The sequence below is a fragment of the Chiloscyllium plagiosum genome, unplaced genomic scaffold, assembly GCF_037043375.1.
Source record: "Chiloscyllium plagiosum isolate Xiang-an unplaced genomic scaffold, Cpla_swu_hap1 HiC_scaffold_33, whole genome shotgun sequence".
In the NCBI taxonomy this organism is placed as follows: Eukaryota; Metazoa; Chordata; class Chondrichthyes; order Orectolobiformes; family Hemiscylliidae; genus Chiloscyllium; species Chiloscyllium plagiosum.
Genome location: NW_028270171.1, coordinates 17,702,742 through 17,846,920, shown reverse-complemented (window position 1 = coordinate 17,846,920; position 144,179 = coordinate 17,702,742). Strand labels below are relative to the sequence as shown.

The window sequence follows — 144,179 nt, the reverse complement described above, 5'->3', positions numbered from 1 at the left end:
GCCAATTAGAGTCAGCCTGCATCTCTTACCATGGAGGGGAATTCTGGAAGGATCAGGAGCTGGAAAAGGGGCTGGAGGAGTTATTCCCAACAGAGAGAAGACTGATTTATGCCACACCAGGGCAGCGATTGTGCTCCAAGGTACTCAGATGTAGCAACGGAGACGTTAGTGGGGGAGCTGGTTTGGAAGAGAGCTGCCCTCTATTCACAAGGGGTGCAGGACACCCTCCAAACAACCTCCACAGGGCGCAATGTCAGCCCTTACGATCAATACAGTGAAGTACCCAAGGACCTAATGCAGTGCTGCAATGTCCTTGTGTGAATGATCATTACTAGCAAATTAATCTTCTAACACCCTTTCTTTACACCAGAACTATTAGCCTCAATTCTATTCACTAAAGCTCATCACACAACAATAAGAAGTCACTATCAGCCACAAATCATACATTTACTTCATAGCTTTTACTCTCGCTCACGTGCTTGCTCTAAGCCTCATAACCATCTTTGCAGCTTGCACACGCTATCTACTATTCAAACAGGACAGCCACACCACTCAAACATACTACATGACTTTTACTAACCTATATGCCATGTTTCCTAATGGGTACACGATGATCTCTGATGGGTACACAATGATCTTTGATGGGTACACAGTGATTTCTGATGGGTACACAGTGACCTCTGATGAGTACATGATGATCACTGATGGGTACATGTTGATTGCTGATGGGTACGCGATGATCACTGATGGGTACACGATGATTACTGATGGGTACACACTGATCTCTGATGAGTACACACTGATCTCTGATGAGTACACTAATCACTGATGGGTACATTTTGATCTCTGATGGGTACACGATGACCTCTGATGAGTATACAATGATCACTGATAGGTCCATGTTGATCTCTGATGCATACGTGATGATCACTGATGGGTACACGATAATCACTGATGGGTACATGATCATCTCTGATGGGTACACAATGATCTATGATGGGTACACAGTGATTTCTGATGGGTACATGTTGATCTCTGATGCGTACGCGATGATCACTGATGGGTACATGTTGATCTCTGATGGGTACACAATGATCTCTGATGGCTACACAGTGATTTCTGATGAGTACACACTGATCTCTGATGAGTACACTAATCACTGATGGGTACATGTTGATCTCTGATGGGTACACGATGATCTCTGATGAGTATACAATGATCACTGATGGGTACATGTTGATCTCTGATGCGTACGCGATGATCACTGATGGGTACACGATGAGCTCTGATGAGTACACAATGATCACTGATGGGTACATATTGATCTCTGATGAGTACACAATGATCACTGATGGGTACACACTGATCTCTGATGGGTACACACTGATCTCTAATAGGTACAAGATTATCACTGATGGGTACACAATGATCACCGATGGGTGCATGACCTAACAAGCTCTCAAAGTTAGGAAGATAGTAATGGCCAGATTGTTGGTTTTAACTGCGTTGACTCAGGAATGGGAGGCACGAGGTCACAGTGCTAGGGACTCAGATTCGATTCCAGCCTCAGGCGACTGTGATGAGTTTGCACACTCTCCCTAACAGAGATAGTAGCTGTCCTATTAGAGGAGCCAGTCACTGGGCTGAAACCTGAATCTGACCAACTCCCCTTCTTGGTAAAAACAATGACTGCAGATGCTGGAAACCAGATTCTGGATCAGTGGTGCTGGAAGAGCACAGCAATTCAGGCAGCATCCGAGGACAGGCAAAATCGACGTTTCGGGCAAAAGCCCTTCATCAGGAATAAAGGCAGAGAGCCTGAAGCGTGGAGAGATAAGTTAGAGGAGGGTGGGGGTGGGGATAGAGTAGCATAGAGTACAATAGGTCAGTGGGGAAGGAGATGAAGGTGATAGGTCAGGGAGGAGAGGGTGGAGTGGATAGGTGGAAAAGGAGCTGGGCAGGTCGGACAAGTCCGGACAAGTCAGGGGATCGTGTTGCTGGAGGTTAGAAACTAGGATGAGGTGGGGGAAGGGGAAATGAGGAAACTGTTGAAATCCACATTGATGCCCTGGGGTTGAAGTGTTCTGAGGCGGAAGATGAGGCATTCTTCCTCCAGGCGTCTGGTGGTGAGGGAGCGGCGGTGGAGGAGGCCCAGCACCTCCATGTCCTCGGCAGAGTGGGAGGGGGAGTTGAAATGTTGAGCCACGGGGCGATTTGGTTGATTGGTGCGGGTGTCTCGGAGATGTTCCCTAAAGCGCTCTGCTAGGAGGCGCCCAGTCTCCTCAATGTAGAGGAGACCGCGTCGGGAGCAACGGATACAATAAATTATATTAGTGGATGTGCAGGTAAAACTTTGATGGATGTGGAAGGCTCCTTTAGGGCCTTGGATGGAGGTGAGGGAGGAGGTGTGGGCACAGGTTTTACAGTTCCTGCGGTGGCAGGGGAAAGTGCCAGGATGTGAGGGTGGGTCGTAGGGGGGCGTGGACCTGACCAGGTAGTCACGGAGGGAACGGTCTTTGTGGAAGGCGGAGAGGGGTGGGGAGGGAAATATATCCCTGGTGGTGGGGTCTGTTTGGAGGTGGCGGAAATGTCGGGGGATGATTTGGTTTATGCGAAGGTTGGTAGGGTGGAAGGTGAGCACCAGGGGCGTTCTGTCCTTGTTGCGGTTGGAGGGGTTGGGTCTGAGGGCGGAGTTGCGGGATGTGGACGAGATGCGTTGGAGGGCATCTTTAACCACGTGGGAAAGGAAATTGCGGTCTCTAAAGAAGGAGGCCATCTGGTGTGTTCTATGGTGGAACTGCTCCTCCTGGAAGCAGATACGGCGGAGGCGGAGGAATTGGGAATACGGGATGGCATTTTTGCAAGAGGTAGGGTGGGAAGAGGTGTAATCCAGGTAGCTGTGGGAGTCGGTGGGTTTGTAGAAAATGTCAGTGTCAAGTCGGTCGTCACTGATGGAGATGGAGAGGTCCAGGAAGGGGAGGGAGGTGTCAGAGATGGTCCAGGTAAATTTAAGGTCAGGGTGGAATGTGTTGATGAAGTTGATGAATTGCTCAACCTCCTCGCGGGAGCACGGGGTGGCGCCAATGCAGTCATCAATGTAGCGGAGGAAGAGGTGGGGAGTGGTGCCGGTGTAATTATGGAAGATCAACTGCTCTACGTAGCCAACAAAGAGACAGGCATAGCTGGGTCCCATACGTGTGCCCATGGCTACCCCTTTGGTCTGGAGGAAGTGGGAGGATTCAAAGGAGAAATTGTTAAGGGTGAGGACCAGTTCGGCCAAACGAATGAGAGTGTCGGTGGAGGGGTACTGTTGGGAACGTCTGGAGAGGAAAAAACGGAGGGCTTGGAGGCCCTGGTCATGGCGGATGGAGGTGTAGAGGGATTGGATATCCTTGGTGAAGATGAGGCGTTGGGGGCCGGAGAAACGGAAGTCTTGGAGGAGGTGGAGGGCGTGGGTGGTGTCTCGAACGTATGTGGGGAGTTCCTGGACTAGGGGGGATAGGACAGTGTCGAGGTAGGTAGAGATGAGTTCAGTGGGGCAGGAGCATGCTGAGACAATGGGTCGGCCAGGGTGGTCAGGCTTGTGGATCTTGGGAAGGAGGTAGAACCGGGCAGTGCGGGGTTCCCGGACTATGAGGTTTGTCCATCCGCTTCTCCTCTGGTTTACAACCTGCATGTGACTTAAGGTGGCACGGTGGCACAGTGGTTAGCACTGCTGCCTCACATCGCCAGAGATCTGGGTTCAATTCCTGCCTCAGGCAACTGTCTGTGTGGAGTTGGCACGTTCTCCCCGTGTCTGCGGGGGTTTCCTCCGGGTGCTCCGGTTTCCTCCCACAGTCCAAAGATGTGCAGGTTAGGTGAATTGGCCATGTTAGGTGAAGTGGTAAATTTAGGAGAATGGGTCTGGATTAGTTGCTCTTCGGAGGGTCAGTGTGGACTTTTTGGGCCGAAGGGCCTGTTTCCACACTGTAAGTAATCTTAACTGTGACCCTCAATCTGCTCCACTCTCCCCTTTCCACTTTCCTTCTTCCAGGCACTCAGGGATGGCAATGTGGCCAGACAGTGGTGGAAGAGCAGAAGGCAGGTTGCAGGGTGAAGAGACTGACAATGGGGGCACCATCACTGGCTCTCACATCCACGGCTGGTCCCTACCAGATTGGCGCATGATGAGACGCTGAGCAGGAGAAAGGGCCGGTTTGCCAGTGCCACCTCTGCTGCAGAGCCACTGGGTAGGGGACATCGAGGTGGGTTAGCTACAGAGAGCAACATTAATGGGTCAACTTTGGCGTCGCTGGCGAAGGGGGAAATCCTGAATGCCCCTTGGCATGGGAATTTGTGCTTGGAGCCTCTCATCCTGCCCCACATGGGCATTGGAGCCAACTCAATAAAGAAAACCCTCAAAGACCCATTCACGATGCAGCGTCTGGTGGTCAAAGTCTCAGGCGTCTATTCCTGCCCAAGCAGAAAGCACCTAACCATTGGGAATTGTCACCCAGGCTTTCATTATACACCAGCAATTCACTGGGGCACTGCTGAAGGAACTCAGAAGGATCTGAGCTTTCTGTATCTTTGTTCTGTAAACTGTACACTTGTTTATGCCTCACTATTAGAGGCATCATCCCTTGCACGTAATGTTTAACCAAAGCCCCATCTGCTCTTTCAGCTCAACATGCAGGATTCTGTGGCAATATTTTGACAAAAAAAAAACTGGGAGAATCCTCCCCAGGGTCCTGCGCAATGTTTATCCCTCGGCCAATCTCACTAAAACGGATTATCCGGAGGTGATGACTTGCGGGCGCTTTCGTTTCCTACATTCAAAACAGTCGCTACACTTCCAAAATGCTCAGGTTAAAACAAAACAACTTGCGAATGCTGGTGATCTGAAACAAAAATAACCCACAGAGGCTGCCGGTGAAACTCAACGGGTCTGGCAGCATCTGTGGGAAAAAAGCAGAGTTAACATTCTGAGTCTGGCGACTGGACATCAGAACCGGAGCCAAAATGTTAACTCCGCTTTCTCCACACCCCACAACCCTGATGATGCCCGACCCGCTGAGTTTTTTCAGCAATTTCTTTTTTTGGTTCAAAAGCTGCTCACTGGCTGGGATGAGTTTTAGAGCATTCTAAGAGGTGCTTTCTTAAAATAAACTCCTCTCATGGTGTCACTGGCAAGGGCAAGATTTGCTCTCACAGCTCTTGAGGTATAGGTGGCACGGTGACTCAGTGGTTAGCTCTGCTGCCTCACAGTGCCAGGGACCTGGGCTCGATTCCAGCCTTGGGTGACTGTCTGTGTGGAGTTTGCATGTTCTCCCCGTGTCTGCGTGAGTTTGCTCTGGTTTCCTCCTGCAATCCAAAGATGTGCAGGTTAGGCCATGTGCAGGCCATACTAAATAGCCCAGAGTCCCACAAGGATGTATAGGTGAGTTGTATTAGTCAGGGGTAAATGTAGAGTAATAGGGCAATGGGTCTGGGTAGGTTATTCTTTGGAGGGTCGGTGTGGACTTGTTGTGATGAAGGGCCTGTTTCCACACTGTAGGGATTCTATAGTTATTGATTTACTTGACAACATCGAAGAACACTTATGGCTCAACCACATTCCGGTGGCTTTGGAATCGCATTTAGACCAGACCATATGAAGATGGCAGACTTCCTTACGTAGGGTTTTTAAAAAGTTAATTCATGGGATGTGAGCATCACTGGCCAGGCCAGTATTTATTGCCCAGTTAAAGGTCAGCCATTTTGCTGTGGGTCTGGAGTCACATGTAGGCCTGAGCAGGTAAGGATGGCGAATTCCTTCATTAATGAACCAGCTGGGTTTTTCTCAATAATTGACAATGGTAGTCATTAGATTTTTAATTACAGAGTTTTATTAAATTCAAATCCCATCATCTGCCGCCTCAGGACTTGGTCCCCAAGCTGTTAGCTGAGTTTCTGGATTAACAATAATAACCCAAGGCCTTCAACTCCCCACAAAGGTTACTCTGGTAATCCATGAGTTGGTGAGCCCTGTAATGTTGAGTAGCACCAACACTGTGGGTTCAGCTCCTGCACTGGCTGTGATCAGTGTGAGGTTCTCAACGTTTGCCGCAGGTTAATCTGTTATTAATTGTGTGTCTCTCCAATATGAGACTAGAACAATGACTACTTCATAACAATTCACAGAGTCATAGAATCTCTACAGTGTTGTAACAGGCCGTTTGGCAAATCAACCCTCCGAAGACCATCCCACCCAGCCACAACCCCCTACCCTATCCCTGTAACCCTGCATTCCCCATGGATAACCCACAAACCTTTGGACTGTAGGAGGAAAATGGTGTACCCAGAGGAAACCCACAGGGAGGACATACAAACTGCACATAGAGAGTCACCCGAGGCTGGAATTGAACCTGGGTCCCTAGCGCTGTGAGACAGCAGTGCTAACCACTGAGCCACCTGCCACCCCACCCAACTGGTAATAACTGGTCATGGATATGGTTGCTAATAGCTCGTTTCATATTCACGATTTATTAATTAGCTTTAAATGCTGCTATATGAGAGAAGTAGGCCATTCAGCCCATCATTAGGCCCTACATTCAATAAGATTATGGTTGACCTAATAATCCTCAACCCCACTTTCCTGCTTTTTCCCCATCACCCCTGATTCCCTTCCTGATTAAAAATCTCTCCATTTCAGTCTTGAATATACTTAAAGACCCAACCGCAAAACTGAAATAACTCCACAAGAGGCCAGTATCCCGTCACCAAGTCACCTTTTATTGACACGTGGAGAGTCATTGACACTGACCTAGCTCTCTCAGAGCCAGCTCACAGAATGAACAGAACCCCTGACCCTCCTGATTCTATCTGTCAGCCAGGGCTCTCCGTTGGACCAGGATTACAGCCTGATCAGGGAACCCAGATTCTATGAGGTCCACCTGACTGACCTCGTTACAATCACTATAGCAACGTAAAGAGTACCACAAAAGGAGGTAACAGGAATACAGAGTACTGGGCTAATGGTAAGATTCTTAATAGTATGGATGAACAGAGAGATCTCGGTGTCCATGTACATAGATCCCTGAAAGTTGCCACTCATAGGTTTGTTCAGAAGGCGTCCAGTGTGTTAGCTTTTACTGGTGGAGGGTTTGAGTTTCGGAGCTATGAGGTCATGCTGCAGCTGTGCAGTTTTGGTCGCCATACTATAGGAAGGATGTGGAGGCACTGGAACGGGTGCAGAGGAGGTTTACCAGGATGTTGCCTGGGATGGTAGAAAGATCGTATGAGGAAAGGCTGAGGCACTTGGGGTTGTTTTCATTGGAGAAAAGAAGGTTTAGGGGTGACTTGATAGAGGTGTACAAGATGATTAGGGGTTTAGATAGGGTCGACAGTGAGAATCTTTTTCCACGTATGGAGTCAGCTATTACAAGGGGGCATAGCTTTAAATTAAGGGGGGGTAGGTATAGGACAGATGTTAGGGGTAGGTTCTTTACTCAGCGAGTCGTGAGTTCATGGAATGCCCTGCCAGTAGCAGTGGTGGACTCTCCCTCATTATGGGCATTTAAGCGGGCATTGGATAGGCATATGGAGGATAGTGGGCTACTGTAGGTTAGGTGGGCTTGGATCGGCGCAACATCGAGGGCCGAAGGGCCTGTACTGCGCTGTATTCTTCTATGTTCTATGTTCTAATACTCTGGTGCGGCTGCACTTGGAGTATTACGTGTAGCTCTGGTCACCACATTAAAGGAAGGATGTGGAAGCATTGGAAGGGGTGCAGAGGAGACTTACCAGGATGTTGCCTGGTATGGAGGGAAGGTCTTATGAAGAAAGGCTGAGGGATTTGAAGCTGTCTTCGTTAGAGAGAGGAAGGTTGAGAGATGACTTAATTGAGTCATACAAGATGATCAGAGGATTAGATAGGGTGGACAGCGAGAGCTTTTTTCCTCAGAATGGTGATGGCTAGCACGAGGGGACATAGCTTTAAATTGAGGGGTGATAGATATAGGACAGATGTCAGAGGTAGTTTCTTTACTCAGAGAGTAGTAGGGGTGTGGAATGCACTGCCTGCAACAATAATAGACTCGTCAACTTTAAGGGCATTTAAATGGTCATTGGATAAACAGATGCATGATAATGGAATAGTGTAGGCTAGATGGGCTGCAAATTGGTTTCACAGGTTTGTGCAACATTGAGGGTCGAAGGGCCTGTACTGCGCTGTAATGTTCTATGTCTAATATTCTATGTTCTATGTTCTACTGATTCATTGACTTCCAGAAGAAAAATTCCTCCTTATTTCTGTTTCAAATGTGCAGCCTCTTACTCTGAGATTATACCCTTCGGTCCTAGACTCTCTCATAAGGGGAAACAACCGTTCTGCATCAAATCCATTAAGAATCTTGTACGTTTCAATAAGGTCACCTCTCATTCTTTGATATTCCAATGAGTCCAGGCCTAATCTAAGTAACATCTGCTAATAAAACGGTGGGATTTGAACCCAACCCCAGGAACCATGCCCCCTTCCACCTCCTCCTGCAGCAGCTCCCCCACCCCACACCCCACACCACCACCACCACCAACCAAGCAAAAGCATTAGGCTGGTCTTTTTGAATTAGGTGAAAGTGAGGACTATAGATGCTGGAGATGATAGTGTTGCTGGAAAAGCACAGCAGGTCAGGCAGCGTCCGAGGAGCAGGAAAATCGATATTTCAGGCAAAAGCCCTTCATCAGGAAGGCTCTTTTTGAATTACGTAGCCCAGTCAGTTTACTAGTACACCACTGTCTCTTTCTCTGTGTAATCTATGCACGCATCTTATTCCCTTCGGGCATTGTAGATCTGTGACAGCTGCCACCCTTTTTTGTGCTACATTCCTGCCACTAGGTGGAGCTTTGGGAGCACACTTTTCACTTTGATCTGACTATCTACAGACCATTAAGAAGTTAAACAGGTTTATCTTACAGCGAACTTTAATGTAAAACTCTGCTTGCCACAACAACCAGTGTCAAACTGGGCAAAGTATATTCTCGATTCGGAAAGCTGACCTGCGTATCTGATTTCTAAATCAGAAAGATTTTGTTTTTCTCTCCCCTTCCGCTTTCTCTCTTGGTTGTATTTTCCAGCCGTTCCTCACCTCTCCATTTCCTTAAATCTAATGGTCATGCTTAAATGTAAATCTGTCTATCATTCCACATAGCTGGAAATGTGTTGCTGGAAAAGCGCAGCAGGTCAGGCAGCATCCAGGGAACAGGAGAATCGACGTTTCGGGCATAAGCCCTTCTTCATTCCACATAGGATAACAAGGCTATGGGCTAAGTGCTGGGAATTGGGATCAGAATAGTTTAATGCCTGTTGTTCCCTGGTGTCATTAATTGGAGGTGCCGGTGTTGGACTGGGGTGTACAAAGTTAAAAATCACACAACACCAGGTTACAGTCCAACAGGTTTATTTGGAAGCACTAGCTTTCAGAGCGCTGCTCCTTCATCAGGTGGTTGTGGAGGACACAATTGTAAGACACAGAATCTATAAATTCTGTGACAACCACCTGATGAAGGAGCAGCGCTCCGAAAGCTAGTGCTTCCAATTAAACCTGTTGGGCTATAACCTGGTGTTGTGTGATTTTTAACTTTCTTTGGTGCAGATTCAATGGGCTGAAGGGCTGTTTTTTTCTGTGCTGTAGATGTCTATGGCTCTTTGACTTTTGGGACTGACACATTTCAAGAAGGCAGCTTATCACCTCCTTCTTAAAACTATGATTCGGAGATGCCGGTGTTGGACTGGGGTGTACAAAGTTAAAAATCACACAACACCAGGTTATAGTCCAACAGGTTTAATTGGAAGCACACTAGCTTTCAGAGTGATGCTCCTTCATCACCTGATGAAGGAATGTCGCTCCGAAAGCTAGTGTGCTTCCAATTAAACCTGTTGGACTATAACCTGGTGTTGTGTGATTTTTAACTTCTTAAAACTAATTTGGGATAAGCAATAAATGCTGGCTTAGCCAATGATGCCCGCATCCCATGAAAGTAAAAAAGATAAAACTAATTGCTGTTCATAACGTGGCTTCTCATACAATCGGGAGAGAAAGTGCAGACTGAACAATTGCTTTGTGGTCACCCCTGAGTATGCACGGCCCTGAGTTTCTGGTTGCCTGCCATTTTAATTCTCTACCTTGAACCATACTAACATTGCTGTCCTTGACCTACTATAACGTTCCAGCAAAGCTTAACGCAAGCTTGAGGAGTGGTACCTCATATTTTGATTGGGCACTTTACAGCTTTCGGCACTCAAAGAAACTAGGAGCAGGAGTAGGCCATTCAGCCCTTCAATATGATCATGGCTGATCCTCTAATTCAATACCATATTCCCGCTTTCTGCCCCTTCCCTTGATGCCTTTAAAACATAAAATGTTAGCAACCTCTTTCTTGAATATATTCAGTGACTTGTCTTCCACGGCTTGCTGTGGTAGAGAATTTCACAGGCTCACATCCTTTTGAAAGAACAGAAGTTTCCTCATCCTTTATGGCCTACCCCACATCCTGAGACTGTGTCCCCTGATTCTAGACTCCCCAGTCATGGAGAGCCTCCTCTCTACATCCAATCTGTCCAGCCCTGTAAGAATTTTATACCTTTCCTTGAGATCCCATCTCATTGATCGAAACTGCAGCAGCTTTCAGACTGGGGCCTGGTTGGGATTTGGCCCAGGCCGAGGGAGACCATGTGTGGAAAGGACTGTAATGTTTATCTTCTAACTTTATTTCTTTGTTTTCCTAATTTATACTCTGAAGAACTGTAATGTAGAACTTTTAGCTTTATTCTTTAAATCTGTTTTAGTAACGAAGATCTGTAACGAGGTACTTTGTTCCCAAGATGGCACCACATGTGGTGACATTGTACAATTTTCACTGCACTCCTTTACTTGAGTACAAGTGACAATAAACCCTAATTCTAATTCTAAATTCTAAACTGAGACCCAGTGAGGCATTTTTACTTCTGACTCAACAATTTCAGACAGTAAACTCTTTTCCCATTCTGGCTTTGCTTCCAACGTTGTTTGTATCAGGTCTTTGCCTTGTTTCTTTTGTTTTTGCTTTTGTTTCTGTCGGAGAAATTACCCAATTGAACAGAGACCACACAAGCGCAGACTGGGTGAAATTGAGAAGCTGGTTATTATAAGTGATGTTGCTGGAAGAGAAATTGACCAGGCTGACACAGAACTGACAGTCTGTACAGGTAGATGAAAGGTTCTCTTCCCCGTGCAGTGGGCACAGTTTTATAGGGGTGCAGTAATGTGGTGTGAATTACAGAACAATCAGGGGTAAAACACAACCAGTGGGAGGACAATCAGCCGTCCGGTAGCAGCAATCAGCCCGTGATTGAGTCGGGAGATTCCGATCCTCTGTGAGAGTAGGTGCTAATCATAGAGTCATTGAGATATCAGCACGGAAACAGACCCTTCGGTCCAACTTGTCCATTCCGACCAGATATCCCAACCCAGTCTAGTCCCACCTGCAGCACCCGGTTCATATCCCTCCAACTCCTTCCTATTCATATACCCATCCACCTTTTAAATGTTGCAATTGTACCAGCCTCCATCATTTCCTCTGGCAGCTCATTCCATATACGTACCACCCTCTGCATGAAAAAGTTGCCCCTTAGGTCTCTTTTATATCTTTCTCCTCTCATCTTAAACCTATGCCCTCTAGTTCTGGACTCCCCCACCCCAGGGAAAAGACTTTGTCTATTTGTCCTATCCATGCCTCTCACGATTTTATAAACCTCTATAAGGTCACCCCTCAGCCTCTGACGTTCCAGGGAAAACAGCCCCAGCCTGTTCAGCCTCTCCCTGTAGCTCCAATCCTCCAACCCTGGCAACATCCTTGTAAATCTTTTCTGAACCCTTTCAAGTTTCACAACATCTTTCTGATAGGAAGGAGGCCAGAATTATATGCAATATTCCAACTGTGGCCTAACCAATGTCCTGTACAACCTCAACATGACTCCCAACTCCTGTACTCAATACTCTGACCATTATAGGAAAGCATACCAAACGCCTTCTTCACTATCCTATCTTCCTGCGAATCCACTTTCAAGGGGCTATGAACCTGCACTCCAAGGTCTCTGTTCAGCAACACTCCCTAGGACCTTACCATTAAGTGTATAAGTCCTGCTAAGATTTGCTTTCCCAAAATGCAACACCTCACATTTATCTAAATTAAACTCCATCTGCCACTTGTCTCTCACCCTGACATCAATGGGTTTCCATTGTGGTTAGTTGGCAAGCGCCTTGGTGCCTTTCAGACTGAGCACCCTTTGTGGAGTTCCAGCATGTGTGAGGAGCGAGGCTGTCCTTAGGGCTTCGGGAGTGGTTGTGCTTATTGAGGGTGAGGAAGTCTATTGCCAGGCTGTCTCGGGAAGTGTATTCCCCAGTCGGGAAGCTGCTTGAGTCATCTCCTGTTTACTGCCTAGTGTCTTAGTTAGCCTGTTTGGTCAAGGCTGAGGCATTCTGGGTAGCTTCTGTTGTGGCTTTGGCAGACATGGTTCCTTATGCTCTTTGTGGCCTAGCTGTGGGTGGATGGGGTAGCGGATATTCTCTCACAGTTTCATTATCAGCCATTTATACTACGCTGAGTAATCCTGTGCTTCCTCAGCACGATGTCTTTTACATCATGAAATCTTCTGTCATTTGGATTCGCCTGATCCCCAACCTTATTCAGGGACAACCCCTTTATTCTTCCCCTCCTCTCCCCCCTGCCCCTTCACTGATACAAAATCTCTTACATTTCTGACTTCCTTTGGTTTGGAACAAGTGCTGCTGAATGCAAGGTTAACTCTGTTCCTGGAGAAGGTCACTGGATCCGAAATATTAACTTTGATTTCTCTCCACAGATGATGCCAGACCTGCTGAGCTTTTCCTGCGATTTCTGTTTTTGTTAACTCTTGTTTCCCTCTCTACATACTCTGCCAATCCAGCTGAATATTTCTAGAATATTCTGTTTTTACTATCGCTGGCATCTGGTTGGCACAATGGCTCAGTGGTTAGCACTGCTACCTCACAGTAGGAAGGACCTGGTTTTGGTTCCACCCTCAGGCGACTGTCTGTGAGGAGCTTGTACGTGCCCACTGTGTCTGCGTGGGTTTCTTTCTACAGTCCAAAGATGCACAGGTTAGATGGATTGGCCATGTTAAATTACCCATAGTGTCCAGGGATATGTGGGTTAGCTGTGGCTCTGGGTGGGATGCTGTGGATTGATGGGCTGAATCCCATAGAATCGCATAGAATCCCTACAGTGTGGAAACAGGCCCTTCAGCCCAACAAGTCCACATCAACCCTCTGAAGAGCAACCCACCCAGACCCATTGCCCCTACCCTGTATTTATCCCCAACTAATGCACCTAACCTACACATCCCTGAACACCATGGGGCAATTTAGCATGGTCAATTCACCCTAACCTACACATCTTTAGACTGTGGGAGGAAACCCACGCAGACACGGGGAGAATGTGCAAACTCCACACAGACAGTCACCCGAGGCTGGAATCGAATCTGGGTCCCTGGCGCTGTGAGGCAGCAATGCTAACCACTGAGCCGCCATGCCGCCCTAATTCTATACAAAATCTTCTGGTTGTTGTAGAGACTCCACAAGGATATATTTAGGATAGATTCATAGCTACGGTGACCCACTGTTTTCCTTTTATTTTCGTTCGAATGAAAATATCTCATTGGGCCATCATTCTTTTGAAAACAAAGACAGAAACATGGTGCCTTGTGCTATCTTTCCTTCTTTCCATAGTCATCCATTGAAGTTTCACTCAGCAGGTCCCTGGGATGAAAATCAGTGTCTTTGAGGAAAGGTCGAGCAGTTCACTTTATACTCATTGAAGTTCAAGAGAAAGAGAGGTGAACCCATTGAAAGTTGTAAGATTCCTGAGGGGCTTGGACTCTGTAGGTGCTGAAAGCGGTTTTCCTCTTAGAGTTATAGAGATGTACAGCACAGAAACAAACCCTTCAGTGCAACTTGTCCACGCCGACCAGGTATCCTAAATTAATATGGGCCAACATTTGGCCCATATCCCTTTAAATCCTTCTTATTCATATACCCATCAAGATGCCTTTTAAAAGCTGTAATTGTACCAGCCTCCACCACTTCCTCTGACAGCTCGTTCCATACACGTACCACCCTCTCTGTGAAAAAGTTGCCCCTTAGATCTCTTTTATATCTTTCCCCACTCACCCTAAACCTATGCCTTTCTAGTTTTGGATTCCCCCACCCCAGGGAATAAACCTTGTCTACTTATCCTATCCATGCCCCATTGATTTTATAAACCTCTGTAAGGTCACCCCTCAGCCTCCAACGCCTCAAGGAAAACAACCCCAGCCTATTCAGTCTCTCCCTATAGCTCAAACACTCCATCGCTGGCAACATCCTTGCAAATCTTTTCTGAACCCTTTCAGGTTTCACAACATCTTTGCTGCAGCAGGGAGACCAGAATTGAATGCAGTATTCCAAAAGTAGCTGAACCAATGTCCTGTACAGCCACAACATGACCTCCCAATTCCAATACTCAATACTCTGACCAATAAAGGCAAGTGTACCAAACACCTCTTCACTATCCTATTTGCCTGCTACTCCACTTTCAACTAGGAACCAACACCTCATGGTCTCTTTGTTCGGCAACACTCCCCAGGGTCCTACCATTAAGTGTGTAAATCTTGCCTTGATCTGCCTTTCTAAAATCCATCATTGCACACTTATCTAGATTTGGGGCTGCACGGTGGCACAGTGGTCAGCACTACTGCCTCACAGCGCCAGACACCCGGGTTTAATTCCCGCCTCAGACAACTGTCCGTGTGGAGTTTGCACATTCTCCCCGTGTCTGTGTGGGTTTCCTCTGGGTGCTCTGGTTTCCTCCCACAGTCCAAAAATGTGCAGGTTAGGTGAATTGGCCATGCTAAATTGCCCGTAGTGTTAGGTGAAGGGGTAAATGTAGGGGAATGGGTCTGGGTAGGTTGCTCTTCGGAGGATTGGTGTGGACTTGTTGGGCCGAAGGACCTGTTTCTACACTGTAAGTAATCTAATCTAATCTAAACTCCATCGAACACTCCTTGGCCTATCGGCCCATCTGATCAAGATCCTGTTGTACTCTGAGATCTACTGTCTACTACACTTCCAATTTTGGTGTCACCTGCAAACTTACTTAACCATTCCTCCTATGTTCACATCTAAATCATTTATATAAATGGGAAAGACTTGAATGAGGGGACATAGGTTCAAAATAAGGCAGAGTCATCGAGTCCTACAGCAAGGAGACAGGCCCTTTGGCCCAACCTGGACTGTGCTGATCAAAATGTCCACCCACGCAAACCCCATTCTCCTGCACTTGGCCCACATCTTTCTAAATCTTTCCTATCCATGTATTTGTCCAAATGCCTTTTAAATGGTGTTAATGTACCCACCTCAACCACTTCCGCTGGCAGCTCATTCCATATGCATACCACCCTCTGTGTAAAAATGTTGCCCCTCAGGTTCCCTTTTATTCTGTTCCCTCTGACCTTAAACTGATGTCCTCTAGTCCTCGATTCCCCAACCCTGGAAAAAAGACTGAGTGCTTTCACCCTATCCATGCCTCTGATGATCTTTTACACTTCTAGGCTAAATGGCTTACCCTTGCTCCCATTTCTTGTGATCATATGGACCTTCTGTCCACAGTAAAGCTGCAGTTCACAAACACTGTGCTCACTCTCCGCTATGTTACAACTGAGGCCTACAGGGTCACTATTACCTTTCTTGAATCCCATTTCTCCACGGGTCACGGTGAATTTTCCATTTAACCAGATTGGTGAAATGGCCAATTATATAGGTCTCTGACTGCATCAGGTTCAATGTTAAGAACAAGTCTGGCGTATTATCAAAACAAATTGACTTGAATATAGATGCAAAGATAATTGACAGATTGGATCATGCAAAACTGCTTTCATATTCTTTAAATGCACACACTGACACACACACAGACACACTCTCTCACACACTCTCTCGCTTACACATACACACACAGACACTCTCTTACTCTCACAACACACACACACAGACAGACACAAACACACACACACAGAAACCATGTCTTTCTCACACACACTTTCTCTGTCTCACACACACGTGTGCATGCATGCGTGCGTGCACACACACGCTGTTTCACATGCGCGTACACATGCACACACACTCTCTCTGTCTCACACTTGCACACACACAGAAACTCTCCCTCTCACGCATGCACATAGACTCTCTATCTTTCTTACACACACAAACACACACTCTCTCTCACACAGACATTCTTTGCCACACTCGTGCACACTCTTTCACACACGCACGCACACACAACACACATACATATGCACACAAGTCTCTCTCACACACACTCTCTCACACAGACACACATGCAGACACAAATTCTGAGGAGAGACAAAACGGAGGGAAACTCTGCAGAGTATTAACTTTAAAGTACTTTGGCCAAGTATGAATCAGACTCGTGAGAATAGGATAAAATTTCATTGTCCCAAATGGTGTTCTGTTTCCAAAGTTATTGTGCACAGTTAAGTACTGATGGGTTTCTTGGAACTGTTGTAGTTAATGTCCCTTTGCTTCAGCCAGTGCAGTAGGCTCTAGGAATATCCTCATTAGGAGCTCTCCGACAGTGGTAAAAATGATTTGGATGAGAATATAGGAGGCATGATTAGTAAATTTGTGAATGACACCAACATTGATAAAATGAACAACGAATGAGGTTATCTAAGATTACAAAGAGATCTTGGTCAAGTTGGTCAATGGGCTGAGTAGCGGCAGATGGAATTTAATTTGGATAAATACAAGATTTTGCTTTTTGTAAAACAAACTAGTGCAGGATTTACATAATTAATGGCAATGTTATAGAACAGAGAGACCTCGGAGTTCAGGTACATAATTCTTTGAAGTTTGTGTCACATGCAGATAGGGGGTTAACAAGGACTTTGATACACTCGTCTTCATTGCTCAGACCTTTAAGTATAGGAGCTGGATGTTATGTTGAGGTTGTACAGGACATTGGTGAGACCTCTTCTGGAGTAGTGTGTCCAGTTCTGGTCTCCCTGTTATAGGAAGGAGATTATTAAACTGGAGAGGGTTCAGGAGAGATTTACCAGGATGTTGCCAGGAATGGAGGATTTGAGTTATAAGGAGAGGCTGGATAGGGCGGGACGTTTTTCACTGGAGCATTGTAGGTTGAGGGGTGACCTTATAGGGTTATAAAATCATGATAAAAAGATAAGTTGAATGGCAGGTGTCTTTCCTCTAGGGGGCATACCTGGAAGGTGAGATAACAGAGATTTAAAAAGGACGCGAGGGGCAACTTTTTTACACAGAGTGTGGTTCATGTGTGGAATGAACTTCCAGAGTAAGTGGTGGATGTGGGTACAGTTACAACATTTAAAAGACATTTGGATAAGGTCATGAATAACAGATGTTTAGAGGGATATGGGCCAAGAGCAGGCAGGTGGGATTAGTCTAGTTTGGGATTACGGTTGGCATGGACTGGGTGGACCGAAGGATCTGTTTCCGTGATGTATGACTCTATGACTTTCAGGGGGATTTCTGTTCCCAAACATCACTGAGAAGAATTGCAGGGAGAGAGGGAGAGAACAGTAGGCTGTCGCTGCTTGGGCAGGTCAGACAATCTCTCCCTCTTTGAGTTCCAACATGCAATAACTTTATCCCTCTCACAAACCGGACTTTGTGACCTCTCCAGACTGTATAGAAACACAGAAATGTAGAAAGTTAGGAGCAGGTGTAGGCCATTCAGCCCTTCAGTCCTACTCTGACATTCAATTTGATTATGGCTGGTCATCCAATTCAGTCACCTGTTTCATTCTTCTTATCCAAATCCTTTGATCCCTTTATCAGAACGATATCCAATTCCTTCTTAAAAAAATTCAATGTTTTGGCTTCAAATGCTGTAGGTGGCAGAAACTTCCACAGCTCATCAGTCTCTGGGTGAAGAGATTTCTCCTCATCTCAGTCCTAAATTGCCGACCCTATTACTTTGGACTGTGGCCCCTGGTTCTGGACCCCCCCCCCCGTCAGTAAGAACATATTTCCTCTATTTCCCCTATCCTGACCAGTTAGACTTTTATAGGTTTCTATGAGATGCCCTCCCCTCATACTTTCAAACTCCAATGAAAAAGACTCCATCCAATCTTTATAAACATTGAAGATATATTTATGTGGATCTACACTTTTAAAAAAAAAGTTATATTTGGGTGATGTTTCTTTATAACAAACGTGTTGAACCTTTCTGTACCAAGTCTATGTGTGTGAGAGGTTAAGCTTGAAGGTTGATATCACTTGGAGATGGGGAATCTCTTTAAGACGTAGAGGGTCTCAAATTGAAATACCCGGTGCTATGACAATGTTTGGCCTTGCTTTATGAAGAAGGAAAATGATTGCTTAGCCATGGACCAGTTGCTTTATTTTCTCTCAGAGAGTTGTGAGTCTTTGGAACTCCCTTCCTCAAAAGGCAGTGGGTGCAGAATCTTTAAATATCTTTTTAAGGTGGAGGTAAAGAGAGTCTTGATTCCCAAAGGAATGAACCTTTATTGGGGATATTCAGGAAAGTAGAGCAGAGTTAAAACCAGATCAGCCATGATCCTATTCCATGAGGGACCAGACTTAAAGGCCTGTGCTTGATCCTTGGCTATATTTGGAGTCTTTAGGGTAGGAGGTGTTTTGATTAGAGTCCCTACAGTGTGGAAATAGGCCCTTCGGCCCCAACACGTCCACACCGACCCTCTGAAGAGTAATCCATCCAGACTCATTTCCCTCTGACTAATCCACCTAACACTACGGGCAATTTAGCATGGCCAATTCACCTGACCTGCGCAACTTTGGACGGTGGGAGGAAACCGGACCACCCAGAGGAAACCCACGCAGACACAGGGAGAATGTGCAAACTCCACACAGTCAGTCGCCCGAGGCTGGAATTGAACCTGGGTCCCTAGTGCTGTGAGGCAGCAGTGCTAACCACTGGGCCACTGTGCCGCCAGGAAGTTGCTAAGACACATGATCCAGGCTGCCAACTTGCTTATCTCAGTCTGTACTGCCCTTTAGTAGCATCTAAATACATTTCAAGAAGTTTGATAGAATTGAAGATTTTGACGTGCAAAGTTGCTTTTAAATGAGTTATGGATTCTAACAACTACAAGAGATTTTAAGAACATGCAGGCATATTGCAGCTGCGCAACCAGGGAATGCCACCTTCAGATGAGGTGACTCTGTGGAACTCATGTTGGACCGGATTAACAGCCCCAATCATGGAACTCATGTTGTGTTTGGATGGATTGAAGGATCTGTTTTTGTGTTGTACATCTCTCAGACTCTCTGAGTTACACTTGGCCAAGCGTTTCACAGTGCATTGTTTTGAAGGTGTAGGTGTGTACTGCACATTTAAGAGAGACGAGAAGCTGGCACGGACTTAGAGAGGCACAGAGTGTGCTGAAAGAATTTAAAACATAACGTTCGACGGTGCAACCAATAGTGCAGATGAGTTGCCATGATACAAAAACACAAATCCAAATTTGGCCAATCAGTTTAAATTATGCTCCAAATACAGAGGAAAATCTACAGAGGAAGATACAGGAGAAGATTCGACAGCTGGCTGGTTTTGAAATTTGAATTTTCTTTGTAAATCTTAATTGGGGTTTTTATTGGACCACTATTGTAGAGTGGGGGGTAAAAATAGGTTTAAGAGAAAGGAGTTGTAAATAATTGTCTGATGTTCTCTATTGGATTTAAAGAATAAAATTGTTAATTTTTCCTTTAAATAGTGACCTCTGGGATAGTTCTTTGCCTCCCACAATTTAACAGATTACAGCACGAGGTGAACTTCTCTGTGTATCGGGTTTAAATTAGCAGAGGGGTTTACCCTCTGTCATAATAGTAGTTAAGATAGAGATAGATAAGTTCTTGATGAGTAAGGGTCACAGGGAATCCTTAAAAAAGCACCCTTAAACTCCCTTCACAAGTGGATACGAATCAGCTCTTGGCATCATTTCACAGAGCAGAGGAGTTCTCTTGGTGTGGAAGTCAGTATTCAAACTCCAGCCAGCTGGTAACGTGCAGATTATGTGGTATTATCACAGCCACTGTTGTCAGTGGGAGTGTTCTGTGTTACAAACACAAGCAAAGACATTACTTCTTAAGCTCTGGGGAAATCTGAGATCCTGAAAGTGATCATATGAAGCTCATTGGTATTTGATCCCAGCATGTGAATAAATGTGAAACCTCTTCACCCCCTCACCCCCAGCCCCTTGTTTCCTCTCACATACCTGACCACATGAACAGCAATATGAAATGGAGCTGGTCAGTCACATCTCTGCTACATAGCAGCCATAAGTTCGCAAGTTCACTGAAGGTACTCTTCCTTACAACACATTTCTTGAGCTCCAGAGAGCACTGGAGTTCGGATATTATGACTATGACTGTATGCCAGCTGATATCAAATGTCAATACACATTTCATAAAAATACATTTAAGTTCTATACATTGAACATAGAAAAACAAACAATAAATTTATGTTCTTTTAAGAATTGGACATTCACCAGAAACTTTTCCCTTTTACAAAGAAATCATTACCCATAAAGTCCTTCTGTAATACTTAATTCTGAATAGTCTCCATTTATCCTGTTTATTAGTTGCTATCCTTACTGTACAATGAAAAGATTGTTCCAATGACGATGTCAATTGTCCAATCTCAGTCATAAACCTTTCTCTCCAATTTACATTTAAGATCGAGAATTACCTAAATTACAAGACTTTTCAGAGCATCAGTTGAATCCCATGACCGAAGCAATAGCTATAATCCAAAAGTACATCATTCTCCCTGAAATATTGTAGATACAGAAGTGATGAAAGACTCAATACAAATGAAAAACTTTCAGCTACACTTATAAATGTTGACACAATGAAATGAACTTCAATAGCAAACAGTTTACTGGAAAAGTTGCTGAAGAACACAATAGCTTTTGGTATGCATCTTTATCCATTTAGAAATTTACAAAAAAAAAACAAAAAATAGGATGTAAAGGAGTCCCTTCAGTCTGTCGCATAGTTTATAATTCCTTCTGAATAATTACTTGAAAAATACAACACAAAATGGATACTTCATTTTAAGTACATAAGAACCTGTAGTAGGATTGTATGGTGGCTCAGTGGTTAGCACTGCTGCCTCACAGCACAAGGGACCTGGGCTCGATCCCTCTCTTGAGTGACTGTCTGAGTGGAGTTTGCACATTCTCCCTGTGTCTTCATGAGTGTCCTCTGGTTTCCTCCCAGCGTCAAAGGGTATGCAGGTTAGTTGGATTGCCTGTGCTAAATTGCCCATAGCGTCCAGAAGTGTGCAGGCTAGGTGGGTTAGCCTTGGGAAATGCAGGGTTGCAAGGATAGATTTGGGTGGAGGAGTGCTCTTCAGTGGGTTGGTGTGGACTTGATGGTCTGTTCCCACACTGTAGGGATTCTATGGCTTCACCAAATAGTCCCTTGAGCCTGTTCTTCAATTGAATAAAAATGGCTTGATAGGCCGTAAGAGTCAACCACATTGCTGTGGGTCTGGAGTCACATGTAAGGATGATAGGTCCCTCCTCTTTGGTATATCAGTAAACCATTTCCAATAGACTGGCAGCTTCATCATTTTAACTAGAATCTGATTTTCTTCCAATTTTGAATTTAATTCTCCCCTAGATGTCACGGCAAGACTTGAACACATGCCAATCAACTGACCACAATGCTATAGTCCTCTTTCTACCTCAGCTCCATCGTTGGCTCTGACTCCCTGAGAAGCTAACATCTGCTATTTGCAACTTTCAATGCTCAACGGTGAAGGGTTCGCAATCCTCAGAGGCAGTGACTGTGGTCCCATTGGCATCCAGGTGGCTAATAGAACCTGGTATATTTGCTTAACTCATTCATGTAGTGAACACATTGATAAAGGTTTCAGCAAGCGTTTTTTCACTTGTAGGTTGGTCTGCGGGTGATGGAATGCAGCCATCTTTTGTACTTATTTAAGACGTCATGTGTAAGTCCAGGGGAGTAGAACATTTGGTTATCTGGCTCCCTCTGGACCATCTCAAATGACCATTCCCGATGAAGAGCTTTTGCTCGAAATGTTGATTGTCCTGCTCCTCAGATGTTGCCTGACCTGCTGTGCTTTTCCAGCACCACGCTCTCATCTCAAATGACCAGTGAAGCCCTTTTCTACTTTGGTCTCAACACCCCTTATTTTTTAACTCTTGCTGTGGATGAATAAGTTCTTGTTGTAAACTGTGTGGAATTAAAAGCGCTTTGTGAATTTGTTGCCATCTGTTAGATGCTGGGTTGGGATTGGGTGAAGAATTGCTTTGCTCTTTATGTTACTAAAAATTACACAACAGAATACTTATTAAAGTTCACTTGAGAGTATCACTTTTAAAAAAATGTTCTGGGGTTTACATATGAAAGAACTGAAACCAACATGTTCATTCTAGAAGATGAAACTTAACAAACAATCCAGGTATTTTTCAATATATAATTTCAGTTACATCACACTATAAACTTTTGTTATAAATTCTGTGTCTTACGATCTTATTCTCCACAGCCACCTGATGAGGGAGCAGTGCTCCGAAAGCTGGTGCTTCCAAATAAACCTGTTGGACTATAACCTGGTGTTGTGTGATTTTTATCTTTGCACACCCCAACACCAGCAACTCCAAATCATTTGCTTTTTATGTTGAGTTAGATTGGAATTCCATGACTGAAGAGTGCTCGTGAGGTTTTGCTACACATAACAGAGAAATATTCCATCTTACTTCCAGTCTTTGTCTGATTTTATATGAGGTGAATGATTAGTATCATCACCATTCCTGATTCTGATAACTGACAGGTAATATTTGAAACAAATTATAGAGTCATAGAATCATAGAGATGGTAATATTTGAAACAAGTTGTGATGTACAATTTTGGCAAATATAATTGACACACAATTAAAGAGAAATTAATTTTAAATACTGCATCTAATGCTACCTTATTAGCAAATCCTATATTAATTATAAACATATTCAAAATGCTCTATGAGAATTGGTTGGGAGTTTCATTTTAAAAAGTAGATTCCGAGGGCATTTTTATTCCTTCCTCCTTTCTGTGATGATTCATTTCAGTTCTCAAGGTTCCTCTGCCATTGTCAAAATGGCCATTGTTCATGAGAGGAAGGTATTGGCACGCCCATCGGCCTAATCTTTAAGCTAAGCATTAGAGTATGTAGGTACAATGCTTTCCAGCAGCAGGGAATGGCCAGTCAATGGGCTACAAAATGGACTTTCTTCTTCCCTTGAATCCAAGGGACAGTTGTACCAAAATGTGATGAACCCACAAAAAGTCAAAAAAAGAAATCTGGGACCTCCTTGACCTTTCCTTTTCAGTCTCAGCTAACATGCCTTAGAAAACATACCCTAAACATGGAGTTTATTAATGATAAAAGGCGTGCACATTTATCCTCTTCTAGGTTCGCTTGCCATCCCAGGCTTTATTCTGATGCTGTCAAGTGGGATCTCAGTTGACCTACCTTAGCCTCTGTTGATCCTCCTCCCACCTTCATGATGAGCTAACATCCTCTGCCATTTTGTTCATGGGATGTGGGTGTATGCAAATCTAAATGCTGCGTAAAATGCAAGTTCTTTCTTCCATTAGGTCTTTTCTTTGTCATTCATTCATGGGATGTGGGCACTGCCGGCTGGGCCCAGGCCAAATTGCCCCTCGAGAGGGTGATAGTGTGCTGCTTTCTTGCAGTCCATTTGGTGTACAGGGCGCTGTTAAGCAGGGAGTTCTAGTGAAGGAGCAACAAAATTCTTCCAAATGGTGTGTAGGGAAGGTACTTGTAGCTGGCATTGTTCTCCTACATCTGACCATCTGACCTCCTGCGTAGTACAGGTCATGTGTTTGGATGGTGGGATTCAGAAAGAACTGACTCAAGAAGAGTGGCGCTGGAAAAGCACAGCCAGCCAGGCAGCATCCCAAGAGCAGGAGAGTTGATGTTTCGAGCATAAGCTCTTCATCAGGCATGTGTGTGTGTGTGTGTGTGTGGGGGGGGGCTGCTGAGAGATAAATGGGATGGGGGGGGTTGGGGCTAGGGTTAACGTAGCTAGGAATGTGATAGGTAGATGCAGGTGGAGGGATGTGATGGTGGTAGGTCGGTGAGGATGTGGAGTGGATAGATGGGAAGGAAAATGGACAGGTAGGACAGTTCAAGATGGTGGTGCCAAGTTGGAGGGTTGGATCTGGGATAATGTGGGGGCGGGAAAATGAGGAAACTAGCGAAATTGACATTGATGCCATGTGGTTGGAGGGTCCCAAGGAGGAAGATATGGTGTTCTTCCTGCAGTTGTCAGGTGGCTAGGATTTGGCAGTGGAGGAGGCCCAGGACTTGCATGTCTTGGCGGAGCAGGGGGGGGTATCGAAGTGGTTGGCCACAGGGCAGTCGGGTTGTTTGATGCATGTGTCTCAAAGATGTTCCCTGAAATGTTCTGCAAGTTGGCATGCTGTTTCCCCAGTGTAGAGGAGGCCACATTGAGAGCAACAAACACAGTATTGTGTTCATTGCTCTTGTCCAAACACCTCATCTGCTATGTCCATTGCTCTTGATTTCGGTCTCCTCTACATTGAGGAGACGTTTCAGGGAACATCTCTGGGACACAGGCACCTCACCATTCCCAGCATTCCTGATGAAGAGCTTATGCTCAAAACGTCAACTCTCCTGCTCCTCGGATGCTGCCTGACCGGCTGTGCTTTTCCAGCACCACACCTTTTGGACACTGATCTCCAGCATCAGCAGCCCTCACTTTCACCTAGTCTGAAAGAGCTGTGGTGGGCTGCTGTTGAGTGAGTCATCAGCTAAATATGAACAAAGTCTGGCCTTTCAAAAAATCCAAATCGCCCAGCGACACCGGCTTCGCGGCAGCTCTGGCTCAGCATTTTGATCAGAAGGTGCTGAGTTCAAATCCCACACTGACGCAGTCTCGTCAATCCTGGGGATTGTTGCAGTCCTGCATGAGATATTATGGCCAATCTTTGTGATGGACATAAATGATTCCCAAGGACACAACAATGAAGAAAAATAGATGTTTAGTTATCTATTGGAATGAGGATCATGCTAAAAGCACATCCAGGCACAATAGTCCAAATATTTAAGCTTTCAAATCCTTATTGAAATCTATCCTAAATTGACTGGTTACTGTATTTACTTTGAACTTCCTTAAGCGAAAGATATACATCACTAGACTGTCCCAGATTTAGAGATGTGCTCTTAAAAATACTGGTGCTTTCTTGTCTCAACCCATCTTGAGGACACTGTGCACTCGGTGTATTTTCAGTGTTGATTGGTGGAGATTCCATTTGATTCTCGTTAAACGTAAAGCCATCACAACCACATTTGCTGATACTTTCCTCTTTCGCTGTAAGTGCTACATCCTCCACAGAAACAAAGGGGTAATGCAAATTTTCAAAGAGGTGCATTTGGCTGAATGGATTGAGACCCTCTTGGCTCCCTCTGGGTGGACAGTCATCTCTTAGCAATTGTCCAAGGTAGCCCAACTCGCCTGAGGATGTTACAATGCCAGGGCCCTCAGGTCCTCTTGGTGAACCATCCATTTCTTCATCAGTCAAGGTCCTTTGGCCGGCTTTAACTTGAGGTGAGACATATTCCTGATCTGGATCTGTTATAAAGACACTGCAGGGTGAATACTGCTGGCTGCTATCATACAGAGAATCATTGGACAAGGTCAGAGAAGACCCTTTCTTCTGGAGATATGACCCACTCCCCTCACTCCCCGATCGAAGGCTGCTGCGGTCATAGCTGAAGTAGACTTTACAAGAATCCACTTCATAAGTACTGGGATATCTAAACCAGAAGTAGCCTTGGTTTGCAAAGCTGGACAGAGATGAATTTCCGATACTCTTGAATCCACTGCTGTCCGAGACGTAATCCTGCTTGATGAAGGATTCCGAATCTTTTATGTCTGAAACCTCAATAGAGGAGATTTCCGTTCCCAGGTCCTCGGTGCTGTTGAATGAAGCCGGCATCGTCGACCCAAGCCACTTCTGCCGGGATTAAAGGAAACACATTTTAAGCCCAAGACAGGTGAAGATGTGGGTAAGGAGTAAACTAAAGAGATGTTTCATCATTATATCACATCTTTCATGACCTCGAGACATTCCAAAATGCTTTACAGCCAATTAAGTACTTTTAAAATTGTAGTCACTATGGTACTATGGCAACCGATGTTGCGAAACCCTTTGAGCGGAAGCATCATTTTGGGATGTGGGCATTGCTAGCCTAGCCAACATTTATTGCCCGTCATTAATTGCCCTTGAGCTGAGTGGCTTGCTAGTGCCATTCACAGGGCAGTTAAGAGTCAACTGCACTGTTGTAGGCCTGGAGTCATATGTAGCTGAAAATGTGTTGCTGGAAAAGCGCAGCAGGTCAGGCAGCATCCAAGGAACAGGAGAATCGACGTTTCAGGCATAAGCCCTTCTTCAGCCTTCCTGAAGAAGGGCTTATGCCTGAAACGTCGATTCTCCTGTTCCTTGGATGCTGCCTGACCTGCTGCGCTTTTCCAGCAACACATTATCAGCTCTGATCTCCAGCATTTGCAGTCCTCACTTTCTCCTGGAGTCATATGTAGGCCAGGCCAGTTAAAGCTGGGAGATTTTCTTCCTGAAAGGACATTAGTGAACTAGAAGGGTTTGTAACCACAGTTGAAAGTGTCACCAATGGAGTCATAGGGTCGTACAGCACAGATACAGACCCTTCAGCCCAACTTGCCATGTTGACCAGAGTTCCCAAACTGAACTAGTCTCCTTTGCCTGTATTTGGTACATCCCTCTAAACAGGGTTGTATGCAGTTCTCCAAATGTGGTCTTACCCTTAAGGGGTATCCTTAATAGGTGGCATGGTGGATAGGTGGTTAGCACTGCTGCCTCACAGGGTGAGGGACCTGGGTTGGATTCCATCCTCTATGTGGAATTTGCACATTCCCCCCTTGGCTGAGGTGCTCTGGTTTCCTCCCACAGTCCAAGGATGTGCAGGTCAGGTGAATTGGCCATGCGAAATTGCCCATAGTGTTAGGTGCATTAGTCAGAGGGAAATGGGTCTGGGTGGGTACTCTTTGGAGGGTCGGTGTGGACTGGTTGGGCCGAAGGGCCTTTTTTCACACTGTAGGGAATCTAATCTAAAAAAATGCAGAATTATAGGGTAAGGGGGTAGTCTGGGTGGGGATGTCTTTTGGAGGGTTGGTGTGGACTTGATAGGCTGAATGGCCTGCTTCCACACTGTAAGGATTCCAGATTTCCATTAATTCAAATTTCTGCCATCTGAAATGGTGGGATTTGAACCTGTGTTCCCTTAGAATTACCTCATTACCTTGGGTCTCTGGAATATTAAATCAGTAACGATGCTACTTAACCACCACACTTCCTGAGGGACAGAACTTCTGCTCTTGAATCCAATGTTTCCATTTCAGATTAGGCCTGATTTTAACTCACTCAAAACCCATCCACGTATGCAGAATTAATAGCAGGCCCAATTACTTTGATTTTCTTTCCAAAAAAAAACCCCTCACATCCTGAGTGCATTAGAGCATTTTCACCGATTATTCCTGAGAGTGATGGTGGTGTGAACTAAAAGAGTAATTGCTGAAACACTGGCTCAATCTGATGATGCCATGCATTAGATGCCTCCAGTATGATAGAGACATAGAGTTAAGGTCAACAATGTCAGCACTGGCTTCCGACCGTTTCTGTAATTAGGCCAAAGTAAAACAAAATATAAAGGCCAGGAAACAAATCCCAGATCCTAGGAACATAGGAAATAGGAAATTCAATCCATTGAGCTTGCTCTACTGCTCAAGTTGAACCGAAATGCTTCAAAATTTTCATACAGTACCCTTACATCCCTTGATAACCTTTAGCATCAAACATTGACGCAAGGAGCAACAATTTCAGGTCAACCTTTCTCCCAGCAATCTAGGGCAAATATGCTTCTGTTTTATTCGTCACCTGTAACCTGCAGAAGTGCTTTTGGACATAAGAATTGTGCTCTGCTGCTTAGCCAGCTTGTTAACTCTGTGTCTGCTGCGTGCACACCAGGCTGGACTGAAAGGAAATGATCTAGAAGTTCTGAACTAGCCTGAGGCAGGGAGAGGGGAGAATGGGAAGTATTTAAGGAGTTCGCTAAAAAGATCATGACAATGTGAAAAAACCCCAATTCTTCCACAAATGGCAGTAGATGCCAGATCAGTTGTTAATGTTAAATCTTGAAAAGATTTTCTTGGTTAAGCAAAGGCATTAAGGGATATGGGCCAAAGGTATGAATGTGGAGTTAGGCCACATAATCAGAACGCATTGAATGGCAGAACTAACTCGAGGGGCTGAATGGACAACTCCTGACAGTGCATGCCACCCAACCCCTCCCTTTCTCTCCCTATGCTTGGGTCTGCTAATGGGGCAGTAAGTGAACATTGAGCTGTGGAAGTACAAGGAAGTACATAGGAACATGTCCCAACAGCTCAGTGAGCAAACCTGCATCCAGAACCTCAACCTGAGCCACAAACCTTCTTAAAACAGGTCCCTACAGTCCTGACTCATGCCGTTCCATCCTTGATCTGAAACCATGACTCACATTTAAAACCTATACCCTTTGATCTAAATCCTGTGCTCCTTCCTCTGAAACCCATGTCCCTCCATTTGAAAGCCATGTCCCACCATCTGAATCCCATGTCTCTCCATCTGAACCCCATGCCCCTCTATCTAAATCCCATGTCTCTCCATCTGAGTCCCATGTCCCTCCATCTGAATCCCACGTTCCACCATTTGAATCCCATGTCCCTTCATCTAAATCCCATGTCCCTCCATCTGAATCCCACGTTCCTCCATTTGAATCCCATGTTCCTTCATCTAAATCTCATGAACCTCCATCTGAATCCCATGTCCCTCCATCTGAATCCTACGTTCCTCCATCTGAATCCCATGTCTCTCCATCTAAATCCCATGTCCCACCATCTGAATCCCATGTCCCTCCATCTGAATCCCATGTCCCTCCATTTGAATCCCATGTCTCTCCATCTAAATCCAATGTCCCTCCATCTGAATCCCATGTCCCTCCATCTGAATCCCATGTCTCTCCATCTAAATCCCATGTCCCACCATTTGAATCCCATGTCTCTCCATCTAAATCCAATGTCCCTCCATCTGAATCCCATGTCTCTCCATCTAAATCCCATGTCCCACCATCTGAATCCCATGTCCCTCCATCTGAATCCCATGTCCCTCCATTTGAAACCCATATCCCTCCATCTAAATCCCATGCCCCTCCATCTGAATCCCATGTCCCTCCATCTAAATCCCATGTCCCACCATTTGAATCCCATGTCCCTCCATCTGAATCCCATGTCCCTCCATTTGAAACCCATGTCCCTCCATCTAAATCCATTGTCCCTCCATCTGAATCCCATGTCTCTCCATCTAAATCCCATGTCCCACCATTTGAATCCCATGTCCCTCCATCTAAATCCCATGTGTCCCTCCATCTGAATCCCATGTCTCTCCATCTAAATCCCATATCCCACCATTTGAATCCCATGTCCCTCCATCTGAATCCCATGTTCGTCCATTTAAATCCCATGTCTCTCCATCTAAATCCCATGTCCCACCATTTGAATCCCATGTCCCTCCCTCTGAATCCCATGTCCCTCCATCTAAATCCCATGTCCCTCCATCTAAATCCCATGTCCCTCCATCTGAATCCCATGTCTCTCCATCTAAATCCCATGTCCCTCCCTCTGCACCCCATGTCCGTCCATCTAAATCCCATGTCCCTCCATCTAAATCCCATGTCTCTCCATCTGAATCCCATGTCCCTCCCTCTAAATCCCATGTCCCTCCATCTAAATCCCATGTGTCCCTCCATCTGAATCCCATGTCCCTCAATCTGAATCCCATGTGTCTCCATCTAAATCCCATGTCCCTCCATCTGAACCCCATGTCTCTCCATCTAAATCCCATGTCCCTCCCTCTGCACCCCATATCCGTCCATCTAAATCCCATGTCCCTCCATCTAAATCCCATGTCTCTCCATCTGAATCCCATGTCCCTCCCTCTAAATCCCATGTCCCTCCATCTAAATCCCATGTGTCCCTCCATCTAAATCCCATGTGTCCCTCCATCTGAATCCCATGTCCTTCAATCTGAATCCCATGTCCGTCCATCTAAGTCCCATGTCCCTCCAACTAAATCCCATGTCTCTCCATCTGAATCCCATGTCCCTCCCTCTAAATCCCATGTCCCTCCATCTAAATCCCATCTCCCTCCATCTGAATCCCATGTCCCTCCATCTAAATCCCATGTCCCTCCCTCTGCACCCCATGTCCGTCCATCTAAATCCCATGTCCCTCCATCTAAATCCCATGTCTCTCCATCTAAATCCCATGTCCCTCCCTCTGCACCCCATGTCCGTCCATCTAAATCCCATGTCCCTCCCTCTAAATCCCATGTCCCTCCATCTAAATCCCATGTCCACCCATCTGAATCCCATGTCTCTCCATCTGAATCCCATGTCCCTCCCTCTGAATCCCATGTCCCTCCATCTAAATCCCATGTCCCTCCATCTGAATCCCATGTCTCTCCATCTAAATCCCATGTCCCTCCCTCTGCACCCCATGTCCGTCCATCTAAATCCCATGTCCCTCCATCTAAATCCCATGTCCCCCCATCTGAATCCCATGTCTCTCCCTGAATCCAATGTCCCTCAATCTGAATCCCATGTCCCTCCATCTGAATCCCATGTTCCCCCATCTGAATCCCATGTCTCTCCATTTGAATCCCATGTCCCCTCATCTGAATCCCATGTCTCTCCATCTGAAACCCACGTCCCTCCATTTGAATCCCATGTCCCTCCATCTGAATCCCATGCCTCTCCATCTGAATCCCTTGTCCCTCCATCTGAAACCCACGTCCCTCCCTCTAAATCCCATGTCTCTCCATTTGAATACCACGTCCCTCCATCTGAATCCCATGTTTCTCCATTTGAATACCACGTCCCTCCATCTGAATCCCATGTCTCTCCATTTGACTCCCATGTCCCCCCATCTGAATACCATGTCTCTCCATCTGAAAACCACGTCCCTCCATCTGAATCCCATGTCCCTCCATCTGAATCCCATGCCTCTCCATCTGAATCCCATGTCTCTCAATTTGAATCCCATGCCCCTCCATCTGAATCCCATGTCCCTCCATCTGAATCCCATGTCCCTCCATTTGAATCCCATGCCCCATGATCTCAAACCTATGCCCCTCCATCTGATGCGCAGCAGCAGCAAATTTGACATTCAGTAAAAACAAAATCGTTGTGTTTCGTTGTATAGCTGACTTTTCCCCAGAGAAGGTACTTCTGTGACAGAGGCTGGCTGGAATCTTTAAACCATGAGAGGTGGGCACTTCAGAAGCAGACGACTTTGAGACTTATGGAAGGTAATCCCTTTGATGAGGACAGGGCTGTCAGGCAGAATGACTTCTGCTTGCTCATAACTGCCGCACCATTTCACAAAGAAATTTCACTTTGGTTGAAAGCTAAGTGTTCCAGAAGTGTTTGTGGTTTTCCGCCTTTCAGCTAAGAGAGAGAGAGAGAGAGAAAAAAGCTAACCCAGAGTCTCGGGGGGATGCCACCAGGGTGTGGACTGCCAGTGATGGCAAGGAGGAGGATTAGATTAGAGTCCTATAGTGTGGAAACAGGCCCTTCGGCCCAACAAGTCCACACCGACCCTCCAAAGAGTAACCCACCCAGACCCATTTCCCTCTAACTAACGCACCTAACCTACGGGCAATTTCCCAAGGCCAATTCACCTGTCCTGCACATCTTTGGACTGTGGGAGGAATCCAGAGCACCCGGAGGAAACCCACGCAGACACAGGGAGAATGCGCAAACTCCACACAGACAGTCGCCCGAGGATAAGAAATGGGCAGGAGAGTGAATGTTTTAGATTTCATTTCCCAATCTGTAAAAGGCCTGAATGATGGATGCCTTCATTGTTGGACTAATTAACCAGACTGTGAAAGGCGATCAAATTTTAGGGTCAGGTCTGTCTTTTTTAATTGTCTTATGAAAGAGATCTGAGTCTACGGGCATGCACGTGACTTGGCATAGATTTAAAATCGAACCACAAAGAAGGAAAAAAAACCCTACTTATTAACATTGTGAAGCTATGCTTCACCTATAAGCCATCAAACTGATATTTCCTATCTGTAACTCATGTGGTTTTTAACTTACTAACGTCTCACGGTTTTACAATGACTCAAGACGCTGTTCAGTCAGCAGACTCATATTCAAAGGTCACAGCGATATTTCGGTTGTGTCTTTATTCGACATTCTCCTACAGGCATCTTCTAAGGGACAAAACCCAATGTTACCCACCTCAACCGAAGCAAGAGATCACTTCCTACCCCCTCACTCTAGCCCGATGGCCCTGTGACATTTCTTAGCCTTGGTTCAGAAGTAGGACATGACACTGATCTGGCGTTTATGAGTTCGAGGCCTTAAACCCGAGTCTTGAGCCCATTTTCCGGGCTGACATCCCAGTGCAGGCTTTTTAGGAACTTGCGCTAGGTGAAATGTCTGCTCATTCAGCGCATGTGAACGACATGACTTGAAGCAGAATGGACACCCTGACTGACTTACCTCTTAACTGATGCTGCTACAAAACCATTCATGAAAGAAACAAGAACGAGAGAGCAGAACTTTAAAGAGATGTGCAAATGAGTTAAGGATGATGTGAGAGAAAAGCTTTTTCACTCACTATGGGAAGTATTGCCTGGAAGTGTGGTGGAGACAGGTTTCATTGAAGCATTGAAGAGGGGCAATGGATGGTTGTTTGGATAGAAATGGTGAGCAAGGTATGAGGATAAAGGCAGGTGACTGGCACTGGGCCATAGAAGTAGTACAGGCAAAATGGGCCAAATGGCCTCTTTCTGCACTATGCCAATTCTGATTATTTTCACATTGCTTTCTGTGGGAGCTTGCTGTGTGCAAATTGCTGTTTTTCTCTACATTAGGACAGTGATTTATGTTGTGGACAGTGATTTGTGTTGTAGACAGAGGGGGAGTCAGAGCAAGGGCAACAGACAGTGAGGGTGGTGTAAACTATCAAGATTTGGAGATGCCGGTGTTGGACTGGGGTGTACAAAGTTAAAAATCACACAACACCAGGTTATAGTCCAACAGGTTTAATTGGAAGCACAAACTTTCGGAGCGACGCTCCTTCATCAGGTTGTTGGACTATAACCTGGTGCTGTGTGATTTTTAACTTTGCAAACTATTAAGTAATAGTTTTAAGGTGAGAGGGGAAAGATTTAAAAGGGAGCTGAGGGGTAACCTTTTCACACAGAGGGTAGGGTGTACATGGAACAAGCAGCCAGAGGAACTGGTGGAGGCTGGTACATTTACAGCATTTAAAAGGCTTCTGGATGGGTATATGAATCGAGGGATATGGGCCAAATGCTGCTAAATGGCATAGGTCAGATTGGGATGTCTTTCGGTGTAGACGAGTTGGATGGAAGGGTCTATTTCTGTGCTGTATGATGCTGTGACTATACTTCAGAAATACGTCAAAGGTTGTAAAGCATTTTGAAGTGCCCTGAGTTTAGGAGAGTTGCCCCACTTTTATTGCATTTAACAGCGGAGCAGCTATGCAATGTTGTCATGGTGGAATTTATCTTGCACGGCTTGTGATATGGGTTATGATGCATACTTGGTTTGGGAACGTACAATAAACCAGTACCTTGTGATACTATGAATAATGAGTCGACCAACATATTTCAACAGAAGGGATGGAGCTGTCTCAGGCCTTGGAGAGGTAGCTTTGCAGGTGGGGGTGCGACTGGAAACTTGCAAAAAATGTTATTGAGGTGGCTTCAATAAGATCATAATATAGGAGCAACCTTAGGCCATTCGGTCCATCTAGTCTGCTCCTCCATTTGATTTGATCATGCTTGACCTGATCATGTGTAAACTCCACTTTCTGCCTGTTGCTCATCCCTCTTGATTCCTTCGATGTATTAAAATGGGTTAACCTCAGCCTTGACTGTACTTAATGACCCAACCTCGACAGCGCTCTATGGTGCACAGATCTACAGACCACTGAGAGAAGAAATATCCTTTGACCTCTCTCTTAAACGCAGTCCGTTTGGGGACACCATCCAGGATGACACTCCACGTGCTGCATTTAACTGGCTGCCACAGTCTTCACAAGGACTGCTCAGTCATATCTGCAGCGGTGAGTCAAAGGAACAGCATCTTACGAATATGGAAAGGAGACGGACAATATTTGGACAGTCACAGAGTCATAGAGTTGTACAACACGGAAACAGACCAACTCGTCCATGCTGACCAGATATCCCAACCCAATCTAGTCCCATTTGCCAGCACCCGGCCCATATCCCTCTAAACCCTTCCTATTCATGTACCCATCCAGATGCCTTTTAAATGCTGTAATTGTACCAGCCTCCACCACTTCCTCTGGCAGCTCATTCCATACCACCCTCTGTGTGAAAAATTTGCGCCATAGGTCCCTTCTGAATCTTTCCCTTCTTCCCTTAAACCTATGCCTTCTAGTTCTGGACTCCCCTACCCCAGGGAAAAGACTTTGTCTATTTATCCTATCCATGCCCCTCATGATTTTATAAACCTCTATAAGTTCACCCCTCAGCCTTCGACGCTCCAGGGAAAACAGCCCCAGCCTATTCAGCCTCTCCCTATTGCTTAAACCCTCCAACCCTGGCAACATCCTTGTAAATCTTTTCTGGATCCCTTCAAGTTTCACAACGTCTTTGACTCTGTGACTCCACTTTCAAGGAGCTATGAACCTGCAGTGCAAGGTCTCTTTGTTCAGCAGTTGCCCTAGTGGAGTTGTGAAGGTTTCTTGCAGGAACGTATTAAATTGGACAGTGTCTTGTGGCAGGGCACATGTGTCAGAAGCAACGAAAGTCAATCTGTGCTCAGCAAGCACCCACAAAGACTACAGTGATAATGGCTGGACAGCCTGTCCTTGGTGATGCTAATTCAGTGCTGAATATTGTGGATCAGTGCTTGGAAGGGGTGGAAGAGGGAGATAACTGCATCACATTTAGAAAGGTGTGCCCTTGGAGCGCTGTAACCCAGAAGACTGCAGGTCAAGAGCAGGATAAGGCTGGGCTGCTCTCCCCTCATTGGCAGAGACCAGATGTGGTTAAATGGTTGCTCACATCCTGTACATTTTCTACATTTCTGCAGTGGAAAAGAAAATGAGGCGATGGTATTATGCCAGAAACACCGACGAACCTGAAAATTGCCTCCGTATGTTGCATTCAGCTCGTAAAAGAACTTGCCAGGATCTGGTATCGACAGCCAATGGAGTTTCTTCACATTGTACCTTCGGGACAAACAAAGCTCTCAGTTAGAAAACCATGGATGGAGGAATGGCAAAACCCGTGCCTCTCGAACTGGGGTCGAAGGGGTCCCTGGGGGCTTTTCAATGATGTGAATGACGTTTTGGTGTGGGCAGTTCAGGAACCTGCAACTTACTGTCCCATAAGACATAGGAGCAGCAGTAGGCCATTCAGCCCATCCTCTGCCATTCAGTGAGATCATGCTGGTCTGATAATCCCCCACTCCACTTTTCTGCCCTTTCCCCACAACCCTTGATTCCTTTCTGGATTAGCATGGTAGGTAGCAGACAGCAATAGGCATCCTTGCAAGAAGATTCGCAGCAAAGTTAAAATCAACTGGGCGAAAGTGAGGACTGCAGATGCTGGAGATTAGAGTCAAGATTAGAGTCAAGATTAGAGTGGCGCTGCAAAAGCACAGCAGGTCAGGCAGCATCCAAGGAGCAGGAAAGTAAACATTTCGGGCAGGAGCCCTTCATCAGGAATCCTGCTCCTCGGATGCTGCCTGACCTGCTGTGCTTTTCCAGCACCACTCTAAACATGACTCTAATCTCCAGCATCTGCAGTCCTCACTTTCATCTAGCAATATCCCTGGGTCAATAAGCAGCAGTGGAAGGATAGAAAATCTTGGTCCACTTAGGAGCACTGCCCATCAGTAGACAGACACATCCTGATGAAGAACTCATGTTTGAAACGCCGACTCTCCTGCTCCTCGGATGCTGCCTGACCGGCTGTGCTTTTCCAGCGCCACAATTTTCGACGTTGATCTCCAGCATCCGCAGTCCTCACTTTCTCCTATTTACCCCTGAAAGAGTGCCAACAGGAACCATTGTGTCCAATGGCACTCTCAGGACAACAAGAGAAAGGTCTCGCGGTGAGGGGTTCAAAGCTGCTGAACTGGCTTTGGGTTACTTTTCAGCTTAAGGGAAAGATTAAACGTTTTCACATCATCGATGACCTATTCCCTCCATTAGACAGTCCATGTGATCAAATGTTATGCCAGGACCTTTAATAGAATCACACAGGAACTTTACACAGGAAACCTGAACGTGCAGGATGTCTATGGCATCCTCGTTTTGATGAGGGTCTGTGTCGACTCGCCATTTGAAAAGGAGTTCCTTCACCCCAAAACGTCTACTCCAGGAGAAGGGGAATGGTCAGGGAGGAGCAGTAAGGGGTGAAAGAGAGGTAGAAAAATTAAACGTATCGAGAGAGAGAGATAGAAGAAAGAAGAGAAAGCGAAAGAAGGTTTCGCATTTAGGTAGCACCTTTCATGATGGCCAGGTGTCTCTCTGCCAATGAAAATGGTTTCTCGAGATGTTGCAATGGCAGTCAGTTTGTGCACACCAAGCTCTCACTAACAGCAATGTGGCAGTTGGTCAGATAATCGGATTTTGGCAATGTTAATTGAATGTGGAAATTGTCTGGGGTAATGGGGATAACTCCCCCAATCTTTGGAACAGTGCCATTGCATCTCCTCTTGGAAGAGGCGTCAGTTTAGCATCTTGCATCCAGAATGTACTATCTGTGCAGCAGTCCCTCAGTGCTACCCTGTTGTGCCAGCTTTGTCCCTGCTGTGGGACTTGAAGGCCCGACTGAGGTGGTACCAGTGCTACGCACTGAGCCATGGCAGACACTTGAAGGCAAGAGGGAGAGAGAGGGAGAGATTAAAGGGCAAGAGGAAGAGAATGAAGAAGACAGAGAGAAGGAGAACAAAGGAACACATGTAGAGACGAGAGTGAGATTCCGGATTTATAATCCCACAAGATAATGGGAATGATGGGTCCAGACTGACAGTCTGACTGAAAACAACAAATGCTGGAAATCACAGTGAGTCAGGCAGCATCTGTGGAGAGAGAGCAAGCTAATGTTTTGAGTCGAGATGACTCTTCATCAGAGCTTGAACATTGTTGGCTAGGGTTCCACTCATGGCAGCATAACCTATCTCACCTGCACATCCCCGAAAATTATGTGCAACTTCCCACGGCCAACCCACCCTAACCTGCACACCTTTGGACTGTGGGAGGAAACCACAGCACCTGAAGGAAACCCACCCATTCTCCTACAGGGAGAATGTGCAAGCTCCATGCAGACAGTTGCCCGAATCTAACCTGGTTCCCTGGCGCTGTGAGGCAGAGTGCTAACTAGAAGATGACTATAAGATGTTAAGAAACGGGGAGCTTTTGGGATAAGGGTCAGTTCTCCTCACTTGTTGCTCAGTTGCTCGTCAAGTGAGCTGGGTTACCAATCCATGAGGATAGCTTGCTCTGCTCATTACTTTTAATGATACACAAAGTGAATGATGAATGGCTGAGTTTACGATGGAGCTGTAACTGGTGAGGAGGTAAACTGCTCCTCAGTAGTGAAGGAGCCTCTAGCAACATCGTCGAGTTAAGCATCAACATCAACAGACCGTGTTTACCTTCTTATGGTCAGTTGAGTAAAGGTCAAGATGACCAAAATGGCGAACACAATCAGGATTCCAACGATTAGCAGAGAATTGACCTGGGTCACTCCGAAGATACCTGGAAAGGAAATGTGAAAGGAGATAGATAAAGGGCCGAATGTTTCTGCCACGCTGTGTACCGGTGACCTCTCGGCAAGAGAGTGCTCGGAATTGCTCACGCCATTAATACGTTCTTAAAGCATGCTCAGAATCACCCACAGCCTGAGCACGCTCAGAGTCACCCACAGCCTGAGCATGCTCCTCCTGATGTTCCTGAGGGCTGGGCCATTGGAGGGTAATTGCCATTGCCCTCTGCAGGATTGATTGCTAACAGATTCTCCCACTCTTACCACCCACCATCAGGGGCTTGGGCAAGACACCAATCAACCATTGTTTGCTCAACAAGTACAGGACATTGGTTAGGCCACGATTGGAATGCTGCATGCAATTCTGGGCTCCCTGCTATAGGAAAGATGCTGTGAAACTTGAAAGGGTTCAGAAAAGATATACAAGGATGTTGCTGGGGTTGGAGGGTTTGAGCTACAGGGGGAGGCTGAATAGGCTCGAGCTGTTTTCCCTGGAGCGCCAGAGGAGTGACCTTATAGAGGATTATAGAATCATGAAGAGCTTGGAGAGAGTAAATAGGCAAGGTCTTTTCCCCAGGATGGAGGATCCCAGAACTAGAGGGCATAGAGTTAAGGTGAGAAGCAAAAGATTTGAAAGGAACTGGAGGGGCAACATTTTTTTCACTCAGAGTGCAGTGCGTGTATGGAATGAGCTGCCAGAGGAAGTGGTGGAGGCTGGTACAATTGCAACATTTAAAAGAAATGTAGATGGATATATGAATAGGAAGGGTTGAGAGGGATATGGGTCAAATGCTGGTAAAGGGGACAAGATTAATTGAGGATATGTGGTCAGCATGGTTGAGCTGGATCGAAGGGTCTGTTTCTGTGCTGTACAGCTCTATGACTCTATGTCTCTAAGCGATGGCAAGAATCTTGAACCTCAGAACTTCTAGCCCAGTGGTGGGGACACTATCTGACAAATGAAGCTCCTGACAAATGAAGACCCAACTCCAGAAATGGAATGAGGTGAGTGATTGGTCGATGTATATTCTTGAAGGGCTAAGTCATTGGAAGAGCTCCTGACTTCCATAAGGAATGCTATTTTAGTCTCTGTTTTCAGATGCACCTAACACAAGGCCACAATATGCCATTCCCTTTGATAGGCATGGAAAAAAAATCAGCCTGGATTGGTTCCTCCGATCTGGGAATTGGATATCCTGGCTAAAAGGTGGATGTGTTACCAACTCATAGAACCAAGAGGCTGGGAGGAAATTTTCTTTTATTCATTCACAGGATGAGGGCATCGCTGGCTCGGCCAGCATTTATTGTCCATCCCCAATTGTGCAGAGGGTAGTAATGAGTTAGCTATAGGTCTGGAGTCACATGTAGGCCAGACCAGGCAAGGATGGCAGTTTCTGTCCCAAAAGGACATCAGCGAACCGGATGGGTTTTTATGACAATCGGCAATGAGTTCATGGACATCATTAGACTCTTATTTCCAGATTTGTTTTGTTTTAATTGAATTTAAATTCCACCATCTTTGGCCATGGTGAGATTCAAACCCAGCTCCCCAGAACATTACCTGGGTCTTTGGATTAGAAACAAGTTGGGGAATCAAGGGTTACAGGGAAAGGGCAGGAGGGTGGGCGTAAGGAGTGTCAGATCTTGTGTGATCCTATTGAATGGTGCGGCAGGCTCGAGGGGCCGAATGGCCTACTCCTGTTCCTATTTCCTGGATTTGACACTACGTGCCTGTGGCTATGATTGAGGTGGGATTTCATGATGCAAAAGGAAGAAACATGTGTAGGCCAGATCAAGGTGAGGAATGGCAGATTTCTTTCCCTAATGGACCGGATATGTTTTTACAGTCGAAAAGTGTGACGCTGGGAAAGCACAGCCGGTTAGGCAGCATCCAAGGAGCAGGAGAGTTGACATTCATGCCTGAAACGTTGACTCTCCTGCTCCTCGGATGTTACCTGACCTGCTGTGCTTTTCCAGCGCCACACGTTTCAACGTTGACTCTCCAGCATCTGCAGCCCTCACTTTCTCCAGGTAGGTTATTACAATAACTTGGTAGTTTTGTGAACACTATTTACCATTTTATCTTGGATTTACTAAACCATCGGATTTAAATTTACCACAGGATTTGAACTCCTGCATCCTGACCGTTAGCTGTAGCCTCCGGCTGAATGTGGCGTGGATTGTCATGAATTCCTGGAGACAGACACAAGATTCCAAAGATTGATGATCTGGGAGCAAATGAAGGAACTGTGGAGCTTGAAATCCTTCAGTGGGGTTCAATGGCCTGTTGGCATTATCATTGGATTGTTAATCCAGAGACCCAGGTAGTGTTCTGGACATCCCAGTTCAAATCCTGCCATGGCCGATGGTGTAATTTGAACTCAATAAATATCTGGAATTAACAGCCTAATGGTGACCATGAATTGATTGTCAGGAAAAACCCATCTGGTTCACTAATGCCCTTTAGAGAAGGAAAATGCTATCCTTACTAGGTCTGGCCTACATGAGACTCCAGACCCGCAGACAATATGGTTGACTCTTGACTCCCTCTGGGCAATTAGGGATGGGCAATGAATGTTGGTCTAGCCAGCAACGCCCTCATTCTGGGACTAAATAACAAAAAAGTGAAACTCAACCCACGTATTGTCAACAATACAAGTAAACCCTGTCATGTCGAAAACATGAGAGGTTCCATCATCGGAAATATAAACACTGGAACTTCTGTGTGTTTAATTAAAACTTTGATGGTGAAAAGAAAAATGACTTGCTGTGAAATCTCTGTTCGTTCATAGTATTCATGGAACCCCTACAGTATGGAAACAGGCCATTTGGCCCAACAAGTCTATACTGACCCTCAGAAGAGTTGACCACCCAGACCTATTCCCCTACTCTACATTTACCCCTGACTAATGCACCCAACCTACACATTGCTGAACACTGTGGACTAATTTAGCATGGACAATTCACCCAATCTACACATCTTTTGGACTATGGGAGGAAACTGGAGCACCCAGAGGAAACCCATGCAGACACAGGGAGAATGTGCAAACCCCACACAGATAGTCACCCGAGGCTGGAAGTGAACCTGGGTTGCTGGTGCTGTGTGGTAGCAGGGCTAACCACTGAGCCATCAGCAAGATTTCAAGCATATACCCTGCAGAACCTCGGTGATAGAGTACTATGTGCGCTAAAGAATCCCATCTTTACCGTCCAGGTCTTCGGCTACTGCCGATTTCCACTTGACCTCTTGACTCCATTCGCTCCAGGTGCTCCTGTAGCCATCTGGATTGTCATCCACTATTTTATTGCGGATTTGCGCCATGTAGAGACGGTTGGGTTTCAGGTTAGACCCGTCAATCATTGCCTGTTGTTTGAGTTTTATACTGCGAAGCCTCCTGGCATTCTAGAAATCAAGAGAGCACAATGGGTTACAGACTCCACACGGGTACCTGGTGTGATGCTGAACGCTAAACCGATCTCTACCAGTCAGGAAGGATATGAAAAGGGTCAATCCATTTCACAGGTATCTGAAATCTTCGAAGCCCAAAAATAAGCAGCTCACAAAATTTAATTTTAAAGAGGGAGCTGGATTGCTCCTGGAGAATGTTCATCGCTCCTGAAGTAAGCCTTTTCATAAAGTCCGAGCACAGAAACAGACTCTTCGGTCCAACCAGTCCAGAAACCCAAACTAAACTAGTCCCAACTGCCTGCTCAGGGCAGGACCTATATACTTAATGGTAAGATCATAGGGAGTGTTGCTGAATGAAGAGATCTTGGAGTGCAGGTTCATAGTTCCTTGAAAGTGGAGTCACAGGTAGACAGGATAGTGAAATGGTGTTAGGTATGCTTGCCTTTATTGGTTAGAGCATTGAGTATAGGAGTTGGGAGGTCATGTTGTGGCTGTACAGGACATTGCTTAGGCCACTATTAGAATATTGTGCCCAATTCTGGTCTCAGTGATATAGGAATGATGTTGTAAAACTTGAAAGGGTTCAGAAAAGATTGACAAGGATGTTGCTAGGGTTGGAGGGTTTGAGCTATAGGGAGAGTCTGAACAGGCTGGGGCTGAATTCTTTGGAGCGTCCTTGAGGGGTGACCTTATAGAGGTTTATAAATCTTGAGGGGCATGGATTGGGTAAGTAGGCAAGGTCTTTTCCTGGAGTGGGCGGGGACATAGGTTTAGGATGAGAGGGGAAGGATTTGAAAGGGACCTAAGGGACAACTCTTTCACACAGAGTGGTACATGTCTAGAATGAGCTTAGATTCTTAGATTTCCTACAGTGTGGAAACAGACCCTTCAGCCCAACAAGTCCACACTGACCCTCTGAAGAGCAACCCACCCCCTTACATTTACCCCTGCACCTAACACTATGGGCAATTGAGCATGGTCAATTCATCTAACCTGCACATCTTTGGATTGTGGGAGGAAACCGGAGCACCCAGAGGAAACCCGCGCAGACATGGTGAAAATGTGCAAACTCCACACAGACAGTTGCCCGAGGCTGGAATTGAACCCGGGTCCCTGGCGCAGTGAGGGAGCAGTGCTAACCACTGGGCCACCGGGCCACCCCCTGCTGCCAGAGGAAGTGGTGGAGGCTGGTACAATTACAGCATTTAAAAGGCATCTGGATGGGTACATGACTAGGAGGGATTTAGAGGGATATGGGCCAAATGCTGGCAAATGGGACTAGATTAATTTAGGATATCAGGTCGGCATGGATCAGTTGGACCAGAGGTTCTATTTCTGTGCTATACATCTCTCGGACTATGACTCCACGAAATGTCAGTCTAATTTCGTTTTGAAATCCTCAATCACCTCTGCTTCCACCACTCTCACAGGCACGTTAGTTCCAGTTCATTACCACTTGACATGCGCAGACATTACTTCCTTGCATACTCCTGCATCTCTTTGCCAAGATCTGAAATCTGAGTTCCTGTGTCTTTGTACTGTCGGCTAATCAGAACAGAATTTTTTCATTACCTTATCCAAACCCATTATAATCTCATACACCTCTATCTAATCTCCCCACAATCTACTTGTCTTTCAGGAGGACTAACTTAACCGAACCTTGTTGCAAAGATGGTCTACGACTGTCAAAGATATGAATCTACGTACTGTCCACTGTTCATCTTCAGTTTTGTATCTCATTTCAATTTGCAGTTTATCACCGAATTCCATCTCGTAGTATATCATCCAGCTGAAATCGGTCTGGTCTTGGGAATTATTGGTGACCGTTAAGTTGTATGGTGGTTTCAGTTTAACTGCAATGATGATGGAAAAAAAAAACATTAGACAGCTGTAGTTCTTAAGATGTTGGAAAATGCTTTCATGTCAAGAATAAAGCACAGACTGACAGAGCAAAGGTTCAATTTTGTTGCTTCTGAGATTGTTGTAGGAATTAGTCTCTACAATTTCAGCCTTGCTCCTGCCAAATCACTGATCGAGAGAGATGACATCGACAGGCTAACCTCCCTCATAATTTGGCCGTGATACCGAGGTGTCGGTGTTGGATTGGCGGGGACAAGGTCAGAAGTCACATGACACCAGATTATCGTCCAACTGGTTGATTTGAAATCTCAAGCTTTCGGAGGGGCAACACCCTAAAAACCTGTGAATTCAAATAAACCTGTTGGACTATAACCTGGTGTCGTAATTTCTAACCTGACAATTTGGGATTAAGCCAACAAGGGATGGCACAATGGTTAGCACTGCTGCCTCACAGCGCCAGGGAACTGGGTTCGATTCCAGCCTCAGGCGACAGTCTGTGTGGAGTTTGCACGTTCTCCCTGTGTCTGTGTAGGTTGCCTCTGGGTGCTCCAGTTTCCTCCCACCATCCAAAGATGCATAGGTTAGATTGGCCATGCTAAATTGGCCTGTAGTGTCCAGCGATGTGCTGGCTAGGGTTGACTAGCCATGGGGAGTGCAGGGTTGCAGGAATGAGGGAGGCCTGGATAGGATGCTCTCTGGGGGAGCAGTGTGGACTGAATGGCCTGCTCTCACGTTATGAGGATTCTATAAAGCTATAACAAATTCAATCAGGAAGTTTGCAAGAATGGGTGGCACTTTCCAATCTTACTTCGAGATTTAAGGTCTTAAATAACAGCAACAACCTATATCTCATACATATCCAACACCTTTCATTGTAATGAAAAGTCTCAAGGCATTTTGCAGGAGCATTATAAAACTACTATGACACTGAGCACAGAAGGAGTGATTAGATCAGATGACCAAATGTATAGCCAAAGAGGAAGTTTTTTGAGGAATGTCTGATAAGAGGGAAGTGAGGAGGGGCTTGGAGAGGAGTAGTATATTATCTAAATGTTGAATGGCCGCAGTGTTTTGAGATGCAGAAAGATCTAGGTGTCCTCATGTATGAATTGCAGAAGTTTAGTATCCGGCAATAACAAGGAAGTAGGCAAGCTAATTTTTATTATTCAGTCGTGGGATTTAGGGGTCACTGACTGGGTCAGCATTTATTGCTGGTCCCTGGTTGCCCCTTGAGAAGATGATGGTGATCTGCCATCTTGAACCACCTCAGCCCACCCACAATGCCATTAGGGAGGGAATTCCAAGATTTTGACCCAGCAACAGTGAAGGAACAGCCAATATATTTCTAAGTCAACATGGCTTGGAGGCGAACTTGCAGGTGGTGGTGTTCCCATGTATCTGCTGCCTTTTTAGATGGAAGTGCTTGTGGGTTTGTAAGGTGTTGTCTAAGGAGCTTTGGTGAATTTCTGCAGTGCATCTCATACATAGTACACACTGCTGCTACTGAGCATTGATGGTGGATGGCATTTGTGTGGCATTTGGGTGTTTGTGGCTGTGGTGCCAATCAAGTGGGCTGTTTTGACCTGAGTCAAGCTTCTTGAGTGTTGCTGTACCCATCCAGCAAAGTGAGGAGTATTCCATCACACTCCCAACTTGTGCCTTGTAGATGGTGGACAGGCTTTGGGGAGTCAGGAGAGGAGTTACTGGTCACCGTATTCCTAACCTCTGACTTGTTCCTGTAGCCACTATGTTTATATGGTAAGTCCAGCTGAGTTTCTAGTTGATGGTAATCCCCAGGATGTTGGTAGTGGGGGATTCAGTGAAAGTAACACCAATGAATATCAAAGGGTGGTGGTTAGATTGTCTCTTGTTGGAGATAGTTATTATCTGGCATTTGTAGGCGTGAATGTTACTTGCTACTCGTCAGCCCAAGCCTGGATATTGTTCAGATCTTTGAACATGGACTGCTTCTGTAGCTGACAGGAGTTGCAAATGGTACTGAATATTATGTAATCATCAGCGAACATCCCCCCTTCTGACCTTATGATGGAGGGAAGATCATCGATGAAGCAGCTGAAGGTGGTCGGGCCTGGGACACTCCCCTGAGGAACTCCTGCAGAGATGTCCCGGAGCTGAGATGACTGACCTTTTCAACGAGAACCATCTTCCCTTGTGTCAGGTATGACTCCAAATGCCAGAGAGTTTGCCCCCGATACCCATTAATTCCAGTTGTGCCAGGGCTTCTCAATGCCACACTCGGTCGATTGCAGCCCTGATGTCAAGGGCTGTCACTCTCACCTCAGCCTCTGGAATTCAGCTCTTTTGTCTACATTTGAACCAAGGCTGTGATGAGGTCAGGAGCTGAGTGGCCCTGGCGGAACCCAAACTGGGTGTCACTGAGCAAATTATTGCTCAGCTACTTGATAGCGCTGTTGACGACACCTTCCATCACTTTATTGATGATTGAGAGTGGATTGATAGGGCAGGGTTGGATTTACCCTGACTTTGTTTACATGATATACCTGAGCAATTTTCTGTATTGTTGGGTAGATGTCAGTGTTGCAACTGTACTGGAACATCTTAGCTAGGGGAATGGCAGGTTCTGGAGCACAAGTCTTCAGTATGATTGCTAGCATGTTGTCAGGGCCTACAGCCTTTGCAGTATCCGGCATCTCCATCCATTTCTTGATATCATGTGGAGAAAATTGAACTATCTGAAGAACCGTATCTGTGACGCTGAGGAGGCCGAGATGGATCATCCAGTCAGCACTTCAGGCTGAGGCTTGCAGTGAAAGCTTTAGCCTTACCTTTCGCACTGGGCTCTTCTATCATCAGTGAGTTGTTTAAGTATTCACCACCATTCACGACTGGATGTGGCAAGACTGCAAAGCTTGGATCTGATCCGTTGGTTGTGGAATCATTTAGCTCTGTCTATCACTAGATGCGTATGCGGTTTGGTATGCAAGTTGTCCTGTTTGGTGACTTCACCAGGTTGACACCTCATTTTTAGATATGCCTGGTGTTGCTCCTAGCATGCCCTCCTGCACTCTCCGTTGATCCAGGGTTGATCCCCTGGCTTGATGGCAATGATTGAGTGAGATTAGGAGGGCATTTTACTGAGTAGTTTTGATCCAGTCAGTGGATACGGGATGTTTCCTGTCATAGAAGAATCTAGAACCAGGGGTTCTAGAGCTTAGCATTTCTAGCCCAAAAGTAGGGAAGCTCTCACAAGACATCTTCCAGCTACTCTGCCTATTCCTTAATGTCTGGAGGCTCTGGTCAAAATGCCCTGCAATTGTGAAAGGCAAGAGAGAGCAACTTGATGTTGATAGTGGGGGAATTCAGTGAAGGTAACACCATTGAATGTCAAGGGGTGGTGGCTAGATGTCCTGGACCTGAGATGACTGACCTTTTCAATGATGCAACTTGATGTTGTGTAATCCCTATCCATAATTTCATCTTTGGAGTCCAGTATTGTTCAAGTAAATCTATGTGCTGTTCCTTCAATCTAACCTTCCAAAGTGCTGGAGAATTTCACCCTCAGGCCAACACTTGGAGGTGCCGGTGTTGCACTGGGGTGGGCAAAGTTAAAAATCACACAACAGCAGGTTATAGTCCAACAGGTTTCTTTGGAAGTACTAGCTTTCAGAGCACCAGGAGCGGTCAAGATAATTCCAGATAGCTGATCCAACGCGGTAAGATTAACGGAACAGAGGAACAGAGCGAAACTTTGGTGTACATCGACAGAGATCTTTAAAGGTGGGAAGAACAGAGCCTTACAGTCTGGAAGCAGGCCATTGAAGCCCATACTGACCGTCCAAACAGCATCCTACCCCATAACCCTGTATTTCCCATGGCTAACCCACCTAACCGCCCCTGGACATTATGGGGCAATTCAGCCTGGCCAATCCACTCTAACCTGCATATCGTTGGGCTGTAGGAAGAAACTGGAGCACCCAGAGGAAGCCCACACGGACACGGGGAAACTCCACACAGACAGTTGCCCGAGGCTGGAATTGAACCTGGGTCCCTGAGGCAGCAGTGCTAACCACTGAGCCATTGTGCTGCTCAAGACAAAAAAGGGCTAATTAAAAAGTCAAATAGATTTTGTTTTTTTCTCTTTACACTGTTGCTTTGAATCTAAAATCAAGGAAATGATGTTTGATTTGTACCTCATGGTGGTTGAGCCACAGTTAGAACATTGCATGCCATTCTGAAAATGTGGGGCTTTTTCTTGCCAGAATAGAAAGGTTAAATGTTCTTATGAGTCTCTCATAATTCTGAACAGTTCTGAGTTGGTAAACAGTGACAAATCTTTTCCACCAGTTGGTGCATTGGGCATGGAGAGCTTGGTCACAGCAAAAGACAAACAAAGGGTTAAGTTAAAAGATTGAAATTTCATAGAGTCATAGAGATATACAGCACGGAAACATACCCTTCAGTCCAACTCATTCGACCAGATATCCCTATCCAGTTTAGACCCATTTGCCAGCACTTGGCCTATATCCCTCTAAACCCTTCCTATTAATATATCCTCTTAAATGTTGTAATTGTACCAGCCTCCTCCACTTCCTCTGGCAGCTCATTCTATAATTGCACCACCCTCTGTGTGAAAAAGTTAGCGGGTCCTTTTTAAGTCTTTCTCCTTTCACCTTAACCCCATACCCTTTGGTTTTCTCCCACCCCGGGGAAAATACCTTGCCTATTTACCCAATCCATGCCCCTCATGATTTTATTAACTTCTGTAAGGTCACCCCTCACCCTCCGACACTGCAGGGAACAAAGCCCCAGCTTATTCAGCCTCTTTCTGTAATGTGTATCACAATAAGTAAGTAGGAAGGCAAATTTGAATGTTGGCCTTTATTGCAAAGGAGATGGGGTTTAAAAATAGGGACGTCTTGCTAAAGGTATGCTGGACCTTGGTTGGACTGCACTGAGAGTACTGTGGAGAAAGTGAGGACTGCAGATGCTGGAGGTCATAGTCGAGAGTGTGGTGCTGGAAAAGCACAGCAGGTCAGGCAGCATTTGAGGAGCAGGAGAATTGATGTTTCGGGTATAAGCCTTTAATCAGAAAGAGTACTGTGTACAATTTAAGCCTCTTCATTTGGTGTTGGGGGGGTGGGGTACTTGAGTTGGTAGTTGTTAAGGCATTTATTCGGCAATTGACTGGTATGAAGGGGTTGGTTTATGAGGAAATGTTGAGCAGGTTAGCCCAATAGTCATTGGACTTTCAAAGAATGAGAGGTGATCTTATTGAAACATATGAGTTTCCAAAGATCCTTACCAGGATGAATGCCAAGGGGATGGAAACAGGGGAGGGGACCTCAGTTTCAGAATAAGGAAATTCCTATTCTCCTATAGCGTCATTACCCTTGGAAGTTCCCAAAGTTGGGCTTTTAAAGGGTTGGGTATTCAAGGCCGAGTTGGACATTTTATGATTGACAAGGAAGGCTATGGGGTGGCAAGGTGGAGTTAAAGCACCAATCAGATCAGCCATGGACCTACTCAATGGTAGAACATACTCAATGGGCCAAATGGCCTCTTTTGTGGTCTTGGTGAGTCCACTTCTGGAGTACTGTGTGCAATCCTATCATTGGAAGGATATTATTAAACTGGAGAGGGTTCAGAAAAGCTATGCAAGGACGTTGTTGCCAGGAATAGAGGGTTTGAGATATGGTTATAGACTGGGACTTTTTTCACTGGAGATTGTGAGGTGACCATATAGAGAATTATAAAATTATAAGGGGCATAGATAAGGTGAATTGCAAAGGTCTTTTCTCCATGGTGAGGGAGTTGAAAATGAGGGAGCATATTTTTATGATGAGAGGAGAAAGATTTAAAAACGATACGAGGGGCAACTTTTTTCAACAGGGAGTGGTTCGTGTGTGGAGTGAACTGCCAGAAAAAGTGGTGGGTGCAGGTAAAGTTACAACATTTTAAAGATGTTTGGATAAGTTCATGAATAAGAAATGTTTGGAGGCCAAGTACAGGGACTAGTTTAGTTTGGGGACCTGGTCAGCATGAACTGGTTAGACCGAGGGGACAGTTTCTATGCTGTATGACGCTATGACTCTTAAATTCCCATAAAGATGCCCTTTAAATACGTACTATTCAATTATACAGAACAATACATAGGGAGACAACATCCGATATACAAGCTTTATGGAAGAGAGCTTTTGTAGTACATTGGCAGTGTCCCTACCTCTGAACCTGGACACCTGGGTTCAAGATCCACCTGCTCCAAAAGTGTGTAATAATGTCTCTGAGCATATTGATTGGAAAATATTTGCAGTCTAGTATGTGTTTGTAACAAGAAGAGAGACAGTTATCAATAATTAAATGTTAATTCAACCTACTGTTGTGCAATGGTTTGAAATTTGGAATCCAAGCTACTGCAGCCTGAGACTCAGGGCCTGGGCAGAGCAGAGTCATGTTAAAGGTCTGTCCAGCAGCGAAAAACAGGAAAGTGAGATTGCAGCTTCTGCCTTGCATCTCCGATGAGCCCGGTTCACTCTTTGGGGTGCAGGTCTTTGGAAATTCAGGCCTATAAGACACAAAAGAAGTTTCAGAGCAAGTTGGTGGATGTTTCCATCTGAGTAGGCCCATATCCTTCGATGGAACTGACGCTAGCTCGCTTCCCTGCAGGAAGTGTGTCCCAAAACCAAACAGTAGAGGTTTTCATTATACTGAGGGATTCTGTTGGGAGTACAAATAAGGAACAATAGGAGGCCACTCGGCCCTTTGAGGCTGTTCTGTCATTCAATAAGATCGTGGCTGATTAGATTTCAACCCCCACTCTACATTCTTGTATATCCCCAATCGCCTTTCATCCCCATTGGAATCAAGAATCTATTTACATTTGCAATAAAAATACTTAATGATATATCATCCACTGCCTTTTGTAGAAGGGAATTCCAAAGACTCTCAGGCCTGAGAGAAAAATTGTTTCCATGTCTCTTGTTTAATGTGTCTCTTATTTTGAAACAGTGACCCCAAAAGTTCCAGATTTTCTCACAAGAAACATTCTTTCAACATCCAACTGGTCAAATCCCCTCAGGATCTCATATGTTTCAATTAAATCATTCTTCTAATTTCCAGAGGCCTACTCTTTTATCAAAAGATAATCCACTCATTCTGGGTTTTATAAAAAGTTGAAAGAGTTGCAGATGCACACACACACGCACACACACATATACGCACATATGCACACACGTATCCACACACATTCATGCGCATATACACACACACATGCACACACATATACACATATACATATTCATTTGTGAATGAATCATGAGGTGTTCAAAAGCTATTGTACCAAAACAGATGGCTCACTGATGTGTGAAACAGTTTTGAGAAGATTGCTATACATACATTCAAGTGTAAATATGAGAAAATGACACCTGAACACCACCCTTCTGGATACAAAACACAGATGGATGCCATGACTACCTCGTGCACACAAAGACATGCACACAAAGACACATGCACACACCCATAGGCAGACATACGTACACACGCACACACATATATACACACACGCACACACATATCACATACATGCACACGCCCATAGACACATACACACACACACGCACACCCACAGACACACATACATACACCAACAGATACACAGACACACACATACACACACATACATACAGACACAGACACCTTTCTTTCTCCTAGACACACACACACAGACACAGACACACACACATGTACACACGTACACACGTACACACACAATTGCTTTTGTGAAGAGCTTTAATGTATTTGACTACATTAAAGGTATTGTTTGAATACCCGTTGTTGGCATTTTAATACCGATCTTGGCTAATCTAACAAACCTGCTGACCAGGCTCTGCACAATGTGTAAACAAAGACATTTGGATTTTAGCCAAAGGTTGTGTTGCGGAGGTTTAATGATCTGTAGGTTTTGAACATTGTGTTGTTTGTCAAGTGAGGAAGTGGCTTCACTGTTTTTGAGTACACAAGCGAGGGTTTAAATTTATGTGTGATCTCGAGAATTGTGAAAGTCCACCACCACAAGGTAGTCATGGTATCCATCTGTGTTTTGTGTCCAGGAGGGTGGTGTTCAGGTGTCATTTTCTCATATTTACACTAAAATGTATGTATAGCAATCTTCTCAAAACTGTTTCACACATCAGTGAGCCATCTGTTTTGGTACAATAGCTTTTGAACACCTCATGATTCATTCACAAATGAATTACGGAGTCACAAAGCTATGGGAGTAATGCTAGCATAGAGGGAGACCATTTGCTCATCATGTCCAAGTTATTTTTCTGTAACAGCAGTACCACCTGGCCTCTCTTCCATAAAGGCAAAATACTGTGGATGCTGGAAATTTCATGCAAACAGAGAATGCTGGAGAAACCCAGCAGGTCTGGGAGCATCTGCGTAGACAGAAAACAGAGTTAATGTTTTGAGTCTGGTATGACTTCTTCAGAACTCTGTTTCTTTCCAAAGTTGCTGCCAGTCCTGCTGAGTTTCTCCAGTATTGCTTTCTCTCTCACCTCTTCCTGCATCTCAGTAGATATAATCATTTCAGATAATGACCTGACTCTCCCTTAAATGCCTTGATTGAATTTGCTGCCCTCGCAGTTAGTCTCAGGTGGTACACGTCTGTTCCTCACCACTCACTGCTTGAAAATAATTGACTTTGATGTTTTTGCTAATCACCTTAAATTTTTGTTCTCTGCTTCTGCCGAAGGGAACAGTTTCTCCTTCTCTATTCTGTCCAGACCCTTTCCAATTTCAAACGACCCCCTCAAATCTTCTCTCAACCTTCACTGCTCTAAGGTGCCCAGCTTATCACGGAGGGCTGTTGAGGTTGGGTTGTTAAGTAGATTCAAGACTGTGACAGACAGATTTTGAATCAGTGATGGAGTAACAGGTTATAGGCATTGAAGATGATTAGATCAGCCATTGAATGTCTGACCAGACTCGATGAGCTGAATGGTCTACTTCTCCTACGTCTTACGGTCTAATAGTAACCCTTATTACTTGGATCCATTCTTGTGAATCTTTCCTTCACCCTCTCCAATGGCTTCCCCTCCTTCCTAAAATGCAGGCCCAGAATTAGACACAATTTAAGGTTGCACTGTGCTATAGTCATAGAGTCATACAGCACAGAAACCTTCGATCCAGCTCGCCCATGCCAGCCAGATTTCCAAAACTAAACTAGTCCCTTTTGCCTGCACTTGACGTATATCCCTCTAAACCTTTCCTACTCAGGTCCAACAGTCTTTTAAACATTGTGACTGTACGTGTATCTGGCAGCTCATTCCAAATATGCACCACCCTCTGCGTAAAAAGGTTGCTCCTCAGGTCCCTTTTAAATCTTACCCTCTCACCTTAAACCTCTGCCCTCTAGTTTTAAACTCTCCCACCCTGAGGAAAAGACTTTTGTGATTTACCTTATCTATGCCTTTCATGATGTATAAACATCTATAAGGTTAACACCTCCCCTGCCCCCAACCCCCCCCAATTATCCAACTGCTGTTCAGCTTCCTCCCAGTTTCATGCAAAGTTTGTACCAATCTTAATTGGGTGGAGGTTCATCCAAATTGCAAACTACTATTTTACAGATCCCTAATGCATCCTATTGGAATGCAGACTTAGCCATAGAGTCATACAGCACAGAAACCTTCGATCCAGCTCGCCCATGCCAGCCAGATTTCCAAAACTAAGCTAGTCCCTTTTGCCTGCACTTGACGTATATCTCTCTAAACCTTTCCTGGAAACATGGGCAGAAATACCACTCTTCCTGAAAGTAGAGAGAGCTTCAGTATTGGCGATGCCTGCTGCTTTTGGGGCAGTCCACTCGCCATCCAAACTGTAGCTCCCCAGGTTCAACAATCGCTGCAGTGATAGGGAGAAGACATTGCATGCACTGTTTTTTTATTGTTTAGATCTTACCCAGTGCTGCCGTAACTCCTCTGATTTCCAGAGTGATCATGGGGAGAACAGAAATGGAACTATGGCTGTCATCCATCTCAAAGAACAATAGGCTGACTTGAAGGAAATGGAGCTGGGCTGGTCAGGGAGTATCCTGCGCATTATCAGGTGGGTTTTACAGCTGTGTTAATGTCTCCCCCTTCACCTCTGGGCTTGACTCAAGTTGCTGTACATTAGCAACACACACACACACACACACACATATGTATATATATACACACACACACACACACTCACTCACACATACACACACTCACACGCAGAGATACACACACACAGCCATGTATGTATTTGCACATCACACATATAGCCACACACATACATAACACAAACAGCCACACACACACTTACACACTTACATACACCCACACATACACACATGTATCCATATGTACACACACATACACAAATATGTGCCCTCACAAATGTAAGGTGTTGAAATGCAGATGTCAGAATTCTAATTTCATTACAAGTGTGTATGGGTGTGTGTGGCTGTGTGTTTTTTTTTGTGTGTCAGTGTGTATGCATCTTTAAGTCTATTTATGTGTGTCTGTGTGCGAGTGTGTGCGTATGTATGAGTCGTGTGTGTCTGTGTGCATGTGTCTGTGTTATTGTGTGTGTGTGTATGAGTCTATGTCTGTGTGAGTATGTGCATGTGTGTGTGCCTCATGTATGAGTACATTCTGTGTGTCTAATTTTGACTGAATACAAACCTCAGTTTTGGTGATGAAAGGTTCACATGTCAATGAGGTTTGGGAACTGTGATCACTCTATAACACAGTTGGAGAGCTATAATAATGTGTGAGACAGTGATGCTATTGGGGTATTTCTGTACTTGTTAATGCACCTCTCTGCAGTGGTTTGTTTTAATAAATGTGTTCACCAGAAAAACCACCTTATGTCCTGAAAAACATATTTTTCTTCTTGCTTTTGGAACACAGGTGGGGTGGGTACAGAATGAGGCGTGGTAATCCTTTCGAAATTTCAAGTGATCTGTTTATTCACTAACAGATGAATATATCTCTCTTTGTCTTGGTCTCGTTGCAGTTTGCCCCATGTTTGGAGTAACAAACTGAGAATGCTTTAACTCAGTTTTCTCACATAACTCATAGAATCCCTACAGTGTGGAAACAGGCCATTAGGCCCAACAAGTCCACACCGACCCTCTGAAGAGTAACCAACCCAGATCCATTCCCCTAACTTATAACTCTGCATTTACCCCTAACTAATACACCTAACCTACACATCCCTGAACACTACCGGCAATTTAGCATGGCCAATTCACCAAACCTGCACAAATTTGGATTGTGGGAGGAAACCAGAGCACCCGGAGGAAACAGACAGGTGGGGAATGTGTAAAGTCCACACAGACATGTAAGGTATAGGGTTAAAATTGTGCAGAATAAGGGAACAGGTGTTGCTTCTGCAAAAGCTTACATTATAAAATTAGGCTGCGCATGCCAGTACTAAACAGTGAGAAGTGAAAACAGGTAGAATTATCTATGACTGATAGGGCAGAGTGACCGTGTAGCAGGATGTACTAGGCACAGGAAAATAGAAGAAGCAAAAACAGATAGAATTATCTATGACTAACAGGGCAGAGCGACTGTGTAGCAGGATGTACCAGTAACAGGAGAATAGTGTGCCAGTCTCAGGAGGGATGTGGCCAACGGATGGAATTTAGTTTGGCAGGATGATCGCACGAAGACAGCAAACTATGCCAGGATAGTCACATATAAGGAATGAGATAAATAAGAGTAAGGGGCAACAGGCTTAGGGTAATGGGAGAAGTAAACAGAGGCAGAAAGAAGCTAGACAAAAATGGAGTAAAGCTAGAGCTTGTGATAGGCTACACGCTACAGCAAAAGTAACCAATGGGGTGAAAGGGGAGGACTGAGAGACACAACTGAACAGCATAAATCAGAATGTAACCCTCAGATCGGGGTGCTTACTCGTGAGGCACCCGTTCTTGCATATACGTATCAATAAAATTCGCTGCTTCAGAATTTGACTTGGACTGAAATTTATTAATATGTGAGTTTTGTTTCTCACAATTTGGGGGCTCGTCCGGGATGTCCATCATCACCAGCAGGGTGGGCACTGTCGACAGCTGGGAAGACGCATCCCGTTCCTTTTAGAACGGTCCCGTGTTCGTCGGCAGGTGGGTTCCCCCTTCTGGTTGACTGTTTGAGATCCGATGAGAGTCTATCTGAACCAGGCGAAAGTAAGTAGGCACAGGGAGCCAGGCAACTCCATGCATGGACCAAGGTAGGAAAAGAGATTTTTAAGTACTGCCTTGGTGGCTGGGATTGATTTCTAGTAGTTAATAAGTATCTAACGAAGGAATTCAGTATGGGCTGTGCCGAGGGTAAAGTATAAGCCTCCGGGAAAAAAAATGGAAATGGAGGTGAGGTCCCTGACAACATACCTCCAGAAAGTCCGTTGGGCAGGATGTTGTGGAATTGGTAAAATAATACTTGTACAAGAGAAAAAGATAGCAAAAAGATGATTAAATATTGTTGCTTTGTATGGACTAAGGAGTCCGTTCTTTGTCCCGCCGTCTTCTGGCCAAAGTACGGGTCGGACGAAGACTGGGTTTGTAAATATTTGAATTTCTATGTCAACAGAAAACAGCCGTTCAGTCAGGAGGGATCAGATTATGCTTAGTGTTGGAAAGGCTAGTAGCTGAAGGGCTACTTTGTAACTAAATCATGGCCAGACATCCGAAAACAAATTCAGAAAATAGATTGGTGGAGTGAGAAATCACTTGAGGAATTATTGAGAGAGGCACAGAAAGTGTTTGTAAAGAGAGAGGATGAGAAGCAAAAACACAAGGCAAAAATGATGGTAGCCACGGTTGACGAAGTAGTCAAGAAAAGAATCGAATCAGTGACTAGTAACCGGAGTGGAGGTGGCAGCACGTAGAATATAGAGGAAGGGGTAGAGGACGAGGAGGACCTTTTGTAGGGTCCAGTCGACAGGGACAAGGACAGAGGTGGAGACCCCAACAAGCAGGGTGTTACATCCAGAAAAGAAAATTCAAAAGATAGAGGGGTGGAGCGAGAAGCCTCCAGAGTTGTTGTTGCGGGAAGCTCAAAAAGTGTCTGTGAGATACGGTGTGTGTGTGTGTGTGATAGAGAGAGAGAGAGAGAGAGAGAGAGAGTAAAGAGCTGTACAGCTAATAGAAAGTTTAACCCTTTGTGATTCGGTTTGAATGCACATTTGTTTGTTGGTGATTGAGTGTTTGTGCTTTGTTCCCTGGAGCTTGAGATCCGGGACTGTTTTGAATCTGATTTCTATTATGGAAATTTAACATGATTTCTTTTAAGATTAAGGATTTTACAGTGATTATGAAATAAAATGTTGACTCTTGTTCTTTTTACAGGCCATGACTGCCTTACTATCAGTTTCTAACTAATCTCTTTTATCCTTACATAAAAGCGATTTCAAATCAACTTAATACGGAGGAAAACAACATGATAACCTTTTTTTGTGTTTCAGACTCATTTGTTTTCACTTAATTTTAAGCTGTAGCTTTATTCAGAAAGTTCCCTCCCTCAAAGACAGTTGAAGTTTCAGTTCAACATTAGATTGTAATAAATCAATCCTATGGTTAATATCTGTGACCTTGGATTTGGCCATTATTCATGCATTAGAAGTTTTTTTTAAACTTGAATAGACAAATCCTTTTAAGACAGCTCTGGTTATTTCACGACCTATTGCATTGTAATTGAGCAATGACTGGTCAGGACTACTTAAGAAAACTAATTTTGGATTTAAATTAAGAGACTAAAACCGGGTAATAATAGTTGATTTCAAAGTTGGGAACTGTATGCATTTTACATTTTAAATATTAAATAATGAATAAATGAATTTATAATATATAAATATATATTTACAAGTAAGATTCCAAAATGCATAGTTAGGAACAGGCTTTAAAGTTAGACAAACATAAATTGATAAATTGGTATTTGAAGCTATAGGGAGCAAGAAATATTGCAATATTTCTTTAAAAAAAATCAAGGTCTAAACAAAACATTGGGTGATGAAGAATGGCCATGAGGTGGCCCTAAAGCTGTTCAATTGGTCAAGTCGGCTCAGCAATTGATCTGGCGACGTAACATGGGAGTGGGAACGAAAGAGTTAATTGGACTGTGGCGACAGTTTTGCGATGAGAGGCACGAAGAATCAGTTTTGCGCTCATGGCAAGATACTGCCACCAAATTGGGGATTGAATTAACTGCAAATGGTGCTATGGAATCTGTTGAGGTTTTTAAAAAATGAACGTGCTCGAGCAAAACAATTACAGAAACAGAATGAGAAGTCACAAGTGACTGGTAAACAAACAGAACTATACAATTACAGTTTCTAAAATGTTTTAGTCACTTGTTGCATTTCCAACCTGAATTGCAGATAATGATTATTTTATTTACATAATATATAATTAATAATTAATATTTATAATAAATCAATTGTATTAGCCTGACTCAATATTAATTGGCAGGATTGCTTCACACTCTCTCAGTGACCTGTCATATTGATTCATAGTTAATTTAAAACATGACAGCGTTAATTCATTGTTAATTAAAGAATGGAAAGCTACATTACTGGCCAGAGTGTGTACAGGCAGTGGCAGCAACAGCCTTATTGGTAGAAGGAAGTTGGAAACTTACTTTTGGGGGAGCCTTAATAGTCAGCACCCACATCAGGTACGGACCATATTAAATCAGAAATCAGGGCGGTGGCTTACGGATTCTAGAATTCTAAAATATGAAGCAATTCTAATAGAGAGGGATGACCTTACATTGATCATAGACATTTGTCAGAATCCAGCTACCTTTCTCTAGAAAGGAGAGGATGAAGCTCCCTCAGACCCAGAACATGACTGCCCTGACATTATAAAATATCAGACTAAAGTAAGGATGGACCTTAGAGATGTCCCTCTACATGCAGGGGCCAGGCTGTTCATTGATGGGTCCTCCAGAGTGATTGAAGGTAAAAGACACAATGGATATGCAGTAGTGGATGGAATAGAGGGGAGTGTTACTGAGGCTAGTTGACTACCCAATGATTGGTCGGCATAGACTTGCGAACTTTATGCACTAGGAAGGGCCCTTGAGACCTTGGAAGGCAAAGAAGGAACTGTATACACAGATTCTAACTCTGCCTTCGGGGTGGCACACACATTTGGGAAGATATGGCAGGAGAGGGGACTGATAAACAGTCGGGGTAAAGAACTGGCTCATGAGGAATTGGTAAAGTAAGTATTGGAATCCCTTTTGTTGCCAAAGGAGATACCAATAGTCCACATAAATGAAGGGTTAGGTATCTCCTGGGAGTTCCACACCCCTTGGCACCCACCTTCATCAGGAAAGGTTGAGAGAATGAACCAGACACTCAAGAAGCAGTTATCTAAATTAATAATAGAAACCAGACTCCCTTGGACTAAATGTTTACCAAAGCCCTTTTGCGAGTGCGAACGGCCCCAAGGATATGGGGCTCTCCCCTTATCGGATATTGTTTGGCCTGCCCTATCTGGGAACAAAAGGGGAACTGCCAACCCTGGAGACTAAAGATCTGTTTTTAAAGAAGTATATACTGGGCTTGTCCTCCTCTTTGTCTTTACTTAGGAGACAAGGATTACTGGCACAGACTCTGCCCCTTGAATTCACCGTTCATCCCATCCAACCGAGAGATTGGGTCCTAATTAAGTCATGGACAGAAACTAAATTGCACCCGGATTGGGAGGGACCGTACCAGGCTCTTTTGACTACAGAAACGGCGATACACACGGCAGAGAAAGGCTGGATTCACTACACCAGGATTAAAGGATCGGCGGAATCCCCACTTAAGAAAGAAGTCTGGACAGCCGAATCGACGGAAGAACCAATGAAACTCAGACTCAAAAGACGTTAAGTAACTGATTTTTATGTGGACGCGGGATAGTTTCTTTTTGATATCTATATATTGTATTGCATGTTAAATCTCTCGGTCCTTCAATACTATTGTAGGATGCTGGGGACGCTTAGGATTACCATATTAGCTTTCTTAGTATTGGGATCTTGTCAAACGATGCTGTCATCTCCATATTTGTTATTAATGGTCCCTGAGTCTGAATATCCCCAAGTAATTGAGGTCGATGCTTGCAGCCGAGTAAAATGCGCAGATGTAAAGTATCAGAGGAAGTATATTTCCTCCAAAACCCTTCTTAAGACCCTACCGGACACAAGGTATGGTTCGCAAAAACCGCCACCTGGCATCACTATCCATAGAGCTCCCTTTCGCCCAGCCCTAGACTGTCCTGACAGAAAGTGCCACCCGATATATCTCACCATCAAAAATACCTCCTCTGAAGACTCCTTTCCACGTAAAAACGGTTCTCGACTCCTTAGTAACGATTTAAAGATAGTAATAGAATCCACTGGAAAGTGATTGTTGGGCTGCTGTTTCCGAATAGTCATAGGAAACGGAAAACGAGCCAACCAACTTGATAGTAAGATACAACATTTTTCCCCTCCCAACAACCCAAAGGTAGTAAAAATTATCGAGGAGAAGGACTTGAAGCAGACCATTGAAATAGAAACTGGATACGGGGACGCAAATGCCTGGGTTGTATGGGTAAAGTTCACTGTTAAAACTCTGAATAAAAGCAATTGCTATGCATGTGCCTTCGGTAGACCAGTTACCCACATAGTCCCCTTTCCACTCGGGTGGAACCGAAACAGGAAGGGCATGGAATGTATGATAGCCCTGTATCAGGACAAGACTGCATGGAATGATAGGAATTGTATATCCCTACCTCTAATGTTCCCTCCCTTGGAGAATACAGATTTGAAAGCTCCCCCTCCCGTTTTTGACGACGGTTGGGAATCACACATCGTGTATAAGCCGACAGGGTACAAATCGGTCTAGAGACTTGGGGGAGCTGAGGTTATGTATAGAAACTCAGAATGACACTGAAACGGACAAAGGAGGGAACTACTCAGCACTCAGGGTTCCCCGGGCGGATCTCTGGTGGTACTGTGGAGGCAGAATATTGCGACCTACCCTACCTCCTGACTGGAGAGGGATATGTGCAATTGTGCAATTGGCAATTCCATTCACCTTAGCATTTGAGAAGGAGAAGGTTGTAGTAACAAAGAATGGGAGGAGTAAAAGGTCGTTATTAGATACTTCCTTTGATGATAGGATTTGTCTCGACTCTATAGGAGTTCCTAGAGGGGTCCCCGATAAGTTCAAGGCCCGCAACCAGATTGCGGCAGATTTTGAATCGGCCCTATTTTGGTGGGTAACAGTCAACAAGAATGTGGACTGGATAAACTATATTTTTTTTACAACCAGCAAAGATTCATCAATTACACTAAAGATGCAGTCAAAGGTATTTCCGAGCAACTTGATGCAACCAGCAGAATGGCCTGGGAAAACAGACTGGCCTTAGATATGATCCTAGCCGATAAAAGGGGGTGTATGTGTGATGTCAGGAGGGAGCTGTTGTACCTTTATTCCAAATAATACAGCACCTGATGGGTCAATCTCTCGTGCCTTGCGAGGATTGACCACCTTGGCGGAAGAATTGGCTGAGAATTCAGGAGTGGACACATCACTCACGGGATGGCTGGAAACATGGTTTGGGAAGAGGACAGGTGAGGTAGTCTCCATCCTCACCTCCCTGATAGTGGTAGCAGGGGTACTGACAGCAATTGGCTGTTGTATCATACCTTGTGTACTAGGGTTAACCCAGCGGCTAATTGAGGTGGCCGTGGCAAAACAAATGCCTCTAAAAGGTAATCAGGCAGAGGAGCTCAACCTCTTGAACAATGAGGGGATGGGTGACCTTAAGGAATTAGCCACTATAAATGAAGTCTCAGGGATGATGCTAGTGAACTGGAAGGCAACGTATGAGACAAATGCAGAAGACAACAAGAAAAGGGGGGGGGGGGGGGGGATTGTAAGGTATAGGGTTAAAATTGTGCAGAATAAGGCAAAAGCTTACATTATAAAATTAGGCTGCACATGCCAATACTAAACAGAAGAAGCGAAAACAGGCAGAATTATCTATAACTAATAGGGCAGAGTGACCGTGTAGCAGGATGTACCAGGCATAGGAAAATAGAAGAAGCAAAAACAGATAGAATTATCTATGACTAACAGGGCAGAGTGACTGTGTAGCAGGATGTACCAGTAACAGGAGAATAGTGTGCCAGTCTCAGGAGGGATGTGGCCAACGGATGGAATTTAGTTTGGCAGGATGATCGCACGAAGACAGCAAACTATGCCAGGATAGTCACATATAAGGAATGAGATAAATAAGAGTAAGGGGCGACAGGCTTAGAGTAATGGGAGAAGTAAACAGAGGCGGAGAGAAGCGAGACAAAGGTGGAGTGAAGCTAGAGCTTGTGATAGGCTACGCGCTACAGCAAAAGTAACCAATTGGGTGAAAGGGGAGGACCGAGAGACACAACTGAACAGCATAAATCAGAATGTAACCCTCAGATCGGGGTGCTTACTCGTGAGGCACCCGTTCTTGCAAGTACGTATCAATAAAATTCGCTGCTTCAGAATTTGACTTGGACTGAAATTTATTAATATGTGAGTTTTATTTCTCACAGACAATTCCATGAGGCAGGAATTGAACCCGGGTCCCTGGCTCTGTGAGGCAAGTGTGCTAACCACTGAGCCACTGCGTCGCCCAAATGGGCTTAAGTTGAGGCATCAAGCTTTAGAGTTAGCTCGTGAAAGGGAATGGATAAGGCAGATAGGGAGAAGTTATTTCTGTTGTTTGATGCATCTTAGAATCCATGGAATCCTTACAGTGTGACCCAATGGGTCTACACCGGCTCACAGTATTCTACCTAAACCCCGCACCCCCGACCCTGTCCCCATAACTCTGCATTTTCCAAGGTTAATCCACATAGCCTGCACACTATTGAGCAATCTTTTCAGTGCAGGGTAGGGATAGTGACCAATAAATAGCAATAAATGGAAAGATATTCAGAATTAAGCATTTCAGAAGGTCTTTGTGGGTACTGACAAATACTATGTAAAAGGTAAAAGTTGATGATAAATGTCTCAGCCTTATTAGAGTATTAATCTATTGTTTGTTTTTCTATGTTCAGTGTATCTAACTTAAATGTATATTTTATGAAATGTGTATTAATATTGTTTTATATCAGCTGCCTTTGTTAACTAGATTAATAGAATCCCTACAGTGTGGAAACAGGCCATTTGGCCCATCAAGTCCACACCAACCCTCTGAAGAGCATCCCACCTCCCAACATTTCCCATGGCGAATCTACCTAACCTGCACATCTTTGGACTGTGGGAGGAAACCGGAGCATCCGGACTAAACCCACGTAGACACGGGGAGAATGTGCAAACTCCACACAGTCACCCCAGGATGGAATTGAACCCCGCTCGCTGGCGCTGTGAGACATCAATGCCAACCACTGTGCCACTGCAGATTCAATTAATCTCAACACCCTTTCTCTATAACTTTTCCATTTTAAGTAGCTTTCTTTGGGGCAGCACAGGGGCTCAGCAGTTAGCACTGTTGCCTCACAGCACAAGGGGCCTGGGTTCAATTCCCACCTCGGGCGACTGTCTGTGTGGAGTTTGCACATTCTCTCCATGTCTGCGTGGGTTTCCTCCAGGTGCTTTGGCTTCCTCACACAGGTCAGGTGAATTGGCTGTGCTAAATTGCTCATAGTATTAGGTGCATTAGTCATGGGAAAATATAGGGTAGGGGGGTGGGTTGCTCTTCGGAGGGTCAGCGTGGACTTGTTGGGCCAATACAAAGGGAAGGGCCTGTTTCCTTACTATAGGGAATCTAATCTAAAGTATTTCTCAAATGCCCTTTCAGAAAATTATTATTGAATTTGCTTCCTTCAGTCATTCAGGGTCCTAATAAAGTCACTAATTGGTCAAGGTTCTGCCGTAAAAGGACTTCTGGGGAAAGGCTGTATAAAGACAACGTTGAGGGAACGTAGTCGTGCTTGTGAGCTACAGTGAGGTTAGAAATGAAAATGTTACTTACTCATCTTCGTCCTCCTCATCATGGTCTGGGTCATCAACCCACAAAGTACAACGGGCATTTTTGGAAACCTTGTCTGACCAACAGCAAGACATTGTCTTGAGGTAATCAACTGTACACCGCAAATCTTCGTCTCCTGTTCCAGAAGACAGTGGGAGACAAAGAGGGTTGTAAATTTACTTTCACGGGCTGGAACTCTCACCCGCCAATACAAGAAATTAACCCACACGCAACTGGTGAGCTGTGAGTAGCCAGGGATGCCAGGTCTTGTTCCTCATTGCCACATGACAGGGGACCCTCCCACACAGAGAAATGAAGGATCAAGCCGCTGCCATTACAAAGGGAAGTGGCAGTCTGGCCCGGCCAGGACAAAACCATGGATCTCGAAGGTGAAGAGAGGATGTAATCTCCGCATGGATTGCAATGATTCACCATCACCTTCTCAGGACCAAGTGACTCATAGAATTACCAAGAATTTGCAGGATACAGACTGATCCAGCCGGTCGGTGATGGTATGAGTGCACTAGCTCTCGCCCTTGCTAGTTTATAGAACCTAATCAGTGTAGGGTCAGAGAGTCACAGAGCTGTACAGCACGGAAACAGACCCTTCGGTCCAAATCATCCACGCCGACCAGATATCCTAAATTAATTCAGTCCCATTTGCCAGCACTTGGCGCAAATCCCTCTAAACCCTTCCTATTCATATACCCGTCCAGATACCTTTTAAATGCTGTAATTGTCCCAGCCTCCACCACTTCCTCTGGCAGCTCATTCCATACATGCACCACCCTCTGTGTGAAAAAGTTGCCCCTGAGGTCCCTTTTAAATCTTTCCCCTCTCACCTTAAACTTATGCCCGCTAGTTCTGGACTTGCCTACCTTTGGGAAACCATCTTGACTATTCACCTTATCTATGCCCCTCGTGACTTTGTAAACCTCTATGTTTCCGTCGCTCCAGGGAAAATAGCCCTAGCCTATTCAGTCCTCGATTCCTTTGTCCCTCGTATTTGACCAGTTCTCGGTTAAATGCATTGGTGCTCATCTCGATGGAGCACTTGAAATGCAGTGGGCAGTGTCCCTGCCTCTGAACCTGGGTTCAAGTCTGACTCCAGGACTTTCAGGTGGTCAAGAAAGGGCTTCCAAAGCACCTACAACAGGCAGTAACAGCAGAAGTGTCAGCCTCACTTGAGTGCAGGCCCTCAGGTGACAACTGGTCAGTGAGGGGTTAATAATCCCTTCCCTGAGGGATTTACCCACAGAAACAGGCATAAGCAAAGGCACTGTTTGACTTCATATGTCACTTGCTATAAGAGGAATAACCGTAACCACTCCTTATTGTAGTGTGTTCCATATCTAACCATTCTTTAAATAAAGATATTTCTCCTGCCCTCATGCTCACTTGTCTGTCAAGTGTAAACTGGAGGAACAACATCTCATCTCCAGACCAGGCACTTTATAACCTTCTGGACTTTAATGTTGACTTCAACACCTTCAACCTGTGAACCCACTCCCATTCCTTCCCTTCCTTTTAGCTTTATTTGTTACATTCTCTGTCACTGTGTCCTCTCTTCCCTCCCCCCACCCCAGTGGGATTGTCTGTCCTTTCCAGTCTGGCAGTTAGACACACCATTGTTCTCCCATTCTCACATTCAGATCGCTTAATCTGAACTATCAACATCCTTTCTCCCCCAGCACTCCAACCATCTCCCCTACTATTGCAAAAATGCTGCCCCCTCCACACTTCAGCTCTGACGATGAGTCACCTAGACTTGAACCCTTAGCTTGCTGTCTCTCCATGGATGCTGCCTGACCCGCTGTGATCTCCAGCACTTTTTGTATTCAGTTTCTCCTAAACCCTATTGTATTTATCCACAACCACCTGATGAAGGAGCAGCGCTCCGAAAGCTAGTGCTTCCAAATAAACCTATAACCTGGTGTTGTGTGATTTTTAACTTTGCACTTATCAATGATACTTCAGTGCCTAGCTCTGATTTCACCCACAAGCTGAAACATATCCTCAGTGGCTATCCTATCAACCCATTTTAATCTTAAATCTCTTGATTATAGATAATAATCATTAAAGAATGCTGTGGCTTTAATAGTTTCACCCACAAAATAACGTAAGCAAACATATTCTTGGGCGGTGGCGGGGGGGGGGAGTTAACTTGCAAAACATAACAGCATTTTCATAAGCAGGTAAGTAGATAAGAAAACCATTTTTCTGACGTACCAATGTGGCACCCTAATCCTGACGTCCATAACAAGGTGGTGAGGGCAATAAACAGTTGAAGTCCAAATCCTTTCATCCTTTGACGATGCTGTGAAAGCAAAAAGGAAAGTGTTCAGAAAAGATTTACAAGGATGTTGCCGGAGTGGGAGGCTTTGAGGGAGAGACTGGATAGGCTGGGGCTATTTTCTCTGGAATGTCGGAGGCTGAGGGGTGACCTTATAGAGGTTTTTAAGATCATGAGGGGCATGGATAGGATAAATAGCCAAGGTCTTTTTCCCTGCCAGAGGAAGTGGTAGAGGCTGGCACAATTACAACATTTAAAAGATGGGGGCATGAATAGGAAGAGCTTAGAGCATATGAGACATAAGCTGGCAAATGGGATGAGATTTATTTAGGATATCTGGTCAGCATGGATGAGTTGGATCAAAAGTTTTGTTTCCGTGCTGTACATCACTATGACAAAACTAATTATCCTTCCTTATAACATATTTGTTCACTTTAAGAAATACAGGAATCAAGCTCACATTTCCTCTCTGGTTATCACATACACAGACCTAAACCAACATAGCCCTACTCAGACTAAGGGGGATTGACTGATTGATTTACTGTCACGTGTACCGAAGTACAGTGAAAAGCTTTGTTTATGAGCAGTACACCCAGATCATAGTAAGAAAGGAAGCACAGATCTGAAAGACTTAGACAGAGGCATATGGGTTACACTGCACTGGGTGTGCACCAGGCAAGATCATCTTTAGCAAGATCAACGTTATTTGAGGCTGGAGAGCCCATTTGTCAGTCTAATACTGGCCAGGAAGAAGCTGTTCCTGAATCTGTTGGTGTGTGTGTGTTCAGGCTTCTGTATTTCCTGCCTGATGGAAGAGGTTGTAGGAGATCTATTACTGGGAGGCAATGGGTCTTCGATGATATTGGCAGCCTTTCTGCAGCAGTGAGCTCCGTAAATGGAGTCCATGGATGGAAGATTAGCTTCCGCGATGGTCTGGGCTGTGCACACCATACAACTTATCACTGTCTCATAATCCAGAGTGCCAGGTTAATATTCTGGGAACGTGGGTTTGTATCCCACCCTGGCAGCCAATAGGTTATGAATTCAACGAATGAATTTCGTGTATGAAGTTAGACTCATCATTGGTGACAGTGACGATTAGATTAGATTCCCTACAGTGTGGAAACAGGCCCTTCGGCCCAACAAGTCCACATCGACCCTCCGAAGAGTAACCCATCCAGACCCATTCCCCCTACATTTTACCCCTGACAAATGTACCTAACACTACAGGCAATTTAGCATGGCCAATTCACCTCACCTAGACATCTTTGGACTGTGGGAGGAAACCCACGCAGACACGGGGAGAATGTGCAAACTCCACACAGACAGTTGCCCGAGGCTGGAATCGAACCCGGGTCCCTGGCGCTGTGAGGCAACAGTGCTAACCACTGAGCCATTGTGCTGCCCTTATCATTGGTTGTTGCAAAACAACGTGAAATAATAAAAAGGCAGGAGAACGGGTGGAGATTTGTGTTTACTGATGTCATGCTTAGTTTTTAAAGATTCTTTTGAGGGATGTGGACGTCACTGGTTAGGCAAGCATTGGTCTCTCATCCCTAGTTACAAATGGTTGCTCAACAGTAAGTGGTCATCAAATGGACATTTCAGAGATTGATGCCGGTCAACAAATGAACGTGAGGAGAACAGACGGGTAACCTGCTCTGTCGGCGTGGGATGGACACCAGGTTCGTAACTGCATGAGTCCAAACAACAAAAAGTCCTCTGTATGGAGTAGACCAACAAGTATGGAGCCACTGGTCAGAGATACTTAGCTGCACAAATAGTTGAAAAATTGAACTGGGATAAACCTGACCATTTGTGGGATGGGAGCAGGAGAAGGAACACCAGATTGATCATACAATCCCTGCAGTGTGGAAGCAGGCCAATCAGCCCGTACTGACCCTCCTAACAGCATCGCACCCAGACCCACCCTACCTCTGCATTTTCCATAGCCCATCTATCTAGCCTGCACATCCCTGGACACAATGGGCAATGTAGCATGGCCAGTCCACCTAGCCTGCACACTATGGGCAATTTAGCATAGCCAATCCACCCTAATCTGCACATCTTTGGAATGTTGGAGGAAACTGGAGCACCCGGAGGAAACCCACATAGAGAATGTGCAAACTTCACACAGATAGTCGCCCAAGGCTGGACTTGGCACCATAGTTGCACCAAACCATAAGGCTACTCACTCATTAGAATCTGGTAGTGGTTTAACCTGAGGGTCTGAAGTGAGGGAAGAGATTGAGAAAGAAAGTCCTTCATGGTAACCTCAACCTGTGCAGGAATTGAACCCATGCTGTTAGTGTTAATTTGCATTGCAATCCAGCCAACTGAGCTTATTGATCCCACCTAATGCTTAATCAATTGAGTACAGAAAACAATGATCAGTCAACAGACTAACACGGTCAAGCACAGATCCATTAAGCTGTTCAGTAGGATAGTCAATACTAACATTTTTCCCTTCGCTCCGCAGCGTAGGAGACTGAGGGGATGATCTTATAGAGGTTTATAAAATCACGAGGGGCATAGATAACGTAAGATAGCCGACAGCTTTTGCCCATGGTCGGGTGGAAACAAGAGGGCATAGGATTATGTTGAGTGGGGAGAGATACAAAAGGGTCAGGGGGATAATCTTTTCTCAGACAGAGAGTGGAGAGTGTCTGGAATGGGCTTCCAGAGGTAGTGGTGGAGGCGAGTGCAATTTTGTCATTAAAGAAACATTTAGAAAGGGACATGGATGGGATGGGATTGGAGAGATATGGACCAAACGCAGGCAAATGGGACTAGATTAAACTGGGTGGCATGGGCATGTTGGGCCGAAGAGCCTGCTTTGATACTGTAGACCTCCATGACTCGAAGACTCATTGGTATGATTTGAGGATGTAAATGTTTGCCATAAATGAAAAGCTGACATTACTCACGTACTCAAATATTAATCCAGACTTTATTTCGCACCTTACTTACTAGCACCGCAGAAGCTGATGAAGAATGGCAAACAGGAACCGCGTGCGAAAATAGACTGGTCATTTGACTGTTATCAAAGTATTTAACATTTAGCACAGGAAACTGAACCTTGACTTTGGTGTAGTGAACAAACACGGCACAGGATACTGCTGCAGTTGGTCTTGTACCTCATCAGCTTTACCCTGTTCTTAATTTGGGATGGTTAGCTCTGTGTTTGAATTTATAATAGCCAACGCAAGCCAAAGATACACTTGTAAGATTGTCCGCTACACCCACCATTTCATCCATAGTCTCACTCCTGTCTATCTCTGTAATTTCCTCCTGCCCTATAACTCTGCGATTTCTACGTTCCTTCAATTCTTGCCTCTTGTGCCTTCCTGATACCCCCACATGATTGACCATGCCTTCAGCTGTCTTGATCTTAAGTTCTGGAATCCCAACACCTCTCTGCTTCTCTCTCCTCAATAAAGAAACTTCTTAAAAGATCTCAGAGCAAGGCTTTGGTCACCTGTCTGGTATTCCTTCATGTGGTTTGGTACCTAATGCTGTCTGATGACTCTACTGTGAAATATTTCTGGGCATGTTTTTCGACGTTAAAGGCTCTGTAGGTGGATCAAGCTACACGAGTAAAGCCAATTATGTTAAAATGCCAGAATGCTCACAGATTTGTCATGGTGCTCTGTTGCTCAATGGCAGGGTTAGACTTTTTAATTAATTGAAGGAATATTTGGTTTTCCCAAGACTTCTTTCCCTTCTCTATTCTTTCATGCAGCAATAAATACAAGCTTCAGTCTACCAGCCACACAATGACAACTGCTGAACAGAGGCAAAGAGGAAGATGTGAAGATATCGCTGGAACCATAGTGAGGCAGCCCATGTTCAAAGGCAGCAAGACGTGGCTTGGGCTGAAAAGTAACATTCGCCCAATGACCATCTCCATTAGAGAAAATCTATAACCATCATCCCATGACATTTAGTGGTGCTACCATCAATGAATACTCTACCACAAACTTCCTGGGGGTTACCATTGATTAGAAAATGAACTAAGCTAGCCATATAAATATTGTGGGTACATAGAGTGGGTCAGATACTAGGAATACTGCAGCAAGTAAATTGCCCCCGAGTCCTAAAAACCTGCCCACCATCTATAAGGCACAAGTCAGGAGTGTGGTGGAATGCTCCCCACTTGTCTGGGTACATGCAACTCCAACAACACTCAACAACCTTGACATATCTAGGAGAAAACTGTCCACTTGACTGGCACTGCATTCATAAGCATTCACTTCCTCCACCATCGATGCTCAGTGCCAACAGTGTGCACCATCCACAAGATGCACTGCAGCGATTTACCAAGGCTCCTTAGACAGCACCTTCCAAACCAATGACCATTTACATCCAGAAAGGCAACTGAAGCAGATACATGGGAACTATACAACTGTACAAGTTGCTCTCTAAGAAGAAAGTGAGGACTGCAGATGCTGGAGAGTCAGAGTCAAAAGGTGTGGTGCTGGAGAAGCACAGCAGGTCAGGCAGCATCTGAGGAGTGAGAGGAATTGACATATCAGGCAGGACCCTTCATCAGGAATGCATTCCTGATGAATGGCTTATGCCTGAAATGTCGACTCTCCTGCTCCTCAAATGCTACCTGACCTGCTGTGCTTCTCCAGCATCACAGTTTTCGCCGCAGTTTCTCTCTAAGCCACTCACCATCCTGATTTGGAAACATATTGTTGTCCCTTCAGTGTCACAGGCTCAAAATCCTGGAATTCCCTCCCTAAGGGCATTGTGGGTAAACTTACGGCACATGAACTGTTGCGATTCAAGAAGGCAGCTCACCCTCATCTTCTCAAGGGAAAGGAAGGACAGGCAAGACATGCTGGCCCAGCCAATTATACCCATGAATGAATAAAAAAAGGCGGCATGGTGGCACAGTGGTTAGCACTACTGCCTCACAACGCCAGGGACCCGGGTTCAATTCCCACCTCGGGTGACTGTCTGTGTGTAGTTTGCACGTTCTCCCCGTGTCTGTGTGGGTTTCCTCCGGGTGCTCCGGTTTCGTCCCACAATCCAAAGATGTGCAGAACAGGTGAATTGGCCATGCTAAATTGCCCCATAGTGTTAGGTGTCTTATTCAGGGGTAAATGTAAGGGTATGTGTGGGTTACTCTTCGGAGGGTCAGTGTGGACTTGTTGGGCTGAAGGGCCTGTTTCCACACTGTAGGGAATCTTATCAAAAAAAGCAGATGGAGCTGTTCTGAGATCTGACTGCGTTGCTATGGCAGGTTAGGAGTTTTGATTCTGAATTTAACTTTTGCACTAGAGCTTCGTGTGCATATTGGGGAGTGAAAAATTGAAAATGTGCTGTGTGTTAACAGTCCAAACCTAACATTCACATGTTGTACCTACACATAAACCCTAGGCCCACTTCACTACCTACATCGCCCAGGATAGTGACTGGAACAGGCCAGGTGGATCTCATTGAGTATGAGATCCCAAACTGGGGCTGTTAACCTGGTCCAATCAGGGAGCTCTGGCTGACTGATATAAGCAGGAGATTCAGAGAGTCTCCTTATTTCTAGGGACTGGCTCTGAGCTGACTGGTCAGTACAAGCCATGTATTGTGCACACAAAGGGTGATTGGTTGATAGGATACCAGCCTCTGTGCAGAATGTTACTAAGCGTTCAATAGCAGAGCAAAGCTCCCACCAAATTCTTGCTCTCAGCCCTCTGTGAAATGATCCCAACGCAATCCATTCCCACACAATAGCCACGATGTGGATTTGGTATTCCATTGAAGCACCCAAACCTGAATATGCCCGTTTAAAGTTAGATTGGCTCCCATCGCTAATGATCACAAAGCAAGATGTCAAATTCTCTCCTGCTGTTTGTTTACAAAATAAAGAAAGTGAAAGGCACCACATGACCTCTTTATCTATGTATCAATTCTCTCCACCTACAATGCTGCACGTCTTCTGCAAAGACTCAGCTTTACAAAACTTGATAACCCGATAATGTCTTGTGGGCGTGGAGCCCACAACACAAAGCTGAAAATTAGCACCAAAATGGAGGTTTCAGTTAGCGTTGGGCTGCTCAGTTTAGCAGCAAGCTTACTGCAGTGGCGTGGGACAGCAAGATGAAAACTTGAGTTTGAGGTTGAATTCTATTGTCACTGCAGCAGAGAGACAACTTGAGTTTGTACTGGACCACGCAATATCTGACCGATGCAAGTTGAGAATGGGATCAGACTCTTTAAATAAATTTGATTTAGAAAGTGCACAGAAGTTTAAATATAGATATCCTGTACGTTTTTCTTTTTTTTTGCTTCATAATAATCGTAAATTTAATGAGTGGACCTAAATAATGAAGGAAACAAAAACAGAAATTGCTGGAAAAGCTCAGCAGGTCTGGCAGCATCTGTGGAGAGAAATTGGAGTTAACGTTTCGAGTCCAGTGACCCTTCCTCAGAACTGATGGTAGTAATGAAGGAAAGTTTGATTGAAAGAAAAGTTAAGAAATAACTGCTTTACATAAATGGGTAATTTAATCCCAAAGGGTAACAGTATTGATGGAGGTAACCACCTGATGAAGGAGCGTCGCTCCGAAAGCTAGAACTTCCAGTGAAACCTGTTGGACTACGACCTGGTACTGTGTGATTTTTAACTTTGTATTAATGGAGAGTGTGAGCTATTGTGCCTCGACTAATATCAGTCCAGTCCTTGATTTCCCACTAAATCATATTACTAACACTAATATGGATGAGCCATGTTTAGGCATTATGTTCTGAGGAAGCATCACTTGACTTGAAAGGTTAACCGTGATTTCTCTCCACTGGTGCTGCCAAACCTGCTGAGCTTTTCCAGCAATTGCTGTTTTGGTTCTGATTTCCAACATCTGCAGTTCTTTCGGTTTTTATCCATTACGTTTAGGAATTAGTTCTTGCTCCAAGGGCTCAATGATGAGGACAGGTTGGGTAGGTTCAGTTTGTGTTCCCTCGAGGATAACCAATGAAAGAATCTGATTGAGGTGTGTAAGCATGAAAGGTCTAAATTGAGGTGAAGTTATTCCTGGTGAAGGCAGGGAGGCGCCGCCAGAACAAAGGGGCTTGGCATTAAAATTCAGTGAAGAAGAGTAATGTCAGGAAGCAATTCTTCATGTAAAGGATGGCAGTGATTTAGAAACCTCTCACATCAATACTATATATCATAGAGTCCCTACAGTGGAAACAGGCTCTACAGCCCAACAGATCCACACCAACCCTCTGAAGAGCAACCCACCCCTCCAACCCATATTTATCCCTGACTAATGCACCTAACCTACACATGCCTTGAACACTATGGGCAATTTAGCATGGCTAACCTGCACAGCTTTAGGAGGAAACTGGAGCACTCAGAGGATACCCACACAGACACGGGGAGAACATGCAGACTCCACACAGTCACTCGAGGCTGGAATCAAACCCAAGTTCCTGGCGCTGTGAGGCAGCAGTGCTGACCACTGAGCCACCAAGGCTGAGAGAGGTTGATCGGTCGGTGAATCGAGGGTTACAAGGAAAGAGCAGGAAAGTGGACAAGGGGAGTGTCAGATCAACCATGATCCCATTGAATGGTGGAGCAGGTTCAAGGGGCTGAATGGCCCACTCCTGCTCCTATCCTTTAACAGTCTGATGGAGTCAAAACGTCGTCAAGGCTAAGGATTAATTGACCATTTCAAAACTGAGATTTGGAGGCTTTTGTTAGGTAAGGAAATTCTGGTTTGAAGGTATAATCCAACTGAAGAGAGGGGCTGAATAGTCTCTGTCTGGTACACACCAGGAGTGGCAGTAGCAGATAAACTCCCTCAAATGTTACTAGCTGCGCAGTCAATGTGGATTCAATGACAGAACAGGACAGATTCCCGATTGGAAAGGAAATATGGGGGCTTGTCGCTGGGGGCAGAGTGCAGGTGAATGATCCTTCTAATGGGTCAGGTACATGAACCAAAATTGTAGGTTTAGCTTATTTGATATATTTTTAAAAAAATTAATAAGTTACACAGTTACAAGCCCAAAATAAAACTGTATTTTTTTTACATATAGAGCAAAAAGGCAATATTGGAGAAAGCACAAACAGAACATTATGTACCCGGAATCTGCTTCTGCCTGGTAGATGTTCCTTCTGGTGAAATCCTACCTTTCATGATTGGTAATGAAGTGGCCATAGGCTATAATACAAAGCAGGGCGAAAGTGGGTACTGCAGATGCTAGAGATTAGAGTCAAGATCAGAGTGGTGCTGGAAAAGCACAGCAGGTCAGGCAGCATCTGAGGAGCAGGACAATCAATGTTTCCGCAAAAACATTTCCATGATGAAGGGCTTTTGTCCAAAACGTCGATTTTTCCTGCTCCTCGGATGCTGCCTGACCTGCTGTGCTTTTCCAGCACCACTCTGATCTTGATTATAATACAAAGCAGCAAAGGTATTCCCTAACTGGTATTATTATGGGAGATACAGGCAGTGCTGGTACTGAGGAAGGGATTCATTGCCTGAGGCGGAGAGAGTGAGGTGATGTCTTGTCAATGAGATGTTATTCTGAGGTCCCAGTCATCTCAAATGGGGCCAAAGTGATCCCAAAGGCATGAGGAAAAGCAAGGGAGCTCTCCTGGATTCTTCAATCAGCGTCACTAAAAGTTGGTTCTCTTGATCAGGATGTGGGCTCTTGCTGTGCACAGATTGGCTGCCACATTTTCTACATTCCAGCAGTGATGACACTCCGAAGAAACTTCATCAAACTGTAACACGCTTTGGGATTGCCCCAGGCTGTGAGAGGTGCTACACAAATGTAAGTTGTCCTTTGTCTGTAGCAGGTTACAGAATCTTCCAGAAAACTGGGACCGCCCAAACATTGATGTGATGAAGAGAAATAAGAAGACTAGCAGCCAACCCTAAGTGATTTCAGTAAAGAGTTAAAGGCTGGGGTTTTATGGGGGCACTTGGATAAATGTTATTCTATTTCAGAATGTTTTCTGTTTCAATGGTTTCCCCTTCAACCGTCTCTCACTGGGAGGACTTGGTGTGTGTTTACACTGTCAGTGCCACCAAGCCTACTCAGCATTTAACAGGTTAACTCTGTCACTTCCTGTTATGTAACCAGACTGAACGACATCGATGGTGATTGACAGGACAATTATATCAGAGCCTCTCATCATGAGGGACTCTCAGCTACTGCTTTTGTTGACATTTGTCAGCTCTCAAAGCCATTTGATACACACATGTTGTACCCACAAGTGCTTCACTGTTGTGCGCTGTCGGGTGAAAAATTAGCAACGCTTTCATAGAATCAGAGAATCCTAGGATGGTTACAGCACAGAATGAGGCCATTTGGCTAATCATGTTGCCACTGGCCCTCTGCAAGAGCACCTTACCTAGTCCCACTAACTTACAGTTTTCAGGTATTTATTTGAAAGGCTGGGTTGAATCTACTCTCCCACTCTCTCAGGCAGTGAACCCTAGATCCTAATCTCTTAAATCTGCCTCTCCTACCTTCTCAGACAATGGACCCTCGATCCTAATCTCTTAAATCTACTCTCCTTTGAGTGGGTGGCACGGTGGCACAGTGGTTAGTGCTGTTGCCTCACAGCGCCTGAGACCCGGGTTCAATTCCCGCCTCAGGCGACTGACTGTGTGGAGTTTGCACGTTCTCCCTGTATCTGCGTGGGTTTCCTCCCACGGTCCAAAGATGTGCAGGTCAGGTGAATTGGCCATGCTAAATTGCCCGTAGTGTTAGGTATAGGGGTAAATGTAGGGGTATGGGTGGGTTGCGCTTTGGCGGGTTGGTGTGGACTTGTTGGGCCGAAGGGCCTGTTTCCACACTGTAATGTAATCTATTCTAATCTACACTCTCAGGCAATGGACTCAAGATCCTAATCTTGTAAATCTACCTCTCCTACACTCTCAGGATATGTGTGTAGATCTTAACCTCTCATTGTGCAAAATAACTTTTCCACTGTTTGCTTTAAATCTTCAACCAATCATTTAAATGGACAAATCCTTGAATTCTTGACTCATTTGCTAACTGGAATAGTTTAATCTCTCTATCTACTCTGCCCGGAACTCCTGTCATGATTTAAAAAGCCTTGATCTCTTCTTCTCAAAGTGGAAAAATGCCTGTCTCACTGGAGCGGCGACATCAGTAAAATCCCTGGAATGTTTTCTGGATGCTACATAATTCCTTCACATTCTTCCTCAACTGTATCGCTCAGAATTGGACACAATGGTTGAGGATGAGGCTGAACCAATGTTTTATAAAGATTTATCCTCACGTTATGAATAGGCAAGATAGAAGCAGGGAGGTTGTTTCCACTGGTGGGTGAAACTGGAACTAGGCCACACAGCCTCCAAATAAGGCGGGGGGGAGCAGATATGGACTGAGTTCAGGAGGAACTTCTTCACCCAAAGGATTGTGAATCGATGAAATTCCCTGCTCAATGAAGCAGTTGAGGCTACTTTGTTGAATGTTTTTAAGGCAAACATAGACAGATGTTTGAACAGTTAAGGAGTTAAGGGTTAGGGTGAGTGGGCGGGTAAGTGGAGCTGAGTCCACAATAAAGATCAGCCATGATCTTATTGAATGTGGAGCAGGCTCGAGGGACCAGATGGCCTATTCCTGCTCCTTCTTCTTATGTTCTAAAGTGTTCTATTTCCCAATTTTATTTACCTAATTCCATCTCTTACAGCACTGACACTGTTTTCGAGCTGAACACAGCTATGACTCAGTAATCATCGTCATAGAGTCATCCAGCACAGAAACAGACCCTTCGATCCAACCATCCATGCTGATCATAACCCTCCAAATACTTTATCCATGTGCTTATCCAAGTGTCTTTCAAATGTTGTAAGTGGACCTGCATCCATCACTTCCTCTGGAAGTTCATTTCACACATGAACCACGATCTCTATAAAAAAATTGCCCCTCCTGTCTTTTTCAAATTTTTCTCCTCTCACCTTAAAAATATGCCCTTTAGTCTCAAAACCACCCACTGTAGGGAAAAAGACACCTGCCATTCACCTTATCTATACTTCTTTTGATTTTATAAATCTCTACAAGATCACCTCTCAACCTCTGAAGTCCATTGAAGTCCCAGGGCGTAAGTGAGTACTGCGGATACTGGAGATCAGGGTCAAGATTAGTGTGGTGCTGGAAAAGCACAGCAGGTCAGGCAGTATCCGAGGAGCAGGAAAAGCGATGTTTCAGGCAAAAATCCTTAATCAGGAATGGTGATGAAGGGCTTTTGCCCGAATCATCGATTTTCCTGCTCCTCGGATGCTGCCTGACCTGCTGTGCTTTTCCAGCACCACTTTAATCTTGACTGAAAAAGGTCCCAGCCTCTCCTTATAGCATACACCCTCCTTTCCCAGCAACATCCTGGTAAATCTCTTCTGAAGCCTCTCCAGCTTAATAATATCCTTAACAGGGCGATCAGAACTGCATACAGTATTTCACAAGAGACCTCACCATTGTCCTGTACAACCTCAGCATGATGTCCCAACTCCTGTACTCAAAGGTCTGAGCAATGAAGGTAAGTGAGCTAAATACCTTCTTAACCACCTTTTCTATGTGTGATGCAAACTCCAAAGAACTATGTACCTGAACCCCTAGGTCTCTCTGTTCTACAACAATACCCAAAACTTGAAAACTTTGATTAGGATTTAAAATCAAATCTGCATGTGCAATTACCTATATACATGAACAGTGCTTTAACAACAAGAATTTACATTTATGGATTAGGATTTAAAATCAAATCAGCATGTGTGATTACCCACATACATGTACAGTGCTTCAGCAACAAGAACTCACATTTATGTAGCCTCCTTTAACATAATTAGCGCTGCTTTGGTGTGGCATTCCTTTGCTGTGTTGTATTGAGTGATCTCATGTACAATTCAGCAACACTTAAATCATTTAAACGGGCATTGGATAGGCAAATGGAGGATAGTGGGCTAGTGTAGGTTAGGTGGGCTTGGATCGGCGCAACATCGAGGGCCAAAGGGCCTGTACTGCGCTGTATTTTTCTATGTTCTATGTTCTATGTTACTGTTGTAAGATTATCACAAGTGTTTTAAAGGTTTATCAAACAAGATTTGACACAAAACCATGCAAAAAGAAAATAACTAAGAGTATGGCATTGAGTACTGCTGAAAATGGACATTCTATTGAAGCATTTTATCTTGCGCTCAGCGGGACCCTTTGCAAATATACCAAGTAAGAAGAAAGCCAACGTTATTTCAGCAATACTCAAAACTATAATAGGATGGGTTTTTGCACAGTGAGAGGTTTTGAGGGATGGTTTGCTGGAGAAAAGAGAGGAGATGAGGTGGAGAGGTTTCAGAACAAGATTGCGCAGCATACAGCTTGAGGCAGCTGAATGCTGTGGGAGAAGAAAAGGAAACTAGGGACATGCAACACGCCCGTATTTGAAACACGAGAAGATCTCTGAGGTTTGAAGGATGCTTCAGAAATGGGGAGAGGTGGAGGGATTTAAATACAAGAGTCATCGCTTTGGATTGGAAGCCATTTTCAGTCGACGGGAAGAAGTGCAATGGATGAGCAGGACAACAAATGAGAGTTAGGATGTGTGATATGAACATGAAGTCAAAACGCGTGGCGCTGGAAAAGCACAGCCAGTCAGGTAGCATCCGAGGAGCAGGAGAGTCGATGTTTTGGGCATAAGCTCTTAATCAGAAATGTATTCCTGATGAAGGGTCCTCCCTGGAATGTCGATTCTCCTGCTCCTCGGATGCTGCCCGACCGGCTCTGCCACATTTTTTGACTCTGATCTCCAGCATCTGCAGTCCTTACTTTCGCCCTGATATAAACATGAAATCAAGTCTGTAATTTTCAGACAACACAGCTTTCTCAAATTATTTTCGTTCATTCATAGGATCAGGATGTCACTAGCTGGATCAGCATTTATTGCCCAGAGAGCGGTTCAGAGTCAACCACATTGCTGTGGATCTGTAGTCACATGTAGGCCAGACCAGGTAATGACGGCACTAAAAACAAAATGCTGGAGACCACAGTGGTTCAGGATGGCAGATTTCCTACTCATTAACAAACCACTTGGGGTCTTCCAACAATCAGTTCAGATTCACTCTTAGACTCTTAATTCCAGATTTTTATCCAATTTTCCACCATCTGCCATGGCAGGATTTGAACCCAGGTGCCTAGAACATTGGCTGGATTAACAGGTCCGGCAATAATACCACTAAGCCATCATCACCCCGATCAAGATTTTGTCTGAAAATGAACAGTTACTGTGTGCTGAGTTTTTATAACAGCAAAGGTTGCCGCCAACAATAATGCGGTCTCCATGGTGCTGTCACTATGTTTTCATGACTGCATGACCTCTGTTCCTTCTAGCTTGTTATTGAAATTTGATCTGTGGAATGGTCATAGAGTCATAGAGATGTACGGCATGGAAACAGACCCTTTGGTCCAACCCGTCCATGCTAACCAGATATCCTAACCCAATTTAGTCCCACCTGCCAGCACCCGGCCCATATCCCTCCAAACCCTTCCTATTCATATACCCATCCAAATGCCTCTTAAATGTTGCAATTGTACCAGCCTACACCACTTCCTCTGGCAGCTCATTCCATACACGTACCACCCTCTGTGTGAAAATGTTGCCCCTTAGGCCTCTTTTATATCTTTCCCCTCTCACCTTAAACCTATGCCCTCTAGTTCTGGACTCCCTGACCCCAGGGAAAAGACTTTGCCTATTTACCCTATACATGCCCCTCATAATTTTATAAACCTCTATAAGGTCACTCCTCAGCCTCCGACGCTCCAGGGAAAACAGCCCCAGCCTGTTCAGCCTCTCCCTATAGCTCAAATCCTCCAACCCTGGTAACATCCACAGGACTGATACAGGTAAAAAATGGAGCGAAGAAGCAAAGGGAGACAAGAGTTATATGCAAATTCTTAAAAGTGCCAACGCAGGGCATAGACGAGAATTGGCTAAGTGCTAGAGTTCATTTTTAGATAGATAAGAGAGGCCATGATAAACCTAAACAGAATCTTCGCCACACCACACTTGCAGAACAACATGCAGCCCACTGGGCACCATTGTATGAAATAGGGCAGGAAGCCTAGAAATAATGTGACAAATAAATCATAACATCACAACAAAATGCATTTACCAGTAAAGGCTAAAAAAGACTGGGACTCTCTTTTTTCTTGATGAAAGAGAAGGCTGAGGTATGCCACAATTATGACGGTTTGATGGGCTGGATGTAGAAATGTTGTTTTACTTGTGGGATATTTGACACCACGTTTGAAACGTCGATTTTCCTGCTCCTCGGATGCGGCCTGACATGCTGTGCTTTTCCAGCACCACTCTGATCTAAACCCTAAATTGTACACAGCATCCAGGGATGTGTAGATGGGTTCACCATTGGGAGAAAGTGAGGACTGCGGATGCTGGAGAGTCAGAGTCGAAAATTGTGGCGCTAGAAAGCACAGCAGGTCAGGCAGCACCTGAGGAGCAGGAGAGTTGACATTTCATGCATAAGTTCTTCATCATGAATAGGGATAGGTCTGGATGGGATGCTCTTTGGAGGGTCAGTGTGGATTTGTTGGGCCAAATGGCCTGTTTCCACACTGTAGGAATTCTAAATTCTAATTCTGGAACTGAATAGTTTCTGTGTGTTCATTGACTCTGCACAACATGTAATTCTGTGTATCCCACCACGTTTAATATGCTGCCCTAACCCTGTTTTGCACGGTCTCTTGCTCACTGCACATTTACATTGTCTCTACCTAGGAGTCAGCAGACGAGGGAGGCTATAGGTTTGAATTTAGCTGAGGAACCGACTGTTCTAAAAGTATCCACAAACACAAAGTTAAGTCTCTGATGTATATAGAAAGCATGCAAGATCAAAGCAGGAAACGATTGGTGTTATTCTTAGTATTGTAAAGCATCATGTTAAAGGATTTGTATCACACCTGTCAGCACCCTGGGCCGTCCCAAAGTGTTTCAGAATTAATTCGGTACTTTTGAATTGTGGTTGTAATGTAGGAGACACGATAACTAACTTCCACACAGCAAATCCTCAGAAGCAGCAAATGATGAGAACAGAAAAATTGCTGAAGACCACAACAGAGCTGAAAATGTGTTGCTGGAAAAGCGCAGCAGGTCAGGCAGCATCCAGGGAACAGGAGAATCGACGTTTCGGGCATGAGCCCTTCTGCTGCGCTTTTCCAGCAACACATTTTCAGCTCTGATCTCCAGCATCTGCAGGCCTCACTTTCTCCTTGAAGACCACAACAGATCAGGCAGCATCCACCGAAAGTCGATTCGAAATGTGAGCTTGCTCTTTCTCCATGGATGCTGCCTGACCTGCTGGGATCTCCAGCATTTATTGTTTTCAGTACAGGTTCCAGCAGTTGTAGTAAGTTTCTCTGACTAAGTGATGAGAAAATCTGTTCTTGGTGATGCTAGTTCAGGGATATTATTGTGGGGCCCTCCCAAACTTCTTTGAATAGTGCTACGGGATGTTTTTACATCAATGGACAGCATCGCTTAGGCCTTACTTTAAGATGGCACCGATCTGGATACATCACGGCTTGGTATGGCAACTGCTCTGCCCAGGACCATTAGAAAGTACAGAGAGTTGTGAACACAGCCCAGTCCATCACACAAACCAACCTTCCATCCATTGACTCCACCTACACTTCCCACTGCCTCGGGAAGGGATAATCAAAGACCCCTTCCACCCTGGTTATAATCCCTTCCAACCTCTTCCATTGGGCAGAAGGTACAGAAGCTTAAATACATGTACCAACAGATTCAAGAACAGCTTCTTCCGCGCTGTTATTAGACATCTAAATGGACCACTCAAATTTTAAATTTCAAATTTCAAATTCCAAATTCTGAATGGAACTCTCAAATTTTATAGTTAATGTTTACCTCGCTCTCTGTGCACCTTCTCTGCTGCCGTAGCGTTGTATTCCTTGCTCTATTCTATTACCCCAATGCACTTTGTACGGTCTGGTCTGCCTGTACTGCATGCAAAACAAAACTTTTCACTGTACCCAGGTACATATGACAATAATAAGCCAAATCAAAAACACCAGTGGAGTATGGGGATGAAATGACTTAGCTGGAGGGTTAGTGGTAGGTGAGATGTCGGTACCACTGTCCAGCACAGTCCCTGTTCTGTTATTATATATATCCAGAGGCATTAGCTCTGTTTCTGAGCAGTTGGGAATTAATCCGACACAAGCTTCAGCAGCCATACTGCGTGCAAGTATAAAAGAAAGATTTTACAAGGAAGTTGCCAAGTTAGATTGTCTGAGCTGAAGGGAAAAGCTGAATTGGCTGGGGCTATACTTTCTGGAGTGTCAGAGGCTGTGCGAACAGTGACCTTTATAAAATCATGAGCAGCATAGATGGGGTGAATAGCCAAGATTCTTTTTCACAGGGAGGGGAGTCCAAAACTAGAGGACATAGGTTTAGGGTGAGAGGAGAAAGATTCAAAAGGGACCTAACGGGCAACTTTTTCACGCAGAGGATGGTGTGTGTGTGGAACGAGCTGCCAGAGGAAGTGGTGGAGGCTGGTACAATAACAGCATTTAAAAGGCATCTGGATGGATATATGAATAGGACGGGTTTAGAGAGATATGGGCCATGTGCTGGCAAATGGGAAAAGATTAATTTAGGATATCAGGTTGGCATGGATGAGTTGGACTGAAGGCTCTGTTTCCATGCTGTACATCTCTGTGACTCTATGATTCTCTAAAGCCTGTTGGTTTATCTGTCCTGAGCCCAGACCTGGGATATTAGGGAACCCTGAGAAGATCGTAACTTTTATCTGCTAATAAAGTGGAAGATGCTGCAAACGCAAGTGTTTCTTTCTCTGAACATGGTAATTCACTCATTTATTGTTTTTCTTCCCACTTCTTGTGTACGGAAATGGTTCTGAAAGGATTAATGCAGGAGGTTGCATTAAGATACACCAAATTTGATGAAGTCTCATACTCTTGAGCATAGAATCAAACTCAAAACCCCAAGGGATTAGATATATCACCCCTGACTGTTATTAGTCTTAGCAAATTTGCTGAACGAGCCAATGTAACTTGAACCTTTTGCTATCAAGCAGCAAACTACATCTTGTTGTCAAGACAAGCGCCTCTTCATGTTAAAACTCACTTGTTGTTTATCATCTATTTCTGTTAATTCAACAGGCCCACAGGTATAGAAAGGGGGATTGGTGTCAGAACTTTAACCCAACCACAGGCTACAGTGCCTGGCTTTGCAAGCAGATTACAATTTTGACCTCACGTACTTTCTTACACACTTGTGAACACTTGCACAGCAAATGTCAGACATGTGGTTTCCCTTCAAGGACATATGGATAACATTCGGATCGGCTTTTCTTTGACCACAAAACCCAACAGCTTGCTGGGAGCCAGTTTGTTAGGTTCACCCCTGCCTGTCCCTCCTGATGCTGCCTGGCTTGCTGTGTTCCTCCAGCCTCCTGCCTGCCCCTCCTGATACTGCCTGGCTTGCTGTGTTCCTCCAGCCTCCTGCCTGTCCCTCCTGATGCTGCCTGCCTTGCTGTGTTCCTCCAGCCTCCTGCCTGTCCCTCCTGATACTGCCTGCCTTGCTGTGTTCCTCCAGCCTCCTGCCTGTCCCTCCTGATGCTGCCTGCCTTGCTGTGTTCCTCTAGCCTCCTGCCTGTCCCTCCTGATGCTACCTGGTTTGCTGTGTTCTTCCAGCCTCCTGCCTGTCCCTCCTGATGCTGCCTGGCTTGCTGTGTTCTCCCAGCCTCCTGCCTGTCCCTCCTGATGCTGCCTGGCTTGCTGTGTTCTTCCAGCCTCCTGCCTGTCCCTCCTGATGCTGCCTGGCTTGCTGTATTCTTCCAGCCTCTTACTTGTCAACTTTGGATTCCAGTATCTGCAGTTTTTTTGTCTCTAACCAGAGATGTAGTGGAGGCAGGGTCAATTGAGGCATTCAAGAGGGCAATGAATAATATTTTGAGTAGAAACAAAGATATACAGAAAGGCAGAAAAATGGTATGCAATCACAATACTTGTTGGGGAGTCAGTGCTGATAAAATGGGCCGAATGACTTCTTTCTGCACTGTAACGACTCTGAGATTTTGGGGCTTGTGGTTCCATGGAGAAAGATGGATGGAAGAAACACTGATAACTTTCAGATGGGCGACAACTGTGAACCCCCAGGCTTCTCTTTCACATCTCATTGCAGAAGAGCTGGTTACTGTGGAGCTTTGGCAGAGACACAAGTTAGATTGGAATGCCGGCATTGCTTCTGAGAAAAAAAAGACACTGGGATGGAGAGGAATAGGACTAGGGAAAAGAGAAGGAAGCACATCCCACCTCAGCCATTTGCAGACCATTAGATGGTCTAATTGTTCGCATCTTGGCCAAGATCCTCTGGCAAAAGAAGCTCAACAAAAGAGACAACGAGAAAGAGAAAGAGAGAGAAGAGGTACGAGCGAACTGTTGCTGAGGTAAACAGAACAGTTAATACACAGATGTGCTGCTTCCAATCAACACTTATTATTTCCTGTTTTCTTACCATCAAGTTGCCACAAAGCCACAAAATATTCAAATAACCCCAATAAAAAATTGTCACTGAGCATTTTACATGCGTCTGAACAAAGAAATATTTAACTCTTTTGAAGCTCTGGGATAGTTGAGATACTTTGCTTTAAAATACAAGATCTTCTCCTCATTACATGAGGTGAATTGGCCATGCTAAATTGCCCGTAGTGTTAGGTGCAGGGGTAAATGTAGGGGAATGGGTCTGGGCGGGTTGCGCTTCGGCGGGTCGGTGTGGACTTGTTGGGCCGAAGGGCCTGTTTCCACTCTGTAATGTAATGTAATGTAATCTAATCTAATCTAATATACCGCATGAGAATAGTTTCTGTTCTGGGCCCATTCTTGCTTTCAATGCCTAGCCCATTGTACCATCTCTGCCCTCTCTGTGATAGATTTCCCAGACCTCCTTGAATTCTGGAGTTGTGAGCATCCTAATTATAATTGACCCATTATGGATGATCAGGATTATGATGGAGGAATGGTAGATAGACTCTCCTGCTGGAAGTCGGGCCCCCATCTCTTCGATTTCCATCAGAACCCATTTTTAGGAAATCACAAGTGGGATTTAACTCCCACACGTGGGGAACTCAGCAGGGCCATTTGAAACATGCTGAGTACAAAACGAACACATCTTCACCGAAGCAAAGGCTGTAAATTGTAATGTGATAACAACGGATATTCAAACAAGTTATAAATAGTCTTGACGGTGGATAAGATCTGTGGAATTGCTGTAGTGTCCAGCTATTTAAAGGATAACCATTAAACATTGGAAGAATGCTGCCTACCTGTGTTTCTGAGAGTTCTATTCTAATAATTTCAATAGCTGTTTTTGACATCATCCGAAGTGCTAGCATTAAGGTATTATTAATGGTTGACTGTTCTCCACAATCCACCATTATCACAGTTGTGGGGGGGGGGGGGAAGGTTATTGATTGACAGCTCTAGGAAGTTACTAAAGAACTAGCTGTCTTTAATTCGGAGCCATAATTGTTTTTACGTAAGTGATTAAATGCTTGAGTAAATGAAACATATTGAATCTGCTTTCATGAATGAGAGTACTCTGATTAGATTAGATTCTCTACAATATGGAAACAGGCCCTTTGGCCCAGCAAGTCCACACTGGCCCTCCGAAGATTAACCCACCCAGACCATTTCCCCTACCCTATGTTTACCCCTAACTAACCCTATAGGCAATTTAGCATGGGCCGATTCACCTGACCTGCACAGCTTTGGATTGTGGGAGGAAACCCATACAGACACGGGGAGAATGTGCAAACTCCACACAGGCAGTCACCCGAGGTGGGAAGTGAGCCCGGGTCCCTGGTGCTGTGAGGCCGCAGTTCTAACCACTGAGCCACAATCCCACCCCAATTACTGTTGAGTAAAGTCCACAATGGACATTTAGAATTTTGTTTTATTTCATTTCAACATGGCTCCCAATGGTTGCCCCATTGTGGAGTTGGTGGGTGGGTGTGGGGGTAAAAGATGTGAGAGAGAGGGTATTTAGCATGTAATGTGTGTGCTTGTGTGGTGGCAAAGGGAGGGCAAGACTTAGCACTAAGTCAGTGTAGGGGCTATAGAGGCCTGTGGGCTTGGGTGGAGACACTTGAGTTGTCATGGAACATATGAGAAGCCATTCGTCAGTTGGCATGGATGGCCATGGGAACTGGGTGTGGGATGTTTGAGTTGAGGGTTGGAGGAGGAAGTCAGAAAGAACACAAATGGGCCTTAAAAACAGTTGGCTCAGCACTTGGCAGTCTCTGTGGCTGCCTCCGACTTGCATCCCAGAGAAACGGGCCTGAATCCATATCGCTCCCAGTGCCTGGGAATGATTATTCATCCTTTCCATCTTGTCCTCTCTGAGATAGATGCAGCAAGCTGAGACATTTACCAAATTGGTACAAAGACCTTAGGAACAAAAATCCAGGCCAATGTCTTCAGGATATTTGTTGGGGGTCAAATTTCATCTGATTTACCCTGTGAAATGTCTTGGTTTTACAACATTAAGGGTGTTACATAACTGCAGGTTAAAGTTATTAATACCTTACTCTAAACTTCTGTCCTATCTGCTTTTCTACCAGTTTCTTCTGATTTCTATGGGTGTCCTTTCTGTTCAGACTCAGCTTGGCTTAGACTTTTCCTTATTGTAATGAGACCTTCGGCAGCAATGATGATGGTGGGCAGTGAGCAAAGGAGCTAAGGCATTCACCAGGACATCCACCTGCAGGTGGAGGCAGTGAGGGAGGGCAGCTGGGTCAGTTGAATGGACTCTTGCTGGAAGATGGTGGAAAGAGGACCGATGGGAAAGGGATGCAGATCGACAAAGGATTCCTCAGCTCAGAATAACCAGCAAGGCTTGGTCCTGGTACATACTAAAAAAGTTATGATGTGGGATCACTGGACTCAAAATGTTAACTCCTTTTTTTCTCTCCACAGATGCTGCCAGACCTGCTGAGTTTCTCCAGCAATTTCTCTTTTTGTTTCAGATCTTTGTTTTATTTTCTCCTGTAAATAGTCCCCGGTTTATCCTTAATTTCCCTTCTTGATGCCAAGTAGAATAAAGAATTCCACCTCACGGGCTTTGTGCCGTGTGTTCAAATCTCATGTTGCATTTCAATTTACTGAACTGACTATCATCTTAAACTCTAAGGAGATAATTTCCTGACCCACGGATAAAAGCCAGTGGAAAATGGTGCATGGTCAGGAAAGTGAACGGGGGTTGGATTTACTGCAGAACAAAATTAAAATGCAGTCCTTCACACACATGAGGTAGCTCTGAACGCAGAGGAATTTGACCCTGTGCATCTATGACTGGTGGAGGAACAATAGGATAGAGTTGAGGATTTAGGGGAGGGGTCCAAGAGCACAGGAAGTGGATGAGTTTGGGACATTACAGTAATTTCATGCACATACTATCTTTCAAAGTGAGTACTTGTGGGTGTGAAGTAGGTTGACTTTCACTCCTATACTTATGAACACATATTCAGTGTGAGAACATTCACTGTATTTTCATCATTTTTATCTTTAATCTTTTGGTTTAGAGCTGTGAACTGGGAATTGCAAACTGAGAATTATTGTTGGATTTTGGGAGAGTTTGTTGTAAGAAGAAAGAACATTAAGTCACAGAGATGTCCAGCATGGAAACAGACCCTTCGGTCCAACACATCCATGCTGACCAGATATCCTAAATTAATCTAGTCTCAGTTGCCAGCACTTGTCCCACATGCCTCTCAACCCTTCCTGTTCGTTTACCCATCCAGATGTCTTTTAAATGCTGTAATTGTACCAGCCTCCACCACTTCCTCTGGCAGCTCATTCTTTACATGCACCACCCTCTGTGTGAAAAAGTTGCCCCTTTGGTCCCTTTTAAATCTTTCCCCTCGCACCTTAAATTCTGTGCCCTCTAGTTTTGGACTCCCACACCCCAGGGAAAAGACTTTGTCTATTTATCCTATCCATGCCCCTCATGATTTTATAAACCTCTATAAGGTCATCCCTCAGCCTCCGATGCTCCAGGGAAAACAGCCCCAGCCTATTCAGTCTCTCCCTATAGCTCAAATCCTCCAACCCTGGCAACATCCTTGTAAATCTTTTCTGAACTCTTTCAAGTTTCACAACATCCTTCCGATAGCAGGGAGACCAAAATTGCACGCAGTATTCCTAAAGTGGCCTAACCAATGTCTGTACAGCTGCAACATGACCTCTCAACCCCTATACCCAATGCTCTGCCCAGTAAAGGAAAGCATACCAAACACCACCTTCACTATCTCATCTACCTGTGACCCTACTTTCAAGGAGCTATGAACCTGCACTCCAAGGTCTCTTTGTTCAGCAACAATCCCCAGAAACAGTTCAAACAAGATATTTCTGTTTGAGAGGCGAGGCTGAAGGCAAATTGTAGGCTGACCCTGCATTAAAAAGGTTCCAACAACTGTCGATGATCCTTTTATAGGAACGGCATTATTAAGCTGGAGAGGTTCAGGAGAGATTTACCAGGATGGTGAGTTATGACGAAAGGCTGGGACTTTTTTGACTGGATTGCTAGTGGTTGAGAGGTGACCTTATGGAAGTTTGTAAAATATTGCGGGGTATAGATAGAGGTAATGGCTGTTGTCCTTTCCTAGGATGGGGGATTTCGAGACTAGGGGGCATATTTTAAGGTGAGGGGAGAGAGATTTAAAAAAAGACACACGGAGAAATTTTTTTAAAATAGAGGATGGTTCATGTGGAATGAACTTTCTGAGGGAGAGAGATTTAAAAAAAGACACACGGAGAAATTTTTTTTAAATAGAGGATGGTTCATGTGGAATGAACTTTCTGAGGAAGTGGTGGATGTGGGTACAATTACAACATTCATAAGACATTTGGATAAGTGCAAAAATAGGAAATGTTTAGAGGGATGTGGGCCATGAACAGGCAGGTGGGACTAGTTTAGTTTGGGATTATGTTTGGTATGGACTGGTTGGACCACAGGGTCTGTTTCTGTGCTGTATGACTCTATGACTCTATATGGCAATACTGGGAAGAGAACAAAGAACAAAGAAACTTTACAGCCCAGGAACAGGCTCTTTGACCCTTCAAGCCTGAGCCAATCAAAATGTACTATCTAAACCTGCCGGTCAATTCCTAAGCATCTGTATCCCACTATTCCTCACCTACTCATGCATCTGTCCAGACGCATCTTAAATTAATCTACCGTGTCTGTTTCTACCACCTCTGCTGGCAACACGTTCTAAATGCCCACCACCCTCTGTGTGATTAAACTGATAGCAGAGATTTTAATTAGGCCAGTTCCTGTGAATTGGTTCTGGCAAGTCTGGAAGAATAAAAACCTTTTTGCTTTCTATAATCAGAAGCCATATGAAAGACCAAAGAAGCCATATGAAAGAGCAACAGCAAGGCAAGCAGCTAGAATGACTGTTGATTATGAACAGATCTGTAACACCTTTTCTGTTACCCCTACAGAAATTTGAGAGAGGTTCTTGATTAGTAATGGGATCAAAGGTTATAGGGGGAAGGCATATCTACCATGATCAAATGGCAGAGCAGACTCAATGGGCCGAATGTCCTAATTCTGCTGCTATGTTTTATGGTCTAAAAAGAAAAAGTGGGAAATGAATGAAAAGCATTTGGTATGCTTGCCTTTAATGGTCAGTGCATTCAGTCTAGAAATTGGGATGTCATGTTGCGGCCTGTACAGGACATTGGTTTGGCCACTTCTGAAATACTACATTCAATTCTGGCCTCCCTGCTATAGAAAGGTTTTTGTTAAATTGAAAGGGTTCAGAAAACATTTACAAGGATGTTGCCAGGGTTGGAGGTTTGAGCTACAGGGAGAGGCTGAATAGGCTGGGGCTGTTTTCCCTGGAACGTCGGAGGTTGAGAGGTTCCCTTATGGAGGTTTATAAAATCATGAGGAGCATGGATAGAGTAAATAGACAAAGTCTTTTTTCCCTGGGTTGGGGAATCCAAAATTAGAGGGTATAGGATTAAGGTGAGAGGGGAAAGATTTAAAAGGAATCTAAGGGATAATGTTTTCACACAGAGGGTGGTATGGGTATGGAATGAGCTGCCAGAGGAAGTGGTGGAGGCTGGTACAGTTACAACATTTTAAAGGCATCTGGATGGGTATATGAATAGGAAGGGTTTAGAGGGATATGGGCCAAATGCTGGCAAATGGGACTAAATTGGGTTAGGATATATTTTCGGCATGGACAAGTTGGATCAAAGGGTCTGGTTCTGTGCTTTCTTCCACTTGGTTCGGTGGTTCAGTGGTTAGCACTACTGTCTCACAGTGCCAGAGTCCCAGGTTCAATTCCCACCTTGGGTGACTCTCTCTGTGTAGAGTTTGCACATTCTCTGCTTGGGTTTCCTCCCACAATCCAAAGATCAGGTGAATTGGCCATGCTAAATTGTCCATAGTGTTAGGTGCACTAGTCAGAGGTGGATGGGTTACTTTTTGGAGGGTTGGTATGGACTTGTTGGGCTGAAGGGCCTGTTTCCATACTATAGGGACTCTATAAAGGCAGGTAGCCAAGATAGGACTTGGACGGTAGGTAATGTCCCAGGAATTTCACCCTATATGAAGAAGCAAACTGCTGAGGGTAAGTATAAATGTTTCTATTGGAATTAGTTGGGCCCATGTGCGTTTGGAATTCTGGAAGTTGTCAGGTGGACCCCAGGGATTAATAGGACTTAGTAAAAATGAGTTGGAGAAGAGAACAAAGAGAGCTAATCCCATGGACCAGGTTGTAGCCCTATGTAAAGGCCAAAGTTGAATTCTGTCCTAAGTGAAAGTAGGTGCGAGGTATGCAGGATTTTTGTCAAAAAAGCTGGTGACTCCTTTTACTTCTGGTGAGGCAGCCAAACCTGAGATATACAGGGGAACACACATCACTTTCGCTGGAGAAAAGAATTGATTTTCCATTCTATGGGAGCTGAAGTATTAACAAGTGGGGTTGTTTGGGAACGTAATCTCCATGATATAAAGTATAATTAGAATGTGATTTGTTATCGGAGAAGTAATTGTCAGTGAGGTAAAAACAGTATGTGCTGAGGCAGTGGATTTTTTTCTGGGTAATGATTTTACAAGACTAAAGAATATTTGCTCCAGTGATAATTACAGACTACTCGCAAGGGATCCAAGAAACAGAACAGTTGCAAAAACAATCTCCTGGTATCTGTCCTTTGTGTGTGATAACCAGGGCGATGGTTAAAACAGTTCATCCACAAGGATGATAGGGCACTGGAAACTCCCCTGAAAGATGAAGATAATTCAGGTGGACTGTTTAGTGATGATGACTGTAATTGCAGCACAGAAAGTGGATCCTGATTTACGTAAAGTGGCCCCATCCTCTCATAATGAGGTAGAGTCCAAAGGTTTTCTGGAGTGCTATTAAGAATGGAGTCCTGATGAGGAAATGGAGACCTGCCTCATATACCCACAGATGAAGAAGGATCATGCTGACCAGATATCCCAACCCAATTTAGACCCACCTGCCAGCACCCAACCCATATCCCTCCAAACCTTTCACATTCATATACCCATCCAGATGCCTCTTAAATGCAGTTGTACCAGCCTCCACCACATCCTCTGGCAGCTCATTCCATACACATACCATCTTCTGTGTGAAAATGTTGCCCCTTAGGTCTCTTTCATATCTTTTCCCTCTCACCCTAGACTATGCCCTCTAGCTTGGGACTCCCTCACTCCAAGGAAAAGACTTTGTCTATTGACTCTATCCATGCCCTTCATGATTTTATAAACCTCTATAAGGTCACCCCTCAGCCTCCAACATTCCAGGGAAAACAGCCCTAGCCTATTCAGTCTCTCCCTATAGCTCAAATCCTCCAACCCTGGCAATATCCTTGTAAATCATTTCTGAACCCTTTTACGTTTCACAAGATCCTTCCGATAGGAAGGAGACCAGAATTGCACGCAATATTCCAAAAGTGGCCTAACCAATGTCCTGTACAGCCGCAACATGACCTCCCAACTCCTTACTCAATACTCTGACCAATAAAGGAAAGCATACCAAAGACCTTCTCCACTATCCTACCTACCTGCAACTCCACTTTCAAGGAGCTATGAACCTGCACTCCAAGGTCTCTTTGTTCAGCAATACTCCCTAGGACCTTACCATTAAGTGGAAAAGTCCTGCTAAGATTTGCTTTCCCAACATGCAGCACCTCACATTTATCTGAATTAATCTCCATCTGCACCTCCAGATCAGTTGTACATCAGAGAGTGGTACCACCCAGCTATCACAGGGATGTGTTGTAGGTAGCCCATGAGACTCCCATGGCAGAACTCATGGGGATTTGGAAAACTCAGACATCCATAAGCAGGTATTTTACCCAGCCAAACTTGCATAAAGCTGTGGGGCAGTTTTGTAAAATGTGTCGTACTTGTCAGGTTGTAGGTATATCTCATAATGTGATCAAACCAGCACCCTTAATTCCTCTGGCAGGGTTTTGAGGACCTATTCGGTCCTATATGATTGGATTGTGTAGGACCATAATCTAAAAAGAAAGCCGGAAATGAAATATACCTTTACCATTATGGATATGTCTGACTACTCCATTACCTTTCGAACAATCAAAGCAACAGAACTAGTGGGAAAAAAACAATTTCTCCCTCCTAATGGAAGTACAGTTTGATCAAAGATCAAACAGTTTCAATGTATTAACAACTGTGGATTAACAATTGAAATTGATGGTGTACCATCTGCAGTGCCCTGGAGAGGTCTTACCAAATTCTCAAAATAATGATCAAAGCTGATTGTTATGACCGTCCAAAGGATTGGGACAAAGGATTAGAATTTCTCTTATTTGCCACCAGAGATTCTTCAAATGAATCTACTGGCTTCAGGCCATTGAATTCGTTTATGGCCATGAAATAAGATGTCCATCAAAAATGATCAGAGAAAAATTGTTAATGCAGAAAAATGATTCTTCAGTGTCAGAGTATGTGAGACACTTTTTCAGTCATAGAGTCATACAGCGCAGAAACAGACCCTTCGGCCCAACTCGTCCATGCCAACCAAATTTCCCAAACTAAACTAGTCCCATTAGTCTGTGTTTAGCCCATATCGCTCTAAACCTTTCCTATCCGTATACCTGTCCAAATGTCTTTGAAATGTTGTAACTGTACCTGCATCTACCACTTATTCTGGCAGCTCATTCCACACATTCACCACCCTCTGTGTGGAAAAGATGCCCCTCATTTCTTTTTAAAATCTTTCTCCTCACCTTAAAAACATGCCCCCTTGTTTTCAACTCCTCTACCCTTTGGTATTCACCTTATCCATGCCTCTCATGATTTTATAAACCTCAATAAGGTCACCCCTCAACCTCCTACGCTCCAGGGAAAAGGTCCCAGCCTATCCAGCCTCTACTTATAACTCAAACCCTCCAGTCCTGGCAACTCCCTGGTAAATCTCCCCTGACCCCTCTTCTCGGTGATCCCTACAAAGTAATTAAAAGCGTTGGTCAGGTAACATATTTAGTTGAGAAGCAAAAACAGAGATTGCTGGAAAAGCTCAGCAGCCCTGGCAGCATCTGGGGAGAGAGAATTCAGAGTTAACGTTTTGGGTCCTCTAAGAAAGGGTCACTTGACTTAACTCTGATTTCTCTCCACAGATGCTGCCAGACCCTGTGAGCTTTTCCAGTAATTTCCATCTTCAGTGATACTGCTTAGAGTAATAAAGGTCCACAGCATGAAAACAGGCCCTTCAGTCCAACTTGCCTATCCTGACCAGTTTCACAATTTAAACTGGTCCCACTTGGTCCACATCCCTCCATTACCTATCCCATCCATGTATCTACCCAAATGTTTCTTAAATGACAAAATTGTGTATCTCGCCTCCACCGTGTTCCAGACACTCACCACCCTCTGTGTGAAAAAATTAATAATAATTAAGACTGGCACTATTGCCTGATGTCTATTTCAATGTCCCTGCTGTTGCCTCAGCTGAGATCGATGGGAGATCTGCATTCACATAGCACCTTCCGTGAACCCAAGGTAATCTAACGTGGTTAACAGTCAGAGGAGGACATTTGAAATGTTGCAACCAATTTGTGCGCTGCATGGTGCTGCAAATGATAATGATCAGAGGATCGGTTTTGGTTGCCTGATAAGCACTGGTCAGATATCACCCTGTGTAAACCTGTCAGCTCTTCATCAATATCCTGCCATGAGAATTTTTATATCCACAGGAGGAGGCAGACTGGTTGAACATCTCACTTACAGGACAGCACTCTCAACAGTTAGCGAGGTCAAATTGTAAAAGTTTGACACACACAATAAGCAGGAATATACTGAGAGGGGTAGATGAAGTGAAGTATCTTGGCATGCACGTGCCCAGGTCCCTAAAGGTAGCAGTAAGAGCCTTGGAGGCCGAGGGGTGACCTTACAAAGGTTTATAAAACCACGAGAGGCATGGATAGGATGAATAACCAAAGTCTTTTCTCCGGGATGGGGCAATCCAAAACAAGAGGACATGGGTTTATGGTGAGAGGGGAAAGATTTAAAAGGGACCCGAGGGGCAACTTTTTCACACAGAGGGTGGTGCGTGTATGGAATGAGCTGCCAGAGGAAGTGGTGAAGGCTGATAAAACAGCAACATTTAAAATGCATCTGGATGGGTATATGAATTGGAAGGGTTTATAGGGATATGGGCCACATGCTGGCAAATGGGACTTGATGAATTTTGAATATCTGGTCGGTATGGACGAGTTGGACCATGGGGTCTGTTTCCTTGCTGTACATCTCCGTGACTTGATAAGGTTGTAAAGAAGGCGTAGAATTCTCTCCTACGTTGGTAGAATACAAAAGTAGGGATATAATGATGAAACTCTATAGGACACTGGTGAGGCCACAACTGGAGTACTGTGTGCAGTTCTGATCAACACATTACAGGAAGAACGTAACTGTTCTGGAAAAAGTGCAGAGAAGATTCACTAGAATGTAGCTGGAGCTGGAGATTTGTAGCTTTGAATAGAGATTGGAGGAGCTGGGATTGTTTTTCTAGGAACAGAGGAAGCTGAAGGGTGACATGGTTGGCGTATACAAAATTGTGAAGGGTAGAGAGAGAGTAGACAGGAGGAATCTGTTTCCCTTGAGAGACAGTTCAAAACCAGGGGTCACAGATTCAAGATAAGTGGCGAAAGGATTAGAGGGGACGTGAGTATAAATCTTTTTATGCAGACGGTGGTAAGTGTCTGGAATTTGCTGGCTGAGTTGGTGGTGGAGTCAGAGACCTAAACTCGTAAAAAGTACCTGCATCTGCACCTTAAATACTACAAGCTGCAGGGCTATGGGCCGTGTGCAGAACGATGAGATTAGAAAGGACATCTGGGTATTTTGTTTATATTCATTCAGTGCGTGGGCATTACTGCCTAGGACAGCATTTATTACCCATCCCTAGTTGCCCAGAGGACAGTTAAGAGTCAACGACATTGCTGTGGGTTTGGAGTCATATGTCAGCCAGACCAGGTAAAGATGGCAGATTCCTTTCCCTAAAGGGAACCAGATGGATTTTACCTCATCGTCATCATTAGACTCTTATTTACAGATTTTAATTGAGTTCAAATTCCACTATCTGCTGAGGCAGGATTTGAATCCAGGTCCCCAGAATGTCTGGATTAATAGCCTGGGGATAATCCCATTAGGCCATTGGGTCAGCATGGACAAGATGGCCCGAATGGTGTATCATTCCTATGGTTGTAATGCAGCATTCTCCCAGTGATGCAGAGCGTGTGTCAGCCTTGATTTTATACTTCAGCCTTTCAAGCAGGACTTGAATTTTCTAAGACAGGGGCAAGAGTCTAATCCCTGAGCCTTTAAATCTCATGGATGTGGGTGTCGCTGGCCAGCCCAGCATTTATTGCCTATCCCTCGTTCCCCTTCAGACGGTGGTGGCAAACTGCCCTCTGCTGCACTCTCTGACAAACAAATAGAATTCAAATAAACCGAAAGGAAAGTAACGTGGGTTACTTTTAATGTCAATTCATTGAGGAGGGGCAGGAGAGGTCAATCCTACATTGTCATTCCCCTATGGCCTGCTGTCTGAACTGTTGCTCACAGCAGCGTCCTGGACAATAACTCCAGGACAATTCTGGAGGTCACTATGTGTCTATGTGTGACTGAGTATGTCGCATGAAACTATTCAACATTGTAATTGGAAGCCAATGAAAAAAGGCAGTTGCTCATCCACTGGTGTGCCGTGACAGCCACACACGCATCACCCCCGGGAGATGGACAAATGGACAGGAAATCACAGTAGCAAACAGAGAAATAAATAGCTAGGTGTTAACAAACAAACTCTGGTGAACCACGAGCACCTAGCTGCAACGACAGATCTGCAGTATGTAAATTTGTTTTCCCAACCGCAGAGTGTGAACTGAGTTGAATTTTTTTTTGTTGCTTGGAGTGTGTACAACCACAGAACGTACAATCATCTCTGATAAACCAAAACCTGTTCTGTACCAACTGACTAATAACTCTCAGCTTCGAGTCAATCCAATGGGTCTGAGTATTTGTACTTGCTTATCCCATCAGAGGACATCTGGTTCTCTCACTTCTTCAAATAATTAAAACACGTATCAAAATGACTTGCATTTATGTAGCACCTTTGACACAGTAAAAAGTCTTATGGTGCTACACAGGGATGTTATTAGACACATCAGTAGACTGGCGATCAAAAGCTGTGTTGAAAAGGGAGTCATAGAGCTGTACAGCACAGAAACAGACCCTTCGGTCCAACTCGTCCACGCCGACCATATATCCGAAACGAATCTAATTTCATTTGTCAGTACTGACCCATATCCCTCTAAACCCTTCCTATTCATATACCCATCCAGATGCCTTTTAAATGTTGTAATTGTACCAGCTTCCACCATTTCCTCTGGCAGCTCATTCTATACGCGCACCACCCTCTGTGTGAAAAAGCTCCCCCCTCGGTCCATTTTAAATCTTTCCCCTCTCACCTTAAAACCTATGCCCTCTATTTTGGACTTCCCCATCCTTGGGGGGAAAGACCTTAATTACTTACCCTATCCTTGCCCCTTGTGATTTTTATAAATCTTGTTAGGGTCATCCCTCAGCCTCTGGTGCTAATGAGAAAGGAAGGGAGAGAGGTAGGAGATTTGGGGGAAGGGTTGCCAATGCTATTTGGGCCCAAGCAGCTAAAGTATGACCACCAGCAGTGCAGTGATGTGAAGTGGAGAGGGCACTCAGTACGGTGTATGTCTTCCCAAGCAGCACTAACATGCTGCTATTACAATGATTCAGCTCTACCTCGAGAATTTAACCTGTCTGATTAATGTTCTGAATCCAATGCAAAGCTGAAAAGGGAGTTTTCTTTCTTATTAAGAGCGTCCATCTCACCGATGAGGGTTTAGACCCATTCCCATCCAACAACCTGACTTGAAAACCTTGCGCACGCTTTGGCTGCCATGACACATTGCCCTGCTGCCACTCTCTGACAATCCACAAGATTGTAAATGAAATATCCTTCAGCATTCTGAAAGAAAAACGCCCTCTTTCCCATTGCTACCGACTCCTTTAAAAAATGCCAGGATCTTTTCCAAAAATAAATTAGCCTTTGCACGGACTGTGCACTGTTTGTGCACTAGGTTTACGGTGAAATCGGTCCGGTAGGCTTTGTGATTTCTCATAAGCAGGTGGGGATAAAGCACCACCTTACAGAAGTTTCAGTAACAGAAATAATTATTAGTTCCTATTTATTCCTGCCCTGTTAAATACCAAACGTGGCTTACAACCACAATCGAAAGCGATCCTAAATGTTTGAGTTCGGCATTCTGCACCATCTTCGTCACAGAATGACAGAATTCTTACAGTATAGAAGGAGGCCATTTGACCCATCATGCCTGTACTAGTTCTATTCCTGAGTGCCAATCTCCTGCCTTATGCCCACATCCCTGCCCACCGGTACTACCCAAATTACTATCCCAAACCATCTTAAATGACTCAATTGAATTTGCCTCCATCACATTTCTAATCAATGCATTCCATCCTCTAAATATTGCTGTGTGAAGTAAAGTTGTTTTTGGATCTCCCTTGCCTAGTTTGCATCTCAGTTTAAAGTGTCTGAATAAAGTTGAGAGCCTCCATTCCAGGTTAGTTTTTGCTGACAGAGAGCTGATAGGGGTCGAAGTGGTGTCAATGATTATCGGCCCGCACCGTCCCACATTGGCCCTGTTGGTAAACAGTTTCGCCTTTTTCTGTTGCACAAGAAACAGTTTTTGCAACCTCGAGCGAGCTACACAAGAAAGAGATCGCAGGCTGATTTTTATGAAAGGATGCGTTGAGTACAGAGAATCAAGCCCCCGCATTGTGTATCAAACAGATGCGATCCTGCCATGGTGTCTCAGAGAGCTTCTAAATGTGTAACATCGCTGTTGCAAACAGAACTGCACAGAAAGCCTCTGCCCTCATGGATTACATGATAACACACTGCTATGTGAAGCTTTGACTCTGTGCTTTGTTCCTTCCCAATTGCGATGCAGCAAGCCAATTGAGACACTTTTAGGTTTGAGGGGTAACCAAGCAGCCTTGTGTGGTTAGCTTGTGGAGCAATGGTAGGGTCTCTACCTCTGAGCCAGGATACACGGATCCAAGTCCCACCTGTGCAGTTGCGTTTTTGCAGTGGTTAATTAGAAGATGTATTTTACTTAAAAATAAACTATGACAGAAAACAAACATTGCTGGAGACCTTGAAATCCCGAGGGGCATGGGTAGGGTGGATAGACTGGGTCTTTTCCCCTGGTAGGGGAGTCCAAAATAGAGGACATAGGCTTAAGGTGAGAGGGGAATGATATAAAATACATTAAAGGGGCAATGTTTTCACACAGAGGGTGGTGAGTGTATGGAATGAGTTGACAGAGGAGGAGGTGGAGGCTGGTACAATTACAGCATGTAAAAAGCATCTGGATGGGTATATGCATAGGAAGAGTTTAGAGGGATATGGGCCAAACTCTGGCAAATGGGACTAGATTTATTTAGGTTATCTGGTCAGCATGGATGAGTTGGACCGAAGGGTCTGTTTATGTGCTGTGCATCTCTAGATTCTACGACTCAATGACTCTACGAGATCAGAACGGGTCAGGCAGCATCTATGGAGAGACAGCAAGCTCAGGTTTTGAGTCTATCAAGCTAATGATGAGTCACCTGGACTCGAACCGTTAGCTTGCTCTCTCTCCATGGATGCTGCCTGACCAGACTGGACACCTCCTAGCAGAGCGCTTTAGGGAACATCTCCGGGACGCCCGCACCAATCAACCACACCGCCCTGTAGCCCAACATTTCAACTCCTCCTCCCACTCTGCCAAGGACATGGCGGTCCTGGGCCTCCTTCACCGCCGCTCCCTCACCACCAGACGCCTGGAGGAAGAACGCCTCGGAACACTTCAACCCCAGGGCATCAATGTGGACTTCAACAGTTTCCTCATTTCCCCTTCCCCCACCTCACCCTAATTCCAAACTTCCAGCTCAGCACTGTCCCCATGACTTGTCCGGACTTGTCCTACCTGCCTATCTCCTTTTCCACCTATCCACTCCACCCTCTCCTCCCTGACCTATCACCTTCATCCCCTCCCCCACTCACCCATTGTATTCTATGCTACTTTCTCCCCACCCCCACCCTCCTCTAGCTTATCTCTCCATGCTTCAGGCTCACTGCCTTTATTCCTGATGAAGGGCTTTTGCCCGAAACGTCGATTTTGCTGCTCCTCGGATGCTGCCTGAACTGCTGTGCTCTTCCAGCAACACTGATCCAGAATCCACTGTGATCTCCAACATTTATTGTTTTCAGTACAGATTCCAACAGTTGCTGTAATTTGCTCCTACACTGTTATATGGCAATAGGCTTTTGCGTTCTTTCAGTTTTTTTTGCTTATCGAGGAGGAGTATTAGTGCATCAGCACAGAAATAAAGTTCTGTGGATGCTGCAAATCTGAAATGGAGCTAGTCGTCAGCAGGTCAGGCAGCATCTGGGGAGAGGGAAACAGAGAGTCTGTGTGTAGTCACGGAACTAACCTCAGATGTTGTATCACCATAGGCAGCTTGTCTTATTAGTCATTTCTGCACGAACTCCCAGAAAGTTACAGAATTGAAACAATATTCAAACGTCACAAAACGTAAGTGAAATCAAACCTCACTAAAACCGAGAAGCAGCAGGGAACCAATGACAGAAGTAAAACCAAAATAGCAATTCTCAACAGCAATGTGACCTCGACACTACTTCTATTCCATGGTTAGACTGGAGGTTATCTTACTGCACCGTCAATAAATTATTTTCCAAAACTATTATTTGCTTACGAAAAGTGTGGCGAGCGAATGGGACAGTGGGATTATACAAAGACGTTCTGAAAATAATGTGTGGCTGCTGTAAAGTTAAAATACACCCACGTATATCTGAACTGCCTACACCCCTGAATACAGAATATTAAAGGCTGCTCTAAATAAGGTTTTGAAGATGATTAAAGGATTCAGCAGGGTTGACCATAAGAAATAAGAACAGAAGTAGGTCATTCGGCCCCTCGAGCCTGCGCCATCATTCAATAGGCTGATCCAACTGTCCTCATGTCCACTTTCCTGCCCCTTCCCCAAAATCTTGATTCCCCGACTGATCAAGAATCGATCTCAGCCTTAAATATCCACGAGGGCTTTGCCCCCACAGCTCTCTGTGGGAAGGTGTCCCAAAGACTCACAACCCTCTGAGAGAAGAAATACCTCCTCATCTCAGTCTGAAATGGGCGTCCCTTTATTCTGAGACTGTGCCTCCTGGTCCTAGATTCTCCCATGAGGGGAAAAAAAATCCTCTCACCCTGATAGGCCCTTTCAGAATCCTATATAATTCAATGTGATCACTTCTCTTTCTTCTAAACTCCGGTGAGTGGAGTCTCAACCTGTTTAGCCTTTGCTCATTTGACAATCCCTCTATACTAGAGACCGGTGGACTAATTGGGCTTTTTTTCCATACTGTAGGGAATCTAATCATATAATCATTATGGCCAAAAGGGGTGGCAGGGTGGCTCAGTGGTTAGCACTGCTGCCTCACAGCACCAGGGGCCCTGGTTCGATTCCTGCCTCGGGTGACTGTCTGTGTGGAGTTTGCACACTCTCCCTATGTCCTTGTGGGTTTCCTCCCACAGTCCAAAGATGTGCAGGTTAGGTGAATTGGCCACGAATAGGTGTGTTAGTTGGGGTAAATATAGGCTAGGGGAATGGGTCTGGGTGGGTTACTCTTTGGAGGGTGGGTGTGGATTAGTTGGGCTGAAGGGCCTGTTTCTATACTGTAGGGAATCTGATCATCCTAGTGAATCTTCTCTGAACTGCCTTCAATTAAATGATATCCTTCTTTAAATAAAGGGACCAAAACTGCTCACAGTCCTCCAGATGTGTTTCCACCAGTATGGTTTGAGTAAGATTTCCCTACTCTTATACTCCAACTCCCTTGAAATAAGAGGCAACATTCCATTTGCCATTCTGATTACCTGCACCCCCGGCACTAGCTTTCTGTGTTTTGTGCACAAGTTCCCACAAGTTTGTGTTGCTGCTGTCACCCATTGAATCTGTCTGTTTTTTAATTGACACAAGCCTTCAACTCAAACACAGTATGAGGGGAGACTGAAACACCAGGACTTGTCTCCTCAAGTGCCGAGGACATGGCTTTCGGGTGAGAGAGGAAAGATTTGAAAGGGATCAAAGGGGCAAAGTTTTCATGCAGAGAATGGGGTGTGAATGGAATGAGCTGCCAGAGGAAGCGGAGGAGGCTGATACAATTACAACATTTAAAATGGTACATGAATAGGAAGGGTTTAGAAGGATATGGGCCAAATGCTGGCAAATGGGACTAGATGAATTAGGATATCTGATCAGCATGGACGAGTTGGACTGTTTCAGTGTTGTACGTCTTTATAACCTTATGACTCGCAATGAGGAACATGGAAAGTATGCTGAGCTTGTTTTGTATCTGGTTTGGAAAAGTAGGAGAAAGTCAGGACTGCAGATGCTGGAGATCAGAGTCGAGAGTGTGGTGCTGGAAAAGCACAACAGGTCAGGCAGCATCCGAGGAGCAGGGAAATCAATGTTTCTGGCATAAGTCCTTCATCAAGAATGAGGCTTGTGTGCCACGGAGCTGAGAAGTAAATGAAAGGGGGTTGGGTTTGGGGGAAGGCAGCTGGGGAAACAATAGGTGGATGAAGGTGGTGAGTTATTAAAGGGAAAGGATATGGAGACTACCAGAGAAATGCACAGATTTATTAGAAATGGGTCAGAATGGTTGGGGATCCATATCAGGAAAATATTGACAGCCTGTTTCTTGCCTCTCTTGATAAAAGAAGATAGGGTGGGAGGGTGGGACTCACCAAGTAGAGATATTTTAAAATGATTTTTGATCAAGCACATACAGACAGAACGCTTCCTCATGTGGGTAAGGTCATCAATACTGGGATAATCACTGGGAAATCCAATGGCGAATTCAGAAGTGAATTTGCAGCTCAGCAGATCAGACCAGGTTAGAATGTGGGACCCATTAAAGCATACAGTAAAGATGCAGTCCACTGGAGGCCAAACAGCTGAAGGGAAAGGATAATGACAGTGATACTTTTAGATAAGGATAAAAGGAAGGGAGAGATTGAGAGGAGCATGCAGTGGTTGGGCCGAATGACCTGTTTCGGGGCCGTTTCTAACTGAGCAAAGTGCATCTGCAAAGTCAGGTGTTGCATCGAGTGTAAAAACTGCTTTTCATGCCTGCAAAACTTGGTTTCACTCTGACAGCCTTCCCGAAACCGGGAGCAATATATATTTGAACACAATTTATCATCCTTTTACTTTTCATTGTTTGATTAGTGGCACGACATCCTCTATCACTGAACCTGTGCTTAAGTTGGACCTACCTCTGGTTTGCAGTGTATGGGGTTAATTTAAAAAAGATGTAGCCACGCTGTTTTGAAGTGAGTAGGTAGCAAAGTCGAGACACTGGTTGTGTCTGGCGCTCTTCTGTGCTACATATGAACCTAGAATAGAGAGGACAAGAGATGAAAGACTGTATCTGTCATATAGGGTAAGCTGATAAAAATACTTAATCTTATCTGATACCTCCGTATTGAAGTGTTGGTTCGTGTCGAGACGGATAACAAAGATTGATAGCGCCAAATACACTCATAAACTGGAAGGTTTATTCTTTCGGAAAAAGTGAGGTCTGCAGATGCTGGAGATCAGAGCTGAAAAATGTGTTGCTGGAAAAGCGCAGCAGGTCAGGCAGCATCCAGGGAGCAGGAGAATCGACGTTTCGGGCATAAGCCCTTCTTCAGAAAATCCTTCATTTCCTGAAGAAGGGCTCATGCCCGAAACGTCGAGTCTCCTGCTCCTTGGATGCTGCCTGACCTGCCGCGCTTTTCCAGCAACACATTTCTCAGTTTTATTCTCTGTCAATTTTGACATGAATACTTCCCTTTAAACAAATCGAAGAGTAATTCACATTGCTTGCGTTGAATTATTGCACAAAGGTATCATCACACAGCACAGCAGTATATGGAGAGGGCATATAGATATTTAGGAGTCTATCACACTGGCTGTCCACTTGGGGTCACGCGTGGCCCAGACCAGATACCGTCTTTCAACATTTCTGATCCAGAGGGATTTTGTATGTCAGACGGTTTTATGTAACATTATTCACTTCACATTCCAGAGTTGTGGAGTCATACAGCACAGAAACAGACCCTTCGGTCCAACTTGACTGTGTCTCAGTCTGACCCAGTCCCATTTGCCAGCATTTGGCCCATATTCCTTTAAACATTTCCAGATGCCTATTAAATGTTGCATTTGTACCAGCCTCCACCACTTCCTCTGGCAGCTCATTCTATACACGCACTACCCTCTGCGTGAAAACGTTACCCCTCAGGTCCTTTTTAAATCTTTCCCCTCTCACCTCTCACCCTTGGAAAAAGACTTTGTACTTACACTATCCATGCCCGCCATGATTTTTTAAATCTCTGTAACGTCATCCCTCAGCCTATGCTGCCTGGAAAAAGGACCCAGCCTATTCAGCCTCTCTCTATAACTCAAACTCTTGAGTCCCAGCAACATCCTTGTAAATCTTTTCTGCACCCTCTCAAGTTTAACAACATTCTTCCTGAGATGACCAGAATTGAACGCAGTATTCCAAAAGTGGCCTCACCAATGTCCTGTACAGCTGTAACTTGACGTCCCAACTTGACCAATAAAGGCAAAAGTGCCAAACGCCTTATTCACTCTCTAAGGAGCCTGCAACCCTAGATCTCTTTGTCTGGCAACACTGCCCTAGGGCCCTACCATTAACTGTATAAGTTATCAATTGAATTTGACTTCCACTTCCTGCCATAGCAGGACTTGAACCCATATTCCTGGAGTGTAGGCTGGGATCTGAATTATTAACTAAGTGATGTTACCACTACTGCACAATCTCCCTCAAACTGAATATGACTATGACAGTTTAGTTGAGATCTAGAAACAAGGACTTAGAAAGTTTGGCTGGGCCTATACTCTTTGGTGTTTAGAAGAATGAGAGGTGATCTTGTTGAAAGATCTGAGATCCCGAGGGGACTTTGAGAGGATGTTTGCTCTTCTGGGAGAGATGAGAACAAGGAGAGACACTGTAAGATTAAGAAGTCTCACTTTTGAGATGGATTTTTTCCCTTTCTCTCAGTTATACACTCAGACACCTGTGTCACCTCCGAAGGGTGGGGGCGGGACAGTGAACAAACCACTTAGGACCCCAGTTTGGTGTCCTCATGGTTTGCCAGCCAACGTCAAGGAAGCTCTGGGGCATCAGATTGACAGGGTTGGTGGCCATTGGCCTCAGGGTTAGGATGAGAGGTTTTATTGTGGCCGGAATGGTTGACCAGCTGTACATAAACCTGTAAATTCTCATAATAGCTATCTGCACAGCAACAGATGCAACTGATTTCAAGGTAACCCAGTGCCATATTTGGATGCTAAAATATTTGCTTTCTTTTTTCAAGATCTTGTCAACATGACAAACAAGGAAAGAGTGGATCATTTTATTTAAGAGATTCAGGCTACAGTTAAATACTTCTACTTTTAAACGTACCACAGAATTATTATGGTGCAGTTGGAGGCCATTCGCCCCATCATATCTGAACCGGTTCTATCCTCGAGTGCCAATCTCCTGCTTTTTCCCCATATCCCTAGACAGCATTTCTATCCAAATAATCATCCAAAGCTCTCTTCGATTGAACCTGCCTCCACCACATTTCCAGACAGTGCATTCCATGCCCCAACTCTTTGTTATCAATTCACTCGTGGGGTGTGGGCATCGCTGGCTGGGCCAGCATTTATTGTCCATCCCTACTTGCCCCTTGAGAAGGTGGCAGCTACTTGTGGCTTTGAAGACCTCAATCAGATCTCCCTCTCCGCCTTCTTCTCTCTGAGAAGATCTTCTTTAATCATTCTTCTCTGTGAGAAGAACAATCCAACCATCTTTAGTCAATCTTCAGAGATGACATTTCTCCATCCTGGAATCGATCTTGCAAATGGCTCCTGCTCTCTCTCTTATGCATTCACATCTTTTGTATAATGCAATGCTCACAACAGAAGATAATAGTCCATCCGAGCTCCATCAAGGGTACTGAATGGGCTCACAAACTCTTGGCATTCGCTTGTACCTGTGATTTTGTTTTTGCCGCTGTTTACCTATTATTTACTTACCTCTGCTACTTAATTCTTAGATCTGCGTGTATTGCTCGCAAGACAAAGCTTTTCACTGTGCCTCGGTACACGTGACAATAAATTCAATTCAATGCAAACAAAAAATTCAATTCATGAATCTCAAGTTAATAGTTTTGATCCCCACAAGGGTATTTATCTCAGTGGAGGAGCTGCTTTCAATGAACCGTGTGAGTTGAGTGCTCTGTCATCAGGTTTGCCCTGCCCCCCCCCCCCCCCCAATCCTGTGACTAATCAGTGACCACAGCCTCCAGTCTGTGGTAGCAGAAGCACTGGGAGTAATAATGGACAGAGCAGGAGAGAGAAATCGCCTTTATTTAGCACCTTTGGTACCATGAAGCCCCCCACAGCCAACAAGGCAGGCTCTGCATCGTATCGGAGGTGAGAAATTTGCAGCCCAAGTCTACGCACAGCAAGATCCCACCGGCAATTCGATTAGCGTCCTCTACAAACCCAGGTGAGGGAGGGGATGAATTAGCCAGGGACCCCTTCCATTCTGCCTCTCCTGCCTGAGTTGGTGCAAGAGAGGCCTGTCCACACCAACATCTCCTGAGCGAGAAAGATGACCACTCGAACGTGCACAAGGCTGCAGGCTTGTAGTTAGCAGTAAAAATAGAACGCGTGGTCACGGAGATTGTGCAAGCACATTACAAAAAGAATAGCACAAAAGGTCACCTACCCACAGCAGAGGTGGAAATGTCAATACAAACACCAACCTTCACCAATATTCACGTTTGATAAAGTCCGTTTCTGCTCAGTAAAATGTTCCACAACACTATGGCAGAACCTTCGAGTTTAAAACACATCAGCTGCCACAGCTTTGCCCAGTGCTGTGATATTCTGAACTGACACATGGTTTCTCATGTGTTAACCCTTCCCCAGCCCAGTATCTTATCCCAAGTGACCACTCTTCACAGTATCAGCTGCTGGAGTCGCAGCCTTGCCTCTGAGTGGCAGAGATCGTGAGTTCACTGTGCAGTTCATGTAACTCGAACCTGGTTCTGAGATGGCAGTAGAGGGCACTTTACCTTTAGAACCTCATTGGACGCTCAATGATAGAAACTTTATTCACAATTCTCGTTGTGTTTGATGCACATCGGTTCTCGTTTAAGTCTCGAATCCAAGATGGCAGCGGAGTAGGATGCTTCAGCCGGAGCTCATCCACCCCCTCCGTCCCTTTTCTTTTTTCTTTTCTTTCTCTCTCTCATTTTATTTTTCCTCTTCTGTCTTTTTCCAGAGTGGGAATGGTGACCAGCAGCCTGGAGTGGAGCAGGTGCCATGGCCAGGAATGAAGATGGCTACTGATTAGAACCGGTGGCATCCAGTTAGGCTATGAGGAAGTCCCTAACGTCTATCGTTTTAACTTTATTTCTCATTTTGCAAACATATACTTACACTCTGTATATCTGCAATGTAGCGTAACCGTTTCTCGTTCTGTCTTTTCTCTATATTTCGTACTGAGGTACTTTGTACCCAAGATGGCGTCATGTGTTGGTAACATTGTGCACTTTTCACTGCACTCCTGTTCTTTTGTAACTTGAGTACATATGACAATAAACCTAATTCTAAATTCTAACTTGGATCTGGTTGGACACAGCTTAAACCAGCCGTATTTACAAAGTATGATACTGCTTTTTGAATGGTATATTAAATCGGGGACCTGTCACGTCAATGTGAAAAGAAAAGATCTCCTGGTGGTATTTCTGAAAAAGAGCAATGGGAATCTCTCTGGGATGCTGGGTAGCATTTGTCCCTCAATCAACAGCACAACAAGAGACAACCAAATAGAAAACCGCTGGAAATTCAAACCAGAAAATTGCTGGAGAAACTCAGCAGTTCTGGTAGCATCTGTGGTGAGAGAATAGAGTTGACGTTTGCCCTCTGAAGAATCCTAATTCTCAATTGGCTGGCGTTTCGAGTGGTCATTTAAATGCTTCACAAATGTTGTAATGGCTCCCCCCTTTTAGGGAGGGAGTTTGAGATACAGAGCTGAAAATGTGTTGCTGGAAAAGCGCAGCAGGTCAGGCAGCATCCAAGGAGCAGGAGAATCGACGTTTCGGGCATGAGCCCTTCTTCAGTTTGAGATACACACCACCTTCTGGATGGAAGAATTTCCCTTTAAATCCCCCTTCAAGCTCCTGGCCCATACCTTAAATCTGCGCCCTCAAACCTTCTGCTGAGGAGGGAACTTTAATTCTAGCGACCCCTCATGATTCTGTGGATCTCGATCTTCTCTGCTCCCAAGAAAGCAGCCCTAGTTCAGTTCATTGCTGAAATGCTCCAGCATTGTTACCTGCACAGAATGAGGGCATTCAGCCCATCATGTCTGCACCAGCTCTCTGAACGAGCAATTCCCCGAGTGACAGTCCCCTGCCTTCTCCTTGCAACTCTTGGAAACATAGAAGATAAGGACAGGAGTAGACCATTCAGCCCTTCGAGCCTGATCCCTTTGTGAAACAAAAAAAAAATGCAACAACCTCAGCTCTGAATGTTTCAGCTGAAACACCACCTCAGCTGGGGGCAAGGACTCCTCGCATTTACTACACATGGCCGTGACGCAATCCAACATGCTCTGGGAAAGGGAAGGTTTGTTCCCTTGCATACGATCTTTCATTATTAGATTTCCTACAGTGCAGAAACAGGGCCTTCGCTCCAACAAGTCCACACCACCCCTCAGAAGAATAATCCTTCCAGACCCATTTCCCTCTGACTAATGCACCTAACATTATGGGCAATTTCCCATGGCCAATCCACCTGACCGGCACATCTTTGGATTGTGGGAGGAAACCGGAGCACCCGGAGGGAACCCGCACAGACACGGGGAGAATGTGCCAACTCCACACAGACAGTCGCCCAAGGCTGGAATCGAACCTGGATCCCTGGTGCTGTGAGGCAGCAGTGTTAACCACTGAGCCACCGTGCCACCATTTTGACTCTGGTAACCTCGCTCAAGTGAAAGGTGCCACACCCCACTCCCCACTAGGACTGAATAGAGCTTCTTGCACTGGGGCATGCTTTTGATCCTTACTCCCACCCAGACGGTGAAGAGGCTGCATCATCCGCCAGACCTGGAAGTGGTAGTAGGATACATACATGCGATATATATACCACTTTCTGGATGGAAGAATTTCCTTTTAAATCCCCCTTCAAGCTCCTGGCCCTTACCTTAAATCTGCGCCCTCAAACCTTCTGCTAAGGAGGGAACTTTAATTCTAGCCTTATATTAATAGCTATTTCACAGACACAAATGGTGGGAAGGGGCTGTCAGAGCTTTAGAGATCATTGGGCTGTCTAGTCCTCTTTGAGAACCCCATACGAAGAACGCCTCATCTTCTATCTTGGGACCCTCCAACCAGACGGGATCAACATCGATTTCATCAGTTTCCTCCTCTCCCCTCCCCCCACCTTTTCCCAGACCCAACCCTCCAACTCGGCACCACCCTCTTGAACTGTCTTACCTGTCCATGTCCCTTCCCAGCTATCCACTCCACCCTCCTCACCGATCTATCACCACCACCCCCACCTTCATCTACCTATCGCATTCCCAGCTACCTTTCCCCCAAGCCCCATCCCCCTCCCATTTATCTCTCAGCCCCCTTTGCCCGCGCACCCCCCACATATGCCCTAAATGTCAACTCTCCTGCTCCTTGGATGCTGCCTGACTGGCTGTGCTTTTCCAGCACCACCCTTTTTGACCCTGATCTCCAGCATCTGCAGTCCTCCCTCTCTCCCATATGAAAAGCCTCGCAGCAGGATAATAAATGATGCAGATGGGCATTGAAGGTGGAAGTGAAGCAGAAGGAAGTGTGGGCTGCAGATGCTGAAGATCAGACTGGTAAAGCACAGCAGGTCAGACAGCATCCAAGGAGCAGGAGAATCGATGTTCCTGATGAAGATCTTATGCCCGAAACGTGGATTCTCCTGTTCCTCGGGTGCTGCCTGACCTGGTGGAATTGTAGCCCCAAGCTTTCCTTGTGAGTCAGGAGCGGAGCCTCCTGGTAAATGAAAGCAGAGAGCAGGTGAAGGTCACTTCCTTGTAATGTATTGAGTTATCGTGATCATAAATATGTGGCCTGACTTATTCCGAGAAGTGGATTCGACTTGCAAACAGAATTTAATGAATACCGGGAAAGAGAGGGAGATTGATAGCGAATCTCTTCCTAAGAGTCAGTAGCAACACAATGGGCTCAAAGACCTCATTCTAAGCTGTGGGAATCTATGTTTAGTAATTTTGCATTCTCAGGCGAAAGATACATAGCATCTGGCCTTTCGTATCGATGCTGGATGAGCTTATGATGAATACTGATGCATGACAAGGTTTGCAACTATTTGTAAATACTGGAAAATAATAAATCAGGGAAGACTTCATTGCTCAGGCCTTTGAGTACAGGAGTTGGGACATCATATTGAGGTTGTACAGGACATTGGCGAGGCCTCTTCTGCAGTACTGTGTCCAGTTCTGGTCTCCCTGTTATACGAAGGATATTATTAAGCTGGAGAGATTTACCAGGAGGTTGCTGGGAAAGGAGGATTTAAGCTATAAGGAGAATTGGGATTTTCTTTCACTGGAGCATAGGGAGTTGAAGGGTGACCTTGTAGAGGGTTATAAAATCATGAGGGATATAGATAAGGTGAACGGCAGCTGTCTGTTCCCTGTGGGAGTGGATTACAAGACGAGGTGGTAGATTTATAAGGTGAGAGGAGAAAGATTTTAAAAAGATATGAGGGTCAACCTTTTTAGAGTGGTTCATGTGTGGACTGAACTTCCAGACGAAGCAATGGATGCAGGTACAGTTACAATGTTTAAATAACATTTGGATAAGTAAATGAACAAGAAATGTGTGGAGGGATATGGACCAGGAGCAGGCAGGTGCGATTAGTTTAGTCTGGGATGTTGGCCGGCATGGACTGGTTGGACCGAAGGGTCTGTTTCCGTGCTGGATGACTCTATTAGATGAACATAAATGATGAAAGTTGTAATGAGTATTTGGTTTCTATAATGGAAAGAACCATGCTTTAAGTTTGAATGGCAATTTTATATTATGTGCTAAAAAGGGAAGTATGTAGTTTTGGTTTTATTTTAGATTTGATCAAGAATGCCGCTGGGGTGTCTGAAGTTTATTAATTGTGCATTTTCAGTTGGAGTTTATAGCTTTCAGGTTTGCCTTGAGGTGATCCATTCAGTATTTTAGAAACATGGGCTGAAGAGAAAGGAGACTACTGTTGCCTAGCAACAAGATGCCCCATGGAATCTCTACAGTGTGGAAGCAGGCCATTCAGCCCATCAAGATTATACCAGTCTCCTCGAAAAGCATCCCACCCAAATCCCGTATTTCCCATGGCAAATCCACCTGGTTACTCTCTCTCAGCCTTAAATGTCCACAATGACTCTGCCCCCACAGTTCCAAAGACTGACAGCTCTCTGAGAGAAGAAATTCCTCCTCACCTCAGTCTTAACTGGGTGCCCCTTTACTCTGAGACTGTGCCCTTTGGTCCTAGACTCTTCCATGACGGGAAACATCCTCTCAGCATTGACCCTTTAAGAACCCTGCATGTTTCAATGAGATCACCTCTCATGCTTCTAAACTCCAGTGAGTAGAGTCCCAGTCTGCTTAAGCTTTGCTCATAAGACAATCCCTCCATGCCAGGGATCCTCCAAGTGAACCTTCTCTGAATTGCCTTCAATGAAATGATATCTTTCTTTAAACAAGGTGTCCAAACTGCTCACAGTACACAAGATGTGGTCTCACCAGCCCCTTGCGGTTAGACTTCCCTTCTCTTATACTCAAACCCTCTTTGAAATGAAGGCCAACATCCCATTTGCCTTCCTGATTACCTGCTGCACCTTGTGTACTAGTTTTCTGTGTTTCAGATACTAGCCCCCCATGTGCCTTTTTAGATTAGATTAGATTACTTACAGTGTGGAAACAGGCCCTTCGGCCCAACAAGTCCACACCGACCCGCCGAAGCGCAACCCACCCATACCCCTACATTTACCCCTTTAACCTAACACTACGGGCAATTTAGTATGGCCAATTCACCTGACCCTGCACATCTTTGGACTGTGGGAGGAAACCAGAGCACCCGGAGGAAACCCACGCAAACACGGGGAGAATGTGCAAACTCCACACAGTCAGTCGCCTTTGTGTTATAGCATTCTGCAGCTTTCCTCCATTTAAATCACAAATCCCTACAGTGTGGGAATAGACCATTTGGTCCATTAAGTTCACACTGACCCTCTGAAGGACATCCCAACACCATCTCCCCCCCCCCCTCCCCCACCGGCCGCATGTGAAAGTGAGGACTGCAGGTGCTGGAGATTAGAGTCAAGAGTGTGGTGCTGGAAAAGGTCAGGCAGCACCCGAGGAGCAGGAGAAGTGATGTTTCAGGCAAAAGCCCTTCATCAGGGATGCTGCCCGACCTGCTGTGCTTTTCCAGCACCATACTCTTGATTCCAGCCTATAACTCCCATGCCTAATCCACCTACGCTGCACACCTTTGGACTGTGGGAGGAAACCCACACAGACAAGAGGATAACTGGCAATTTCCATGTACCAAGGAATCAAACCCAGGTCCCTGGTGCTGTGAGGCAGCAGTGCTAACCACTGAGCCTTTGGGCTGCCCCAACACACCATGATGGAATGATTCTGTTCTTTTGTGTTCCCTTCCAAATGAACAATGTCACATTTTCCCACATTATATTCAACTTCTTCACTCACTTGCTTAACCTATCAATATCTCTCCATAAACTATATCCCTCTCATAACCTGCTTTTCCACCTGTCTGAAAATTTGACTGTAGCACATTTGCTTCCTTCCTCCAAATGTAATATAAGACCTCCTTAAAACTCACCTTCTTGACCAAGCTTCTGGTCATCTGCCCATATCGTTGTCTTAACATGGCTTGATATCTAACTTCGTCATCAGCCTGTGAAGTGTGTTGGGATATTTTAACACGTTAGGGGTGCTTCACAAATTTAAATTGCCGTCGCAATTGTTCACGGATTGAGACAATTCTCGCACTTTATTTTCTCGCTTATGACCTGACGCCTGCACGCCAGTTTAAATCTGTTTCCCGTCACCTTAATGCTTCATCTGAATTGAGAGCCGCCTAAGGCACAGATGTGACTCTGCCTTATTGGCAATTGTTCACTTCAGTTGGCGAATGCTTCACAATTCATAGTGACCTCCAGGTGAGACAAAAGAGGCAGAAATTGGTTGCGACAGAACGCCGCGAAAGGAAGTGGCAAATTTCGTTTGAATTATTGCACAATTTCCACAAAGAAAAGTGATCTGATTGTTTGTTTAACCTGATTGTCGGGTGCAGTGTGTTGAATTATTTTGCAACTCAACCCGCTATTTGTTCTTAAATATCGAGATTAGGACTGCAACACGGCTCATCAGAGAATGCAGGATCAGGCAGCACTGGTATAAGCCAGTCTGGTGGCCCAGGGGGTTTACCTGGTTCATCATGGAGACAGAATAGGACAACTGTAGGCATGATAAGCCTCCAGTCTGTTCTACTGGGTTCAGACCAAGCGTCTGGACCTTAAGACAGGAATCATACAATCCCGACAGTGTGGAAGCAGGTCATCGAGTCCAAACCAACTCTCCAAAGGCCATCTCAATCTGACCCACCCCATCCCTACATTTCCTATGGCCAACCCACCTAGCCTGCACATCCCTGGACACTAGGGGGAAATTTAGCACAGCCAGTCCATCCTAACCTGCACACCTCTGGAAACCCACACAGACATAGGGAGAAGGTGCAAACTCCGCACAGGCAGTCACCCGAGGCTGGAATCAAACCCGGCTCTCTGGTGCTGCAAAGCAGCAGTGCTAACCTCCAAGCCTCCGTGCCACCCTATGATACAGGTAGACCAAAGATAGAACTATCCAGAAGGTCAGGCAGTCATGGGAGTAGCAATCCTATTGGCTCTCAGGACGGGAGGGCTGGAGGGCTTAAAAATCTCCTAACTCAACCCCAGGCATAGAGAACTGAGGCTGGGTTTGAAACTACCTGCCTTGCAACAGATCTGTTTGTGCCCGCTCTCACTGCGCCTGATCCCATCTTGTGACCAACCAGCACCACCTTCCCAGAAGTACAGATTGTGACACAAAGAGGATCATTGATCCTTAGCAGGTCTAGCCCTGCCCTTGAATCACAAGGTTCAGGTTCGAGTCCCATCCCCGGGCATGATGGTCAGGAAAGGTGCATTGAGAAAATGGCCAAAGTGGTTGAGTGTCAACTTTCAACACCCGCCAATGGCACATGGTAAGAGTGGGAGAGATTCCTGGCCAGCCGTGTGGTAGAAAGGTTCTCTGGCCTCAATGACCACAGCCCCAGAGCACATACATGTTATCACAGCAATGTGGGCTCCCTGCGTGACCTGTAACATACCACTGTCATTAACGCACAGAAATGTGGAGAAAAAAAGACTCACCAAAAGGTCTCATCAACCGGTCTAATCCAATCTGTGAAATAAATTAAACAAGCTTCTGTTAATCGCTAAATGACCCAGGTTAAATTCTATCATTGCATTACTGGTGATCGTTATAATTTGGGACTCTAATTTCATTCAAATACCAGAGCATGAGAGCAAAATACTACTGCTGCGAGTAAACACTGTGTACAGATTTGGTGTCCTTCCTTGAGAAAGGATGTACTGACACTGGGGGAGGGGGGGTGGGGGGTGCAGAGGAGGTTCACTCAATTGATTCCAGAGTTGAAGGGGTTGACATATGAGGAGAGGCTGAGTAGATTGGGATTATATTAATTGGAATTTAGAACATTGAGGGGGGGGTTTCTTATTGAAACATATAAGATAATGAAGGGAATAGATAACATAGAAGCAGGGAGGTTGTTTCCACTGGTGGGTGAAACTAGAACTGGGGCATAGCCTCAAAATAAGGGGGGAGCAGATTTCGGACTGAGTTCAGGAGGAACTTCTTCACCCAGAGGGTTGTGAATCTGTGGAATTCCCTGCCCAGTTGAGGCTGCCTCGTTGAATGTCTTTCAGGCAAAGAAGATAGATTTTTGAAGAGTAAAGGTTATGGTGAGCGGGCGGGTAACTGGAGCTGAGCCCATGATAAAGCTCAGCCATGATCTTAGCTCGATGGGCTGGATGGCCTACTCCTGCTCCTAATGTTATGTTAATCTGAAATAAAAGTGTGATTATTCAGCAGCATCTAAGATGAACAGTTTTGGCGACCTTTCGTGAAAACCCGTCATAAATACCGGTCCGAACTGGCTCGGTTCCTCCCTGTCGCCAACTGAGAAGGTGGTGACCCCTCATTTAGGCTCATACTCAGGTACAAAGTTGTTGAGGGTGCTGCATGTTGGGAATGCCGTCTTTCAGACACGGAATTATCATGGGCATCCATTTGCTCCATTGGACAAATTGAAGAAAAACGCATGTCACCATTCCCAACATTCCCTCAACCATCATGACCTCAAAGTGCGGATTCATTTATCTTTCATGAATAAAAACAGAGAAACTACTGGAGATACTCAGCAGGTCTGGCAGCATCTGTGGAGAGAGAAACAGAGTTGACGTTTCGCGTCTGGGTGGGATTTTTCTTCAGACTTTCCAGCTCCTTTTAGTTTCAAAGATAAGCAATCCTTGAAATGTTAATTCCATCTCTCTCTCTCCACAGACGCTGCCAGACCTGCTGAGTTTCACCAGCAGTTTCACTATTTTTATTTGTTTTTGCTTTTAGGTTTCTGATTTCCGCGGTATTTTACTTTTACTGATCATTAACTGTTTGGGAATCGCGGGTGCTGAGACACGTGAGTGATGTTTGGACAAATGAGCAGAAATCTTGGTCAAAGTGATATCTCTGAGTTTCTTTGCAGACGAAGATTTTAGGAAGGCTGTACTCATCACTTATGGGCCTACTGGTGACTAGCCAGACCCATCAGATCATAGGAAATAGGTGCAGCGTTAGGCCATTCAGTTCATTGTGTCTGCTCCACCATTCAATCATGGCTGATATGTCTCTGATCCCCATTCTCCTGCCTTCTCTCCATAACTGCTGACCCCCTTCCCAGTCAAGAACCTATCTATCTTTATCTTAAGGACACTCAATGACTTGGCCTCCACCACCTCTGGGCCACTGAGTACCACAGATTTAACACCCACTGGCTGAAGAAATTTCTCCTCATTTAAAGGGTCATCCCTTCACTCTGAGGCCTCTTCCACAGAAGTTCAAGTGAAGGTGCACTTGCTGTTGGAAACAACCGCATCCAATCATTTCTCTCCTCCTTTTCTCTTTCATGCTTGTCCTTCACTCAGTTTCAAACGTATCTGTTGTGGCAAGTCCAGGCATCACCATCTTTGACCCAAGCTTCTCCCTGGTAATGGTTAACCTTTTGAGTCTGGGGGTCGGGACATCATGTTGAGGTTGTACAGGACATTGGTGAGGCTTCTTCTGGGGTACTGTGTGCAGTTCTGCTCGCCCAGTCATTGGAAGGATATTATTAAGCTGGAGAGGGTTCAGGAGAGATTTACCAGAATGTTGCCGGGAATGGTGGGTTTGAGGCTGGGACATTCTCCACTGGAGCATAAGAGGTTGAGGAGTGACCTTACTGAGGTTTATAAAATCAGGAGCGGAATAGATAGGGTTAATGGTGGGGATGGGGAATTTCAAGACTAGGAGGCACATTCTTAAGGTGAGAATGGAGAGAGATTTTAAAAAGACATGGATGGTTTGCATGTGGAATCAACTTCTTGAGGAAGTGGTGGAGGTGGGCACAGTTACGTTTGAAAGACACTTGGATAAGTACGCGAATAGGAAAGGTTTGGAGGGATATGGGCCAGGAGCAGGCAGGTGGGACTAGTTTAGTTTGGGATTATGGTCAGCATGGACTGGTTGGACTGGAGAGTCTGTTTCTGTGCTGGATAACTCTATGTGACAGAGAGAGATCGCTTCATCAAGGCTGTGAAATGTTGAGTGACCTGGAGTCTTTCTGTTCTGTTTACCAGTAGTCAGCTCTCTGTACAACACTGTCTCGGTCAGGTGATTATCATCCATCCAATCTAAAAGGGACATTTTGAGGAAAAAACATCCAGAGTTGAAAGCACCATAGTGGAAACTGGAGATTGGCCAGACCCCTGTGGACATTCAGAGCGGTGGACGGCAAACAGGACTGGGTACGAATTATCATGCGAGCAGCAGAACTTGGAGGAGCTCAAGCTGAGATCAGGTAGCAATGGCCAACTTTGCAGGAGTTGCTGTGCACTCGCTTGTTGCAAGAACAGGATCTTGCTCTTCATTTCCCTTCCCACCCCTGAAGAAGCTGGCTTTGTCAGCCGCTCTCTCGGCATGCCATCCGATGAAACGTTGGGCACTACTCGACGGGCGATCTGGGATCCAGCATGGGAAATCTGTTACTCAATCTCATGCCTGTATCATTTCAGCAGCGCTGAGGGGAGTGTGCTGTCTTTTCACACACATCTTAAACTAAGGTCCCACTGGCCTTCCTGCCCGGATCCAATGAGAAAATGCAAAGAAAGGTGGGCTAAGAATTCTACTCAGAGTGCAGGGCAGCATTGACTGGACCAGCATTGATTCTCTGATCTTTTCTTGTCCAATTGCTCCTGGTGGGAGCTTCCTATGCACAAACTGGGAGCTGGGATCCCTGCATTGACTGCATTCCAAAAATTATCTCACGCTCTGAAGCCAGAGGTGTACTGGACTTGGAATGTTAACTCTCCATGGTTATGGCTGTTGAACTGATGCTGGGTCAGTTGCTCATTTTAAACCTGAGATAGATACTTTTTTTTATTGAGTAGAGTTATGGAAGGATAAGGGTCAAAGGCAGGAATATGGAGTTAGACCACACAGATCAGCTTGAATGATGGAGCTTGCTTGAGGCACTGAATGGCCTACTCCTGTTCCAATGCTCCTATGTTCCTCCAGGGTTCTTTTCAAAACTACGTTCTTGGATTTGTGGAATATCTTCTCATCCTGAAAGGCACCCTTCTGACTAATCGGTAGGAAGGCCTTATCTTCTCTGTGAATGCCCTTTCCCATGTTATCTCATCCTCTAATGCAGAAATGTAAACTCCTGCAGACAATTACTGCAGGCAGAATCCCACACTCTGATGAGAAAGGGTTAAATTAACCGCTCCACAAAACAAAAAGTAAAACAAGAAAATGCCAGCTCATTTAGCACAACTCCCCAATCTGTAACTGGGGCGTTGTTGCCAGCAGTTTCATCCAGTTTACCAAGACTTTGAATCACTGCCATAGTGTCATAGAGTTATTCAGCACGGCAAAAAGACCCTTTAGTCCAACCAGTCCACCTCCCTGGCCCATATCCCTCCAAACATTTCCTATTCATGTACTTATCCAAGTGTATTTTAAATGTTGTGACTGCTCCTACATCCATCACTTCCTCTGGAAGTTCATTCCACACACAAACCACTCTCTGTGTAAAGAAAAATTGCCTCTCCTGTTTTCTTTAAATCTCTCACCCCTCACCTTAAAACTATGCCGCTTGTCTTAAAAACCCCCACCCCAGAGAAATGACATTTGCTATTCACCTTATCTATACTCCTCATGATTTTATAAACCTCTATAAGCTGAACCCTCAACTTCCTATTCTCCAGCGAAAAAAGTCCCAATCTATCCAGCCTCTGCTTCTAACTCAAATCCTCCAATCTCAGCAACATCCTGATAAATCTCTTCTGAACCGTCTCCTATTTAATAACATACTGCCTATAACAGTGCCATCAGAACTGGGCACAGTACTCCAGAAGAGGCTCACCAATGCCCAGTAGAACCTCTACATGACGTCCCAACTCCTATACTCAAAAGTCTGAGCAATGAAGGCAAGCGTGCTAAATGCCTTATTTCTCCAGAACCCATGAACGACTATGGGAATCCTGAGATCTGTGACATGGTAACGCTAACATGTGGCTAAGGAAACAATAAATGGAACTTGCTTCTCTTTAAGGGAGCGATGGACTAAAGGTATTATCACAAGACCATATTAATCCAGAGACCCAGGTAACATTTCAGACACCTGGTCTGAATCCTGTGGTGGCAGATGGTGGAACTTGAATTCAATACTTAAAAAAAAACTAAGGCATTGCTAATTGTTGGAAACAGGCATCTGACTTACTAATGCCCTTTAGGGAAGGAAATCTGCCATCCTCACCTAGTCTGAGACAAAAACAAATTGCAGATGTTGGAATCCAATAGACAGGCAGGAGGCTGGATGAACAGGGCAGGCCAGGCAGCATCAGGAGGTGCAGAAGTTGATGTTTCAGGACCCTGAAGAAGGATTATATCCGAAACGTTGACTTCTCCACCTCCTGATGCTGACTGGCCTGCTGTGTTCTTCCAGCCTCCTGCCTGTTTATCCTTACCTGGTCTGGCCCACATGTGACTCCTGACCTACAGCCAAATGTTTGACTCTTAAATACCATTATAGGGATGAGCAATAAATCCTGGCCTAGCCAGCGATTCCCACATCCCATGAATGAGCTCCTCGTGATATCCCACCAATTAATGGCACGAATGGCAAACAGATGACCTGAGTGGCAGCCACTAAACTCCCGTGAAATAGCTTAAGACATTTTACTACATCAAAGGTGCCACATAAATGCAGGCCTTCATCGTTGCCGAATGCAAACTGATGAGAAAATGGGTGAGGTAGCTCACTCACAACAGGAAAGGGAACATGACACGGTGAAAATAGAAAATGAGGACTAGGCACCTCTGACAGTAGAGACCGAAACGCAAAGCAACCTTGCAAATCTTCTGCCTGAGTTTGGAAAATATTGCACTCAGAGCTCTGACCACAAAACAGACCGAGCTCCAGGTATGAATTAATCATCACTTGGAATTTGCGTTTCACAAAATTTCAAAGAGGCTCTCAAACATTAAAAGCTTTAGCATGTCAGTTAGTTTGAACTTGCCATGAAGTGCATCAATTTAACGAGAACATAACGCTGCGCGTCATTTAGAAATGTGATTATTCACAGGTAAAACATAAAGTCGCCATTGTCAGATGAGGCTGTTTTCTCATTAGAGAGAGAGAGAGAGAGAACTGGTGATGGTTTAACCTTAAGGTCACTGTGTCTCAGGTGGGAGCAGAGCTCTTCCTGGTAACCTCAGTTGGTATGGAAGCGGTGTCCATGTTCTTGGTGTCACTCTGCATTGCAATCCAGCTGTCCAGCCAACTGACCTTCCCCCCTTTTTCTTTGCAATTAATAGCAATGCCACAAGAACGAAAACTCCTGCATAAAAGCAAAATACTGCTGATGCTGGAGAAACTCAGCAGATCTGGCAGCATCCGTGGAGATGGAGAGAGAAATAGAGTTAACATTTCGAGTCTGATGTGAGGCTTTTAAAAAAAAAACATTCACAGGAAGAGGCTGTTGGTGGCTGGGGCCAACCCAGAGGGCAGTTACAAGCTCTAACTACATTGGCTGTGGGTCTGGAGTCACATGTAGGCCAGACCAGGGAAGGAAAGCAGTCTCCTTCCCTAAAGGGCAATAGTGAACCAGATAGGTTATCCCTGACAATCACAAACCTTAATTCTATATTTTTGTTGAATTTAAATTCCACTGTGGTGGGATGCAAACCCAGGTACCCAAAGGACATTACTGAACTAGATGAGTTTTTCCCAGCAATTGACAATGGATTAATGGTCATTTGAATTCCAGATTTTTTTTGGACTCAAATTCCTCCATCTGGCATGGCAGGATTTGTACCCAGAATATTACTTGGGTCTCTGGATTAACAGCCTGGACATACACCTCCCCCTAAGAGTTGAAAGACTGTAGTTACACTGGACCCGAAACATTAACTGTGTTTCTTTCTCCACAGTCGCTGCCAGACCTGCTGAGTTCCACCAGCATTTCCTGCGCTTGCTTTTAATAAAGACTGCTGCTTTCTGTCTGATGCACTTGCTCTAGGCTGTATTAATGAAATAGTGCCAATGCATCGCTCTCGAACTTATCAGGGAATATTTTCGCAGCATATATTTTAATAAACTGTTACATTTTTAGAACTGATGGCCAACTGCACTGGATCAGGACAGGCTTAGGGTTCAGCAGCATGCAAATGAGTGCGAGCAGAAACCAGAGGAAGCCAAAGTTCTCAACCCTGGTGCGATATTGTTTTTTGCAAGAAATTTGCATCCTGGTCACAGGTTGCCTCCACAAACTAAACCTCTGACTCCAAAATGCACTGCTAAATCTTGCACTTTCTAAAATTAACATGTGCCTATTTATTAGATGCCATGACATCCAGTAGTATCCCTCAGAAAAAAAAATGCGGGGGAATCCCTCTGATTTGATGAATTGGTGGTGATGATACTACTTGGGACTCTGCACACGACAGAAGGTGTAGAAAGAACATTCACAAGGCATAATAGCAAGAATAACGTGGGCAGCATGGTAGCTCAGTGGTTAGCACTGTTGCCTCATAGCACCAGGGTCCCAGGTTTGGTTCCAGCCTCGGGCAACTGACTGTGTGTAGTTTGCACATTCTCCCCATGTCGGCGTGGGTTTCCTCCGGGTGCTCCGGTTTCCTCCCACAGTCCAAAGATGTGCAGGTCAGGTGAATTGGCCATGTGAAATTGCCATAGTGTTAGGTGCATTAGACAGAGGGAAATGGGTCTGGGTGGGTTACTCTTCGGAGGGTCGGTGTGGACTGGTTGGGCCAAAGGGCCTGTTTCCACACTCTAGGGAATCTAATCTGGCAAGATTAGTCAGCAGGCACAATGGGAGCAATGGTCCTATTGCTGAGCCTGGGGTTAAAGTCTCACCTGCTCCTGTGGTGTGTAATAACATTTTGATTTGATTTCTTACTTGATTAATTATTGTCACATGTAATGCGATACAGTGAAAGGTTTTGTTTTGCATGCCTATTCAGACAAATCATATCTCACACAAGTACATCGGGTCGGGATAATAGGACTGAATGCAGCATACAGTGTTACAGCTACAGAAAAGGTGCGGAGGAAGATCAACTCTAATGTTCTTGAATCTGTTGCTATTTGTTTCCAAACTTGTGTATCTTCTGCTCGATGGAAGAGGGTGGAAGAAAGTATAAATGGGCTAGGAGGGCTCTCTGATTATGTTTAGTTAAAAAAAATCTAAAGGCAGGGGCTAACGAGTTACTTATAAAATTGACAGGAAGATGGTGGTTTACTCCTGCTCCTTTACTGTATAAATTAGGAATAGAAGGCCATTTGGCCCATCTGGTCTGCTCTACCATTCAGATAGTGGCTGATTAAAACACACAGGTGGGACAACAATCCTTTTCTCTCAGAGGGTCATGAGACTTCTGCAACCATCTTTCTGAAAAGGTGGTGCCTTTGAATATTTGTAAGGCTGAGCTTGAAGGGTAAGCGAGGGGCTGGAAGGTTATTGGGGGGGGGTTGACATGAATGTGGATCTGAGGTTGCAATCTGGTCAGCTTCTTAAGGAGGCCTAGTGGCTTACTCCTGCTGCTTTTTTGACTGTTTGTCTTTGGCCCATTCAGTCTGCCCTGCCATTCCAATAGATTCTAGCTCATCACTTAACTCTACATCATTTTTCCTCTTCATCCCCACAGCCCTTGATCTTACTTGTACCTAACGATTTCTGTATTGAGAACGCAGATATCAAAGAGACATTTCTAGTTGTTGGGGGAGCTGTAGATACAAGATGGTCAATAATAAGCCCAGTCTGGAGAAACCTGTTCACTTAGAGATTGGCTAGAATAGAGCAGTTAATACCACAGAGAATGGTGGAAGAAAATAACTTGACTTAATTTAAGGGGAAGTTGGATGACTTTATGAGTATCAAAGGGACATGTTGATAGGGCTGGATAACGATAATGGGTGGCATGGTGGCTCAGTGGTTAGCACTGCTGCCTCCCAGCGCCAGGGACCCAGGTTCAATTCCTGCCTCGGGCAACTGTCTGTGTGGAGTTTGTACATTCTCCCCGTGTCTGCGTGAGTTTCCTTGAGTGCTCTAGTTTCCTCCCTCAGTTCAAAGATGTGCAGGTTAGGTAGATTGGCCATGCTAAATTGTCCCATAAGGTCCAGGAATGTGTAGGGTGGGTGGGTTAGCCATGGGAAATGAAGGGTTATAGGGATGGGGTGGATCTGGGTGGGGTGCTCTCCAGAGGAGCGCTGTGGACTCAATGAGCTGAATAGCCTGCTTCCACACTGTAGGGATTCCATGAATAAATAGAAGGAAGCACATATGGAAGGGAAGAGTGAGCTGAATGGCCTATTTCTCTGCTGGAAATTTCTGGAAGGTTTGTCTAATTAAGAGATTAGGCATACACTCTCTAGAATGAGAGGAGATCTAATTGAGGGTATTTGAAACTAGCTGAGACTGACCAAGTTGACATAAAGAGGATGTTTCCTCACGTAAGGCAATCTAGAATGAGAGGTTTCAGGCTAAGGGGTAGGAGATTTAAAACAGAGATGAGGAAGAGTTTCTTCTCTGGGAATCTATGGAAATTCACTGCCCCAGTGTGTGGTCAATGCTTGGACACTGACTAAACCTAAGGAGGAGATGGACAGGAATGGGCTGCCGAGTGGACAGGAAAGTGGAGTTGAGGCCAAGTTGAGATCAGAATGGCGGAAGAGCTCGACGGGCTGAATGGCCTCTAGTTCTTATATTTCATGTAAACCCACACGACAAGCGCAGTGGGAAGAGTTCCTCGGCAACTTTCCAGCCCCCACATCCTCATCAAACATCCACCTATATTTCCGTGATCCACAAGCCAGCCAACGTTAACACAACTCAGTTCATGCAATGTGCAGTAGCAGGGACTAGTTCCTATGAGATGACACGGAAAAAGGGAATGGGACATTGAAGTGGGTCAGAGCAACATTCAATCGATGAAGTGTTGAAAAAAAACGTAAACTCGTTTCATTTAAGACAGAAATTGTTTTTTTACCGGATCTGCTAGTGCAGACTGTGCAGTTAATAAAGACCACGTGTTGTGGTTTCTGTAAATCTCATGGGGCTTTTTCAATAATACCACCCTCTTTTAATATTTTGCAAGACTGTCGATTCCTGTGTCAGTTTCAGGTTGCTTTGTCAGCTGATGAGAATATTGACAGCTAGCAGACAGATGGAGAATCATTCTCAGAATAATCAGAAATTTATTCGACCGGATTTTGATCAGTCTCAGGCGTTTTCTCATCCCTCAATTTAAATGAGTGTTGTGCCTCAACTTAATCATAGAATCCCTGCAGTGTGGAAACAGGCCATTCGGCCCATTGAGTCCACACCAACCTTCCGAAGGGCAGCCCACCTTCTCATCCCGCTACCCTATCCCTACAACCCCACATTTCCTGTGGTTGACCCACACATCCCTGGACACTACAGGGTAATTTAGTTTGTCCAATTCACCTAAGCTGCACATTGTGGGAAGAAATCAGAGGTCCTGGAGGAAACCCACAGGGAGGATGAGTCGAAGAGTGCAGTGCTGGAAAAGCACAGCAGGTCAGGCAGCATCCAAGGAGCAGAAGAGATGACATTTCGGGCATAAGCTCTTCATCAGGAATGAGGCCACCACACCCTGATCTCCAGCATCTACAGTCCTCACTTTCTCCATAGGGAGGCAGTGCAAACTCCGTACAGTCACCTAAGGCTGGAATCGAAGCTGGGTCCCTGGCGCAGTGAGGCAGTAGTGCTAACCACAGAGATACTGTGCTGCCCCTTATGTGAGCTGGTGGAGCAGGGGGCAAGAGGGTATTTCGGACCTTGGTAAATAACAGTGCCAACATTCTACTGCCACGTGGTTACCATTGGCAGCTCTCTTACTTTCCAATCAGAGTTTGTAAGTTCAGATCCCACTCCAGGATAAAAGCGCAAAATGATCAAGTGTTGTCCTAGTAGATACTGCATTATCTGTCCTTTTAGATGGATTTATAAGATCCTCAGGTGCTTATTTAAAGAAGAGCGCACGATGGCACAGTGGCTAGCACTGCTGCCTCACAGCGCCAGAGACCCGGGTTCAATTCCTGCCTTGGGCAACTGTCTGTGTGGATTTCCTCCAGGTGCTTAGGTTTCCTCCCACAGTCCAAAAATGTGCAGGTCAGGTGAACTTCCCATGGGAAATTGCCCGTAGTGTTAGGTGAAGGGGTAAACGTAGGGGAATGGGTCTGGGTGGGTTGCTCTTTGGAGGGTCGGTGTGGACTTGTTGGGCCGAAGGGCCTGTTTCCACACTGTAAATAATCTAATCTTAAAAAAAAAGAGCAGGGGATTTCTCCCAGGTGTCCTTTCCAATATTTACCCTTCGTTCGTTATCACAAAAACTGTGTTAATTGTCAATTTTTATTTTGCCTGTGGGCATTTGTCAACTGATATTCTGACACTTCAGCAAACGCCTCAATGGCTGTCGAACGATCTGGGACACCCAGTGATCATGAAGGGCGTTATGTAAATGCAAATCTTTGCCTGAGCAGCAAGATGGAAAAAGAAAGAGAGAAGTGATTGAGGAGGGAATCGGCTTCTGATTTGGCATGGGAGTAAAGAGTGGGAAGGATTAGATTGTGAGAGAGAAGAGGAGATAATAGGGGATTAGAGAAGCATTTCAACAGTTATCGTAAAAATCTCCTCATGCAATTCACAACCGAAAGGAATAATTGTTCAGGTTCTCAACCAGGGAGGCTGAATGGAATGACAATAAAATTGATTGCATCAATGAACGAGTCATTTGCTCTGTTCAGGTCCAGACATAGACTTTCTGATGAGTTTATCAGCAAATTATTTGCAATCTTCGGTAAGTTCCTCAAACTGCTTTGAGGCCTCCTCTCCCAGAGTTTTTGCCACAGGGTTTGGTGCTCTGGCTGTAATCACAGACCTATATTCCATTGGCTGATCCACAAACTGAGTCAGTATCTGGCAGAGCCAGTGAATAGGTTGGGAAGAGTGTGGAAGACTCAAACCAGGTTTTCAACCCCAATGTACAAATGATGATAAGATTATGTTTGCTATGTTTTATTGGCATGTGTAGAAATCACATAAAGGACAATGGATCAGTTCGTAGCTGCCCTATTAACTGTTGAATATAGAGTCATAGAGATGTACAGCACGGAAACAGACTTCGGTCCAACCCGTCCATGCCGACCAGATATCCCAACCCAATCTAGTCCCACCTGCCAGATATCCCAACCCAATCTAGTCCCACCTGTCAGCACCCGGCCCATATCCCTCCAAACCCTTCCTATTCATATACCCATCCAAATGCCTTTTAAATGTTGTAATTGTACCAGCCTCCACCACTTCCTCTGGCAGCTCATTCCATACACGCACCACCCTTTGCGTGAAAAAGTTGCCCTTTAGGTCCCTTTTATATCTTCCCCCTCTCACCCTAAACCTATGCCCTCTAGTTCCTCCACCCCAGGGAAAAGACTTTGTCTATTTATCCTATCCATGCCCCTCATGCTTTTATAAACCTCTACAAGGTCATCCCTTCGCCTCCGACGCTCCAGGGAAAACAGCCCCAGCCTCTTCAGCCTGTCCCTATAGCTCAGATCCTCCAACCTTGACAACATCCTTTTAAATCTTTTCTGAACCCTTTCAAGTTTCACAACATCTTTCCGATAGGAAGGAGACCACAATTGCACATAATTTTCCAACAGTGGCCTAACCAATGTCCTGTACAGCTGCAGCATGACCTCCCAACTCCTGTACTCAATACTCTGACCAATAAAGGAAAGCATACCAAACGTCTTCTTCACTATCCTATCTACTTGTGACTCCACTTTCAAGGAGCTATGAACCTGCACTCCAAGGTCTCTTTGTTCAGCAACACTCCCTAGGACCTTACCATTAAGTGGATAAGTCCCGTTAAGATTTGCTTTCCAAAAATGCAGCACCTCACATTTTTCTACTGAAAGGCTTTGTAGGGTAGGTGCTGAGAGGATATATTTGTTCAATGCCACTGTGGTGTTGGGGTTGTGTCCAGCAGGGTGTTGGTACCTGATGTGCTAATGATTCTGTGTGATCCCATATCATATGAACTAAATGTGGTTTTGAAAGATTCAACAGCTCCAGCTGCATTTCAGCCACAGGCACATAATGTCTGGGCTAATATTAAGCTAAATAAAAAACAAAAGAGCTGCAGATGCTGGAAGTCAGAAACACAAACAGAAATTGCTGGAAAAGCTCAGCAGGTCTGGCAGCACCTGCGGAGTGAAATCAGAGTTAATGTTTCGTGTTGAGTGACCCTGTCTCAGAAGAGTTCTGAGTCAGGGTCACTCGGCTTGAAAAGCTAACTCTGATTTCACTCCGCAGGTGCTGCCAGACCTGCTGAGCTTTTCCAGCAAATTCTGTTTGTGTTTCTAATAGCAAGGCAGCATGGTGGCTCAGTGGTTAGCACTGCTGCCTCACAGCGCCAGGGACCCGGGTTCGATTCCAGCCTTGGGTGACTGTCTGTGTGGAGTTTGCACATTCTCCCTGTGTCTGCGTGGGTTTCCTCTGGGTGCTCCGGTTTCCTCCCACAGTCCAAAGATGTGCAGGTCAGGTGAATTGGCCATGCTAAATTGCCCACAATGGTAGGTGCGTTAGTCAGAGGGAAATGGGTCTGGTTGGGTTACTCTTTGGAGGGTTGGTTTCGACTGGTTGGGCCGAAGGGCCTGTTTCTACACTGTAGGGGAATCTAACAAGGGCTTTAAAGAATCTAAGCTATTTAGCTGCACACTTCCATCAGCATGTCACACTTTTAGTGGGTCACACTTACTTTGGAATCTGAGATCGCTGTACATTCAGGGTATACGCTATGACAATGATATTATGACATTTAAAGGCATTTTGTGTACTCACTCTGGGGCATAACACAACACCACTGCTGGGAAACCTGCTTCTGAATAAGGAGTCTCCAATTAAGATAAAAATGAGGAGGAATTTCTTTCCTCAGAGAATCATTAATTTTTGACATTCTCTACAACCAGTGAGCAGTGCTGGCTGCTTCATTAAATACGTTTAAGGATGAGATTCCCTACAGTATGGAAACAGGCCCTTCGGCCCAACAAGTCCACACCGACCCTCCGAAGCGCAAACCACCCAGACCCATTCCCCTACATTTACCTCTTCACCTAACACTACGGGCAATTTAGCATGGCCAATTCACCTGACCTGCACATTTTTGGATTGTGGTAGGAAACCAGAGCACCCGGAGGAAACCCACGCAGACACAGGGAGCATGTGCAAACTCGGCACAGACAGTTGCCTGAGGCGGGAATTGAACCCGGGTCTCTGGCGCTGTGAGGCAGCAGTGCTAACCACTGTGCCACCGTGCCACCCACTAGATTTTAGACCTGCAAGGGGGTCAAAGCTTATGGGGGGCAGACGGGAAAGTGGAGCTGAGGCCACAATTGGATCAGCCATGACCTTATTGGCTGGCACCTCAAGACTGAGGGGCCGAATGGACTATTGCTGTTTTCATTTGTGAGATGCTGCTGCTTGACAGCTCTATCGATGAAAACTTTCATTGGGTTGGCAATGGCGAGGAGACTAATTGGGGTGATAATTCACTTTGGATCAGCCCCTCTCAAATCTGGAACATTTTCAGGTGAATTCCAATGTTGTAACTGTACAGGAACAGCTTGGGTAAGGATGCACTTAGCTTAGGAGCGCAAGTCTTCTGTACTGTGGCCAGGATGTTATCAGGATATGTAGTCTTTGCTGTATCAGGTTGCTATCAGCTTGCTGTGGCTGGGACGCTGATGTACAAGGTTGCTGTGCTTCTAGCCTCATAATGATGGCAACAGCAGAAAAGCATTTCATTGTTGTAAAGCACTTTGGGGTGTCCTGAGGTTTTGGCTAATTCTGCATTGGAACACGTCCAATTTGGGGGAAAAGAGTATGATTCTGCACTCTGTTTTATACAACCTATTCGTCATCTGCAATATTTTGCAATCTTCATAAACTCCAATTGGACCACCTTCAGCACTTACTTGTACCTACAGGGATCAGATCATAAGAAATAGGAATAGGAATAGGCCATTTGGCCCCTCGAGCTTGTTCTGCCATCCAATAGGATCATGGATGATCCAACACTCCACGTGTCTACTTTTCTGCCCTAGTCACATAATCCTTGATTCCCCGACTGATTAAGAATCGATCTCAGACTTAAATATCCACAAGGACTCTGCCCCCACAGCTTTCTGTGGGAAGGAATTCCAAAGACAAACAACCCACTGAGAGAATAAATTCCTCCTCACTTTAGTCTTCAATTGACAATGGACATCAAACTCAATGAATTAATTCATACTCTCCTATTCGTTATTTTGTTGAGGAACTGTTCAATTTCTCACCTTGCTTAAACTTTCTTTCGAGTTTAGTCAATAGGCTTCCAGAACCGATAATCAAAACCACCTTTTTCTTCTAAGAAGAGAAATCCTTAATTTGAGGGCTAGTGAACCATGGCTTGCATTTCTGTACCATTGTCTAAGTTGTCATTAAATATGGGGAGTAGTTGACCATCAATTTAGGTCCTTTTAGGATACTATCCATCACAGGCTACTGATCAAAGCAACCACTCACTATCCCAACTGTTTCTTAAACACTCTGATAATTTCTTAATCCTGTCAATCAACTTCTTAACTGTGTCAATCAATGTCCTAACCGTGCGAGTCAATATAGCCAGTAGGATATCAACCAGAAAAAGATTCTGTTTCTAATGGTGAGGTCTCTTCTGAAGTACTCTGTGTGGTTGTGATCTCCTTGTTGGAAGAAGGGTGTGGTTGAGGGTTCAGAAGAGATTTACCAGGAGGTTACCGGGAATGGGTTATAAAAAGAGGTTGGACAGGCTGTAACGTTTTTCACTGGAGTGTAGGAGGTGGAGGGGTGACCACGTAGAGGTTTGTAAAATCATGAGGGTCAAGGATAGGGTTAATGGTAGTTGCCTTTTCCTGAGGGTGGGAGATTTCAAGACCAGGGGACACATTTTTAAGGTGAGAGGAAAGAGATTTAAAAAAAGAGGTGAGGGGTAATTCTTTTGCTTCTGTGTGGAATGAACTTCCTGAGGAAGTGGTGGATGTGGGAACAGTTACAACATTTAAAAGACATTTGGATAAGTTCATGAATAAGAAATGTTTAGAGGGATATGGGCCGGGAGCAGGCAGGTGGGACTAGTTTAGTCTGGGATTATGGTCGGCATGGTCTGATTGGACCAAAGGGTCTGTTTCTGTGCTGGATGACACAATGAATCTAATCATTATCCAGTGCCCAGTCTTAGATTGGATAGGCAATGTCTCATGAGAACTATGTAGAGAGCAAAAGAGGGCACATAGTTGGAAATGAATGTCTCTTCCTAGAAGAGAATAGTTGAAATTGTTGAGGGAAATACTGTGGTAGAGTTTTATGAGGGAAATGCTAGTGACGAAAGCAATGTCTCATGTGACGCAATACCGATTGGCTTCTGGACTGAGTTAAGTGATTTCAAAGAACAGTGCAGCACAGGGACAGGCCCATTGGCCCACCAAGACTGTACTAACACACGTTGCCTTTCTAAAATTAAACCATTTGCCTTTACGTTGTCTCTTTCCCTCTATTCCCCGCCTATTTATGTATCTTTTAGCAAGTGATGGGCTGGGAGCAGTGTCACAATTAGATGCCTAGATCCAAGTTTTGACTGAGGCTTCTCTCAATTGTTGCTTCTCTCAAGTGTGGTTGACTCCTTTATATCATATTTCCAGTGCATTGTCCAGCAGGAGCAAGACAAAGTGAAACTGGGGACTTCCCATAATCACTTACAACTCAGAGTTGATGGTAAGAGGTGAAACAGGAGTCAGTGGAAGTTGGTAAAGGGAATTGCTAGGGATTGTGGGAAGAGAGTTGGTGATGCCTGGGGTTACATGGGATTGGTGGGCCTGAGGCACACAGACCCCTGGTGAAGAAATGTCTCTGTTTTAAAATTCTCGTCTTTGTTTCCCAATCCCTTTGGTAATTTCACCCTCACCATCACCTTCAAAATCATGTCTAGCCTCAAACCCCACCCTGCTACGATCTCAGCACCCCGCTGAAACTGGCTACCTGACTACCCCCAATTTTAATCGCTTCATCAGGAGTGGCCATGTCTTTAGCTGCCAAGTGCAGAATCCCAACCTCTATCCCCATTTCCCTGTCCTCCTTGGAGACGTTCCTTCAAGCCCACCATGTTTCTTTTTTTTTTGATCATCTGACCCAATATCTTTGTACCTGGCTTGCTGTCAAATCTTGTTTCACTATGCTCCCCTGAAGCCACATGTGGGATCTTACTCTGCAAAGGTTGCAATATCAGTGCAGGTCGTTGTTGCAATGAGGTGGGGTTCGGCAAGGGGCAGTTGTGGATTGGGGAGATGAGGCGCAATGGGGGGGGCGAGGGCATGGTGAAGGGGCTTTAAAGTAGTGAATTATAGTAGCAGTTGGATAGCAGCCATTTTGGACACACAACCTCCTGACCCTATTGAACAGGGTGTTAATGAAGGTGTCGTGGTGGTTTAGTGATTAGCACTGCTGCCTCATAATGCCAGGGACCTGGTTTTGATTCCACCCTCGGGCGACCATCTGTGTGGAGTTTGCACATTGCCCCCATGTCTGTGTCTGTGTGGGTTTCCATCTGGGTGCTCTGGTTTCCTTCCTGCAGTCCAACGATGTGCAGGTTAGTTGGATTAGCCGGGGGAAATGCAGGATTACAGGGATTGGGTGGGGTGCTTTTCAGAGAGTCAATGGGCTGAATGGCTTGCTTTCACTCTGTAGGGATGCTATGATGGTTTTGTGTAAAGAATCATTGTAATTTGAACCAGAACCAGAAACCCGCAAGATCTGCGTATAAAGGAACTCAAGCATCAAAGCTTTTCTCTTTGCGGAATTGACAAACCTACCCCCACTCCTGACTTTGTCTATTTTGGGGCAGGTTTCTTGTAATTCCATTGCTTGAACTGGTGCAGCGCTGAGTTAGAGAGTCTATCAGTGACGTGTCGTTCAGTCAATGTCATGAAAACCACTTCCCTTTGAAAGTTGGTAACTTCGGATGTGGTCATTCTTTAGGAAGGGTGATGGGCGGAGTCTCAAAGATGGATAGAAACATGATGACTGGCTTTGGGGCAGGTGTAATTGCTGACCCCGTCTGAAGTATTCCTGGAGGTCTAATGCAAACCCTTCCACATCTCAAATGCACACTCTCCCACCATTGCTCCCGTGACTTTCCGCACTAATTGGATGGTGAACAGATTGGATTGGATTGGGTGATCCTTGGTTAATCAGCTCCCATCACACCCACCCCAAAGCACCCATCTGCAGTGTTTATGTAGCTTGCAAACTAATCACCACGAAAAACTAAAGGGAAATATTTTTCACTTTAAATGATTTTCCTATGTTCATTCTCCTGGCATTTGGATTTACCAATGTCTATTGCGAAGAATCATAAGCTCCCTGGCATTAAAGGGTACAATTCTGCTTTTGACAAATGCATTTGGACAATGCCATTATTGAAATGGTAGGAATGCTTGACCCAGAACCCATGTTATTTCTGGTCATTCCACAAATTTGTTGCCAAGGAAACCACCCCAGGCATTTTCACATTCATCTTCCTGTTCTCCCTCGCTCCCATTATGAGTATCAACTTTTTTTTTCATTCTTTCACAGGATGAGCGCATTGTTGACCAGGCCAGTATTTATTGCCCAAACCTAATTGCCCAGAGGACAGTTAAAAGTCAACCACATTAGCTGTGGGTCTGGAGTCACATGTAGGCCAGACCAGGTAAGGATGGCAGTTTCCTTCCCTAAAGGACATTAGCTTTTTAAAAATTTATTTGTGGGATGGGATGTCACCAGCTGGGAGAGTTTTTATTGCCTGTCCTGAGTTGTCCCTTGAGAAGGTAGTGGTGAGCTGCCTTCTTGAATGGCTGCAGCCCTAGTGCAGTAGGTAAGCTCATTACACCCTTAGGGAGGGAATTCCAAGATTTTGATCCAGCGACAGTGAAGGGACAACAGTATATTTCCACATCAGGATGGTGAATGGCTTGGAGGGAACTTGCAGGGGGTGGTGTTCCCATGTATCTGCTGCCCTTGTCCTTCTAGATGGAAATGATTTTGAGATTGGAAGATGCTGTCGTTGGTGAACTTCTGGTCAACAAGTGAACCAGATGGGATTTTCCCAACAATTGACAATGGGTTCCTGGTCATCATTAATTCCACCATCTGCTGTGGCAGGATTTGAACCTGAATCTCAGAACAACACCTGGGTCTCTGGATTAACCGGAGAAAGTGAGGACTGCAGATGCTGAAGATCAGAGTTGAGAGTGTGTTGCTGGAAAAGCACAGCAGGTCGGGCAGCATCTGAGGAGCAGGAGAATCAACATTTCGGGCATAAGCCCTTCCTGATGACTCTCCTGCTCCTCAGATACTGCCTAACCTGCTATGTTTTTCCAGCGCCAACCTTTTTGTTTTTGGGTTAACAGTCCAACAATAATACAATTAGGCATCACTTGGGGTGGCATGGTGGCTCAGTGGTTAGCACTGCTGCCTCACAGCACCAGGGATCAGGGTTCAAATCTGGCCTCAGGTGGAGTTTGCACATTCTCCCCGTGTCTGCGTGGGTTTCCTCTGGGTGCTCTAATTTCCTCCCACAATCCAAAGATGTGCAGGTTAGGGTGGATTGGCCATGCTAAATTGCCCGTAGTGTTCTGCGATGTATAGGTTAGGTGCATTAGTTATGGGTATGGGTGGGTTACTCTTCGGAGGATAGGTGTGGACTTGTTGAACCAAATGGCAGGTTTCCACACTGTAGGGATGCTATGAAACTTACCCTTCACTGTTATTACAATGTACCTGCAATTTCACTTCAGTGAAACTAGTGAGCAATCTATGTCACTTTGATTTCCTGTTCATTTCATTCCCATGAATGTCAAATTAGGGCCAAGACTGTATTTTTAAAAATTCACTCATGGGACACAGGCATTGCTGGCTGGGCCCAGCATTTATTGCCCATCCCTCGTTGCCCTCGAGAAGGTGCTGGTGATGGGATGGGGCATGGGACAAATGTTGTGGAGCTTTCCGATCTGGAGCCAGGGGCAATGTTTGCTCATTTTGTTGTTTGGCTGAAAGAGAGAGACAGGCTGATCAGGGCCAAGGTCAGGAAATATTTCTTCAGACACAGGTAATTAAAACCTGGAGCCTTCACCATTAAAAAAAACCCTTGAAGCTGTTGAGGCTGTCCGATAGCAAAGGAGCTCAGTGGATATGGAATGAAAATGGGTTTCTGTTACATACAGCCATGATCCAATTGAATAGCAAAGCAAAGAGGGACCTGTTTCAGTACTGCATGACCTACTTCTTCCTCTTCCATGGGATATGATTGGTTCAGGAAAGGCTGGCATCTAGTTACTCTTGAACTGAGGGAATTGCTCGGAATGTTAGAACAGACACATCGCTGTGGGGCTGGAATCACAAGTAGGCCATCCTGGGAAAGGGCAAGTTCTTCCCAAAAGGGCGTTAGTGAACCAGCTGCGTCCAGAGGACAATTGACGATGGTTTCATCAGGTCTACCTTCATATTAACTGAAGTTAAACACAACTGGCTGCTGTACTAGGATTCGAAAGCCACACCTGCAGAACAGCAGTCCAGTAGCTCAGGATTACGAGCTCAATGACATTACATTCCACCACCAGCAGCCTCTTCTGATCCTGTATTCCTTGTCTCTCTCTCTCTCTCTCTCTCTCCCTCTCTCTATCTCTCTCACTCTCTCTCTCTGTCTCTGTCTCTCTCACTCTCTTTCTTTATCTCTCTCTCTCTCTCTATCTTTCTCTCTCTCTCTCTATCTTTCTCTCTCTCTCTCTATCTCTCTTTCTCTTTCTCTCTCTCTTTCTCCCTCTCTCTATCTTTCTCTCTCTCTCTCTATCTTTCTCTCGCTCTCTTTCTCTCTCATTTAATGGTGAGTGGGCAGTCAGGAGGTACTGCGTTTCCCCAAACACTTGGACAGAGCTGTTGTCTTGAGGGCAGTTAGGACTGGGCAATAAATGCTCGCCCAGACAGTGATGCCAATGTCCCACCAATGAATTGTAAAAACGAACACTTTTAGCTTTGTTTTGGCACCGATTGGAATGAAGTGAATAAAAGGCAAAGTGAAGTAGGTTTCTTAGAACAGAAGCCACACCATCCTAGCAGCTGAAGCACAGTACAGTCCCATTTGATCATAAGGATGTCCAATGGCCCAGAGCTCGCAGGGTTACTGCAGCCAAGGTCATGCATGAGTGTGTGATCATTCCAAGTGCTACTGCCATGGCGATCACTCTCCCAAGTTCTGTCAAAGCTTCCGTTGGTACACCAGTCAACGTGGTCCTGCCCCACTGAGTTCCACTTTACTAGCAACATCCTCAAGCACCCTTCATCCCTGAAGAATTCAAAGCAAGACACAGCACACGTTGCCAGCATCCATTGAGGATGGCACTGTGGCTCATTGGTTAGCACTGCTGCCCCACAGAACCAGAGACCCGGGTTCGATTCCAGCCTCGGGTGATTGTCTGTTTGGAGTTTGCACCTTCTCCACCGCCCCGCCCAACCCCTGTGTTTGTGTGGGCTTCCTCCCACTGTGGAAAGATGTGCAGGCTAGGTGGATTAGCCATGGAAAATGCAAGGTTATGGGGGTAGTGTAGGGGGCAAGGTCAGGTGAGATGGCCTTCAGAGGGTTGGTGCAGACTCATTGAGCTAAATGGCCTCTCTGTGCTTGGTAAAGATGCTATAAGGGAAAAATACAAAACATCTTTGAAAAGGCTCTGTGGGAATTTGCTGGCAGACTGGGAGATGCTGGTTGATAAAATGTAATGACCTTTCTGTGGAAAGTAAAAGGTCACACATGGTCATAATACAACAATGACAAATGAATGGGAGTCAGTATGGGAAGGGGAAGATACTGTATTGGGGTTACAGCTCTTAGGAATGTAACCTTTGAAAAAAATAATTCATGGGAAGTGGCATAGCTGGCTGAGTCAGCATTGGATGCCCATCCCTAGCTGCCCCTGGAGAAGGTGGTGGTGAATTGCTTTCTTGAACTGTAGACATTGTGTTGTGGGTCGACCCACAATGCTGTTAGGGAGGGAATTCCAGGATTTTGACCCAGCGATACTGAAGAAATGGTGACATATTGGGCAGCACAGTGGCTCAGTGGTTAGCACTCCTGCCTCACAGCACTAGGGTACCAGGTTCGATTCCAGCCTCGGGCAACGGTCTGTGTGGAATTTGTACATTCCCCATGTGTCTGCCTGGGTTTCCTCCGGGTGCTCTAGTTTCCTCCCACAATCCAAAGATGTGCAGGTTAGGTGAATTGGCCATTCTAAATTGTCCATAGTGTTAGGTACATTAGTCGGAGGGAAATGAGTCTGGGTGGGTTACTCTGTGTTTGTGTGGACTTGTTGGGCCGAAGGGCCTGTTTCCACACTGTAGGGAATCTAATCGAATATTTCCTAGTAGTGAGTGGTTTTTAGGGGAACTTGCAGGTGGGCCCTTTTACCTGTTGCCTTTGTCCTTCGAGATGGTGGAAGTTGTGGGTTGGGAAGGTGTTGTCTAAGGAGCCTTGACCAATATCTGGAGTGTAGTTAGCACTTAACACTGCCCTAGCACAAAAATGCAGATGACTCCAACCAGATGGACTCACATTGCCTGCTGTGTGCCAACTTGACTTCCACAGGCTTTTAGATGTACCTGGAATAACTCAGTATCAATGCCATGTCTGGCACTCGGGATGGGCATGTTCCAGCTTAGAAGGAGGCCATTTGGCCCATCATGACTGTGCCAGCTCTTTGAAAGAGAGATTGCGATATACTCCTGCTTTTCATCTGGAACCTTTCTCACTTTCCAGCACCTGCCCAAATCCCTTTTTTAATTATTGATGGAATCAACTTCCAAAATTTTTTTTCTGGTCAGACAGTCCTGATCCTGAAAACTCCAAATGTAAAACATTTCTCCTCATTTCCCCCTTTGGATCTTTCTGTCAACAATTTAATCATACAGGAATACCGGCATTTGTTTAATTGCTTTTCGCTCACCGGATGAAGGTGTCACTGGCTACACCAGCATCTGTGGCCATAGTCTGGAGTCACATGTACGCCAGACCCCCAGGTAAGGACAACAGTTTCCTTCCCTAAAGGGCAATAATGAACGAGATGAATTCTTCTCCAACAAATCAAAGATGGATTCATGGCCATCATTGGACTCTGAATTCAAAATCCATCGTCTGCTGTGGCAGGATTTGAGCCCAGGTCCCTAGACACATCACATAGGTCTCTGAATTAACAGTTCTGCAATAATAGCACTGGGCCATCACCTTCCCATTGCACAATGTTGTGAAATGCAATAGAGCTGCATGCTTTAGATAAAGTGACTCCACTCAACACAGCACTTTCTATCATTGTCAATGGACAACACATTCCTGTAGATATTATTACTCAGCACTAATCAGAGATGATTAGATTCCTTACAGTATGGAAACAGGCCCTTCGGCCCAACAAGTCCACACCGACCCTCCAAAGAGTAACTACCCAGACCCATTTCCCTCTGACTAATGCACCTAGCACTATGGGCAATTTAGCATGACCAATTCACCTGACCTGCACATCTTTGATGGTGGGAGGAAACTCCACACAGACAGTCACCTGAGGCAGGAATCGAACCCCGGTCCCTGGGAAGCAGCAGTGCTAACCACTGAGTCACCGTGCCACCCTCTTAAGATGCATCTATGGATCGGGTATGGCTTGAGCACAGGACTTCCGGCTCAGAGGGAGGGACACTGCACTACATGAACCCTACATCAGCATTTGTCATAGAGTCATAGAGATGTACAGCAAGGCATGTAGTACTAGAGTAAACGCCTCCACAAGAGACAGCTGTAGGTTCTAGCATTTGAAAACCACACTCCTAACATTCCTCATCATCCAGCAGCAAAAGGAGAGAATTACAAGCCCCGGGCCACGCTTAGTGAGCTCTACACATTACCAGCCGAGATAAATAAACCGAGTGAGAACGCAGTTTATAAACCTGAGTGAAACAGCAGGTTCATCAACTACAAAGATCATTCATTTCAGGAAGAATTAGGTTGAGTTTCAGTCCCGTTCAGTCGACATGCCAGCAGGAGTCACAAACTGTTAAAATGTTTACTACATCTAAAAAGGCCCTACAGCCCACCATGACTGTGCTGGTCCTCAACATCCATCTATTCTGTTCCCATTTGGCAGCACCTGGCCTCTAGAAATTTGTGCTATGGTGTTTCAATTGCTTATCTAAATACTTCTTCAACGTCTTGGTGGTTCCTGCCCCTACCACCCTTTTAGGCAGTGAATTCCAGACTCCCACAACCCTTGGGTGAAAATTTCTTTCCTCAAATCCCCTGTAAATCTCCTGCTCCTCACCTTAAAACAATGCCCCCTTTGTTATTGCCTCTTCTACTAAGAGGGAAACGTTTCTCCCTATTTACCTGTCTATGTCCTTTCAGACCTTTGTACACCTCAATCAGCTTCCTCCTCAGCCTTCTCTGCATTGAGGACGACAGCCCCAGTCTACTTTATTGGCACTGAACTGTTTTCAACTCCTACCCCCGAGTCCTGATCTTACTCCGGCTTGTTTCAAGTGGAAGAATGTCCCACTTCATTCAAATGCAATTCTGATTTCAAAATGAGTGGAGAATAGCCATCAAGTCCTTCCCCATTTGTGGGCTTTCTTTGCATTGTCCATCCAGAAGAGATTCACCCCCAGTTGAATATTGGGTCATGTGTGTAGATGTCAGTATGTGAGAGTGAGCGAGTGTTTGTGTATGTATGTGGGTGTGTGAGAGTGGGCGAGCGTTGTGTATGTATGTGGGCATATGAAAGTGGGTGAATATTTGTGTCTTTGTGTGGGTGTGTGAGTGTGGGTGATTTTTATGTGTATATGTGTGTGTGTGGCGACTGTGAGAGTGGGCGAGTTTGTGTATGTTTGTCAGTATATGTGTGTGAGGGAGGGTTCGAGTGTCAGTGTGTGAGTGGGTGAGTGCATGTATATATGTGTGCCCGTGTGAGTGTGCTTTTGGTTACGCAAAAGAAATTGAATTTCAACCTTTAAATGCAATAGGTAGATAAATATTGAACCTTTTATCTGTGAATGTGTGTGTGTGTTTCTGTTTATGTGCCTGTGTATGTGCATATTTCTGTTTGCAAGTCTGTGTGTGTGAGTGTCTACATAACTATATGTCTGTAACCCTTCAATGATTAAAGCCAATATCACAGTAGTTTCACAATTCTGGGTCTGAGTTCCACTTGTAAGATAGACTATTGTCTCTGATATAATAATATCAAATGTGCAGTTTGTTATGTCTTGTATCATTAATCTCAAATTATTGTACCATTGCATACAATAGTGCAGGTGACTGATGACTGATCGAGCGATCTATCTAAAAGCAAAGTTTACCTCTCTACATGAGGGGATTAGTTTGCAACCTTGTATTTCAGACATCACAGTAAAGTGAAATAGACAAAAAAGCAAGAAATGTATAGTCACCTTTTGATAGCTGGCTTCTGGGTCCTGGAGACCTTCTGTGAGGAGAGCAAGTCTGAAGAGGTCCGATATGAGTCACAAGCATTCAGCTATGTCATGACAAAGAACTGATCTAATGATGTGATAGCACGACAGGCTGTGCACAGGATCTCATGGGCTGGCGTGTTTCGAGGTGAGGCCGGTAGCTTTGTGGGTTGTTCCGACAATGACAGAGTGCTGAGGCGGTTGGTCAAAGAGGAAATGGAAAAAAAAAAGGTAGATCAAGGCGACTGAGCTTCGGCAGCAGAAAGGCTTTTTTTTTTTAGAAATCAAGTAGATGACACTGTCCTATCAGAGAAGGAGCAACGGGCAGTCTCTCTCATCTGGTGTCCATCCTGGGCTTGTCCCAAATCCATCTCAAAGTGATGGCTTGGAATGCCTGTTGGAATATTGACTCCTAGCAAGAATCTCCTTGGGACAACTAGCCCAGGTTGCATATTTTCCCGTGCTTAGGTTATGGACCAGGCCAGACCCCTTAAAATATTTTAAGAAGGATAGTCTAGACTCTAACATTTTCTTATTTAGGAAGTGCCATGTTCCAAATGCAATGCATCTGGTCAAAACCGCTCAACATTAAGCAAAGCACAATTTATTTTAACGCTGTAGTTAACATCATAGAGTCCCTACAGTGTAGAAACAGACCATTTAGCCCAACAGGTTCACACCGACCGTCTGAAGAGTATCCCACCCAGATCCATTCCCCATGACTAATGCACCTAACCTACACACCTCTGGACAATTTAGCATGGTCAATTCACCCTAACCTGCACAACTTTGGACTGTGGGAGCAAACCCATGCTGACACAAAGATATCACACAGATAGTCACCCGAGGCTGGATTTGAACCCTGGTCCCTGGCACTGTGAGGCAGCAGTGCTAACCACTGAGCCACCATGCTATAAGCAAACTAAAGAGCAATTTAGAATAACAACAATTGGGAAACTTAACCGAATAATAAGGACAGTATCTGTTACTAATTAACTGTTCCAATACAGTAACATCCCATAAACATACCCCCTTTGGCAAAAAGGCAAATTCAGACATTGATTCTCACTTGCAGTTCTTCAGTCCAGGAGGAAAACGCATCAAGAGAAAATTCAGACAGAGTAGGGGCCAAGAGATATTCACTGACGTGCCCAACTCTTTTGAGGCCTCAATAGCTTCTGATATTAACCAGAAACCCTTGTTTGTAAGGGCTGGCCACACCTTTCAAGCTGTGAAAAAAAACTCAGGGCCTCACAAGTTGTTTACTCTAGTGGTTCTGGTGGACTACTCACTAGCTCTGCCTTACAAGCTCTCATAAAAAAAAAGCTGAAAATGTGTTGCTGGAAAAGCGCAGCAGGTCAGGCAGCATCCAAGGAGCAGGAGAATGGACGTTTCGGGCATTAGCCCCTCTTCAGGAAATGAAGGATTTTCTGAAGAAGGGCTTATGCCCGAAACATCGATTCTCCTGCTCCTTGGATGCTGCCTGACCTGCTGCGCTTTTCCAGCAACACATTTTTCAGCTCTGATCTCCAGCATCTGCAGTCCTCACTTTCTCCTGGCAATACATACAAGCTCACAACTGGAAGCAGAGTTGACAACCACCTCAGAAATGTTGGAAGAAATTTAAATAAAGGACCCGAGTGCAAAGTGCTGCAAACTTTAGCTGGATGTGATAGTGAAATAAGTTTTGAGGAATGAGGTGTCTGTCAAATGAGCTGGATGGCATCAAGCTTTTTGAGTTTTCTCGGAGCTGCATCCATCCAGACAAGTGGGGAATGTGGCACCTTGCCACACAGTGTGCTTTAACGCTTATACCTCGCAAAGAAACTGCGTGTCGACTCTTAATAATTCTAAACAATAATATTTATTTATTTAATGCAATTAATATGAGAACACCAAAATGAATTTAATACTAACAATTTAAACTGTAAATCTAATCAATTATCTTGTGCCTTAACTTAACTCTGGATGATCACAACACCACACTAGGTCTTGGCCATGAATCATGTGACAATGATCGTCTAGTTGTCTTCTCTCGGTGCTCCCAGGGGTGTCTTCTCTCCACGGTGGCTGGTCTCAGGTTACTGCTGCTCAGCGTGGTGTTGTGGTGATTCTCATACCTGAAGGTCTTTGCTGCCTCGTTGGGAGGGTCTTTAAAATCCACCAATGGATCGATCAGGGCTCATGGATTGGACCCAACCAGGTGGTTGGCATGTCGATGGTAGGGTGGCCCTGAGGCATTCATTCCTGAGGTGTTGGGCAAACGTACAAATAGGGGGGGTGAAGCACCCCTATGTCTGGCACACACCGCGATGTTTCTGGACACTCTAAGGATGGCATCCTGGTCGACTCTGTTCAAACCCAAATTCAGGTGTGTACTATATTGTGTGGTCTGCAGCTACTAGGTCAGTAATTTACTGTCTGTTGGTAACTGCAGACCACACAATACACACCGGAATACTGTCTGGATTCTGCACCATGTTTATTAGCACAGTCACTTTGGTCAAGGCTTATCTCGATCTCCCAGCATGCCTCAGTTATTGTCCATTCTTGTTAAATTTACCATGAATCCATCATTGTGAGCGGCCCGTTTGGCTACAGAAGTATACCATCACTGGTGCCTTGTAGATGGTCGACCGGGCAATGACAAAGAGAGTTTCGCATTGCAGAGTCCAAAGCCAACCTGCTCTTTCAGTCCATGGATTTTTAATTGGCTGGTATAGTTATTTTCTGGTCAATTATAATGCTTGGTAATGTTGATATTAGGGATGTTGAGTGTCAAGGGGGACTGGTTGGATTCTTACTTACAGAATCATACAGCACAGAAACAGATCCTTTGTCCCAGCTCATCCATGCCAACCAGATGCCCCAGTCTGATCTAGTCCCATTTGCCAGCATTTGACCTACATCCCTCTTAACCACATTCTATTCATATACCCTTCCAGATGCCTTTTAAATGTTGTAATTGTATCAGCCTCCACCTCTTCCTCTAGCAGCTCATTCCACACATGCGCCACCTTCTGTGTGAAAAGGTCCCTTTTAAATCTTTCCCCTCTCACTTCAATCTTATGCCTTCTAGTTTCGGACAGCCTTAACCTGGGAAAAAGACCTTGGCTATTCACCCGATCCACGCCCCTCATGATAATATAAATCTCTATAAGGTCACATCTCAGCCTTTGATGCTCCAGGGATAATAGCCCCAGCCTGACTGCCAGCTGGAAATGGTCATTTCCTGGCACTGTGTGTGTGCCACAAATGTTATGATCAGCCCAAGCTCAGATGACATTCAGGTCTTGCTTCATCCAGGCAATAATGCCCAAGTATCTGAGGAACCATAAACCAGTCTGTACATGGTGTAAGTATCTGCAAATATCCCCATTTCTGACCTTACATTGAAAGGAAGATTATTAAAGAAGCATCTGAAGATGGTTGGGACACTATCCTGAGGAGCTCCTGCAGAGATGTCCTGGGACTGAGATCGCCGGTCTCTAACATCCATCACCATCTTCCTGGGGATGAGACTAACCAGTGGAGACATTTCCACTAGATTGTCACTGACTTCACTCTCTTTTATGATTCCTTGAAGTTAATTAATCAAATGTTTTCTCAATGCCAAGAGCAAGGTCACCTCTGGATTGGAGATATATCTAGGGGGAGCACCATCAGTCTGGAGTTGCCATTTATGGCTCCCAGTGTTTGCCTCAGTCATGGAACCGGAAGGAAAATTGGTGCTTCACCTTCTGGGCAGAGATCTGGAGATCGTGCTGGATGAGATGGTGTAGAGGCAGAACGTTCTCTTGCCCCAGGACCAGCAATGGAGGCTGTGACACCAGACCCTGCCCAGCCTTTCCCAAGGTTGCCTCCTGGGTCAATGCAGCCCAGGCTGCCTGGAGGAATACTGTACGAACAAGGTCCTTCTCCACTCTGGCAAGGTGACTACCACCACCTTCTCTCTGATACCTCACACTCACACTATCTCTGACTACACCCACCTCCGGCCAAACTTCACACTGTCCCACTCCCACAACGTTTACCCTCACTCACTCGAGATAAAGTTAAAAATCACACGACACCTGGTTATAGTCCAAAGGGTTTATTTGGAAGTACAAGCTTTCAGCGTACTCCTCCTTCATCAGGCAGTTATCATAGAACCATAGAATCCCTATTGTACAGAAACAGGCCATTTGGCCCAACAAGTCCACACCAACCCTCCGAAGAGTAACTGTAACCACTTATGATTTGGAGATACCGGTGTTGGACTGGGGTAGACAAAGTTAAAAATCACAAAACTCCAGGTTATAATCCAACAGGTTTAATTGGAAGTGCTAGCTTTCGGAGTACTCCTTCATCAGGAAATCTAGTGCTTCCAATTAATCCTGTTGCGCTATAACCTGGTGTTGTGTGATTTTTAACTTTGTTACCACCTACATGGTTTTATGTAAGATTCTGTGAATCCCTTTTTTAGATTAGAATCAGTCTGAACATTGAGGCACAGTAAGTCTCACACAGGGCACCTTGCACCTTCAATACATTATCTGGGCCAACATAGCACCTATTGTTAAAGTTCACTCGAGAACGCAACTTAAAGAAAATTCTGGGATTTCCATATAAAAGAACTGAAACCAACATGGTCATTCTAAAAGATGAGAGACTTAACAAACAATTCAGATCTTTTTCAATATATAATTTCAGTTACATCACACAGTAAACATTTGCTAAAAATTTTGTATCCTATGATCTTATACTCCACAACCACCTGATGAAGGAGCAGCACTCCGAAAGCTAGTGCTTCCAAATAAACCTGTTGGACTATAACCTGGTGTTGTGCGATTTTTAACTCAATGTGAAAACAGGCTATTTGGCCCAACAAGTCTACACTGAACCTCAGAAGAATAACTCACCCAGACCCATTCCCCCTACCCTTTATTTACTCCTGACTAATGTACCTAACCTATACATCCCTGAACACTGTGGGCAATTTACCATGGCCAACTCATCTAATGTTCACATCTTTGGACTGCGGGAGGAAACCGGAGCACCTGAAGGAAACTCATGCAGACACGGGGAGAAATTGCAAACTTCACACATATCATCGCCTGAGGCTGGAATCGAACCTGGATCCCTGGCACTGTGAGGCAGCAGTGCTAACCACTGAGTCACCGTACTGCCCAATCCCTGTGCTGGGTGCTGAGCACCCAGTGACCCTGCTGCAGCATTGCAGTGAAAATTACCAGGTGGCATCCAGGGCACAGCAATGAAATGC

At 45.1% G+C, this 144,179-nt stretch overlaps 1 protein-coding gene across 6 annotated transcripts; it reads right to left on the bottom strand.

Moving 5' to 3' along the window:
- Positions 1-24,112: 24,112 nt before the first annotated feature.
- Positions 24,113-139,039, bottom strand: LOC122542254 (interleukin-2 receptor subunit beta-like). 6 transcript variants are annotated; one of them, XM_043679798.2, is made up of 12 exons: positions 138,896-139,039; positions 113,861-113,891; positions 112,270-112,344; positions 102,588-102,707; positions 65,531-65,618; positions 63,305-63,437; positions 49,647-49,834; positions 43,138-43,283; positions 41,229-41,424; positions 37,912-38,014; positions 35,386-35,476; positions 24,113-26,120 (listed from the first exon to the last, which is right to left on the bottom strand). In XM_043679798.2, the coding sequence occupies exons 5-12, from the start codon at positions 65,604-65,606 to the stop codon at positions 25,239-25,241; spliced, it is 1,815 nt and encodes a 604-aa protein (XP_043535733.2). In that variant the 5' UTR covers positions 65,607-65,618; positions 102,588-102,707; positions 112,270-112,344; positions 113,861-113,891; positions 138,896-139,039; the 3' UTR covers positions 24,113-25,238. The 6 variants fall into 6 exon arrangements, with proteins under 6 accessions (XP_043535733.2, XP_043535732.2, XP_087834435.1 ...); XM_043679797.2 differs by lacking the exon at positions 112,270-112,344; XM_087978309.1 differs by lacking the exons at positions 63,305-63,437; positions 112,270-112,344.
- Positions 139,040-144,179: the final 5,140 nt, after the last annotated feature.

Excerpts from the sequence above, each read along its gene's own strand:
- LOC122542254 (XM_043679798.2), bottom strand. The coding sequence starts at position 65,606 with ATGAAAGGATTTGGACTTCAACTGTTTATTGCCCTCACCACCTTGTTA. Across the intron at positions 41,425-43,137 it reads CTGAAGATGAACAGTGGACA|AATGCCAGGAGGCTTCGCAG; the intron begins GTACGTAGATTC and ends CTTGATTTCTAG. Across the intron at positions 26,121-35,385 it reads CATACGGAGGCAATTTTCAG|AAGTGGCTTGGGTCGACGAT; the intron begins GTTCGTCGGTGT and ends TAATCCCGGCAG.